We start from the raw sequence: 136646 nt of genomic DNA, 5'->3' as shown, positions 1-136646 counted from the left end.
CACAAAGGAGCATTGATCGACACTAATGTTTACCCGACGAGAGAACAACAAATTTGGAAGTTTTACAAATTTGCCCAAAGTCTTCTATAATTGCAACATAAGCCCCTGGACGTATTTTAGGATGTATATATATTGTTTTTGGGTTTTAGAAACCCTTAAGTTATTTTCTAGCAGTTTTTGAGAGAAGGATATTGAGAGCTTTTGGGAGAGAGAGATCTGCTTTGTAGAGAAGAATTCTTGAACTCCCTCTTCTACTTTTATTATCTCTTGCATGTTATTCAGAATTATGATTTGTTCTTCATTAAACATGTCTGAGTAATTTGCTTGTTAAGTTTAGGGTTTTTCATAGAGGTTTTTATGATTTATTAGATCTGAGATTTTTAGGGTTCTTAATCTTTTATGATCTTCATCCTTGGTTGTTCTTCACAATAATTCTTGATTGATCACCTAGAATTGTTATCTTAGGGAAATAAATTGATATGAGAATATAATTGTTTTCCTGATTAAACCATTGATGAGCAGAATTGTTTATTACAAAGAGATTTGAATTAATAATTCTGTGAACTTATCTAAACATGTTCTTAAAGCTGATTTATTACTTAGAATTTTACAAAGAGATTTGGATTTTCTGGTTTTAAATTTAGAATATAATTGCAGTGAGAACTGATTATTTTACCAAAAGTTTAGAGTTCTAGATCTGATCTTTATTGCTAGAACCTTAATTAATTTATCTGATTTAATATTTCATAATTTCCTGAGAAATTCTCTAGGCTTAGCTCTTTTGATTTTCTGAATTCACAACGCTTTTATTTAAATATTTGCATAGCTTTATTTTAATTCAATTTAACTTGTTTAGCGTAATTTACAAAACTTTACAATCTATTGTGTTTGATCTTGAGTCTCTGTGGATTCGACCCCTAAGTACTGCAGTGATCTCTTGTTTGAGAGAGTAGCTCTAAGGATTAATTTGAGCTTATCACCCATATAACAACAATAACAAAAAAAATACAAAACAAAACAAAACAAAACAAAAAAGAGATTTGAGAGTAGTGGAAGAAGATGAGAGAATGAAAGAGTGATAGACTAAGAGAATAAGATAATGAGTATTTATAGGAAGAGAAATGATGAAAAACTACATTTAGAAAAATGAGAGTTATAATTCTAATTTATTTTTTTGTTTTAATACAATTGATTAATACAACTTAGTGGAGAAATAAAGTTAATGCATAATTTATAGGGAGAAGGTATAAAGATTTCAGTTTTATATTATGTGGGTTAAATGTGAAAATTAATTGTTTTAAATTTGTGTTTTAATATAAACTTTTTTTTGTTAAAATTGCATTGCCAAGTGGACCAATAAGGAGAGACTGAAACTCTACTTTTATATATATGATTACATTGGTTAAGTTATATGCATGTTCTACTTGTTAAATGTGGCAAAGCCCTAATCTGAAATTAAAAATATCGATATCTCACTAGTTGGATCTTAGTCGTTTCTTAAATAAAAAATTCGTAAATTTGGACTAGGACTAACTGTAAAATGAGATGATCAGATTTCATCAACTCAGCCTGATTGGTTTGATTCTCATGATCGATTGAATTTGGGATCACCATAAAATATTTCATATTCATATGATACAATCATTTAATTATACATATTTTTTTACGACCAACTTAATTACCACTATACTTCACAAAGTGAGGGATTGGTTAATTTAGTTCACGTAATTTATTTGCTCAAGTGTGTTAATTTAAGTTCTGTTGGAGATCAGATATTTAGACTTGAAAATAATACAAGTTCCTTACTTACTTATTTTCCTTCGATTACATGACATCACATTATATTACATGTCTTTACTGTCCAATATAGCTTCTCATTTGCCTCTGGCGTTCTCTTATATGGTTAATTTGAAAAACGATATAGAGCCATTGATTTGAAGAGAACCACACTCTTCGACTCTTTTTCACTAATAAAACAAAGTAGGATTACAAAGCAAGACAGATGGAAAGAAACAAATAGAGGTTTTAAAGAGGGAACAAGCTCCCTATTCAGAACAAATCTATTAAGGAACAATAACTCAGCTTACAAACAGGGAACAAAACAATTTATTTAAGCAACATGACCCAACTCTAAGAAAAGAGATGACACACATACCAACCACTAATTTTTTGGAGGAAGGAAAGTGTTTGAGTGCCATACGAACCCCTTTCTCCGTCAATTCTTTCTTTTTATCGTTGGAAGTATCAGCCATCTGGATGGTTGGTAAGACATTAGCAACAAAATCTTTAATCTCACTTTCTGCTGCGACACCTTGGAAGAAAGTCCTTTCGAGGATGTGTTTTTTGGCAGAGTTGTAGCCTTTGTAATAACCATGAGCGGGATGATCCTCCTTGGGATCGTAAGCATCAAGATTGTCAACATGGGCGGTCTCCTGCTCGGTCACTCCCGCTGCTACAACCGGCGGAGCACGAGAAGATGAAAATTTACTACCACTCGAGAAAAGGCGTCGGAGACTCATTATTTCTATTTTTATTTCTCTCTCTCAATCTCTAAGTGTGTTCGTTGTGGTAGTCTGGTAAAGAGGGTATATGGTGGTATGGATATATAGCCCACTAGTAAAGTGAAATTTCTTTCACTAGCTTTAGGAAATTATTTTGAAGATGTAAATTTCAATTTCTTAATACAAATGTATATTAATATTATATATATTTTTATAATTATTTTATCTTTTTTTTTTTGAAAAAACATGTCAATGGTATTTGTATGCATCTGTTAACCAATTAGTTTTACACCTACCAATTCATTCACATTACAATCGGAAGGATAAACTATATTGCATGTGAAAAATGTGCAAACTTGGTACCAATTATTTTAAAACCTTTCAGTTCACTCACATTACCATTGGAAGGAGGAGAATATATTGCATGTGAAAAAGTAGTTGGGAATCTCATGAACGTCTTCTTATAACAAATTTATGATAATTTTGTATTGGATAAAACGAAATAATTGGAGCCACATGCACTAGCTATAGCTATGTTTTTTTTCATATTTTTATTTTATTTTTTAATTAAGTTCCAAATTATCCTGGTCGGATACTCTTTAATTCTAAACTAGATCAAGGTCTATGCTAGAGCACGGATTGAAATTCATTTTATTTAAATTGTAATTTTTATATGAAATATAATTTATATGATTGTTTTTAAAAGTTTTTTGATAAAACATTATACAATAAAATCATATGCTAAATATGATACCTTGAAAAAAGACACCTATTTTGTAAGTTTTATATTGTTAATGATTCTAGATAATTACCCGTGCTATAACACTGATTAAATTTTATTTTATACAAAATTTTGTATATTTTATATTTTAAAATAAAATTTTAATATGTTGTATTAGTTTATGTATGTGAAGTTATTTCAACAATGTATATACTACATCATGACTTGATTGTCATTATAAGATATAATTTTGTAAATTTGGTTTTTTAATAAGCAAGTTATTATATTATGAGTAATTTAATATATTGTTATACTTTTTGTTTTATTATACTTGGTTTCTTGAAAATCATTCATATTATTGACATTGCTATGACAAATCAATTTAGAGTGTTTATAGTTTCTAACTTTTATATCAAGTTTCAATATTTTAAAAATATTTCAAAATAAATTATTTAAAGTTTATTATATTATATAAAATTATAAAATTCAACAAAAATATGAAATTAAATTTAAATATTCAAATTTTGACCCGTTACTCAGTAAAATTTTTAATTCAATAGATATTATTTTTAAAGAATAATATTACTAAAGCTTGAATATTTTATAGATTGAAAAAATTATATTTGTTTTTAAAAATTCAACTTATGGTATATCCGGAAATAAAACTATTTTTTAATTATAATAAATAATATGATAATTTATTTGTTTTGCAAAATAGACTCATATATATAAATGAGAGGTGATGTATAATGATAATTAACAAATTAATATGTTAATTTAGATATCAAAAGATTTAACTATGGATGAATAATTTAATAAAGAAAATTAATATGGTAAGTTAGATGATATCAAATGATTCTTTAGAATATTTTCTTTAAGATTTTTGGAAATAAATTAAAGTTGCACCCACTATTTAACTTGTAACCAATTAATCTATCAATTAATCTATAACCTATTTATAACCAACTTATTAAAATTATATAGTTTACAAAACAGTGTTGTGTACTTCCGTTTTATTATAAAGAGAATCAAATTACCAAGCATCTAAGCCACTTCAGCGTACATAACTATCTCGGGACAGTTACAGTTTAAGACATTATTTCACAAATAATATTGTGTATATGAGACACTCTCTAAGATTGAGGTCCTTTAGGCACTTCATAGGGCTAGGCAAAATAACTGGTAACCAAATAACTGACCAAAACCGAACCAAAAAAATCAAACCAAAACCAAACCGAAATTCCTCAAATAATCGAATGGTTAGTTAAATCCTATATCCAAACTAACCAAAACCGAATCAAACCAAACCAATAATTAAATGGTTAACCAAAATGTCTGAATACTTAGAAGATACCAAAAATAATATACTTAATATTATGAAAAACTATAAAATAAACTTAAAATATTAATTTCTACATTCAAAACAATGAATTACTTTAAATAATAAACATATCGAAATGTTATAATTTTGAATTTACAAAGTTAAATACTATTTTGTAAAATCAGATCAATATTTTTTCACCTTTTTGTACTTTTGTAACGTATTTTTGGTTAATTTCAGTTATATTCAGTTACTTTTGGCTATATTAGATTTATTTGGTTAATTTCAATATAATTTATGTTAGTTATGGTTACTACTTCAACTAACCGAACCGAACCGAACCGAAATTTCTAAATATCCAAATGATTATTATATTACTATATCCAAACTAACTAAAACCGAACACAACCAAATCGAAACCAAATGGTTGACCGAAATGCCCAGGCCTAGCACTTCACTTATAAGAAAATGATGTTTTTTCTCAAAGAAAAACATTTAATATGATAAACTTTTGCATTATATTAAAATCAGATAAAACATTAATCGATATGTAATCAATTTAATCAAGTAGAAGTAGTAAAAATTAGATGAGGATACTACACATTAGAATGAACTCATATTGAAGGATTATACAGATTTAATTAATATTTTTTATCAAAAATATTAAAAACTTAAAAACTTAAGAACAAGTAGAAAACCATGCTATAAGTAGATCTTCATATTGACTATTGAAAGTAGTACAATATTATACACAACCAAAATATAATATTCAAAGTTGGAGTTTTAAAAATCTCATAACTGTTATGACCAATATATTATTGCAATTTAGTTTAAGACAAATAACAGATATGCAAATCCCAGTTTGTGACATTAAAATGAGTAACATTAGTTAGCCCAAATCTCTAACCTTAGTATAAAAAGATATATTTAAGAGTTCATCTTCATAATTTTGTGCCTAATTCTGTGCCTCCTAAACCTAGAGAGAAAAACCCGTTTGAGAAAAAAAGAATAAGAAGCCACCATTGAAATTAAGGACATATATTACTAGTCCTGAAATGGTTTAAACAGAGGGGCAACCAAACTCTTTTATGGACTAATTTTGGTGAGTAATTTCCCAATCCATAGATATAAGTTTTCTTCAAAAGGTTTTTGCAATTTTTTTTGTAAATTAAAAATTAAACATAATCTCTTGAATCTTTTCTACACAGATCTGTGAACTAACATCACTTATCTTGTGAATCTGTTTCCCATCACTACATAAGGAAACACAACTTGATCTACAAAAAATCTGAATCTAAAACAAAATAGTTTTGATTGTTCCCGTTCGAGACGTAATGTGTTATTAAAAAACTGAAAAATCAATTATAATTTTTTTTTGGTAAGGGACAGGGAGACAAAAGTCTCCCCTACTTTATTAAACTAAAAGAAAATCAAATACAAACACGGCGTAAACTAGCCAGCCCTGAACGTCACTCAACAAAAGATGAGCAATACAACTTGGAACAACATCTAAAGCATGAAAACCTAACTCCAGCGAAAAAGCATAGTCCACTAAACCATCCGTGAGGCGATTAGCTTCTCTATACACATGTGAAACCCGGACACACCAGTCCCTTGAAATGAAGCCATGGCACAAATGTACCAGGAAAGACAGAGGATGAGCCTCGCTAACCCCTGTCTCGAGAAAACCAACCACCACTTTCGAATCAACCTCCAACTCCACTCTAGTTACACGCCTCTCCCACGCCATGACAAGGCCATAGTAAACACCCCAAAGTTCTGCCAAAGGGACAGAACAGATGCCTATCCGAAGAGCAAAGCCACCTATCCAAGACCCAGAACTATCACGTAGAACGCCACCTGCCGTTGCCATACCAGGTTGCCCTCGAACCGCTCCATCAGTATTAATCTTCAACCAACCATCCGAAGGAGCAGTCCAAGCAATCATTCGATCCACTCTTGTAGGCAAAGTACAGAGACTACTATTTAAACAAGCCGCACCGCTCACATCTTTTGCTAATTCCTTGATGAATTTAACACGATCACGACATTTACTCGTGCTACCAAAAACATTTCCACAGCGCCACTTCCAATCCCACCGAACTGCCATACCAAACTGTGTTGACCACAAAGACTCTCCAACTTGTGACGTACTACACAGATTCTCATACAACCATTCAAGAAGGGTAGCAGCGAAGAATCGGGAGTGTTTTGCAGGCGGAACCAAACATCTCCATAAACCCGCCATAGCCCCACAGTCCCTTAAAACATGTATGATCGTCTCAACCCCACCATGACAAACCTGACAGTTTGGTATATCACCTATATGCCGACGATACCTTTCTGCATTTGTCATTATTACCTGATGCCCCACCATCCAGAGAAAAGTTCTAACCCGTTCTGGAGCAACAAATCTCCACACACTGGCCCAAAAACCCTCCATATTGGTCCCCAGAACACCTTCCTGTGTCAAGGCCTTGTAAGCTGATGTCACCGAAAAACACCCATCAGAGCTCTCTCCCCAAGATAAACGGTCTTTCGCCCCTGTGACATTGTCCACAACGACCGCACGCAACCGTAGACAGACCCCCTCAGAGACATAAGGAGCAATGCGATACATCACCCAACCAACACCATCTAGCCAGAGATCCTTCACAAGCTCCTCTTCCCTCCCTATCGGTAGCTGAATGGCCACCAAGTTGAGCAAAGGCTCATTCATAAGCCACTGGTCCTTCCAAAATCGAATATCACGGCCATTACCAAGGATCCAACTGTGACCTTGTAAAATAACCTCCCGAATCCCAATCCCCACACTCCGCCACGTCGAGGACCATGTAGACTTGGGCTTCAACCAGTCAGTATGTGAAATATCCCCCACTTTATACTTGCTCCGTAGCACCTTAGCCCAAAGACTCTCTTTATTATGTAGCAGGCGCCATCCAATCTTTGCCAAGAGAGCCTTATTCATGGCCTTAGCTTTCCGTACACCCACTCCACCCTCCTTCTTAGTTAAACACACTCGATCCCAAGCAATAAGATGTTGTCTTTTTTCTCACCAGTACTACCCCAGAGAAAAGACCTCGAGACCTTATCCAGCTCAGTCAGCAGAGACGCCGGTAATGCAATCACACTCATAGTGTGAACTGGTATAGAGGTGAGCACCGCTTTTGTGAGTGTAAGACGCCCAGCAAAACTTAAACATTTACCCTTCCATCCTGCAAGCTTAGCCGACACACGCGCCAAGACTTCACCAAAAGTCTCCTTGTTAATACGCTTCTGCAAAACAGGCATTCCCAAGTATTTTCCCAAGTCTGATGTAGCTTGTATCCCACTTTCAGCACTGATAAGCGTCCCCAATTCCCTAGAGACATTGTTAGAGAAGAAGATCTTCGACTTCTCTAAACTCACCTTCTGACCCAAGGCAATGCAGAATGTTTCCAACACCTTTCGTATAATGCGAACCTGTGAAACTGAAGCCTCAGCAAAAAGCATCAAGTCGTCTGCAAAGCATACATGTGAAAGTAGAGGACCCCCACGAGACAACTGGATTGGTTTCCACTTCTTCTCCATTATAGACAGCTCTATTAGATGGCAAAGACGCTCAAGACATAAGACGAAAAGGTATGGAGAAAGCGGATCTCCTTGTCTTAAACCCCTTGATGGTGTAAAGGGCGTTGTCTTCTCTCCATTCCACAACACATTCATTGAAGAACCAGTCACACACGCCATAATCCATCGAACCCATGTAGCTGACAGGCCTGATGCGTTAAGGGTGTCCTCCAGGAAATCCCATCTAATGCGATCATAGGCTTTCTCCAAGTCTAGCTTCAACAACATCCAGCCTTTGCGACCTTTCTTACGCCGCATTGAATGAACAGATTCCTGAACCACCACAATATTATCGATACTTAGTCTTCCAGGAATAAAACTAGATTGAGTCGGTCCGATGAGCTTAGGCATAAACTGCTTCAACCTCAGGACCATCACCTTCGTTACTATTTTGAACAGAAGATTGTAGAGACTTATAGGACGAAATTGCTGAATCTTCTCTGGATTCCCCACTTTTGGAATCAGCACCACCAAAGCATCATTCAAATCCTCCGGTAGTTCCCCTGTCTCAAAGAAGCGCAGAACACAGCAGCGAATAGATTCACTAACTACCTCCCAACATTTCTGATAGAAGACTGGTTAATAGCCGTCTGGCCCCGGAGCCTTGTATGGTCCCATACCCTGCAACGCTGCTTCAACCTCAGACGCCACCACTGACTTGCCCAACACCCGTAAATTATCACTATTCAACTGTTGAAAACCTTCCCTGGGAAGTGGAGCCACCACCGGGTCTATATCCTCCATAGAATACAAACGCCTGTAATAAGACACCGCGAGCTGCTCTAATTCTCGTGGATCAGTCAACCAACGACCCTCATCATCTTTCAAAGCTTCTATACGATTTCTCCGTCTTCTAATAACTGTGGAGGTATGAAAGTACCTTGTGTTTCTGTCCCCATGCACCATCCACTTCTCACGCGACTTCTGAAACCAAAGAACTTCTTCCTGCTCTAGCACCACATCCAGTTCCTGTAGTAAACCGTCCTCCTTCTGTAGCAACTCATTCGTTTGAACATGCTCCAATGTATCTTGGATAACTTTAATTTCAGCCAGCAACCCCTCCTTCTTCTTATGGACGTCCCCAAACACATCTCTATTCCACTTCTTTAAGATCACCCTCAACGCTTCCAGAGCCTCCGGAGTTGTCATGTCCCTCCTCCAAGACGACATCACGAGCTCCTTAAAATTTGGATGACTCATCCAAGCCGCCTCAAAGCGAAATGGGCGTCGAGACGGATCCCTCTCACCCTCCGGACTCAATTGAACATACAACGGTGCATGATCAGATGCTAGAAAAGGAAGATGAGAGACTCGAGCATCTTGCCATTTTAATCGTGTGTGAGCACAGCATAAAACGCGATCCAAACGCTTTGCGACAAAGTTTTGTTCCACTTTACCTCTCCTCCAAGTGAACTTGTTGCCGCGATAACCCATATCAATCAACGACTCCGCATTGATCCAATCCCCAAAGGCCAATGAATCGGCGGACAACCTCCCATTCCCCCCAGTTCGCTCATCAACGGGAACAATGGTGTTGAAGTCCCCCCCAACAATGAGCGGACCCTCTACATCTTGCATCACATTATGAATCTTCTCCCATAAACCACTTCGTCTCGAGACTGTTGGTGCTGCATACACGACGACCAGAGTAAGCACGTCCACCCCATTCTCCACCCGAACAGCCACATATTGATCTGTCGTGTCAACTACAACCACATCACCAATACCGGATCTCCAGAGTAACCATATTCCACCTCTCTGCCCCTCTGCATCACTACAAGAAATATCTACATTGATAGCACAAGATGATAGCTCATTTTCTATAACTGTTATGAAAGATAAACTTTATTTTTAATTACTATACAATAGCACTAAAACAACGTTAACAAAAAAAAACATCAAGCGGGACACTAAAATCATTTATTCCACCAATATTTTGAGAAAAAATCACTTAAGCCCCGTATACCTCAGATCCAAAAGTTTTTTAAGTGTCGCAAAGAAAAAAAAAACATACCTCTCTCTTTACGACAAACATTATAAAAAAAATCCCCAAATCTAAACTAGGTCATCTCTTCGACTCTCCCATAGATTCCACTGTGAAATCTTCACCGCGATCAAATCGGTTGCTCCCAGCTCAAGACTGAAGATGCCAATGGATATAACACAATCGGGACAAGGATCAAGACCGATATCGGCAGGAAGAGAGAAAGAAAGACAGAGAGCGAGAGCGAGAGAGAGACCGTGAGCATGACCGTCATTAAGGAGCGAGAGGAGGCTAAGGCTAGGAAGAAGGCGTGGGTTGAGAAATTATTTGAGAGAGAGAGGGTCCAGAGGGAGAAGGAACTTGACACCATTAAAGACCTGTATCTCGGAGGTAAACGTTCAGAATTGGTCCTTGTTGCAACTTATCGATCTGACTTTAACGAGAAGGAGGTACACAGTTCATAATTGGTCCTTGTTTAAGTTTTCTTAAATTGGTGAGTGAGAAATAAAATTCAGATCTGCTAAAGGAGTTAAACATCAGTTTCGTTGTAGTTTAGTTGTGGTTTGTTTGTCTTTAATTGCTAAAGTCGAAGAGATCCTTTTAATTTCTCCTAGTAGGGTTACATGTGTAGGAGCAGCAATCCTTGAACATCTCATGAAACTTGAGGTACTCCAAATACTTTTTTGTTCTTTGAGGATAAACCTGATGTTGAAGTTAATTTAGAAGCTTTAAATTTGGATGTTTTTTGTTTTTTCATGGAGCTGGGTGTTGATCAACGATTTGTGTATTTGCAGGAGTTGAAGTGAAGCCAAGAAAATTGTTCACTCTTAAGGCTATTGAAGCAACATGAATCAGAAGACTTCACCATTCCCAGGTTTATTAATTTCTTTGATTTGTTTTCCAGATTTTGTACTTGGGAAACTTGTTTGATTATTTTCTTATGGCTGCTATTGATTAGGTGTAGTTAAACATGATTAGAAGTTTGTAGGGAGACGTATTTGTAGATAGAGGAAAAAAAATCGAGTCTCAAGTGACCACCACAAAAATTTTGTCTTTATCTTTACAATGGTAGGTTTATTTTATAATTATGCTAACTAAAGTTTCATGGTCGACTTGATGGGCTTGCAGATAAGCTTAAGTGTTTGGGAACAAAGAGCTTTGCAGATTATTAGACATACCACAACCTTGTATCTACGGAAAAGCCAGTCATGAGGGTCTGACTTTGTTATGAGTTAATTTTTTTGAGCTTTGTTTTGTTTAAGCTCTGTTGGATTGGTGTTGCTTCTCTGGACAATTGAGGGGTTAATTTTTTTCGCTTAGAGTTTTGATTGACATTAGATTTTTTCTCTTTTTACAGGAAGCCAAAAACACATCAGCTTTGAAGTCCCAGATTGAAAAGCTACAACAGGGGAGCGATGAATTCCAAAGGATGGTGATTGGCAACCAGGTTTGTAAACACTTTGAATCTATTTTCCTGTTTTTCATCTCACTTGTTTAATCCTTTGTGTGTCCTACGACTTCACCAACTGTACAAAAAGTAAGATTTTTACCATTGCTTGTGAACCGATTCAACTTGGGGGTCACAAGTTATTCAACTTTTGACTCTTTTTTTTTGTTTTGTTTACAATTACATTTTAGGGTTTGTTTATCTCTATGTGATTTCTATGTGATTGCTATGTGCTTATAGGGTTAATGGCAGATTGTGGCTTCTCATAATTCGTTTGTTTCATATGAGCAGATGCATATGGAGAGGATAACGTGGAACATGCCTTTTCATATATTCAAAGTGAACTAGTGGCTGTTCATTGGATTGTTTCAAGGGAAAGTGAGCAGAAGAAAGGCTTGGATGGGGTACATGTACATGTAAAGCTTGTCTCTGTTCTTGTTCTTTGTAATGTTAGTTTTATTTTGTTTAAGACTTGGTGGCATTTGATGTTATATAAGACTTATCTTGGTTAATATAATATTAAAGTTATGTATGTTGATTATTTTATGAAATATAAAAATATAAAATCTAATTTAATAAATTTTGAAAAAAAAAATACTACCACATTATATAAAATAGCATTAATCGTAGAAGCTCCTAACATAGCGTGTAAAATGACTTATGACATTAGTTTAAAAAATTAGAAAAGCGCAATAACATAGCATTTCGGTACTGCTATGGTAGAGGACTTTATTATAGCATATGTATCCGGTGCTATCATATGTATAGTACCTACGATAACAGTGGCCTAACATAGCGTTTGTAAAAGAGTTTCTGTACTGTTATCAATGTAGATATTTGTTGTAGTGCATCCACTCGAAAAGAGTTCTCAAACCCCAATCCATGACAAATTCGGCTCGCTCTATCACCCCTGGCATGTGTCTCGAACAGAGCTAAAATGTCAGTAGGAAACTTCTTCATCATATACCTAATCGATCTTTGAAAAGTGGGTTTATTCGCCCCCTGCCAATTCCATAGTAGACAATTCATCTTATATTCTCCCAATAACTGTAGAACTACCGGGGACCAACATTAAGCGACGACTCGACTCGTCCCTCCTTCCGACGAATCACCAGTCGCACCCTCGACATCCCGCATTTCCATATCTGACAGCTCCGATTGCACCTCCACCCCTCATGTGGAGACACTGCCGCTCTGGATATGTTCACCACCTGCACCACCACCACCAGCGGTGAAAGCACCCCCAGATCGACCAACATTTTCTTCCTCTACCCGTAAACGTTTGCCATTCCCAAGCACCGTAGTATTATCCTTCGTTGGGCCAAAGACTAAACCTCTAGTGGGCCTTGAAGCCTTCTGGATTTTCCGAGACCCATTAAGGTCAACCCCTTTCTTCCGCTGGGCCTTCTTATCTTTCAATCCATCCCGAAGCCCAATAACAACAGTCTCCAAAGCCACCAAATTTTGCTTCCCGCTAACTTCAATCGCACGCCTCTCCATTCTCATCTGCGCATTTAGTGGTTCATTTTCCTTATTCGCCTCACTCCGTATATTTCTTTCCCGTGATTGTCGCTGATCCGAATCAACCTCTAACTGCCCAAACCAATTCGGGATATCAATATTCCCCGTATCTTTTTGTGTGATCTCCCGGAGATTTCTTTCCTGATTTGGTCTGGAACTCCCCGGCCGCAAACACAACCGGAGCTTGTGAGGTTCCCTGCTTCCTACCCCCACGTCACACCTCCGTAAAACCATCCTCCACCGACACAGACTCCCTGGACACCTGTGGCACTGATTGCGATATTGGGACTACCGGAGCAACTGGCAAAGCCTTCGGACATTAGTGAACAAAATGACCAAAGATACCACACCCCGAGCAAATATTGGAAAGACCCTCGTAGGAGACAAAATAACGCTCACCATTAATCATCACCGTTCCTTTCAAAGGTCGCCGAAGATCAACTTCCACACAAACCCTAGCAAAACGGGCTCTCTCAAACTGTAACGTGGTCAGGTCCACCTTAACTGGCGTCCCTAATCCCCGTGCTATCCTCACCAAAATGGATTTATGATAAAAATTAACAGGGATATTCTACAAACGAATCCACACCTATGTCGTAACAATCTCATCTTTGAGGGGATCGAAACTCGGGTCCAGCCTTTAACCATGAGATAACTCCCAAACGCCCTCCACGGTCCACCAGTCAAAGAAGCCAAATACTCCTCCTCCACCTCAAAGCGCACCATAAAGAACTGTCGCAGCAGATCCATGACATACATAGCACACCGCGGCTTCCACAACTCCCTCAACTTCCGTTGGAGAACCATGAGAGAGATGTTTCTGCCCAACACTTTAACAATCATGCATTGTTTCCATAGACCATTCATCGCATCTAACACCTCCTTCCCAATAGTGATCACCGGTTCACCATCCTCTCCATCAGGAAATTCCAAAGTCACACGCTCATCCACAAAACTATCATCCATCACATCATCCGGCGATAATCTACCACCCGCGTTATTTCCGACAACCTTGGATACCCACATCCCTGCTACATCCGGTGGATCCCCCGGTGGTCTCTCCTTCGAACCGATGTCAGTCATAGTAGCATCTTGATCCCCAGAAACCACAATCGCCCCCTCTCCAACCCAAGCCGCCGTCATTCTCTCCAATAGATTTGGCTAAGTTTGGTGTTATAGTAAAAAAAAAAAAATCAATTATAATAATATTGCTTAAGATGCAAACAAGGGAGACGGGGAAGGAGATGAATAGACCTTCAAAAATCAAAACACACAAAGATTGGGGTTTTTAAAATGTTTTAATATTATTTTTCGTTTAATATTATATTAGTTTACGTACTAACTAAAATGATTGTAGTTTATAGACACGGCTTTCATATTAATGAATAAAATTACAATTTCGCTGCATTCGAGCCAATCACAGAAACTTATTAGGCTAATTAAAAATACCATTTTCCTCAAAAAAAACTTCTTACAAATGCCATTTTACTTAGAAAATTTGTAAAAAATACTTTTTTGATATATCCTTTTCAAAAATACCATCTTTTTGGTCATTTTTATTTTTGACATACTTTAATTTTTAATGATCATTTTACCCTTAAATGAAAAATATTTTATTCAATAAAAAGAAAAACAAAATTTTTTCGCCAAAAAAATTTCCAACATATTTTCCCGCCAAAAAATTTTTGTCAAAAAAATTTTAATAAAAATTTCCCGCCTTATAAACACCTTGTAAACGCTTTTATAAGATTTTTAAAAGAGCTTTAAAGGGTTTTAAAAAGTTTTAAAAAGAGTTTTAAAAGGTTTTTTAAACACCTTGTAAACGCTTTTACAAGGTTTTTATAAGTTCTTTAAAAGGTTTTCAAAATGTTTTTAAAAAGTTTTCTAAAAGGTTTTTAGACACCTTATAATCGCTTTTACAAGGTTTTTAAACACCTTGTAAACACTTTAAAAAGTTTTTAAAAGGTATTTAAACACATTGTAAACGCTTTTACAAGGTTTCTAAAAGCGTTTACAAGGTTTTTAAACACCTTGTAAATGTTTTTACAAGGTTTTTATAAGGTATAAATTTCAATTTTTTGGCGGGAAAATTTTTCGATTTTGGCAGGAAAAAAAAATATGGCGGGAAAATTTTTCATTTTTGGTGGGAAATTTTTTTGATTTTGGTGACTGTACATTCTTGTTGTCATTCAAAGAAAGGGTAATTTGATCTTTTTGTACATAAAGAGGAGTAGTTTTAAAAATGGTCAACATGAAGGATATTTTAAAAAAGAGACATGGAAAAAGGGGTATTTTTGTGAATGCCCCTTTTACTTATTCCTTCTGAAAAATGTTATTTTCTCACATGAGAGGGAGATGTAAAAAGACTAAGTTAACCCTTTGACCTAAAGAAATGAGAAAAATAAAATAAAAATTATTGACTTGGGCATGTGGTTTGAAACAAACAAAAATGGTGATGATGTGATTGTTTTGTATGTATGCCAAAGGGGAATTAATGCAGGATTTTTTCCTCTTTAATTAAGCTGTATTAGAGTAATTGTCATTGTTCAACACTAAACGTAAACACATCTGGGAAAAAAAAAGTCGGTGGAGTTCTCTGGTGCAGTAACATTGTTGACCTCCAGAGTTGACAAATGTCACGCTGAATGTCTTTTGGATCTCTGCAATAGACAACAAACATGTTAGTGTGATGGACTTATTGTTTGAAAATAAAAATTGGTCCATATGGAACTTACTAGACAACATGGCTGGATAGACAAAAAGTAAGCATACTATGTTCCATAAATAAAAATGCAGTGGACTAAACAATGATAAAACTAGTCCATAGAGAAGTACCTTGTTTGTTGTCCTCCACTAGTTCACCAATGTCAAGCTGAACAGATTCGGACATGTGCGATGGACAACACACATGTGAGTTCGATGGACTTAAAGTTTTAAAACAAAAATAGTCCATCAGAAACTTAATAGACAACATGGTCAGATAGACAAGAAGTAAACCTATTGTGGTGTAGAAATGAATATACAGTGGACTTAACAATGATCAAAACTGGTCCATAGAGACATACCTTCTTTGTGCAGTAACATTGTTGTCCTCGGCGAGTTCACCAGTGTCAGGTTGAATGTCTTCAAACCTGTGCGATGGACAAAACATATGTGAGTTTGATGGACTTATAGTTTTAAAACAAAAATTGGGAACTTAATAGACTAAATAGATGGATAGACAAAAAGTAATTGTACGATGGACCAGAAATGTAGTGGACTAAACAAAGATAAACTTGTCCGTAAAGACATACCTGTTGGATCTGGTCCACCTAAACTATAAACCTACAGTGTGGACAAGATTATATTGATTGTAAAGGACAACAAAATGTAAAGCCAAAGGGATATTGACTACTTAAGAAACCTAGGGAAATAATCTGGGTAGACAAAAATCTTGGATTTTGGATCATGTCCACCGTATTTGCAGACCTGCAATGTAGACAAGTTGTTTTGTTAGCAATTGACACAAAATGATATGGTCAACAAAATGAAAAGAAAGACAGAATGTTGGCAGACAAAAACTTTAGATGTTCGTCTGGTCCACCGGAGGCACATCATGATCAATGCATGCGTTGACAGCAGACTTGTAGTTAGGACAAGTTTATACTGATAGTAGAGGACAACAAAATGTAAAGCCAAATGGATATGGACGACTTAAGAAACCTAAGGAAATAATCGGATAGACAAAAACCTTAGATTTTGGATCTCGTCCATCGTATCTGTAGACAAGTTGATTTGTTAGCAATTGACACAAAAGGATATGGTCCATAAAATGGAACAAAGGACATAATGTTGGCGGACTAAAACCTTAGATGTTCGATCTGGTCCACCGGAGGCACATCATGATCAATGCATGCATCGATAGCAGACCTACAGTGTGGACATAAAAAGTTTAAACCAAACACTATATAGAGCAAAGGACATAAGACTAAATTTGTTGGGTCTGGTCCACCTAAAATACATATTCTTTTGATAGCAAAGGACATCAATTCTGTAAAGCTAAAGGGATACAAACGACTTAAAGACATAACTAGGGTAGACAAAAACCTGAAATTTTGGATCTCGTCCACCATGTCTGCAGATCTGTCGTGTAGACAAATTATTTTGTTATAACTAGACATAAAACAGCAAACCAAACAAACAATTGAATGCATAAACAAATAGACAATTAACAGAATTGTGGACCATTATCTCCCCTTACCTGCTAGGGGCGCCACTAGAAAGATTTCCTTCGGTGTTTTGGGGAAGACTGAAAGCAAAAAAAAAAGGGTAAGAATATAAAATCATAAACCCTAAATACAACACAAATTAATTGACTATCATCATACCAAGTGGTGTTAGGTATAAAACCTGCAGAACTAGATCTCGCAGAGTAAGACGGATCAGACGGAGGTCTTTTAATTTTACGGCACCGCGGACGGCCAGAAGAGATTGAGATGAAAGAAGATGAGAAGCCGAGAGAGACAAAGATGGAAGAGGAGAGAGAGAGAATTGGGTTTTAGAGAAAAATTTTGGGTTATTGATTGGCGTTACGTTTAATGATGCCTACTTAATTGTCTGACTGATTTATGTCAACTTTCCAAAAAACAGAAAAATAGGAAAAATAATTAGATTTGTGTTTCAAAATAAAATGAGAGTATAATAGTCTTTCTGCAATGAAACTGTGGCAGACAGAAAAATGGATTGGGAAAAGTGGTATTGCTAAAGATGTTTGACAATGTACATGGCGTAAGTGATAAAACTCTTTTTATTTAAATATCTGAGAATTACAACTTTTTCTCATTCTTTTTTTATGGTGAAAGATAAAGATTATTGAGAATTGCAAGGCTCTTTTCAATTAACTTTTTTACCAAATAAGTTTCATCAAAATCATGTAGTCTCATTAAAATTTAATTTATGAATTTGTTTTGTCTACATAATGTGGTTTTAAAATTAAAATATGTGTCTAAAACAAGGTTAAACAGAGTGCAAGACGTACTCATAAAGCTACATATTTCCTTAATTGTAGATGAAGCACCCATCGCCGAAATCTCCAAAAACGCATTTATCCTTAATTTCAATCTAACATAAAAGCATATCGTAATTTTGATATTGCCTCACACCCAACTCTAAAATAACATGACGAATTTTGTTGGCGTTGTCTAACCGCCTATAACTTTCGATTTTTCCATAGTTGTATAACTTAACTAGATTAGGACCCGCGGTACACCGCGGAGCAAAATTATTTATAATTAAAATATTTAAATTATAAGTTGTATTTGTTGGTTACATATGTTATAATTATATAATAATTGTTAAACAAAACCATATAATACCACAATATAATTTACTTTTTTACATAAGATTTATATCAACTTAATTAGATATGTCTATTCCCTGATACCGATAGTGTTAACAAAATAATGAAATGACATTTTACTCCTGTAACACCGAATTAATGATATTTTTTAATTTATATAAATATCGATAAAACCCGTCCCGCTATATAAACCTGTTCCAAGATATTTTAACTCACACTATATCATCTTAATTTTTAATATTTATTATGTATCTACGGTATAATATTTATCATATTTAATTTAAAAGTTTTAAATATCTATCGTATTTAAATTTTTAAAAGTTTTAAATATTTTTCATATTTAACCTTTTAAAAATCTTTAAAATAAACCAAAAAAAATTTTTAAGTTTGAATGTCTGATAAATCAAGATTTCTACTCATTTGTATTCGGAATTATTTTGGTCTCTTTTATAGTATGACTCTGAACCATTGCCCAGTTTTTTTAGACGATATGAGATATTATACCCGTATTTTTTTATTCATCTATTAATTAACATATGTCCGTTTTAAAAATTTTGTATTAAATTTTGTATTACATAATTATGTTTGAATGAGGTAGAAAGATTTCCTTATTTTTTTTAAATCTTACCTATAATTAATTTTGAAGTTTTGGTAATTAATATTAAAGTCAATGCATTAAATGTAAAATCTTTCCAAAAAATATTTTTGAGCAAAAACTGCTGCAAAAATACTAGTATAGAATGGATCTTTCATCCATTTGACTTTGACCAAATAAAATAACCTCAACACGCGTAACACACGGACTTCAACCTAGACTATATTACCAAAGATGGCAAAATTCTCTCCGTCATTCTTTCTGTCCATTGAACCGAAGGCTTCATATTCAATATCTCGACTTTTGAGAGAAGGCTGATGGAAATGGCTTAACTTTGTAGAAAACTTAGGTTCTAAGTTCAATTGTTACATATGGTTTATGGGGTTTTTAGTCGTCATATCCATTGGACGGTATCCATTTTTCCGGTGTGACTCTTAAGTCGATCACCGTCGCCGTCGGTTCTTATTCAATATTTTTCACTTTTGATGGTTTTGGACTATCTTACGGCAATAACTTTTGTTTTTCTTAGGCTTTTGTGGTCGCTTCTAGAAACGAAAGTGGCGGACTGGATGTGAGAACGTGATGATATATTGTGGATTTCCTGGTATCTGACGAACCTTAGGCTGAAGTCAAATGGCCCAAGATCGATTTCAGGCTATATGATCATTGTTACTTTTGGTGTTTTAATTTTTTTGGGTTGTAACGATTTTTCTAAGGTTTATGATTCTGAGTTGTTATTGTACAGTCCTTGGCACCATCTGAACTAAGAGTTTAATGTTCAAGTTTTTGTATGTCTTGTTAGTTTAAGATTGTTTTAGTTAGGAGATTAGCTATGTGTCAGTTCCTTATTCCAGTTTTTATGGTTTGTATTAAATCGTAGGTCATGTGACATTTGTTCTCTGTGTTTCATTTAATCCTGATGCCAAGTAATTAGCAAGTAGTTCCATTGTTAGGCTCTCGGATCCCTAAACTGAAACTCCAATATTGTTTACTTGCAAATGTTAAGAAAATTCCCTCGCCATCATTCTACATTTTACTTTCCTCTGTAAATTCCTACTAATAGTTATAGTGTAAATGAGTAAAAAGAAGATAAATTTTGGAACTCCAGTACAAAATTAATTAGTTCCTTTTTGTGTTTAATTCTGTTAGATTTATGTGTGTGTGTATGTTCAGATGTGGGGGAAAGTTGCTTTTTACTACAAGATGATACTTTGACTACAAATTTCATTAGGATATGTCTTCTTCTGCAATGTCTAACTTTTGTGTTTTTTTTTGTATTACTACTGATCAATAACGTTTTAAAACTATATCTACAAGTACAAGTAATAAGATGGATTTAACGTTGTTTCTTGCAAGTGAGCGCTCTTTAGAAGGCATGTAGATTCTTATATGTGACTTATGCTACTACTTTTATTGGTTGATTGATTCATGACTCTTGTCTTGATGATAACTTGAGTACTGTTCCATATTTTGAAGAAGTAAAAGACAAATAATATGATTCTTTAAATAAAATACTCGTTCTTCTAATTATCATCATACCGACATTATCACTTTCAGTGAGTACAAAAATATATGTACTGCTCTTGTAACTTTGCAGCCTCAGGCAATAAGATCCGAAAACAATATGCTATATCATCTTCTTCTACAACCGACAAGTCGGCTTGATGTAGTTACGTTTAAGTGTATATAATCGCTCAATGGCATGTAATCGATTTGTATTTGTAACTTCTAACAAATATGAAGATGCATATATATATATATATATATATATATATATTTGGATTGGTACACTGAAAAAAATATTTAATGTCTCCGTTCTCCGTAGACACATACTTGTTGTGACTTGTGTCAAGTAAGACGGAGACATCGACGATCTGTTTGGATTAATACGCGAAAGGTTCTTATACTCTTTTCATATCTCTCTGTATTATTAACAAATATTTTAATGGAGTATCTTAGATTAAAATATATTAGGGGAATATTTTAAGTGTCGGTTATGAGTGGATCTTGGACTCTTGGAGTGAGCCTACACCCTGACTTGATATTTTATTTGTATGTGGAATACTATATAATATTATGGAGAGACGACACACGAGAGTTTACGTCCAGGCCATCATAGTTTGTGTGCTAGTCAACATAATCAAGTAATCATCAACAATGTTAGCTTACCCGTGACTAATATCAGATGAATTAAACTGATCAAGAATCCAAGAGACAGGAAAATCAAAATGCAGAATAAGACTTATATTACTATCAATCATCAGCTAATTTTATTCAAAGCACATACTAATTAAACAGTAGAAATTAAAACCTTCAAGAACTAAAACACACCACTCCTTGTAGGTTTCATAAGCAGCACAGTGCGGAATATATTAGTGAAATCAGGCCATGAGGGTGTCTCCTGCGACACCACCATTAGCCTTTGCTTGCTTCTCCTTGTAGTCATTGACTGCGGACTTGATGGCGTCTTCTGCAAGCATACTGCAATGTAGCTTGACGGGTGGCAACCGAAGATGCTTTGCGATTTGCCTGACAAAAATTTACAGCAAGTGAGTGAGAGAGTTCCAAAACATTGACTCGTCCATCAAAATTCTCTCACCTTAATAACATTCAACCTACCTAACCAAAATCATATAGTATATCACTAGACCTGGGATATTATTATTGAGTTCCAACACAATGACTCATCCATTCACCTTAAAAGGCATTCATTCAATCTACCTAAAACTAATACCGAGCTGGTGGTAGATCTTTATTAATGTCTAAGAGACATGAATAGGAAATAGTATAAATTTAGCAGGGGACTTACGCGTTCTTGATAGTCAAAACATCCTCTATCGTTTTGCCCTTGATCCATTCGGAAGCTGAAACCAAACCAACAAAACAACAACAAAAATACAAGTTTCTAAACTGCGTATAAAACAGAGACTCTGAATCACATAGGAAAGAGTAAACGACGGAAACCCTAATATGGAAATATGGAAATCGAAAACCCTAATTCCGAGATTTGAGAAATAAAATCGCTCACTAGTACTGGGGCCTAAAAATCCCGATGCTGGTCAATAAGACATACCGACGGAAGAAGAGGCGATAGCGGAGCCACAGCCAAAGGTCTTGAACCGAGTGTCAATGATTTGACCGGAAACGTCGACCTTAATCTGGAGGCTCATGAGGTCCCCGCAGGAAGGAGATCCTACCAATCCAGTGCCAACGTCAGGGTCATCCCTGTTGAAGGATCCAACATTCCGAGGGTTTTCAAAGTGGTCGATTACATTCTCGTGGTACAATCGACGCCCAACCCCTCCTAGTACTGGAGACGCCGTGGGATTCCTTAGCCCTAGAAAACCCTTTTTCGCGGTTTGCCTCAGCATCATCATACTCTCTCTTCCTCTTCTCCTTCTCTTTCGGCGGAATCAAGCGCAAAATAAGGATTAGAAGTTATCATTAAATAAAATTAATGTTGGTTTGGATTTAAAATAAAGGCTGTAAATGGTTGTAGTTTCCAACCTGGTTGAATGAGAATTGGGTCCAAATTTATTAGGTCCCACTCTATGGCTGAAAATAACACTTTTTGGCTGAAAATTGTTCAACCATAAAATAGAAGATGAACAGATTGAACAGATTGAACGAGATGGAAAACTTAAAAAAAATATATTTATTCAATTTACATATTTAAATTAATATTTTTGGCTTTTAAAAAAATAATTTAACAAAACAATCGTCCAAATCTGTTTAAAAATCTGTTTTCTAATTGTGAGTTTAAAATTCTGTTTTCTAATTGTGAGTTTAAAATTCTGTTTTCTAAATTATACTTATAGTTTTTAATTATTTTATATATATATATATTGAAATATGTAACTAATTATATTTTTTTGTTTGCAATTTTTTCACATTATTTAATGTTCAATATTAAACTTCAGATATTTATTTCCAAATAAGAATTAATAATATATTAGTTTCTCAAATTTTTATTTCTTATATTTAAATATATAATTTAGTTATATATATATATATATATATATATAATTTCAGATACTATTATTAGATAGATTATTAATATATGTGAATTTGAATTACTATATTTTGGATTTGAATATATGTGAATATATGTGAATTTGAATTACCATTTACCATGAGAACAAAAAAGATAAGAGTTCAAACTTCAAATCGAATTACTATATGTGAATTTTTAAAACAGTTGGGTGAAATCTTTTCAAATGATATCCTCAAATATTTTTGGTGGTTTCCGGTGAACCCCCTTCTCTTTTCTTTGGTGAAATCTTTTAAAATGATGATATCCTCAAATATTTTACAAATTAATATGTCTCGGTTGTTGCAAATTGGGTTGGCGAGATCAGTCAGAAACACTCAATGTGGTGGTGGGATTCGAGGCTTCTCGTCGGAGGGGAGGGCGTCATCACCGTATCTGTTGCTTCCGTATGAGGTCGTGGGAGATTCTCCGGGCGGTGGCAAAGTGGTGAATCTAAACTTTTATGATCCGACGAAAAAGAAGACAGTGAGGGTTAAAAGCAAGATCACTTTGCTTCCCAACAAAACAGAGTCTGCAACCAAGGCCTCAAGTGTTATCAGCCCAACAACCAACCTGCAAAGCCCAATGCCAATGTTCAATCTGCAGTCAGCAACGGTAATATGGTGTGTGCTGTACAAGCTGCCAAAAGTAAAGGTTTCAGGAATCTCCCACCTGTCTTGTATAATCGTTTTGGACTATTGCAGACTCTAGGTGACAGTGATAGGGTTGCCAGCTATAGGGCATCGACAATGTGTGCTTAGTCTATTTAAACAAGCCTCTGTCATCTCTTTGTATTCATTGAAGCAATATGCAATAAAAGCAAAATTCTTTTTGTCTCTCTGTTCTATCCTTGCTTTCTTTTCTTATCATGGTATCAGAGCATTAAAACCTTAACAGGTGTTAAAATGGCTGAATATCCAGATTCATATATGTTTCCTTCCAATGTTCATGTTGCAAGTTCTGTAACTCTAAAACTCAATGATTCAAATTACCGTCTTTGGAAAACTCAAGTGGAGTCTCTTCTCAGTAGTCAAAAACTGCTTGGTTTCATAAATGGCCGCTATCAAGCTCCGCCGAAGATCGTTGATAGAACAGTTGGTGACACAGTTCGAGCCACTGAAAATCCAGCCTATGAAGCATGGTTTTGTACGGATCAACTAGTTCGCTCCTGGATCTACGGTACTCTGACTGAAGAAGCACTTGGTGGTGTCTGCAATCTCGCCACCTCTCTGGCTGTTTTGACTTCCTTGGCTAACACCTACAACCGAAGCTCCATCAGTCGAGAGTTTGAGCTCAAACGCAAGCTTCATGCTATCAGGAAACAAGGTAAAACCTTTTCTGCTTATGTGCGAGAATATACAGCAGTATGTGACGAACTGAATTCCATTGGAAAACCAGTAGAGGAATCTATAAAAATCTGTGGTTTTCTGCTTGGTCTTGGAAGAGAATACGATCCTATTGCTGCGGTTATTCAGAACTCCATGTCTCGGATTCCTACACCAACGTTCACTGAGGTGCTGTATGAGATTGAAGGATTTGATACTCGTCTGCAGTCGTATGCAGATGATGTTGTTGCTACTCAAATGGTGTTCCATACTCCTACTGCTCAGACTCAAGAAGTGTTTCAAGCATCTCAAACCAACAACTACAGAGGCCGTGGGGGTTATAACAACAGATCTGGTTCAAACCGAGGAAGAGGCGGCTATTCCTCTCTTGGACTTGGGTTCTATCAGCAAGCTGTCAGCTCGGGTTCAAATCAACAATCTGGTGCTACAAACACTCGTCCAACATGTCAGATATGTTGCAAAGTGGGTCATACGGCTGCTAAATGTTGGAATCGTTTTGACAACAACTATCAAGGTGAAAATTTGGCTCAAGTTCTGGCTGCTTTACAAGTTTCAGACTCCTCTGGTCGAGACTGGATTCCAGATTCTGGTGCTACATCTCATGTTACCACAACTGAAGCTGCTCTGCAACATGTTACACCATATCAAGGTACTGACTCTATCATGGTAGCAGATGGAAATTATCTTCCAATTACGCATGTTGGCTCCACTAGTCTACCAGTTTCTACAGGTAGTTTGACTCTTAATGATGTTCTGGTTTGTCCAACAGTCAAGAAATCCCTATTATCTATATCTAAGCTGTGTGATGATTACCGATGTGGTGTATTTTTTGACTCTCATAAGGTCTACATTCTGGATCTGCAAACCATGAGGGTTCTAACAAAGGGACCAAGACGTGAGGGGCTGTATGTGCTGGAGAATCAAGACTACAAGATCTTTTACTAAAATAGACAAAAGGCCACTGACGACTCAATTTGGCATCATCGTTTAGGTCATGCTAGTCAGGGAGTTCTCCAGCATCTTCACAACAGCAAGGCTATTTCAATCAATAAGAGCAGCATCAACTCCATTTGTGAACCTTGCCAGATGGGGAAAAGTTCAAATTTACCGTTTTCAGTTTCAGAGTCTGTTTCAGTTGAACCACTAGCTAAGATTCACTGTGATCTTTGGGGACCTTCTCCTATTGAGTCTGTACAAGGTTTCAAGTACTATATGGTATTTATTGATGATTTTTTTCGATTCAGCTGGTTCTTCCCACTCAAGTTAAAGTCTGATTTCTACAACATATTTATGTTGTTTCAAAAACAAGTTGAAAAATCAGTTTGATAAGAAGATTAAAAATTTTCAAAGTGATGGAGGGGGTGAATTCATCAGTGGCAAATTCAAGCAACATCTTGGTCAGTGTGGAATCAAACATCAAATCTCATGTCCTCACACTCCACAACAAAATGGAGTTGCAGAACGCAAACATCGACATTTCATTGAACGTAGTCGATCAATGGTGTTTCATAGTCATGTCCCACTTCAGTTCTAGGTTGAAAGTTTCTTCACAGCTAATTATCTCTGCAATCTGCTACCAGCTGCTTCACTCAGTCTTCGATCACCCTATGAAATCCTGTTTCAACAAAAACCAGATTATACATCGCTTAGAGTGTTTGGCAGTGCCTGCTATCCTTGTTTACGTCCTTATACGGCTCACAAGTTTGAACCACGTTCATTGCATTGTGTGTTTTTAGGCTACAATGCAGCTTACAAGGGGTATAGGTGCCTATATCCTCCAACAGGACGTGTGTATATTAGTCGTCATGTGATTTTTGATGAGAGCTTCTTCCCATTTCAGAGTAAGTATAATCACCTGCTGCCTACTTACTCATCTGCATTGTTACAAGCCTGGAAAGCTGCTACTCAGACCACTATGATTGTTCCCCAATCTGATCCTTCGACAGTCCTCTTGTAAAAGCCTTTATCATCAGTTGCAGAAATGGAGCCTGCAATTTCAGCAGAGGAGTCGGAGCATAACGACACTACGGAAACTTCTGAGGGTTCCTCTGCAAGTGATACAGAGGAGTCGATCACTGAGCATGACAGTACTGCAGAAGTCTCTGAGGCTTTCTCTGAAGAAGCACAACTCGAAGATAATCAGGAGACTACTCAACAATTAGTTCAACCTGCAAATGCTCATCCGATGGCAACAAGAGGCAAAGAAGGGATCAGAAAACCAAACCCAAAGTACTTACTCATGGCTAACCCTCACAAACCTAGTGAGCCAAAAACAGTAGTTGAGGCTTTGAAAGACCCACGGTGGACTAATGCAATGGGTGAGGAGATGTCTAATCAACGAGCATGTCGGACATGGCACATGGTACCACCTTTACCAACTATGAACATCCTTGGTTGCAAATGGGTGTTTCGCATCAAGCTTAATGCAGATGGGTCTCTTGACAAATTTAAAGCCATATTGGTTGCCAAAGGGTATCATCAAGAGGAAGGTGTGGATTTTCTTGAAACATTTAGTCCTGTTGTTCGAACTGCAACAATAAGGATAGTTCTTGGAGTGGCTACAGCAAAAGATTGGCCAATTACTCAACTTGATGTCAAGAGTGCATTTCTCCATGGAGATCTTCATGAGGACATCTATATGGAGCAGCCTCCTGGCTTTGAAGATCCACAGTATCCTTCCCATGTATGCAAGCTAGACAAAGCTATCTATGGCCTCAAACAAGCTCCAAGGGCCTGGTTTGATAAATTCAGTACCTTTCTACTTGAATATGGTTTTACTTGTAGCAAAGCTGATCCATCCTTGTTTGTCTATCATCATAATGGTGATACACTGGTGCTTCTCTTATATGTGGATGACATCATCCTAACAGGAAGTAATAAGGAACTCTTAGCTCATCTTGTTGAAACTCTTGGACAACAGTTTTCTATGAAGGATCTCGGATGTCTGCATTACTTTCTTGGAGTTCAAGTGCAGATCACGTCAGAGGGGATGTTTCTCAGCCAAACCAAGTATGCTGAAGACATTTTACATCAAGCAGGGATGGCTGCGTGTAATCCTATGGCAACACCACTGCCTCTGCAATTGCCAGTGAATAAAACAGGGGATGAACTCTTCCCTGAACCTTCGTATTTTCGAAGTCTTGCTGGTAAATTACAGTATCTCACCCTGACAAGGCCAGACATTCAATTTGCAGTCAATTTTGTGTGTCAACGAATGCATACACCAACAATGGCAGATTTTGGTCTTCTCAAAAGGATACTGAGATATATAAGAGGCACAACCATGTTTGGATTGCGTCTCAACAAAACAAGCTTTCCTCCAGTGCTTGCGTATAGTGATAGTGATTGGGCAGGCTGCAAAGAAACAAGAAGGTCTACAACTGGTTTTTGTACATTTCTCAACACCAACATCATTTCATGGAGTGCAAAACGTCAACAAACTGTTGCTCGCTCTTCGACTGAGGCCGAATACAGAGCAATGGCGGAAACAGCTGCAGAACTCACTTGGATTGCTTCCCTTCTCAAAGACCTTCATGTGTCTCAAACAGGTCCTGCAATTCTTCACTGTGATAACCTCTCTGCAGTTCACTTGACAACCAATCCGGCCTTTCATGCCAGAACCAAACATTTTGAAACCGACTGGCACTACATCAGAGAAAGAGTCGCTCTTGGTTACATTGAAACTCGCCATGTCCCTGTAGCTCTCCAAATCGCTGACATATTCACCAAGTCCTTACCCAAGCAGGCGTTCACTTTACTGAGAGACAAACTTGGAGTTGGTGTTCCACTCACCTCAAGTTTGAAGGGGGGGTAAAAGCAAGATCACTTTGCTTCCCAACAAAACAGAGTCTGCAACCAAGGCCTCAAGTGTTATCAAGCCCAACAACCAACCTGCAAAGCCCAATGCCAATGTTTAATCTGCAGTCAGCAACGGTAATATGGTGTGTGCTGTACAAGCTGCCAAAAGTAAAAGTTTCAGGAATCTCCCACCTGCCTTGTACAATCGTTTTGGACTATTGCAGACTCTAGGTGACAGTGATAGGGTTGCCAGCTATAGGGCATCGACAATGTGTGCTTAGTCTATTTAAACAAGCCTTTGTCATCTCTTTGTATTCATTGAAGCAATATGCAATAAAAGCAAAATCCTTTTTGTCTCTTTGTTCTATCCTTGCTTTCTTTTCTTATCAAGGGTTCCTAACCAAACGATTCCAGAGAAGCTTAGCAAGTCGAGCTTCATCGGGTCGTCAGTGGGATGGGTGGGTCAACTAAACACCAAGGATCTAACCGTACACCTGACCAACATTTTCAATCCAATGGCCACCATTTCATCCCACAAGGTCATCTCGCTACCTCCGCTTCTACCCATGCGCTCCTCGCTTGAATCCACGAGACCTCTATATAAGATGATTAAGGGCATGTCTCTCTCCTCTCCCCCTGACCAAGAAGACCCATCATCGTGTACATTTGCCCTCAAGTGGGGAAGTTCCATCTCTTTCTGTCAGCTAGGAGGAGTCTCATCGTGGACCCACCACTTGGATCTCCCCTGCATACTCAAAGATTCGGGTGTTCTCTACTCAGACAAAGATTCTGTCTTCTATATTACGCCCAACACTGAGCTATTCTCTGACACTGACCCCATCCAATCATTCAAGACGAATTGCAAAACACCCTTGACTCATTACCACCAACTTGGACCTCTCACCATGCCCAACAACATCTCGGACACCGAGTACCAGCTGTTGCAGTGGTGCATCCGCATCAACCACTTGGTGCAGTCACCCTTGGGAGATTCCTTCGTCGTTTGCTGCTTTATACAGGTCTCGTGTGACGGGAAACCCATCCCATTCTGGGAGATGGCCAAGGACGAAGAGTACAAGAAGAGGCAAGGTTGTGTCATGGCCAAAACCAAGAGATTCACAGTGCATAAAAAAGGATGTGAGCCTTGTACTGAAGACATTGGAGATCTATGTATCTTCTTTGGTATGAACGAGCTCTTCTGCGTCGAAGCAAGCACCTACCCGGAACTTGTCCCTAATTCAATCTACTTTATCGACGCCGGTCGCGTCTACATATTCCATCTTGCCACCCAAACCTTCACTCAACTCGCCAACCCCAACCACCTCACTGTTCCTTACTGGCTTCCTCCAATCATTTGATATATATTTTCTCTACTCGTTTCTTTCTAAATTCCTCCTAACTAAAGTCTTATATAGATTTAGTTTTACTTGTCTGGGCTCTCGCCGTTCTGTGCTCGTTAAGTCTATTGATTCATTCTTATGAATAAAACTGTCTTTTCTTGGAACTTCTCGCTTCCCCTGATTGCTAAAATCCTAAAACCAGTCATACAATTCTTTATCAATTAATTTAGATTTCTAATTTGCTTGAAATAATATTTCTTACATCAAAAAATGTATTTCAAGATTTTCTAATAGATCAACATTATTTTGTACCTGTGTAGTTAGGCGGATACATGTAGTCTGTAGTGGCATTTTATGTATGATGTTAATTTGTCTGGTACTTTTTCTATATATTTTTACATATTAAAACTTATATGACATCTTTTAAACTATTTTGACTTTTGCATGTTATATTAGTATTACACTTTTACCTTAGATGGTTTATTATCTCGCGATATCATTCACCATTGATGCCTATATATGGTTTTTTATTCGAGAAAGATTCTGCATTCAAAAAAAAAATGACTTAAGTAGTATATAAAAAAGTTATGTTAAATTTTTATGCCACTTAGTTTTGAGTGTCTCATAATCAACCATAATTTAACACAATGTATATGTCCAAATTAAATGCGCTGTTTTTTCATAAAAATAAAAATAGAAACTTTGATCCAGTTTAATACACCCATGGATAAAATTTCTTTTATGTTTAATGCGAGATCACAGCATTCATCATAACTAAGATAGATTGAGAAAAGGGATATATATTACTCTTGTGGGTTAAAAGTTCACTTAAGAAACTCAATGTACCGTTGTTTTTTAAGCCTTCCTCAACTCGCCAATTCTATGATTGTTTTCTTGCTTATGTTTATGATGCATTTGATTTTTTTTTTTTTAAACAACCGTACATTGAAATGAGAGTTACCATTTACATCATCTTCATAATTGCCACTATCGCCTAGTTTGCTTGCACTTACATCAACGTGTTTTAAGTCTTCCTCAACTCACCAATTCAATGATTGTTTTCTTGCTCATGTTTATGATGCATTTGATTTTTCTTTTTAAACAACCGTACATTGAAATGAGTGTTACCACATTTACATCATCTTCAAAATTGCCGCTATCGCCTAGCTAGTTTGCTTGCACTTACATCAACGTGTTTGATTCAATAAAGGGAATGATAAAATCACGAATCACTAGTGTTAGCCACAATCTAAACTACTTTTGCACTCTTCGCCTAAAATTGCATAGGGTTTCCTGAGCTGGAGAATTGATAGACATTACCTAAGTTGAATAAATCAGCGCTTCAATCCCAATGTTCTTATTATTTTTTTACATACATAAGCAACTTATTTAAATTTCAATAGTATAAATACCCAAAACTAGAATTAAAAATCATATAATGTAGTATATATTAAGAGCATATTCATTGGTAATACAAGGAGAGTGTCTTTAGTTACATTAAAAATTTAATTAAATGATAAATTGTACTAAAACTAAAACCAATAACAAATTGACATATAGATAGAAAATGTCTTATTTAGTGTCTTTATACCATTTCCAATGGATTTCCCTATATTTTTCTTTATAATAGAGTATCTCCAATACATTTCTCTATTTTTTCCTCTAAAAAAGAATATTCTAAATAGTTACTATTTGTTTTACAAATAACACCTTTTATTTATAAAAATTCCAAACTAACCCATTTAGTTTAAATATTGTAACACTTTCATAAAATTATTATTTTTATCTAAATTAACAATTTATTATTATAAAGAGCATTACATCATACAAAAATTATAAAATATACTTGATTTTTAACCATCACCATTAGTGTGTATATACTAGATTAAAATAATAATTATGGAATGAATGAAAAATAAAATTTATTATTTATAAGATTTATAGAAATTATCTTTTGCAAATGGTAGTCTCAATATTTTAGAATAAATATTTATACTAAACTTCTAAAATATATATTATTAGTTCTTAAAGATACTTATTTTATTTATTTTGGTTATAAATAAAAGAAGTTAAAGATTAAAAGGACTATTTTGCAAATAAAATAGTTCACTTCTATTTATAGAGGAAAAAATAGAATTCCTCTATATATAGAGAAATAATTGCAATCTCTATTATAGAGGTGAAAATAGAGATGGATTGGAGTAAAAATTACTCTATAATAGAGTTTAGAGGCAAAAATAGAGATGAGTTGGAGATGCTGTTAAAGATAATTTATATTCTCTTTCTTCAAAGAAGTCTTAACTTTATATTAAAAAGTTTGCTAAAGGCACCTCTAGTATGAGCAATGGAGATTATTTTAGGTTCGTTTGGTGAGCTAAATGCAATATCTCGATACAATATCAAGATGCAGCATCTAAATGATTTTTGTTAGTTGGAATGAAATTTTAAAATATTTAAGAAACAAAATCTGAAGTAATGTTAGTTTTGGAAACTTTTTAGGGATTAATGTTGTAAATGAAATAAAGACTATCATATATTAAGCGCGGTAGATGTGATGCTTCTTTAATTTTTATCAAGTTTTGTTTTGTCTCACTAATGGATTTCTCTCTACCTAGGCCGTACTTGGTCGTCGCGTAGCTTCTACAAAACCGGTGTACTTAGCAATCAGTTTTGGTGGCATGACATATGAACTGGGAGTTCTTACCATGGACACTCCGTCTGCTAGTTTTGATCTTATTTTGAACGGAGATTTCACACTTTCTCACATGGGCAAAGGAGATGTGAATTTTCTTGGCTACAAAAGTCCGGACCTAGACGGTTATGTGGAGAAGCCTGGTCTTGGGAATGATGTTGATCCTCATGGTGGGAATGATGTGGAGGATCTTCCTCCACCAAGTAAGAAGGCCAAAAAAGCTACATACATCTGTCTATTGTGCAAAGACAGGACTTTCAAGGACGAGACTGCTCTCAGTGACCACGTGAAGGCCAAACACAGGTAATGGTGGTAAACAGACACAAGTTCAGATGATAGGATGGTAATTTTTTGATGATATAATATGATATTTGGTCGGATTACTTGTGACTTCTTCAGATTTTGGAGACTAAGTTTGGTTTTCCCTCTGTAATAAGCTACTTAACTAAGCTATTAACTAAATGATTTTGATTTGTTTCTCTTCTATATTATGTGCAAACTAGTTATCAAGGTTTTAGTAAATAAATGATTTGAGAAGAAACGGCAAGTTCAAGTAGCTGTCAGTTACTTGCCAAATCGTATGATTGGATCTAGTTTAGTTCACGTTGTGGATTAATTTAGTGGCGTCTTTCGGTGTTTGATTGATTGGCTTTCAGGAAAAAATTTGCTATATGGTTTTGCTATTAATAATTAAAACCATAACGATATAGGAAAAATGTCGTTTAAACCATGAACTTTCAAATTGTGGTCATTTAAACCATAAATTTTGTTGTAGGCCATTTAAAACATCAATTTTCGTTGATTAACTCTTTTAAACATTAAGTTTTGTTGACCAAGCCAAAATATACTTGATTTTTAACCATCACCATTAGTGTGTATATACTAGATTAAAATAATAATTATGGAATGAATGAAAAATAAAATTTATTATTTATAAGATTTTATAGAAATTATCTTTTGCAAATGGTAGTCTCAATATTTTAGAATAAATATTTATAATAAAGATTAAAATGACTATTTTGCAAATAAAATAGTTCACTTCTATTTATAGAGGAAAAAATAGAATTCCTCTATATATAAAGAAATAATCGCAATCTCTATTATAGAGGTGAAAATAGAGATGGATTGGAGTAAAAATTACTCTATAATAGAGTTTAGAGGCAAAAATAGAGATGAGTTGGAGATGCTGTTAAAGATAATTTATATTCTCTTTCTTCAAAGAAGTCTTAACTTTATATTAAAAAGTTTGCTAAAGGCACCTCTAGTATGAGCAATGGAGATTATTTTAGGTTCCTTTGGTGAACTAAATACAATATCTCGATACAATATCAAGATGAAGCATCTAAATGATGTTCATTTGTATTTTTGTTATTCTTGAAATTTAAAAATATTTGTCAAGATTTTAAAATTCAAAAAGCTCGTCTAAAGACAACAACCATATGAGAGATGTAAAATTGAGCGGATTGCTTATAAGGTTCTAATAGCTTGGATTTGTTTTATTCTTCAGTGTAGGATTTGGTTTTCTCTGTGCTAGTAGTTTTTTTCGTGTCATAGGGTTTTTTTGAGTCGTCTAAAAGATGATTTCACACTGAGTTGTGGTTTGTTATTTATTTTGATGTGGTAAAAAAATACAATAATTTTCAGTTTGGTAGTGTTTGATCTGCTAGTGTTTCAGGGCATACTAGATGGACTCATTGCATTTGGTCCAATTTTATGGAAGGAGAATTTATGTTCCTTTGTTTTGAATATAATATTTTTGGATAAGGAATAGTTCATGTTAAGAAAAAAAAAAAAAATTTGAGCGGGTTGCTGCTCGGTGGAGATAGACCAGCGATGGTGGGTTCCTTATATATTAGCAAAGGCCCATCTTATAAAACGTCACGTAGTTTTTATCGCTGGTCTCTAAAGAAACAAGTTTGTTTCGAGACTAACTTAACCAAACGGCAGGTAGTTTAAATTACTAAAACGTAGTTAGTGATCTCCTCGTCTGCTTTCTTCTCCGTGCGATATACAGTTCTGGGTTTGCTGAAGAAGATTCTGGAAAAAAAAAATTCCTCCATCAAAAATTTGATTCGTGTCCTTGAAACGATCGATTCAAAACCACATGTACGTATAAACATAATCGTATTCCCCCTTCTTCTATATATCTTCGATTTCCCTATTTTTTTTCGATTTCTCGCTTTTTTTGTTCTGATCAGGAAACACTCGGTGAACCGGCCTCCGACACCTGATGAAGACGATGCATCTGAAGGATTCGAGAAAGACGAGGTCACGCTTCGTGAAATCATTAACGTCAAGGTTTCTTTTTTCAACAGCGAAATCGATTTCAATTACTGTTGATTGGAGTTTTTGATTGAAAGGTTTAATTTTTTGTTGTTGTTGTTGTTGTTGTTGTTGGGGGGAATGACATGGTGGTATAGTTGGTGGAGAGTGGAGAGAAGGAGAATCTAATGGAGCTTGTGAGAGATAGATTGGTCGAGTGTGGTTGGAAAGATGAGATGAGAATTGCTTGCAGGTTCTTTTATTATACCCTTTTAACCTAAGTCAATCAAGTTTTGATTCTTATCAATCTTTTGAAGTTGGTGTAGTTGTTGCTACTGACTTATTAGGGTTTGGTTAAAGCTTCTTAATTTGCCCATAAGTTTAGTATACTTTCTCCAGGAAAATGCATCATTCATTGGTTTAAAGCTTATGTTTGGTATGTTTGGAGGCATAAGAGTTTCGAAACTGGTTACTTGTTGTTGTTGTTGATGATGCAAAGCCAAGATTTTTCAGCTTTTCTTTTGTTCTGTTAATGGAATTGGATTTTAACAAGTGAACTATCTTTGTTTGAGAAGTTAGTTTTGTTCCGGTAGCTTACATTTGAAAGCTCTTCTTTTGGGTTTTGGGAATGCAGGGAGCATGTAAAGAAGAAAGGGAGAAAAGATGTTACAGTCGATGAACTGATCCGAGTGATCACTCCAAAAGGCAGAGGTAAAAAGATAAACGAATGAGTTCATTTTGATTCGTTGAGTTAGTAATCTTGCCTTTTGTTTTTATGGATGTTCTTTGTGTGTGTTTGCAGCTTCAGTTCCAGATTCCGTGAAGGCAGAGCTGTTGAACAGAATTCAAAACTTCATTGTATCAGCTGCTCTTTGATGTGTTTTGACATATTTTACTACGAAGATGGTATTTGTCTCTATGGTTGTGGTTTCTACTTGTAGCCAAACACTAACCAGAGAGCAACCATATCATCTTTGCTGTTGTAGAATTAGCTTTTTCGTATATCAACTCCTTTTTGTAACAAATGAAACGTTACCATCCTCAAGAATATGTTGTCTCAGTAGTGGATTTTTGATAAACATGGTACAAGATATATTAACATGTAGAATTTAATAGCACTAGATCTGAAAATGTTTTTTTTTCAACAGAACCAACCTGGTTTAGCTCTCTACAAGAAACTACAGTCAGATCAGGACGCATATGCTTAAAAGTTAAACTTGTCATTTAGGACAATGTTTTCTCCTTACAACAAATAGTAGCTCACACCATTTTTTGGCTCTGTTTATAGTCTCTCTTTCTCTTTATATTCTTCTAAATAAATCTCTATTTCAAAAGAGTATCGAATCTCTCACAAACACAGACACATACTCACACATCATACACGACACGAATGAGAGTAGTCAGCTTATTCAGCAGAGCCTCTCCTTTGATCTTGAAGACATCATCGTCGGCTCAGTGTGAACTGTCATGACTTTGTCTTCTTCCTTATGTGATCCGGATTAATACAATGAAACCAAATCTACCATTTTAACGGGGAGAGAAATTGCATGTTGAGAGTTAGAAGAGCAAAGATAAGAAAATAAAGAGTCAGAGTAATGAATAACAACGACTTGCGACGTGCCCACCATTTGTATAAATATGGATTTGTCAACGTCAATATTAATTGATGTATATGATAGTGTATTAAGTAGCATTGATACAATTAGAGTATATAGAGGAACAACTACAGTATATTGATCCGTTATTACACGAAACCAAAGTCATATTTGCATTCTCTGCTAACCGAAACAGCTATGAACTTAAGGTTAGCAGGACACGAGCATCGTGTCTCCCTAGTTGACCAACGCAATGTTTTGGATTGCGATGCTTGCAATCGATCATATGTATTAGGCTGCTCTTGTAGTGAATGCAAGTTTACTGTCCACTTGAGATGTATATTCGTGTTCAACATACAAGAGATATTAGACCACCCCTTCTCATGTTGGACATTGCCTTAAGCTACTCACGACTGGAGCTCTTGATCACACCGACACAAAATGCCATCTAAGCGGTAAAAACACCAAGCGCATTCTTTATCACTGCTCCGATTGTAAACTCAATTTGGATGTCGATAGCATGATTGATACCATGCGTGCCCGAGCCTATCTAAATGTGCCGTGGCACAAACATACTGTACTTAAGTTTGATTTGTATATAAAAAATGCCATGCGACGTTTGTGATGACATTGTTGAGGATAAGCTTGAATGACTTATGATAGAAGTTATCCTAATCTCACCAAGTCATGGTTTCCAAAAGAGATTAGGATTATAACAAGTTAGGAGTTATCTAATTGTTATTTTAATTAATAAGTCTCTCTATATATAAGTAGTTGTTGAGATGTAACAACACTTGTGAGATTAGAGAGATAAACATTGTTTTAGTTTTGAGAAGTTTCTAAAGCAATAAGAACGAGAGTTATTCGTTAATTGTTTGAGTTTAGTTCGATATACTTTGTGCCTGATTCAATATTTGGTATCAGAGCATCATTGAATCTGAAGCATAGAGTTTTGTTTTTGATCAAGAGACATGGGAGATATTGTTGCTGTGACATCACCAAAGGAGACTGGTACTTCTACTCTTCAATGTCCGATGCTCACCACCACCAACTATACGGTGTGGGCAATGAAGATGACAATCGTGCTGAAGGTAAACAAAGTCTGGGAGACTATTGAAACAGAGGAGGTAGCGGATGCTGACAAGATTGACCTAGCCAAAGCCCTTCTGTTCCAATCCATCCCGGAAACATTAACCCTGCAAGTTGGTAACCTAGTTACTGCTAAAGAAGTCTGGGAGGCAATCAAGTTTCGGTTCGTTGGAGCAGAAAGAGTCAAGGAGGCAAGACTACAGGCTCTTATGTCAGAGTTCGAGAGGATGAGGATGAAAGCTACGGACACAATTGATGATTTTGTGGGAAAATTATCAGAACTTGCGTCGAAATCTGGAGCATTAGGCAAGAGTATTGAGGAGCCTAAGATGGTCAAAAGTTTCTGAACAGCTTGCCAAGGAAAAAATATATCCACATCATTGCAGCCTTGGAGCAGGTTCTTGATCTCAACAAGACTAGTTTTGTTGATATAGTTGGTAGACTTAAGGCATACGAGGAACGAATCCGTGATGAGGAAGATCACGAAGAAGATCAGACAAAGCTTATGTATGCAAATAACTACCAAGAAGACTACGATCAAGGTCGAGGAAGAGGTGCAAGAGGTGGACGTTTCACCGGACGAGGTAGAGGGAGAGGTCGTGGCAACTATCAAAACAGAGATAAGTCAGTGATTGTTTGTTATCGCTGTGATAAACATGGCCACTATGCCTCAAATTGTCCGGACAGGCTGCTTAAGCTACAGGAGATTCAGGATTCAACTGATTCAGAAACTCAAGAAGCTGAAAATTTACTGTTGCATGAGGTAGTGTCTCAAGAAGGTGAAGCCTTACTGATGCATGAGGTAGTGTTCCTTAATGAGAAGAAGGTCAAGCCACAAAATTATGAGTCGAAGACAGCTGGGGACACTGTTTGGTACCTCGACAATGGAGCCAGTAATCATATGACTGGCAACCGTAGCTTCTTCACCAAACTCGACGAGACTGTCACGGGAAAAGTGAGGTTTGGTGATGACTCGCGAGTCGACATCAAGGGGAGAGGCTCAATTCTTTTTGTCACCAAGACGGGTGATCGGAAAATATTGGCTCAAGTTTACTGGATACCGGATCTCAAGAGCAACATACTTAGTCTCGGACAAGCCACAGAGACAGGGTGTGAAGTAAGAATAAAGGAGAATTACTTAACTCTTTATGATCGTGATGGAAAGCTTCTGGTGAAAGCAAACAGATCACAAAACAGACTTTACAAAGTCCATATGGAGACTGAACATCACTTGCTGCAGATTTCGGATGACACATCTACAAGATGGCATGAGAGATTAGGCCACATCAATGTTAAAGCAATGGAGTCAATGGCAAGGAAAGAGTTAATCATCGGGATACCAAACATGAGGTTCGACAAAGAGTTGTGCGAATCGTGTTTGCTTGGAAAGCAAGTGAGAAAGGCATTTCCAAAAACAACTGGGTTTCGAGCTGAGAAACCGCTTGACTTGATTCATGGAGACCTCTGTGGTCCCATTACGCCTGCAACAGCGGCACAAAATAGGTATATATTTGTGCTCATCGATGATCATTCACGATACATGTGGTCTCTGCTCTTGAAAGAAAAGAGTGATGCTTTCAATGCATTTAAAAGGTTCAAAGCTCGTGTTGAGCAAGAACTCGGGATAACTATCAAGGTGTTTAGAACAGATAGAGGAGGTGAATTTGTGTCTGATGAATTTACAAGTTTCTGTGAAGAATCTGGGATTCAAAGACACTTGACTGCTCCCTACTCTCCTCAGCAGAATGGTGTGGTGGAGAGAAGAAACAGAACCTTGCTTGAGATGACAAGAAGCATCCTGAAACACATGAATGTTCCTAATTATCTTTGGGGAGAGGCAGTGAGACATTCCACCTATCTGATTAACAGAGTTGCCACAAGATCACTGTGCGACAAAACTCCTTACGAGATGCTTAAAGGTAAGAAGCCAAATCTGGAGCACGTGCGGGTCTTTGGTTGTGTTGGTTATGTCAAGGTGGAGTCACAACATCTCAAGAAGCTGGATGACAGGTCACGTGCACTAGTACATCTTGGAACCGAGCCTGGAAGTAAAGCAGATCGGATGTTGAATCCCTCAACGAGAAGAATAACAGTGAGCCGTGATGTAACATTTGATGAAACAAAGAGGTGGAATTGGAATGATTCACAGGGTGAGACAGAGGCTCCAGGGTCGTTCACTGTAAGTTTTGGTGTTTTTGGTAGCAATGGTCTAAGAGATGACAGCGCAGACTGCGAGCAAAGTCCAAATATCAAGAACAGGTTTGAAATACTAGAAGAGATTCAAGGTGAAGTATCGGAACCAGTTCAGCCTGAGTTACGAAGGTCAACTAGACTGAGTGTGAAGCCGAGTTATTTAAGTGATTATGTGCTTTTAGCAGAGAAAGAGGGAGAACGACTCTTACTGACGTTGAATGATGAACCCAGAAGCTATGATGAGGCAAAGGAGCTGGAGGTGTGGAGAAATGCTTGTGTTGAGGAGCTGAGGTCTATCGAAAAGAATCAAGTATGGAACTTAGTGGAGTTACCATCAGGTGTTAGACCAATAGGCTTGAAATGGGTGTTTAAAGTCAAGAGAAACTCTGATGGTAGCATCAACAATCACAAAGCAAGGCTAGTCGCAAAGGGATATGTGCAGAAACACGGGATAGATTTTGATGAGGTGTTTGCACCGGTGGCGCGACTTGAAACGGTTCGGTTCATTCTTGCTTTGGCTGCGTCTAGAGGTTGGGAAGTGCACCACTTAGATGTCAAGACTGCCTTCCTTCATGGAGAACTTAGAGAAGAAGTTTTTGTTGCTCAACCGGAAGGTTTCATAAGAAGTGGAGATGAAAGACTGGTGTACAAGTTGAACAAAGCACTCTACGGACTTCGTCAAGCTCCGCGAGCCTGGAACCACAAGCTCAATCAAATTCTGTTGGGATTGAAGTTTGTTCGATGTGCTAAAGAGCCTGCTCTGTATCGGAGACAAGAAAAAGATCAATTGTTGATTGTTGCAGTGTATGTCAATGATCTTCTTGTCACTGGTAGTAACTTGAAACTGATCTACGAGTTCAAACAAGGTATGTCTTCAAAGTTTGAGATGAGTGACCTTGGGAGGCTGACGTATTATCTCGGCATTGAGGTTTTACAAGAACAGAGTGGGATTACTTTGAAACAGGGGAGATATGCAGAGAAAATTCTTGACGAAGCAGGCATGAGCGAGTGTAATGCAGTGCAGGTTCCTATGGATACTGGTACAAAACTCTCTAAAGCGGAGACGAATGATTCGATTTGTGAACACGAGTATAGGAGAGGAATCGGTTGTCTCAGATACTTAATTCATACTCGGCCTGATCTCGCTTTTTCTGTTGGAATTCTTAGTCGCTACATGCATAGTCCGAAGAAGTGTCATGGAGCAGCTTTAAAACATGTCTTAAGATATTTACAAGGCACTACGGGTTATGGTCTCAGTTTCAAACGAGGTGACAGTTCGGGTCTGGTAGGATATAGTGACAGTAGTCACAATGTAGATGAAGATGATGGCAAGAGTACGAGTGGTCACATCTTCTATCTCAATGGCTGTCCGATCACTTGGTGCTCGCAGAAACAGGAGACAGTGGCGTTATCTTCTTGTGAGGCTGAGTTTATGGCTGGTACTGAAGCGGCAAAGCAGGCAATCTGGTTGCAGGACTTACTGTCTGAAGTTACAGGAGAAGCTCTTAAGAAGGTAACGGTTTGCATTGACAATAAGTCTGCAATAGCACTAACCAGAAACCCAGTCTTTCATGGCCGTAGTAAACACATCCACAGAAAGTATCACTTCATTCGTGAGTATGTGGAGAATGAGCAGGTGGATGTGGAGCATGTTCCCGGTACTGAGCAGAAAGCTGACATCTTGACCAAACCGCTTGGAAGGGTCAAGTTTGGAGAAATGAGAGACAGCATTGGTGTTCATGATGTGTCAAACAAGGACTTCAAGCTTAAGGGGGTGATTGTTGAGGATAAGCTTGAATAACTTATGATAGAAGTTATCCTAATCTCACCAAGTCATGGTTTCCAAAAGAGATTAGGATTATAACAAGTTAGGAGTTATCTAATTGTTATTTTAATTAATAAGTCTCTCTATATATAAGTAGTTGTTGAGATGTAACAACACTTGTGAGATTAGAGAGATAAACATTGTTTTAGTTTTGAGAAGTTTCTAAAGCAATAAGAACGAGAGTTATTCGTTAATTGTTTGAGTTTAGTTCGATATACTTTGTGCCTGATTCAATAGACATCACAATCTCTCATTTCGCTCACTTCCCTTTTTTTGCTCGTTTCGCTCGTCATCTTAGACTCATGAGCTTCAACAAAGAAGACGATGAAGAAATCAACTTGTGTAGAGCATGTGTTCGTCCCATCGGTTCTTACACATTCTACAAGTGTACAGAATTAGATTGCAGTTTCGTTCTCCATGAAACATGTGCTGATCTTCGTAAGAAGAAACGACATTTCCTGAGCCCACAGCCTCTCGCTCTCGACCTCGAAAGCATACGAAAAGAAGAAAAATGTGGAGCTCGAAGGATTCATCTACACTACATATATCAGAATGAGAAATTTGACTTGCTATGCAATTCGATTACTGTGCCGTTTATCCATGATCATCATTTACTCTACCTCAAACTAGAATACGGTCACGTAAAGACTTGCCAGAGCTGCGGCATCGATGAAACAGAAGAAGTTGTCCTAGGTTGTACCAAATGCAATTATTTTTTAGATTTCAGTTGTGCCACTCTACCGTTAACGGTAACGCTTCCTAGGTACGATGATCATCCACTAACTCTATGTTGCGGTGATGAAAAGGCAAGCGGCAAGTATTGGTGTGATATTTGCGAAAGAGAAACAAATCCAAAGAATTGGTTCTACACTTGTAATGATTGCGGTGTCACTTTACATGTGTTCTTTGTAGTTGGGGATATCAGATAACTTCCGATCAAAGTCGAGATGATAGCGACATCAGATATACTATTGTTCTTATTATTGTTTTATCCTCCTTGCCAGAAACCGCCGCGGGTCCATGTGCCCACCATGGCACATTATATTGGCACTATAACTCAATACTTGTTGAGGTGTTAACTGATGTTCGAATCTCATATTCATTTATAAAATGTCGTTTTTTCAGTTATTGTTGTTGCTATACTACTGTCTGTTTGCTTCTTCTTTTTTTTTTTTGGTATGAGCTTGAATCGGTTGTTGTGACTTTCTTCGTTTTTTTCTTTTTCTGTGACAACATGTTGTGACCTTTTTTAAATGACAACATGTTATAATTTTAGGGTTATTTATTTTTAATACCATATGTAACTTCCCATCAAAGTCATTTTAGAGGGTCCGTAAATAATTTTTAAAAAAAATAGTCATCAACATCATTGTGATATTTGTTAAATCTATCGATCAGATTTTGACAAGTGTTAAAAACTTAATTTTGAAAGCTTGATTTTTAAAAATTAATCATTAACAACCGAAAAAAAATATTGTTGGCTAAGAAAAAAGTTATTGGCTTTTTATAACATACAAAAGATCTTCAATACTAGCCAAAGTTTTCAGTAAATTGGTTGTATTATGTCTATAATTTTTTGAAGTTATAAGTTTGAAGTAATTTTGTTTGTAAAAAATGTTGTACATTTTTGGATAGTTTTAAGAGTTGAAACTTACATTGGAAAGTTATAAGTTTATCAATTTCATAAACAAAACCACGACTTTACCACACAATTCTTACACCAAAACACACTATATATTTGGACTAATTAAATATTTTGAAAATCTAACAATCTTGTAAAAGCATTGAATGCAAGTTACCATCATGATAGTTAGTCTTTCGAATCCGGAAGTTCAATACATATCTATTCAGAATTTTAATCTAAGGCCATCATATTTATAATATTCATGTAATACATATGATTTTTTATAGTCACTTGTTTGTAATTCGCATGGACTAGTTGTATTATCATTTCATGCTTCTGAGTCAACCAAGTTAAAATCAATTTATAATCTGGTTGCATTTTGATTTCATCCTTGGTTAACTTATGTTATTCATTTTCATTTTGGCTACTTCAACGAAAAATCACAAATGTGCAATATTCTTACAACAATGTCAGAAAAGTTTGGAGTATTAAGAAATTCAAGTTTAGAATTTGAAATATATTTTGTATAACATGTTTGAGATAAACATTTAATAATGTTCAAGTTGATGATAACGAATAAAAAATAATCATGCAAATAGATTTAGTCTCTACCGGTTTGGCAAAAATTGGCTTTTCCGTGACTATACAATTATGATTTGGAAGGAGATTATTATCTAAAATTATTTTTATTTGTTTACCGACTAAAATATGTAGACGCTATAAATCACCAACTTGGGTTGATTTTAAATATTTTAATCATAAATTTTCTATTTAGACACGTAATGAAATGTATTGAGAAAAACGAATTCACAAGGTTAATTCTCTATTACTTATCTCTAATCAGATTGTCGATAGATTCAATATAGATTATTAATCCAAGACTTAATCCATTAATCATGTTCGGTTAAAACATTTAAAACATGTTCAAATTGGTTCAGTCAATAAAACTTTGTAATTAGAATTAAAAAAATCTACTAAAATTGGTGATTTAAATAAAACTTATAATAGAAAATCAATACTTTTTAACCACGTACAATTTTGTTATTTTCCAAAAATAATTTCCAACCATACTAGCAGCAAAATCAACTAACAACCAACCCGGTTTTAGGCTAGCTACACTGACTATGGACTACTACGCTAGTTTAGTGATGTTAAACTGGGCATTAAATCCGTAGACTTTAACGGGCTTCGTATACTATCTTTATACCCGAATCTATTTAAAAAACAAAAAGAATTTAACGAATCTACCCATTTAAGCCCGATTGCTAACTGGTTTAAGTTAATATTAAATGTGTAGCCTGATTATTAATTTTTTCTGAAATCTAAAAGAAAAACGACAACGTTTGATACACTTAGTTAATAAGGTTTCTAACTTTCTGGGCAAAATCGATTTAATCTGTACTTTTAACAAAAAAATATCTTTTTCTCAATTTTTTTTCTCTTCTAATTCCAGCGAATCTTGCACCACCGTCACTCTCCGATTATCAAAATCACAAAATAGAATCTATCGAATATACCCATGAAAAATTTGGGGGATTCGTTCATTGTCTATAACCCAAATCGAATACATACCATAAATAATCTTCTTCTCCGTTCATTTGCTTGTATTATTCTCACTTTGAAACACCCCAAATTAAACACAGGAATTCTATAATTCTCGCTTTGGACATAGTAAAATTTTATTAATTATTAATAAATTTTTAAAAGTTTGAAAAAAAAAACTTAAACGCGCCTAAATGGGCACTATAAAAAACAACAAAGATAAATGGCAAGGATCTAAACGGGTCTAAAGGGGTATAATGGTATATCATTAAACGGACCGGGTAGACCCATTTTGACATTATCACTAACTAAGTTAGATCGTACAGTCAGATCATGACTAATATACTCAAATGTTAAACTTGTCATTTAGGACAATTTGTTTTCTCCTTACACAAGGAAACACAAACAGGTAGCTCACAGCATTTTTTTTGGCTGTGTTTTTATAGTCTCTCTTTCTCTCTATATTCTTCTACATAGATCCTTGTTTCAAAAGAGTATTGAATCTCTCACAAACACAGATACACACTCACACATCAGACACGACACGAATGAGAGTAGTCGCTTATTCGGCAGAGCCTCTTCGCCCTTTTGCTTGCCTTAAGACCACACTTACTCTCATCCCTTCTTAGTAAACATACATTTGGATCCGACTCTTTAACTAAATCCCAAAAGCTTACGCTCTTATGGTAATACATATATATAGATAGATTTCATACAAAACCCCCCCTCACCCCTACGCAACGTGGCATTGCAAAGGTTGATTGTTTCGGCTTATGCAGAACCGGCTTGTTCGCAGAGGTCTAGCAGATCCAATGTCTGCAACAAACATCACAGTCAACACATAATCCAGTCTCAATAAAAGCTCTATATGTAAAGGATCATTAGTTATATCAGGTGATGATTATAATGCTTCTACAAAAGCTTAAATGATTTACTTCCAGTTCCAGGTTCCAATTCCACATGATGAAACACAATATCTACTTTTTGTTTTGAAGAAGGTCACTATCACCGTTCAACGAGGACTGCTTTCTTTTGTAATAAGATGTAACTATTCAATCATTATTTATGCACTTATTTTTCTAGTTTTTGACATTCACAACACGCACCTCAGGAACAGAGAGCTCCAGGCGGAATTTTGGACCATCATAGTGGTGAAGAACTGGCCTGAAGGAGTCCTCTTCCAAGGCTTTGCAGATTTTCCTCACTCTGATCCTTACCTGTTACGATTTAAGAGCAAAAAAGTTTTAATTGGTACAAGATATTCAAATAAAGACTAAAACAATGAATATCATTGTGATTTTAAGTTTCACCTGAGCCGGGAACCTTGACTCTCCTTTGCACTTTTTGTCTTCCCAAGCAGTAGCATCAATATTAGTACCTCCAAAAGTTGTTGCCTGAACCAGGAATCATGACATGGAATAATTTAGTAAATGGTAGAATCAAAAAAACCATTGTTACGACAGAAGAAGAAGCACGAGAACCAACCTCAAAGATACCATGAAGCTGGTGAGTAGTGTAGTTGTAAAGAAACAGAGGCAATCCAGGGGTTATTGCTCGAACAGAGTCTCTGTATCTTGGAGGTAAACCTGACAAATCAAACAACATTTATACGAAATGCAGAGTTAGCAAAACAAAATATTTACTTGCAGTCTGAATTTCAGTAAAACACTGAGAAAGCATATTGGAACTTACCGAAGAGGTGACGTTTCATATCCTCCTGCATAGTATCATTGTTGCAAACAAAGATGTAACCACCAAGAACTTCGTTCCTTGGAAGCGTCTCCGAAGCAGGCAAGGTCTTAAACCTCTTGTCAACAGCCAAATTCATCATATTCCCATTATCATTATTGTTGTTGTTGCTGTGTTTGTTGTTGCTCATCTCCTTGTTAGCAACAACATTACCACTATACTTGTGGATTTTCACATTGTTACCTCCACTTTTGAAATCATTCTTCTGGAAAACAGTATTCATATTGTAAACATTCCCTTGCATCGAAGAAGCTTTACCCATCATGGGATCACCAAATTTGCCATCCAAGTTCAACATGTTGAAGTTGAGATTGTTGTTGCTGTCCTGGAAACTAAACTTGTTGTCATTATTAGGCCTGAACTCAGTGTAGCCTTTGGAAAGATCAAGATTGTTCATCCTCTCCCCTTTCATCCTAGTTTGCTCAGCTAGCTTCGTTGCAACAGTGGACCATTTGTGATCCTCTGTTGCTCTCGTCTGACCTCGTAACTCATCACCCAATTGCCAGAAACTGTCCATAATTCGTAAATCTAGCCGAGACAAAAACAAAAAAAAAACAAAAACCACCGAACAAATCCATATCAAATTCAAAAGCGAATAAACAATCAAATCGAAATTTCAAATCTCAAAACCCTAATCATCAACTGAACACACAAACTCCCATCAAATTTCAAATCCATCATCTAAAAAAAAACTGATCGGTAGATTTACAAAAACGAGATTTAGGAGCAGAATCTTAAACACTAGATTTAGGGATTATACAGAAAGATAAATCTCGAGAGAGAAGAGAGAAGAGAGATTACAGACCTTTTGAGTTGCTTCTTCGTTTCCAGAAAATAAGGGCGGACGTGAGGATGAGAAACCGAAGAAGGAAACAACACGTCAGAGAGAGGAGAGGAGAATGAAGAAGAAATGGTCCTCTCAATGGTTGGATTTGGATCTGTATTTTATCAGAACTCTCTTTACCCAAAGAGCCCTTTGTTTTTTCGCTTAATTACGTTGTTTTGCCATTGCCGTATCGAACACGCGTCATTGCCTCAGTAGCTTTCCAGTTTGAAAGCTCAAACTTTGGATCCAGTTTTTTCTACCTATAGCTGGACTCATTCTCCACCGTCCGATTTAGTTGACAAAACTACCACTTGTATATTAGATTTTTTTTTTTTTAATTTGTTGATTTGTTTGTCGTAGATATTTTTCTTTTTCGACAGACATATTTTTTAGCATATTCGTGTTCAGTTCAGATACTTTATACTAATGTTTTTTTTTTTTTCTTTTTTCTTTAACGTGTATTGAATGTACCTGAATAATTAAGATAAAATTAAATGTTGTCCTAACCAAAATCAGATTATGGACATTTTCGAGTAAATAAATATCCACCTTTAATGGTTACAAGACTATAGATAGGTTTGGTATGAAATATAATTTTTTTAACACTGGACTGTGAGGATTATTAAATTTTTGGGAATTTCTGTAAGTTTTCTCTTGGTTGTTTTGTTGGTATTTGATTTTTTCTTTGTTTGTTTGTTTGTTTCTTTGTGATAACAACTTTTTGTTGTTTTGTTTTGTCGTAGATATTTTTTTTTTTTGGACAAAATTCGAATGATTTTTTTGATACTCACTTTGTCTCAAACTATAAGATATTTCCGTTTTTTCATGTTTGTTCCATTTTTATAATATTTTTATCAAATTTCAATATATTATTTATTTTAATCTAGCATGTATGGTCATTTGTATTTTGCCAGTCTTTTTTCTATTAGTTATTTTTTGAATAAATATTTAATAATATTTTTATATAAAAATAAAAACATTTATGATTTCTTAAACATTATGCTTTTAGCTAGAAAATCTAATAAAATAAAAGAGAGTGAGTAGGGTTTTTTTAGATATTTATCCAGCAGGGATATTCAATGAGTGACATATTAAAATTTTATATTAATTCTATCTAAACATATCTTAACATTTTTAATGAATTTTTTATTAATGCATTTTCGTTGTAAAGGTTCCCAAAAATATTCACATCTTTAAAATGAATTTTGATTCTACATTATAGTGAATGAAAACACCACATCATTTGTTTCGATATCATTTATCTCTTATTCTTATTTTTAATTGCAACAATGATTGTTTTGCAGTTGTCTTTCATTTTGGTTTGGGTTTGTCTCAACTTGTCATGTTATCTCGATATCAGTTTTAGTTTACTTCAAAGCTATTGTGGGATCTTTCTTCCATTTGACTTTCTCAAATTGTAAAAAAAATGGCAAATTTCATAAAATTATCTATAAATGTAAATTTATTTTCTAAAATTCAGATATATAAAAGTTTATATTTTTTTCTATAATTTGACATAAATTTTGTTTAATTATCTTTGCAAATGCATTTTGTAAATACTTATTTTTCAATGTAAATTGAAGCTCATATTTGACACTCATATTTCATATCTTTGAGATAAAATTACATTTCTTTAGATACTATAATTATATTTACTATGAATTTAAATTATGAAGGGTACCTCTAACCTGGTTAAATAGATACCATATACAAATGTTTTTGGCTAGATATAGAATTACATATATTTGTGGGATAACCTGTCGCTTCTCTCAAAAAAATTTATAATTATATTTCAAAAAATTCAATTGGTTGTTACACAAAGATCATGTCTTCCTTTACTTGCACAAAATCTGATCAAAACGTCTATATTCACTCTTGTTGTAATCAATACCATAATACAAATAATGTTAAAGTCATTATCACATTTGTAGAGTTTTGACATTTTATGAACTTTTTTTTTACACTCTATTGATCACGATTTGATGATATACTAACTAAAATTTGATGTTTTGGACTAGATGAACATTTACGAGTAAATATTCATGTTAAAGAAAAATTAAAATTACAAAACTTTTTGTTTTGGTAGGGAAATTACAAAGTTTATATTGAAATACTATTAAAATTACTTCAAAAAATGATCTAAAATCTTACTTGATTTATTTAAATAGATTTTGAAAAGAGATTTTAGTTTTTTAAATTATTGTACCCAACTTCTTATTAGAATCAGTCACTGTTGGACATGGACTGCGCCCCAATATGCCACTCGGCCCAACAAGATAAGTTCTGTGATTTTGGTCCGACGAAATCAGATGAAAGACATTAATAATCCGTAAAGGGCAATCTCGGGAATTCACGGTGGGAACCCTAGAAAACCCTCGGTCTACAGTCTACTATATAAAGAAACAGTACTCATTGGAGAAGGGGGATCAGACCCTCAAACAATACACAGAGAGCAATACTTTGCGTCTAAACATTGTTGTTATTTTCTGTACAATTTCCTGTTAGCTTCCAAGCTCGTCGTGACTCACTTGTTAGTTCTCCTGTGAACTGACGAGCACGATCTTGGCTCGTTTTAGTGACGACCTCGCATCCTTATCGTTAATAAAGAACAAACTTCACTCTTTCTCCTAAAATCGATATTTATTTAGTGTGTGCAATTCCCGGTACAAACAATTGGCGCCCACCGTGGGGCCAGAGTAGAGCGTTTCTTTTTGACGAATCAATACCGACGGTTCTCACTTCCTCGAAGTTTCAAGATCCATGACGAACCCTAGCGACGATCTCAACAAAGCAACGAAGCAACCGATAGAGCAGCGATGGGGGCGCACGAGAACATGAACCGTACCACCTCTACCCCCTTCAACCGTCTCAGCTGAAGGCTCTTTGCCGAGCACGACACCTCCACCAGCGCCCGACGCGCCCTTCGAGCCTCTTACAACTGCTGCAGCCGGACCTGTCGCCGACCAGCTGGTAACTAACGCCACCGCTCTCCTCAGCGCTGCTCTTACCAGCGCTGCCGCTCTCCCCGATGCTGCCGCTCTCCCCAGCGCCACTCTCACTAACGCTACCGCTCTCCCCAATGCTTTGTCTGTCCAAAGGAGCAGACTCGACGACCTGATGCAAGTCATACTCGATCGACTCAACGGTCAGGAGGTGCGAACAAACAAACGGCTAGAAGCAATCACGGCGGCGCAAGAAGCATTGCAGGACCAAATTAACAGACTCCAGCAAAGAAGGCACGATCGTCGACACAAAAGCTATCCTGCCGACCTAGACACACTACCACCCCTATCACCGCCAGTCGAAGAACGCTCAGAGAGTCACAGACGCCAACTGACGTCCATCATCGAAGGATCCTTCAACGACCACACCAGAGACGCGGCGCCCGCCGAACAAGATCAAACCCACCGTCGTAGCAAGCGTAGTAGGAGCCAGCCGACTCCAACACTGTTACACCACCATCCGCGAGACAACCTGAAAGATTACAAGGATTTAAAAATCCAGCGACTCGAAGAGATCGTAAAGTACATCTCGGCCAAGATACATCGAGCAACAAGCGCTGCCTCCAACTTGGAGAAGGTGCTCGAAGAGGCTCAACGCTCACCCTTCACGACAAGAATCTCTAGCGTTCGCGTTTGTTACATCAACAAGTTCAAGTTCATTCCGTACAACGGGCTAACTGACCCAAAACCTTTCTTAACATCGATGAGTATTGCAATCAACCAAGCAAACTTTAGTCCTGAAGAATATGATGCCGGATGCTGTCAGATGTTTGTGGAAAACTTAGCCCTTGACGCACTAAGTTGGTTTTCTCGTCTTGAAGCCAATTCTATAGATAGCTACTACGAGCTCACCGCTGCTTTCCTACAACACCACTCGACCTTTATGATAAAGGGAGCTTCTAACGCCGATCTCTGGACGATGTACCAAGAGGACGACGAATCGCTCAGAGAGTTCATGGAACGATTCAAGAAGGTTGTTTCAAAGCTCGCCATTGCAGACGATACTGCGATCTCCGCTCTCCGAAATGCTCTCGCATATGGGTCTCACCTCAAGGACGATATTATCATATACGAGCCTCTGACTCTCGATGACGCACTGCACCGGGCTAATAAGTACATCGAGATAGAAAAAGAGAAAGACGCATGGTCAAACCATCCATTAAGATAACCGGTCGTGGAACTCAGCCAAATCGAAGAATAACAAGGCGCCTTGGGCCAAAAAAAAAAAAAAAAAAAAAAAAAAAAAAGAACGCTCGTACTACCGAGCTCTCCCTCTGTAATATGAACTACGAATGGCTTGATCCCTTTCTAAGGGTACGTAGGCAGCCCGTCAAAAGGCACAGCTATACCAAAAAAATAAAAACAAAAGTTTGAACACTTCAAAACCAAAACGAGCTCTCTTGAACGAGTCCGTCTCAGCGATTTAAATCGCGTTCCTCATGGATGCAGCGGTGAAATAATCCGCACAAAATAAGCCGACCCAGATCGCATTCAGCTAGCAGGCGGTTAAGTTTGTATAAACCGAGTTCTCACTCGCACTCTCTTGCCGACCTCGTGGCACACACAGGGTAAGCCGGACACTAAGGCCGCACCTAAAAGGTATGACGAGCTCATCTCGATTACCACCCTAAACATTTGGTATTCGACACACGTAATAGGATAAGCCAAGAGACGTCTTGCACCGTAAAGTACAACTCGATACCAAAGATAGGAAGAACACAATTTTATTCCATAATCAAAGAGCAAACAAGTTCAAAATAACACAACCAACAAAAGGTCATGCTCGGCACAAGTTCAAAGTAGCAACTAACAAAAACAAGCAATGCTCGGCATAGATTCAAAATAAAATAACATAAAGCCACGCTCGGCACAAGAATCATGCACAGACAATCAATCTTCTATCCCCAGATCGGCATTAGAAGGCACATCGAACTCCAGCTCATCGACCGTCTCCCGAAAAGATCGGCAATCGCTACGCAAAGCTCCCCATTGCCGATCTCATCATTTCCAGGCTCGTCAATGCCAACCTCATCACCATTGTCGAGCTCGTCACTTCTATTGCCGAGCTCATCAATGCCGACCTCGTCGCACCACCCTTCGATCCTTACAAGGCCAACCTCGACATTTCTTTCATCAACCACATTCCCGGATCTTGCCTTGGGCCGGCCTCCCATCATCAGATCGGCATTGCCATCGTCGGAACCACTGTCGTCTTCACTCGCTATGAGAATCCCGTGGTCGGCGTCAACACCATCGGATCTCGCCGATCTGACGATTTGCACTCGACATATGCCGACCTCCCGAGAGCCAGTCGCGATACCAGAGCCAACCCCGAGAGAGGAACCGGAAGCCACCTTCGATCTCGCCGAGCTCGAACTGACGAACTCTGTGCGGCGACCTCCGACTTCACCACCGCCGAGCTCATTAGTGCCGACCCCGAGTCCTTCCTCATCGACCTCTATTTCCCTTATGCCGAGCTCATCTCCTCTTAAACCCGCGGTGACCGCAAACTGCCGATCAGCAACCTCATCACTCCCACGAGAAGAGATATGGCGCTTTCCGCCGAGCTCGCCACTCAACCCATCTCGACTTAGCTCGCCGCCTTCATCTGTAAATCCAGCACGCGGATCTCTCGAGTCGATCTCAGATTCTCTCGACACGTCGATCTCGGCGCCAATCTCCACATGCCGAGCTAACGTCTCGCTCGTAGGAAACCCGACTTCACTAACGCGGAGCTCATTGGTGCCGATCCCGTTCTTCTCGCCGCTCACTCACGCTCTCGCACTCGCTACCCTCACATTCGACGCCCTCACGCCTGCCTACCTCACGCTTGCCGCACTCAAGCTTGCTGCCTTCATTCTCTCGCGCTCGCCGCCCTCATGCTCACCGCTCACTTATGCTCTCGCGCTCGCTACCCTCACGCTCGACTCCCTCGCGCTCGTCGCACTCACGTTCGACGCTCTTGTGTTTGCCTCCCTTGCGTTTGCCACTCTCATTCATGGTGGTGACCTCTACTCTTGTTTTCAGTGGAGACCTACTCTCTTATTCTCGGTGGAAACCTCCGTTCTCATTCTCGGTGGAGTCCTACTCTCGATGGAGACATCCACTCTTCTACCTCGTGCCGACCTGCATTCTCAAGTTTGGTGCCGATCTCCAGTCTCCAGCTTGGCGCCGACCTCAGTCTCACTCTCGGCGCCGACCTCAGTCTCACTCTCGGCGTCGACCTCAGTCTCACTCTCGGCGTCGACCTCAATATCACTCTCGGTGGCGACCTCAAACTCACTGTCGGTGGCGACCTCACTCACACGCCGACCTCAATCTCACTCTCTCGCTCGCCGACCTCAATCACGATGGTGACCTCAAACTCACTCTCGGTGGCGACCTCATTCACTCGCCGACCTCAATCTCGGTGGCGACCTCAATCTCAATCTCGCTGACCTAAATCTCATTCTCGCCGAGCTCACCGCCGAGCTCATCTCGCCGAGCTCACCGCCGAGCTCATCTCGCCGAGCTCATCTCGCCGAGCTCATCTCGCCGAGCTCGCCGCCGAGCTCATTACCTCCGCTCATCTCACCGAGCTCATTACCTTCGCTCATCTCTCCGAGCTCACCGCCGAGCTCATTACCTCCGCTCATCTCGCCGAGCTCACTGCCGAGCTCATTACTACCGCTCAATTCATCTCGGTTTCTCTCAAAACCTATCTCAGTCGGCCGATCTTCGATCCCCCTAAAATCATTAAATCTGCTTATCTCACCTAGATCACTCTCTCGTGCGGGGATCCTCAACGACGCCCAGCGAGATCGATCGAACCCGCTCAAAGTCTAAGTCATTGCGGTGACTCCTGTCCGATTCCACATCATCAGCACCGTGCCGATCTCCAACTGTGGAGTCTCGCTGATTGCCGATCATCAGCAATCTCACAAGCAATCCAAGACGATCTGTGCCGAGCAGGCATATTAACAGAATTTCAAGCACGCCTGCTGATCGCAGAAAAACTGCCGCTCTCCGGACTAAGGGGGGGACTATTGTTGGACATGGGCTGCGCCCCAATATGCCACTCGGCCTAACAAGATAAGTTCTGTGATTTTGGCCCGACGAAATCAGATGAAAGATATTAATAATCCGTAAAGGGCAATCTCGGGAATTCACGGTGGGAACCCTAGAAAACCCTCGGTCTACAGTCTACTATATAAAGAAACAGTACTCATTGGAGAAGGGGGATCAGACCTTCGAACAATACACAGAGAGCAATACTTTGCGTCTAAACATTGTTGTTATTTTCTGTACAATTTCCTGTTAGCTTCCAAGCTCGTCGTGACTCACTTGTCAGTTCTCCTGTGAACTGACGAGCACGATCTTGGCTCGTTTTAATGACGACCTCGCATCCTTATCGTTAATAAAGAACAAACTTCACTCTTTCCCCTAAAATCGATATTTATTTAGTGTTGTGCAATTCCCGGTACAAACAGTCACCCATCCATATTTTATTTTAACTATATTAAATGATAATAATAGGTATTTGAACTAGTTGTAAGTTTGTAACGCTGTACTCAAAATATGTTTCAAAATCTTCATAATACACGTGCCTACATTGTAAGTTAACAAAGAAAGCATATACGAATATACGAATAATTAAATGATTAGCTAACATAACAAGTAATATGTAGAATCGTGATAAAACATTTTCGAGGAAAATAATTATTTGTTATCATAGAAATGATCCCACATGATATAACCAAATTAACGATTTTTGCAATATATGTCACGATAAATACTACTTTTTAGAAACCATGCATGGGTCACATGTGATAACCATTATTAGTAATTACTAAGTTAAATTGTAGTATCACTTTTTCCCGTAATTGATTCTAATCACCCACCTTCAACGGGTGTAGTTGATTAACCATCAAACTTTAATTAGGAACATATATACACAACATGCACATTTTTAAAGTAATTAAAACAAACCAAGTGTTATCATTATCCATTTAGATATTTGAAAACAAGTCTTGTTTTAGTATCTAATTCTCGAACCTTTTAAAATCCAATTACATGCGTTTATGTTTTAAAATATTAGTTTGATTCGATAACTTTATTATTAACTATACGATATGGCTTTCTTTAATTGTTTCGGGGAACATATTAATCTTCTTTCATGTGATGCTCTCCACCTTTTTGCAAACCTGTTATCTTCTTTTAATAAATTATTGTTTCCTATCTGTGATTTTACATGTGGCAGGTGAGATTAGTCACATTGCAAGCTCAGAAAGCAGACTAAGGAAATATTCATAATTATATCTTACACTTTATTCCATATATAACAAAAACTATACAATAAGTTATTAGAACAAAATCTGACAAAATATTTGGCAGATTAATTGTCATTCGATAATTAGTCTACTTAAGGGATGAAAATAAAACATTTAAATAAAGTTAACATTTGCTTAAAACTGCGAACAGTCTCGTAATAAATAGTTGAGACGGCACGAAGTTAAGAATCTGGGCTTTTACAAGCAAATAAAAGTATTACATCAATGTAAAGGCCCATTATAAGCCCAATATGAAACGCTGCGTTTCGTAGTGTCGCTATTTGTTCTTTCTCTGTGCCGAATAGGTTTAAGAGAGAGAGAAGAAGAAGGGAAGTTTTGTACGGAATACGAAAGCTTTGAGAAGCCATGGATACTGATGCTGAGTTCGATAGGTTGCTATTGTTCGAACAAATTCGTAAAGACGCAGAAGAGACCTACAAGCTTAACCCTTCAGATGCCGATGTTAGTTTTCTCTCTTACGCTTCATGATTTCAGATTTCAGATTTAGTTTTGTTCTTGTCCGATTCATGTAATCAAAATCAAAATCAAGGGTTTTGATCTCTGCTTTGTGATTCAATGGTTGTGGTGTTTATTTTTTGCAGAACTTAACGAGATGGGGAGGAGCTTTATTGGAGTTAGCTCAGTTTCACAGTATCTCAGATGCAAAGCAAATGCTTCAAGGTGCTTTTTTTTTTAGTTTCATTAGGTTGCTTTCGTCTCATATGTATGCCAATATGATTTGATATAGTCACTTAAACAAATCTGCTTAGGAATCTTGATTCTTGAACATGGTTGTTAATGTTTCAAGAACTTGTAATCATGTTCTTTAGTCCTTACTTCAATGTGTCGAATGGCTCGGATGTTTTAGGATTCTTTACACTTTCTAAAGTTAGGTTTCGGCTTAGGGATATAATTATGATTAGAAGTGTTGTTCTGAAACTTGAAATTCTTCTCTGATGATGTAGGGATTGCTTACCATTTGAATTTTGATTATTCTTTATGTGTGTGTGTGTGTGTAGAGGCCATAACAAAGTTTGAAGAGGCTTTGTCGATTGAGCCAAAGAAAGATGAAGCGGTTTGGTGTATCGGGAATGCATACACTTCGTTCGCGTTTTTGACTCCTGATGAGACTGAAGCTAAACAAAATTTTGACTTAGCTGCTCATTTCTTTCAACAAGCTGTGGATGAGGTTAGATTTTGCTTTTCCATTCAGAATCATTGTTGATTAATACTGATCCTGTTTTTTTGGTTTCTGAGGTATTATTATACTAAAAACGTATCTTTGATCTTTACAGCAACCAGATAATCCACACTACCTAAAATCACTTGAAATGACGGCCAAGGTACCATATTTTACCTTATACAGTAGAAACCATCAGCCAGTTAAATTCATGTTCATTTTGCCTCTAATATCTCAAAGTTTTGTTCTTTAATCGAAGTTCTTCTCTCTAAACTTGTAAAAGGGAATATTGCAGCTGTTCTTCTCTGTTATGCTAAGTTTAGGCAAATTGTTTTCCTCATAGGAACATTGCAGCTGAATTGTGCTTTTTGCCTCTAAACCTGATTTCAAAGTTCTGTTCTTTAACCAAATCTTTTTCTATTTTATGCTACGCACAGGCTCCACAACTGCACGCGGAGGTTCACAAACATGGCCTAGGCTCACAACCAATGGGTGTTGTTGAACCTGCTGCAGCGTCTAGCTCATCAAAGGTATTATCTTTTATCACATTTCCTTTTTTCAATACTTGATGAGTGCATCCAATGTATAAGATAATATGAGAAGATACGTTTGAATCTCATGATATATCATGTTGTTGATGTATTTTCCCCAAAACAGGTAGTGAAGAATAAGAAAAACAGTGATGCAAAGTATGATGTGATGGGATGGGTGATTCTAGCCATTGGTGTTGTTGCGTGGGTCGGTTTCGCGAAAGCTAATGCGCCTGTGTCTCCTCCTCGTTAAGTAGACGCAATAGGAGATTTTTTGCTGGAGTTTTCAGTTTTCAAGGTTTTGACAGTTAGTCTTGTGTGAGATGTTTTAGACACCCCCACCTGAAGCAGAGTCACAGTTGTAATGCTTATTATTCCAACTCATAAAAACTTATTATTATTAAAATAAAAGAAAATGTCTTTTGAATTGATGTAGATTTTAAAATTTAGGAGATTTTAGTATTTCGATAATAATTTATGATCAAAATGTGCTAACTTACATAATCCAGCTGCACCCACAATAACACTAACCACAACGGAAACAAAATTATTGTCACTTAATTAACCAAGTTTAGTGTTTTATTCATTTCTCATTATCTTAAGATCATGCATAAGAAATGTAGATGAAACTTGTACAAGGGCTCTAATGCGTGTGTTCAAAACTGAAATCAACAGATATTTATAAGTTGAACACTAAAGATGCCGATGTTAGTTTTATCTTCGTTTATTTTCAGATATTGTTTTGCTAGTTTTAGTTTTGTTAATTCTTGCTCCATTTTTGGAGTAAATGACTCCTTCCCTTGGTTTGATCTCTGTTTTTGTAAGTCAAGGAAGGGAGTTGAAATAATTATTACTCTCGTTAATTTTTTTTTTTCTTTTGGGTAGAGAATTTGATTTCTGTTTCATAACGCCTCAGATTAAAAAAAAAAATGATTGTGTATTTTAACGAGAGTAATAATTATAAGAATCTTGGATTGATAATCCATTATAAGAATCTTGGTGGAAAATCAATTGATACGTGTTGGCTTAATTTGAGTGTTGAAGTTGGTACATTTTGGATTGATAATCCATTATAAGAATCTTGGTGGAAAATCAATTGATACCACATTTGCGACAAAGGACATTGCCATTAAAACATACTCGCTTGGGAAAAAGGTATAGAGAATAGTAAAAAATATTTTTGTAATTGTTTATTTTATTTGGTTTTCTAAAATCGTTTATTTGTTCAGCCAAATGCTCAATTCGCAGATGTCTTATGGTAACTTCATAAACGATGAGTTGATATTCACCGCCCAAGTGAAAATTGATTTCTTCATTTCTTGATACCTTCAAACTTAGTCAAATGAAAATATGAAAAATATGATTGAAAGATATAACTTATTAAATATTTTACTACAGGAAAAATTATTTTCATATTATTTATTATAATATTTAGTTTTACTTCAAATTTTTAAAAATGTTATAAATATTTTACATTAGTTTTGATAAATGATGCAAATATTTTATATCAACTAGGTGCTTCCCCACGCAACGCGTGGCTTGTGGTGTAGTTGACACTTTTTTGTTTTTTTGGTCTATTTCTTTTTCTCTTTTGTATTATTTCGTTTTAATTAGGCATATATGGGCTTCGCAGTCACTTGTATTAATATACTATATGTTTATATCATTTCGTTTAGATGTGTACAATTGTTGCGTTTATTTTTTATGAATTATGAGGATGTTGTTTCTTGCTTTTGAAGATCCAATCTTATCATTGACTGATATTGTTCCTAATACATTTATTGTATTTTAGATTTCTGATTAACTGCTTATGTAAACCCTTCATACGTTGATGTTGCAATAATAAGTTATTTTTTAAAAGTAATTATTTTCCGTGTAAGTGATTATGTTTGTATGTCCATGTTTTGGTCTAATATCAATAAGATCGTTTATGTTTTTCTTTAGTTGGCTTTGAAACCAATTTTGAGTTAAGCAAATAATGGGTCGAATTATGGTGTTAATAAGTAATATAGATTCTTATGTATATATATTGTATATATGTGACTATAAGTTTAGCTAACTAAAAAATTCTTTGATATTTAAATATAATATTGAACATATATATATATATATATATATATTATTTGTGGGAGGAATGTGTGGAATTATTGGATAGAAGTTATTTTTGACCTCTTATGCCTTTAAAGTGATTAATGCATAATTTATTTTATTTTCAGTTATAATTTTATTTTAATGTGTGAGTTAAATGTTTTGGGTTTATTGGGTCTTAAATATTGTTTAAAGAAATTAGAAAGCAAAAAAAAAAAATAGAAAACATTAAATAAAAATCAACCAATAAGGAGAGACCAAAACCTTACTTTTATATATATGATATATTGCTTTAAACTTTGAAATGAGAAATATATTATAAACAATAATTTTACGTGAGAAATATATTAATTTAGCCAACCAAAATATGAATATAAGTTTAGCCAACCAAAATAATTAAAAAATATTAAAATTTAACGAAAAATAATTTCTCTTGAAAGATAATAAGTTAGTAAGAGGAATGAATTAATGTACAATTACTGGATAGGAGTTACATTTGAGTTAAATGGAGTTACATGTCTTTAATTATAAATAAATATTTTAATTTTTTTATAACATAAAATAAATAATACCAAGTGGCTGAATCAAAATTCACATGATTTGGTTGTTTGTTGATATAAACTCAACACTTACACATAATAATTCAAAATAAAAATATTACTTTTTAAGTGACAAACTAAATTAGTTTTCTTATAAAGTTATATGAATTCTTCAATCTCAATAATTTTAAAAATCCCAAGGATAACTTATATTTTTTTTTGGTTTTTATTCATCAATTTAATTTTATAGTGCTAGATTTCATACTAATGGTTTCATCTTTAGAGAATTTAGTGAAATGATATTTTTAAAATTATATTTTATTTTTATATTTAAGTTCCAGTTGAATATGATTTGTTTTTTGGATCATTTTTTATTTTGATTAAAGACACAAAAAACTAATTGTTTAATTATGTTCTTTTTGTTTTCAAAAACCTCAAATCATAAAAAAAAAAAAATATATATATATATATATATTATATTGATCTCTGCAGATTTATCAATTGGATCACAAAACAAAATAGTCTTTATAAATGGATAAATGGATAATTATATTGATCTTTAAATATTATATTGATCTTTATAAATTATTAAAAATGATACATGAATATGTGAGATAACCAGAGACATAATAAATAATTACATATGGATCATTTCAACTTCATGATCTTATTGTGTGGTGAATATTGTAAGGAAGTATGAAAATAATGACTTATAAGTGTTAATATAAAATAGAAAATGGTGATAAACATTTTAAAAGATTAAAATAAATATATAAGATATACATATCATACAAACTCTAAAACTAAGCTTTTACAATGATATTTGATTTGATTTTTTATAACCCATACAACAACAACAACAAAAAAAATACAAAACAAAACAAAACAAAACAAAACAAAACAAAAAAGAGATTTGAGAGTAGTGGAAGAAGATGAGAGAATGAAAGAGTGATAGACTAAGAGAACAAGATAATGATTATTTATAGAAAGAGAAATGATGAAAAATTACATTTAGAAAAATGAGAGTTACAATTCTAATTTATTGTTTTGTTTTAATATAATTGATTAATTCAACTTAGTGGAGAAATAAAGTTAATGCATAATTTATAGGGGAACAATACTTGGGTTCACCCCTAGGGGTGAACCTCTCCACTCACCCCTTATAAAATAAGAAAATAAAATCTGTATATATTATTATAAAATTAAAAATCTTAAACCGCTCTTTAATAAACCCAAACCGACATATATAAAATCTAAACCCTAACCATCTCATTTGTGAACCCAAACCGATATATAATTTCGTTCTACTTGTAAAATCTAAACTCTAACCATCTCATTTGTGAACCCAAACCGACATATAATTTCGTTTGAATTGTGAAATCTAAACCCTAACATCTCATTTGTGAACCCAAACCGACATATAATTTTGTTCTACTTTTAAAATCTAAACCCTAACCATCTCATTTGTGAACCCAAACCGACATATAAGTTCGTTTGAATTGTGAAATCTAAACCCTAACATCTCATTTGTGAACCCAAACCGACATATAATTTTGTTCTACTTGTAAAATCTAAACCCTAACCATCTCATTTGTGAACCCAAACCGACATATAATTTCGTTATAATTGTAAAATCTAAACCCTAACCAGCTCATTTGTAAATCCAAACCGACATATAATTACGTTTGAATTGTAAAATCTAAACTCTAACCACTTCATTTGTAAACCCAAACCGATAAATAATTTTATTCTAATTTTAAAAATCTAAACCAAGCCAATATTTATCTTTCCTTAATTAAAAGTATGCAGAATTTGTTTCCTTATTTAGTTTGCTTTTTAATTTAGTTTTGATTTATTTTTTAAATAAAATATTAGATGGAAGATTCTGATTGGCTGAGAGAAGAGGGGGTGAATGGAGAAGTTCACCCCTAGGGGTGAACCTAAGTATTTTACTTTATAAGGAGAAGCTATAAAGATTTCAGTTTTATATTATGTGAGTTAAATGTGAAATTAATTGTTTTTAAATTTGTGTTTTAATATAAATTTTTTTTTTTGTTAAAACTGCATTGCCAAGTGGACCAATAAGGAGAGTGAAACTCTATAAATTATTAAAAATGATACATGAATATGTGAGATAACCAGAGACATAATAGATAATTACATATGGATCATTTCAACTTTATGATCTTATTGTGTGGTGAATATTGTAAGGAAGTATGAAAATAATGACTTATAAGATGTTAATATAAAATAGAAAATGGAGATAAACATTTTAAAAGATTAAAATAAATATATAAGATATACATATCATACAAACTCTAAAACTAAGCTTTTACAATGATATTTGATTTGATTTTTTATAACCCATACAACAACAATAACAAAAAAAAACAAAACAAAACAAAACAAAAAAGAGATTTGAGAGTAGTGGAAGAAGATGAGAGAATGAAAGAGTGATAGACTAAGAGAATAAGATAATGAGTATTTATAGGAAGAGAAATGATGAAAAATTATATTTAGAAAAATGAGAGTTACAATTCTAATTTATTGTTTTGTTTTAATACAATTGATTAATTCAACTTAGTGGAGAAATAAAGTTAATGCATAATTTATAGGGAGAAGCTATAAAGATTTCAGTTTTATATTATATGAGTTAAATGTGAAAATTAATTGTTTTTAAATTTGTGTTTTAATATAAGTTTTTTTTGTTAAAATTGCATTGCCAAGTGGACCAATAAGGAGAGACTAAAACTCTACTTTTATATATATGATATTGCTTTAAACTTTGAAATGAGAAATATATTATAAACAATAATTTTACATGAGAAATATATTAATTTAGCCAACCAAAATATAAATATAAGTTTAGCCAACCAAAATAAATAAAAAATATTAAAATTTAACCAAAAATAATTTCTCTTGAAAGATAATAAGTTAGTAGGAGGAATGAATTAATGTACAATTATTGGATAGGAGTTACATTTGAGTTAAATGGAGTTACATGTCTTTAATTATAAATAAATATTTTAATTTTTTATAACCTAAAATAAAAGGAATACCAAGTGGCTGAATCAAAATTCACATGATTTGGTTGTTTGTTGATATAAACTCAACACTTACACATAATATTTCAAAATCAAAAATATTACTTTTTAAGTGACAAACTAAATTAGTTTTCTTATAAAATTATATGAATTCTTCAATCTCAATAATTTTTAAAATCCCAAGGATAACTTATATTTTTTTTGGTTTTTACTCATCAATTTAATTTATAGTGCTAGATTTCATACTAATGGTTTCATCTTTAGAGAATTTAGTGAAATGATATTTTTAAAATGATATTTTATTTTTATATTTAAGTTCTAGTTGAATATGTTTTGTTTTTTGGATCATTTTTAATTTTGATTAAAGACACAAAAAACCAATTGTTTAATTATGTTCTTTTTGTTTTCAAAAACCTCAAATCATAAAAAAAAATATATATATTATATTGATCTCTGCAGATTTAACAATTGGATCACAAAACAAAATAGTCTTTATAAATGGATAAATGGATAATTATATTGATCTTTAAATATTATATTGATCTTTATAAATTATTTAAAATGATACATGAATGTGTAAGATAACCAGAGACATAATAGATAATTACATATGGATCATTTTAACTTTATGATCTTATTGTGTGGTGAATATTGATGTATGAAAATAATGACTTATAAGATGTTAATATAAAATAGAAAATGGAGATAAACATTTTAAAAGATTAAAATAAATATATAAGATATACATATCATACAAACTCTAAAACTAAGCTTTTACAATGATATTTGATTTGATTTTTTATAACCCATACAACAACAATAACAAAAAAAAAAATACAAAACAAAACAAAAAAAGAGATTTGAGAGTAGTGGAAGAAGATGAGAGAATGAAAGAGTGATAGACTAAGAGAATAAGATAATGAGTATTTATAGGAAGAGAAATGATGAAAAATTACATTTAGAAAAATGAGAATTACAATTCTAATTTATTGTTTTGTTTTAATACAATTGATTAATACAACTTAGTGGAGAAATAAAGTTAATGCATAATTTATAGGGAGAAGGTATAAAGATTTCAGTTTTATATTATGTGAGTTAAATGTGAAAATTAATTGTTTTAAATTTGTGTTTTAATATAATTTTGTTTTGTTAAAATTGCATTGCCAAGTGGACCAATAAGGAGAGACTGAAACTCTACTTTTATATATATGATTTAGTAAAAATGATCTAAAACTTACAACATTTTTGGTAACTTATGTAAATATTGGCAACATTGGGGTAGAGAATTTGATCTCTGTTTCATAACGCCTCAGATTCAATAAATATGATTGTGTATTGTTATTTTTTTTTTGGTGGTACATGTTGGCTTAATTTGGGTGTTGAAGTTGGTACATTTTGGATTACATAAACCATTATAAGAATCTTGGTGGAAAATCAATTGATACCACATTTGCGACAAAGGACATTGCCATCAAAACAGACTGGCTTGGGAAAAAAGGTATGGAGAATAGTAGAGAATATTTGTGTAATTGTTTATTTATTTGGTTTTTGAAAATCATTTATTTGTTCACCCAAATGTTTATATTGGCCTGTTCAGTCCACGGATGTCTTATGGTAACTTCATAATCGATGAGTTAATGAAAATTGATTTCTTCATTTCTTGATACCTTTAGACTTAGTCAAATGAAAATATGAAATAATATGATTGAAAAATATAAATAATTAAATATTGTACTACAGGAAAAATATTTTCATATTATTTATTATGATATTTAGTTTTACATTATTTTTTATAACATGTTATAAATATTTTATATTAGTTTTGATAAATAATGCAAATATTATATATCAATTCAGTAAAAATGATGTAAAACTTATAACATTTTTGGTAACTTATGGAAATGAACATCGATTCCACTAATTGAAGTAAATATTTATTTCAACCTATGCAATTTTTTAGCATCAACAAACTGTAAATTATTTATTTGAGTGATGCAAATTATTTTAACATTATTTAAAAATGATACAAATATATAAAATGAATGATGTAAAACTATATTTTCAAGAGATCAAAGAAAGCCATTGTTAACTTTGAAAATGAAATCATTGTTACCCAACTTGCTTCTTATGTAGAGCATGTAGCTCATCATCACTGTCAGAGGAGTCTTTCATGAACAATGTCTTTCATGAACAATCATCTGTATGACCCAAAATTGTGTTGGCAGCAACAATTTGAACCTTCTCCAACCTATTGGTCAATTTGGTTCAAGAGGTACCGTACTATATTATATGTTGCATGTTTTTAAGTATTATACCTATCATTCCAACGATACTTATCAATGGCTCACAAAACATCAAAATTGGATGGAACAGTGTCACCCCTTCATATGATCTTAGAGTCATTAGTAGTAATATCAAAGGTCTTATTCGTCACGAAAGTCTAATTCCTAAGAATCCTTAATACAATAATTTCAAGGGGAAAATATAAGAAATTGCTCAAAACAGGTTCACTGCCTTTTAGATGAATTGGATGTGAAATTAGAGCATTTATCTGCCCTTCAAAAACACTACATTGTGTTTTATAGATGAATACTTGGCTTTGAATATAGTGAACAGATTTGGAACATTGTCTTGGACAACCATCTCTTATCTTTGCTGATGGTCAGTTTTCATCTCGTGGCTTTCATATGTGTCACCAAATGTTTCACTAACTCTCAAGCCGGTTGAGGTCCAAACCATAATTATTCTTTTTCGGAAGGAACGCAACAACCGCTTTCACAATTCACAACAATGTTCCTTTTAGTATATACTATTACATTATTATAATAAAAAACAAAGTAGTAATGAAAAGTATATTGTTATATACGGTGATTCATCTAGCGAGATTGGTCTTGTTGCTGGTATTGTAGTTTGCTAAAGCCAGAGCCGTCGCTAACTTTTTGGAGGCCACAATCAAAGGAAAAAAATGGGCTGAAAATAAAAGAAAATAATCTTGTACGGGGGTTCGAACTCATGATGGGTGAGACACATTAACACTCCTAACGCCACTAGACTAACAAAGTTTTTAAGAAAATAAGGCCGAATTCGCTATATAATATATAAGGCCGCAAGCTGATGCTTCATTGGCTTGGCCTTTGGGCCGGCTCTGGCTAAAGCTAAGGTGAGTTTCCTCCGCAAATGTTACTAGTGTTTATTTATTTAAATATGAGTTCGTTGTGAGAAAAATCTATACAGAAGGAAAGGGAGACAACTTAGCCAAAATGGGCTCTCTTATATCTAAGTATTTTTAATACAACTTTCTTGTGAGTTTAAAACAAAAGTGGTACCATTACAATTACAAATTATAGAAACATCTATTCTTTACCTCTTCTTTTTTTTTTTTTTTTTTGTGTGTGTAAAATCAGACATATATTGTCACTGAAAGACAAATTTATTCAGTTTAATTTAATGGAGCTTTTTTAGCTTTAGGGTTTGATTGGTTGGAGAGTAGGACATTTTACAATTTATAAATCACTTACAATTTGTTTAAAAATTAGAATTAAAGTTTTTAATATTAAAACAGATGTTGAAAGAAATGTGAAAAACAACAAGAACAATTCCATGCTTATGCTATACTTCTATGATCTATACTAGTATTTTTACAGCAGTTTTTGCTCAAAAATACTTTTTGGAAAGTTACATTTAATACATTGACTTTAATATTAGTTACCAAATTTTCCTAATTAAAGAATTTTTTCTATCTCATTCAAACATAAATATATGATTCCCTTTCATTTTTATTTGAATTTATATTTAAATTATCCTGAATTATTCTATAATACATTTAGTTAATAAAAATTGTTATTTTTTCCTGCATATGATGTGATACAAAATTTTTAAAACGGACATATATTACTTAATAGATGAATAAAAAATACGGGTATAATATCCCACATCGTCTAAAAATTTGGGAAATGGTTTAGAGTCATATTATAAAAGAGATCAAAATGATTCTGAATGCAAATGAGTAGAAACCTTGATTTATCAGACATTCAAACTTTTAAAACTTTTATTTGGTTTATTCCAGTTCTTTCTTTTAAAGATTTTTAAAAGATTAAATATGAAAAATGTTTAAAACTTTTAAAAAGTTAAATATGATAAATATTATTCCATATATACACAATAAATATTAAAAATTAAGATGATATAGTGTAAGTTAAAGTATCTTGGGACGGAGTTATATAGCGGGACGGTTTTTATCGATATTTATATAAATTAAAAAAAAAATCATTAATTTGGTGTTACACGGGTAAAACATCATTTTATTATTTTGTTGACACTGTCAGTATCAGAAAATAGACATATATAATTAAATTGATTAAATAAATATTATGTAAAAAATAAATTATATTACGATATTATATGTTTTATTTAACAATTATTATATAATTATAACATATTTAACCAACAAATACAACTTATAATTTAAATATTTTAGTTATAAATAATTTTGGCCCGCGGTATACCATGGGTCCTAATCTAGTATATTATATAACGCCATATTTCTAAATTCTTTATGATACCAAAAAAACAAAAAAAAAGCTTAAGAGAGATTAAAATATACCCTTGAAATGAAGGATAATAATAAGAAATAATAGGATTCCTGCAATCACAAACACAGCAGCTTGTTCTTCGGCTTTATGTTGAATCTTTTCGGCATTCATGTTTAAGAACACCAACACTACAAGTCCTATGAATATTAGCATGATCCATCCTTTGCTTATAGTACTTTGTTCTGTTTGAAAATTACTACTTTTTAACGAAGTTTCTCCACCAAAAGTTCCCATTAACTTCCATAATCCAGCTGCACCCACAATAGCACCGAACACAAATTTTGCCATTTTCTCTTTGTGTATTTGTTTGTTTTTCTTGAAAGATATTGTAGCTTTTTTTTTGTTGCTTATATACCATGGATTCAAGAGCAAAAATGATTAAATGATATTAGGTTTTAAATTAAATAATTTCTAATTCAGTATTTTTTTTTCATTTTATTAGATAATCCAAAATAAATGTAGATGGATTTTTTTTCAAGAAAATAATTTATTTTGTGTATATTTTATGCATGAGATATGTAGACCAAATCACTATAAGATGAAATTTGCTCTAATGGGAACAATTCTTCTAATAATTTATTTATTTAGTTATTTATTAAATAATTTACAATTTACTAATTTCTAATGGATTCCAGTATATTTGGTTCACCGTCGGTTTAGTTGAATCAATTTGGGTTCAGTCTGAATTTTTGGTTTACCCGGTATTAGAATTTCTCCGTCTAAAATTATAAAACTTGGTTCGATTTCGGTTTAATAAATTTCCATTTCAAATGTCCCAAACCCGATTGCAGTCTATTGGACTCTTTAACGGGCCTTTAACCCTTTAAGCAAATTTACAAGCGTGTACCCAACACATTATCACACGATGGCACGTGTACCTCATAGTAAAAACACACGACAACCACATAAACAATCGCGTCCGCCACCAAGAGTTACGAGTTTCCAACGAAAATGTCCTTTTTACCCGGGCAAAATATATCGAAAATGTTGCCGCCAAACTTTATCTCTTTCCTTTCTCCCCCCAACTCAAGGCCAAAATTTCAGTGTACATTCCCGATAATACCCTTCACCTTCCTCAACAAGCTCCTTCCAAAAAATTAGATTCCCGAACAAGCTTTTCGTGACGAAACAACACAAAATTATTCAAACGTTTTCAATTTTTCCCTCCTCTTAAAATTTTCCCTCTCCTCTTCTAAAATCTAAAACCCTTTCACTTCCCCCCACTATAAATATACTCATCACTAGATCCAGTAAAACTCACCATTCAATCAAAACCATCTCTTTCAATCACACATCTCTTACTTCTCAATTCGATTCAATTAAAAAATCAAAAGATGCCTTCGATGCAAGAAGAGCCGCTTCTAACACCAACCCCAGACAGATTCTGTATGTTCCCAATCCACTACCCACAGATCTGGGAGATGTACAAGAAAGCCGAAGCATCCTTCTGGACTGCCGAAGAAGTAGATCTATCACAAGACAACCGCGACTGGGAAAACAGCCTCAACGACGGCGAACGCCACTTCATCAAACACGTCCTCGCCTTCTTCGCCGCGTCAGACGGAATCGTGTTAGAGAATCTCGCCTCCCGTTTCATGTCCGATGTCCAAGTCTCGGAGGCGCGTGCTTTCTACGGATTCCAGATCGCGATTGAGAATATCCACTCCGAGATGTACAGTCTCCTCCTCGATACTTACATCAAAGACAATAAAGAGAGAGACCATCTCTTCCGCGCGATTGAAACCATCCCTTGCGTCGCGAAGAAAGCCCAGTGGGCTATGACATGGATCGACGGATCTCAAACCTTCGCTGAACGAATCATCGCTTTCGCTTGCGTCGAAGGTATCTTCTTCTCCGGAAGCTTCTGCTCAATCTTCTGGCTTAAGAAACGAGGTCTCATGCCTGGCCTTACTTTCTCAAACGAACTGATCTCGCGTGACGAAGGTCTACACTGCGACTTCGCTTGCCTTCTCTACACGCTCCTCAACACGAAGCTGAGCGAAGAGCGCGTGAAGTCGATCGTGTGCGACGCGGTGGAGATCGAGAGGGAGTTTGTGTGCGACGCGCTTCCATGCGCGTTGGTTGGGATGAACCGTGATTTGATGAGTCAGTATATTGAGTTTGTAGCGGATAGGCTTTTGGGTGCGCTTGGGTACGGGAAGGTGTACGGTGTGAGTAACCCTTTTGATTGGATGGAACTTATCTCGCTTCAAGGGAAGACTAACTTCTTCGAGAAACGCGTTGGCGATTACCAAAAGGCTTCTGTTATGTCTAGCGTTAACGGCAACGGAGCGTTTGATAATCACGTCTTCTCTCTCGACGAGGATTTTTAAGCAGCTCTTTTTTTTTTTTTTTAATATAATTATTACAGTTCTATCCTGTAACAAAAAAAAAAAAAAGTTCTACCCTTGTAATATCATCACTTTAATTTAATAAAAAAGTTGCTTTTCTCTACTCTTCCCTTCTTGTTTTATTGCCTTGTATTATCCTCTGTTTAAAATTAATATAGCGATTAGTAGTAGTTGTCTTTATCTACTACCGTTTAATTTTACTATTAGCGACTTGTATAATTGTCCTTTATTATCCTCTGGTTTAAATTAATACAGTATAGTTTATTAATTTTGTATATGCTCTCTCCCTTTGATTCAGGGGTAATAATTCCATACAATTATGTAATCGATTAATTAATGTTCGCTTTAATTTATGTCGAGAGGAAAGTTTTAAAATGCGACAAAAAATATCAATGTTTCATGTAATATCTGAGAAACGAATTTAAAATAAATAAAGGGTACTTTCGTCATTTGCTTTATCTGTGGCATTCCCAACTTTTGTTTTACAGCTTGAAAAAATTTTGTGCGTCCGAACTCCGAAGATAGTGTTTTTTTTTTTGTTTGGTTGGCAATGGAGACGGCGCTGCAAAGCACTGGGATGTTAACGAAAGAGCAAATGGTGTATCTCTTTGATCGATTCGATTACTTGACATCGCAATCTGGTAATCGTGTTTATCATTGTTGAAGATTCTTTGGAACCCATTTTATTGATATTATTCATTCATTCTTTGCAATTTTTTTTTTTTTTTTTGCTTTATTGTTGTAAGATGTGAAGAAACGAATCGCCGATGCTGTGGAGGATAAACAGGTGAGGAACGCTGTGCTTTGTAATTGTTTGATTGTGTAACCTATCATTTGACTGATGCTTTGCTCTGTAGTTAAAGAGTGGTGGTGGTAGAGTAATGTCGTTTTCAAATTGGATGAGATTAAATAATTTGGGGGACTTATCATATCTTTAAATTAGGTTGGTTATTTGAGATTTTTGGTTTAGTTTCTCTATAGCACATGTTAGATTCTGAGAATTTCAAGTCCTCCAATCTTATATAGATATGAAATTGTTAGATAATGATGATCATTGAAGAGGCTAACTTCATCTGGAATGAATCTATTGACCATTGAAGGGATTAATCCGTCTGGAATCAAACAAAAAGTATGGTTCTTGATGTACCTTAGTGATGTACCGATAGAAGTTTACATATATCATTTTGATACAATGCAGGAAGCTGTAGCGGTAACAACTGCAGTTCAAGAGGAGATATTCTTGGAGATGGGAATTGGTAATGTTGTTCTTTCTTTAGACGTTGTTGGGGACTTTGTTTTGCACACCATTACATCTGTCTCAGTGAATGTTTTTTTTTTTACTGTTAATAACAGACCCGGGATTTGGTATTGGGTGCTTGGGAAAGCTGAACTCTGCATACGAAAATGATAAAGAGTTGATGATTGGTTTCTACAAATTCCTCGCTAGGTAAGCTCGCTCACTCCTCTACCAGTTTGTTACCATCTTACGAGATTTAGTTTTTATGAGGGTTTACTATATATGAGTGGCTAATTTCACAGTTTTTAATAGGGAGGAGATGGCATGTGAAGAAGCTGAGCTAGGACCAGATGGATTTGAACAGAAAATGATAGCACAACAGCAATTACAAGAACAGGTAATGTCAGCTTTGGTTATTACAAGAAATGGATCCATTGAAGTTCAGTGACTAACTATTTGCTTATTGCAGCAACTAGAGATGCTTAAGTACATGCGTAAATTTCCTCTAGATGACCAATCTGCTATCCTTCAAAAGGTAAAAAACGAACTGTTTTTACCCCCTTCTCAATATCATATAGATCATTTCCATTAACACGAAAAGAACGAACAGTTTACTATGGCTTTTGGTGGATGGGAAACTGTCTTGAGTCTAGTGAGGACTGATTCATATGAAAGTAGTACATTGTAGAAAACAGAGCAAACAGTCCTACTGAAATGTCTAATATTTTACATTGGTTCATTGAAACTTTTGTTGTTTCCGTTGGTTGGTTCTTGAATCAAACAGCTTCAAAAGCAACTAGAAAGTGCGGATTTTGAGCCTGAGGCGTCACTTTTGTCACGAGAGAATATAGAGGAAGCAGGGAGAAGAAGAGTGTCACCTGTATTTGGCAGCAGATAGCTTTTTCAGTTCTCACAAGTTACTTCAATTTCTATACTCAAAGTCTCTCTTGTCTCTTGCCATCTCCATACACTCTTTTTTAACGTTAATTTTCAAAAAGAAGAACTTGCATTAAATTCTTCTTTGTACTGTTAACTTGCATTTTCCCGTATATTTGCCAGGCATGCGAAATCATTATTCTCTTTACATTGGTAGTCAAAATATCATCTCTCTTACATTTTAAAAAAAAACTCAACTAAGAGTTTGAAGATAAACAAACCATCACAATCGGCTCACTTGTTCTCGGGAATGTCTTTTTCCCACTCTTCTTCTATCTAAAAACGATTCGCATTCCTAAAAAGCTATACACTTTTTAGTCTTTAAAAAACTGTTGCTGCACATGTGTGAGTTCATCGTAATTGTCTCCGAGGGTTCAAACTTATCGTTAAACTTGTGTCTTTAGGAGTAATCAAGATCAATGGGGATTCAAGCTGATAAGAAGTTCACTTGGGTGATTAAGGATTTCAACTCTTTGGATGAAGGTACTGAAATTTATTCTGATATATTCGTGGCTGGTCGCTGCAAATGGTAAGAATATAACTTGTATTCGACATTCGTGTGTTTTCGCTGCAAATGAGACAACGTTCTATGATTTTTTGCTCGCAGGCGTCTAATGGCATATGCCGCCTATCCCAAGGGTTCTCATAAGTATAAATGTGGTAAACATCTATCTCTGTTTTTATGTGTTTTTGATTCTGAATATTTACCTTCCGGATGGAGAAGACACGCTAAAATTTCCTTTAAAGTGGCAAATCAAATTCCTGGAGAACTCTCCCATATGCGAGGTGATTACTTACTCCCAATCATATTGTATGTTTTGATATATGTATCATGTTGTAGTATAACTCAAGTCATGCCTTCTATTGAAAATGTAAATGGTGATGAGATTAGAGTTGTTCTTTTTCTTTTTCTTTCAGAAGCAGAATACTGGTTTGATCAAAAGAACACAATCTTGGGTTTTAAATCCATGATTGGAATTTTGGAGATTCAGGGTAATGGGATTATGGTAACCGGAGAAGTAAAGATTGTTGCAAAAGTAGATGTTCTTGAATTTGATGGTGAAGTAGATGTTCCAGAGGAAACAGAAGGCATTGATATCAATGGGTTTCAAGTTCCTGCTTCACAAGTAAGATAACATACTTCTAAATTCATAGAAAACAAATTGTAACAGTTGCTCACTAAAGTTCATTTGCTTGATATGGTCTTTACTTGATCTGTCCATTTTTTTTTATTTAATTGCAGGTAGAATCTGTGAACAGTCTGTTTGAAAAGATCCCAGGCTTTGCATCAAAACTCTCTCCTAAGAACCCACATTTGCAGAATACATACTTGAATGTTGTACTAAATCTGACTGAGATTTTGTGCAAGTCCCCTGAGGAACTTTCCAATGGGGATCTGGCCAAAGCATATTCTGCACTTCGATTTGTGACAAATGCAGGGTTTAAGTTGGATTGGTTAGAGAAGAAACTGAAAAAGATTGGTGAGACTCGGCTGGAAGAAATTGAGGAAGAGTTGAAGGACTTGAAGGTGAAGTGTGCAGACATGGATGCTCTGCTTGAGTTCTTACGATGATGACTAAGGAAGTTAAGACTTTGGATCTAGAGAATTGGTGTTTTGGTCGGTTGTTTGTTTTTTCGTCTTAGTTTTGAAACAGAGTCCTTTTAAATTTGGGGAACAATCAAGAGGACTTGTTTTCTGGTTGTGGATTTGCTGCATGTTTTATATACTATTGCACTTTGTTTCTTGATGGATAAATGTTTAAAAATGTCTTGGTTTCATATTTCTGAACTAAATGACAGTTGGCTCACAAAGATAGTCAAAATAATTCATTGTAACTAAAATGATGCTAAATGAATTTTCAATAATAGAAATTATCGTTTGGTAAAAATGAAAATATCAACAGAAATAACAGGAGTAAGCATCATCGTCCTACTCATCATCAGCATCATCAGTATCAGAAGCGGGACTTGGTGGCCTTCCTCCTCCTAAAATTCGTGCACATTCATTTTGGAATGTACCTTGGCTTCATTCTTCATCCTAGCTTCAAAAGCTTCAGAATGACCTACTGAAGTGTCAACGATCTTGGTGTAATATTCATTGAAACTTTTGCTGTTTCCATTGGTTCTTTGAATCAAACAGCTTCAAAAGCAACTAGAAAGTACAGATTTTGAGCCTGAGGCGTCACTTTTGTCAAGAGAGGAAATAGAGGAAGCAGGAAGAAGAAGAGTCTCACCTGTTTTTGGTAGCAGATAGATACTAGTATCTAAGCTTGCACAAGTTACTTCAATTTCTATACTAAAAAGTCTCTCTTGTCATCTCCATTTTAAACGTAAATGTACAAAACAAAACAAAAAAGAAGTTGCATTAAATTCTTCTTTATACTTTCAATTGCAGTTTCCCGTATTTTGCCAGGCATGCGAAATCATCTTTTCTCTTTACATTGGGAGTCAAAACCATTACTATATCTTAGATTTAACTCAACTAAGATCTTGAAGTTATTATTTATTCCACTCTTTTTTAAAAATATATTGAGAAAGTCAAAAATTTCGTCTCGCAATAACAATATTTTCCTCGAGAAGAATTCCCTATGAGGGAGTCCAAACGTTTCGCATTCCTCTCGTCTACACACACTCGCTTGCCTTTAAAAGCTGTTGCTGCACTTCGGTGAGTTCATCGTCAATACTCTGCGGGTTGAGAATTATATCTTTTAAGTCTATTTTGTTGATGAAAGAGTCTTTATTTTGATTTTGTTGCTTAATTTGTTAAACTTGTGTGTTTAGGATTAGGACTTAGGAGTCATCTTCATCAAGATCAATGGGGAATCAAGCTGATAAGAGGTTCACTTGGGTGATTAAGAAATTCTCCTCTTTTCCTTGTCGTCGTGAAATTTATTCTGATATATTCGTGGCGGGTGGCTGCAAATGGTAAGAACATTTCTTGTTTGCTAGTGATACATATATTATATATATATATATATATATATATATATAGATATATTCGTGTTCGTCCGCTGCAAATGACACACATTCTTTGCTTCCTATGGTTTTTGCTTGTAGGCGTCTACTCGCTTATCCCAAGGGAAATAGTGACAAGACGTGTGGTTACTTCTCTCTGTTTCTATGTGTTCCTAATTCTGAGTCTTTGCCTTCCGGATGGAGAAGACACGCTAAATTTTCATTTACTATGGTGTTAAATCAATTTCCGGAAGGACTCTCCCAACGGCGAGGTGATTGTTTCTACTCTCCCATTGGAATATAAATCGCTCATGTCATGCTTACTATGAAAATGTAATTGATGATAATCTCAAATTTGTTTACAGAAGCAGAATGCTGGTTTGATCAAGAGAACACACTCAGTGGTTTTGGATACATGTTTAGCTTTGCGGAGATTCAACGCAGCGATAAAGGTTTTCTGGTAAATGACGAAGTCAAAAATTGTTGCAGAAGTAGATGTTCTTGAAGTTATTGGTAAACTAGATGTACCAGAGGAACCAAAAAGCATTGATATCAATGGGTTTGAAGTCCCTTCTTCACAGGTAAGATATATATATATATTTTGATGCATTTTATGTTAAAGGTTTCTATGTTAAATGTCCATTTTCTTACTTGCAGGTAGAATCTGTGAACAATCTTTTTGAAAGGTACCCAGGCTTCGCATCAAAACTATGTCCCCAAAACCCACATCTGAGGGAAACATACGTGAACGTTGTACTCAGTCTGACTGAGATTCTGTGCAAGTCTCCCGAGGAACTCTCCAATGGTGATCTGGCCGAGGCATATTCTGCACTACGATGTGTGACAGAAGCAGGGTATAAGTTGAATTGGTTGGAGAAGAAACTGAAAGAGACTGGTGAGACCAGGCTGCAAGAAATTGAGCAAGAGTTGAAGGACTTGAAGATGAATTGTGCAGACATGGATACTCTGCTTCAATTCTTACGATGAAAATTGTTTGATGACTAGAGAAGTTAAAAGACTTGGGATCCAGTTGTTTTTTTGAATAATCTTAGTTTTGAAACAGAGTCCTTTTAAACTTGGGGAGCATCAAGAGGACTTGTTTTGTGAGATGAGGTTTTGCTATGTTTTACTGCACTTTTCTTGATGGAAAAGTAATCAGAAATGTCTTAGTTTCTTGTGCCTGAATGAACTGTTAAATTTTAGCTCACAATGATTCTAAAAGGAATTTTCAACTACAGAAAATATTGTTTTTACTAGATTAATCGTGCAAGGAAATGGGGAAAGCCAAAAAAATTGCCACAACTCTGAACTGATGGAACCAGTTTCCTTGTGCAGCTAGTCAAAGTATAACAGCTTGGCGAGGCCACCTTCTCAAGGATGAAGCACTTATCTATATTTAAGAAAAAAAGATTACTTGCAGTGATCTCTGTTGAGAAACTATTGGGGGGTTTTCGATGTTTGAAACCAAGTTCTGGTAAAAAGCAGCAGAAAGGATCGATCGATAGTGTCAAAAAGATTATCTCCATATACTATTTTTTAACGTAAATGTAAAAAAAAGAATGAACTTGGCATCAAATTCCTTTTTGTACTCTACACTGCATTATACGGTATTTCGAGATGCGAAATCAATTTTTTTCGTTTCTCTCTGTATAATTATTAGTCTCGCTCTTCACATCTGTGATCACTTGTTCTCGGAAATGTCTTTATTCCACTTTTTTAAAAAATACTTGGGAAAGCTAAATTTTCCTCTTGCAATAACTATTTTTTTCCTTGACAAGTAAACCCAAATAATTACTCCCTCTGTCCCTCAAAGATTGATGTTTGAGGGACTTCACACAATTTAAGAAATAATGATTATTAGTTTTAAACACAATATTGTTTTTCTACTAAAAAGTATTATATATTTATAAACCAATGGCTATTGAATTTTCTTAATCATCACTTCTTGAAGTTTACAAAAGTTTAAGATTAATTAATTAAAAATGGTAAAACATCAATTTTTGTGGGATAAGGAAAAATCACATAACATCAATCTTGGTGGGACAGAGGGAGTATTTCTTTAAAGCCCTATATATTAACCCTATGAGCTATAACTTATGAGTTATGAGGAGTCGAAACGATTCACATTCCTTTCGTCTACACACTTGCATGCCTTTAAAAAGCTGTTGCTGCACTTCTTCTGAAGGGTTATAAACTTATCCTTCATCTTTTCCATTTCCTTTGACTGTTCGTCTTGTCAAACTTGGTAATTTGTAAATTGAAGTTTTTTTTTTCTTAAAAAATACTCCCTCCGTTTCAAAATATAGGATGTTTTAGATAAGTTTGTTGTTTCATAATATAGGATGTTTTCAAATTTCAATGCAACTTTTAGATTAGTTTAGTAGTTTATATTATGCAGTATTGTTTCTGATTGGTTGAACTTATTAAAAGTAAAATCTTCTTAATCTGCGTGCTTTGCTTAAAACATCCTATATTTTGAAACGGAGGGAGTATATTACAATGTTGTTTCGTATATATTGTGGTCTTTATATCTATATGATTATGATTAAGTTTTGTTTTTTTGATATGGTTGTTTAACTTGTTCAAGTTACAAACTTGTGTGTTTAGGATCAATATGGCGAATGAAGCTTATAAGAAGTTCACTTGGGTGATTAAGAATTTCTCCTCTTTGGAGTCCGATGCAGTTTACTCTGATATATTCGTTGCCGGTCGCTGCAAATGGTAAGAATATATAAATCTTGTTTGCAACTTTCTTGTGATATATTGAAGGTTTAAAATCTATTTCAATTTCGAATTGATGTTCTAGTCAATTTTTTTTTCAAATGCTTTTTCTATTTTTTTCCTAGAATGTCTAATATCTTTTTTACATCTTCTACTTGAAAATGTTCAATTTTGATAAGGTCTTCTTGACTGTTATTCTAAAGGTTCAATAATGTATGTATATTGGATTCGTGATGGTTCGTTGCAAATGACACAACACATCTAATAGCTTTTCTATGTGTTTTGCTCGCAGGCGTCTAATCGCCTATCCCAAGGGATCTGATAGGTCTTTTAATTATAATAATCTATCTCTGTTTTTATGTATTCCTGATTCTGTATCTTTACCTTCCGGATGGAGAAGACACGTTAAAATGTCCTTCAGATTGGTAAATCAAAAACCGGGAGAACTCTCCCATATGCGAGGTGATTGTTACTCCCACAGTCTTACTTCATTATTACTTTCATATGATTTGATATATGTTGTTGGTCTTGTCTTGTAGTATAGTTCAAGTCATGCGTTCTGTAGGATTGAAAATGGTGATGTGATCAGAGTTGTCTTCTTTTTTTTTCTTTTCAGAAGCTGAATACTGGTTTGATCAAAAGAACACAACCTGGGGTTTTCCATTTATGTTACCCCTTTACGAGTTTCAAGGCCACGATAAAGGTTTTCTGGTAAATGGAGAACTCAAAATTGTTGCAGAAGTAGATGTTCTTGAAGTTATTGGTAAACTAGATGTACCAGAGAAAACGGAAAGCATTGACATCAATGGGTTTAAAGTCCTTGCTTCACAAGTAAGAAAGATACTTTTAAATACATAGCAGAAAAAACAAATCGTCTCAGTAAAGTTCAGATTCTTGATATGGTTTTTACTTGCTGTCCATTTTTTCTATTTTTTTTGAAGGTACAATCTGTGAACAGTCTTTTTGCATCAAAACTTTGTCTGAAGAACCCACATCTGAGAAACATGTACTTGAATCTGAATGAAATTCTGTGCAAGTCTCCCGAGGAACTCTCCAGTGGTGATCTGGCCGAGGCATATTCTGCACTACGATATCTGACAAAAGCAGGGTTTAAGTTGGAATGGTTGGAGAAGAAACTGAAAGAGACTGGTGTGACTAGGCTGCAAGAAATTGAGCAAGAGTTGAAGGACTTGAAGATCAAGTGTGCAGACATGGATGCTCTGCTTAAGTTCTTACGATAAAATTGTTTGATGACTAGGGAAGTTAAAGCGTTTGAGTCAAATTGGTGTTTTGGTGTGTTTGTTTGATTTATCTTAGTTTTGAAACAGAGTCCTTTTAATACTTGGGGAGAATCAAGAGGACTTGTTTTGTTGTTGAGGTTTTGCTATGTTTCTTATATTTGCACTTTGTTTCTTGATGGAAAGTAATCAAAAATGTCTTGGTTTCTTATGTATGAACTATGACAGTTGCCTCATGTTTGAAACCAAGTTCTGGTAAAGAGCAGCACAAGAGATAGTGTCAAAAAGATTCTTTCAAGCCTTGTCTGTCTACTAGAAACTTTGCTGATGAAAACAATGAATCGAAACTAGTGAAAGATACAACATACGCTTGTAGGATCTAAGATGGAGGTTCTACATATCAACCAAGAATTGTATTTAAGAGTTACAGTAACCTTAAAAGATAAAGCTAAGTTTGTATGCACCAAAACTTTGGACAGAAAACCAAAATATCTAATTCAAATCACTATGAATTAGCATTGACCTTCCTCATTATGAACAAAACAGAAATCACAGGAGGTAGCAATAGCATAGAAGCGGAACTTGGTGGCCTTCCTCCTTTAGGCTTTCCTCCACCTAAAAACTTATGTACAATCAACTACTGAGGCTACATCATGAAACAGAGTTTCATCTCTGGGATATAACCATCTCATCTGTGTGACGCATAATTCGCATTGGGTGGATTACCTTGTTCGCTTTCGCTATCGCTTCAAAAAGAGTGTCCTTCATCAAATAGCAATTCTGGCCATACAGGACTCTCTGGTGAAACATACTCAGTCGGCTCTACTATGCAAACAGTGTAAGCCCGAGCAGCTAAAGATCGCAGCCTTTTATATAAACGGGTGCCAGGACTGACTTTATCTGAGACTATGATCAAAATTGCTGGATCAGGAAAGTCCACAGGACAGGAGAGTCCATTTTCCAAAAAAAGAATGTCATGTAACATTCTCATATTTAGATTACAGTCTCACCAATGGAAGACGAAAAAGTCGTTTCGTTTTAGGGTTAAACGAAACTAGGTATTACCTTTACCTTTACCTTTACAGTCTCAGCCAACATTCATATTATTACGCTGATTACTGATGCAAACGAGAGAATCTGGCGAGTCATTCTCCACACACACAAAGCATCACCCGGCCGGTAATTCACCTACAGATCATAAAAACAGAGATCTCTAGATTACAAACAGACACAGCATATAATATAAAGTAGAAGAAACGAAAAGAGTGTTAAAGGAGAAATTCACACCATCAGAGTCGTAATACTACATTCTGGCCCTGCGCAAGTCATGTAAGTCGTACTTGGCTTTGTCGTCACCATCGGCCATGATTACCACGCTACCATGAAAGCCCATTTTATGGAGAGCTAATTCGATATTAGGATAAATCGAGTCATAATCCGCATCACCAGGGATTGGATAATCCTCCAAGTTCCAGAAGACCACTGTCTCGAGGTCTTCTTCTTCGCCCATTGCAGTCTTTCTCGCTTAAAATTAGGGTTATAGAATAAAAACCAAAATTAGGGTTATAGAAAAAATAGAAGATTTCCTGTTATCTTTTTCCTAATTCTCATTAGGGTTACTAATTAAACCATTGGGTGAATCCGTATATATATATATATAGTTGATCTCTTTGATATCAATAAAACATAAACATTGAGAGCAATCTATTGAGTTTAGGAGTCATCATCATCATCATCAAGATCTATGGGGAATTATCCTCTATCGATCCCCAAGGAGAAGATCCCCAAGGAGGAGAAGATCCCCAAGCAGAAGGAGTTGTTCACTTGGGTGGTTAGAAAATTATCATCTATCGATCCCAAAGGAGTTTATTCTGATACATTCGTGGCCGATCGTTGCAAATGGTAAACAACATATATTTTATTTGTATTCGGTCACTGCAAGTGACACATGCATATATTGCTTTTCTAATATATATATATATTTTTTTTTGCTTGCAGGCGTCTACTCGCGTATCCCATGGTTTATAGTAGTATTAGTAGCGGTTATTATTTCTCTCTATCTCTACTATGTATTCCTAATTCTGAATCTTTGCCTTCGGGGTGGAGAAGAGACGCTAAATTTTCCTTTACTTTGGTAAATCAAGTTACAGGACAACGCTTCCATCATAAAGGTGTTTGTTTCTTTCTACTCTCTCACACTAGCTACTTTATGGTTATTTCTAGAAAGTACATATTATAGATTGTTTTTTTTTTCATAATATATATAGTGGGGGATTTAGCTGCTGTAAGATTTTATCTTAAGATCACTGTCAAGTTGTGTGTTTATGTATGTTCAATCGTTTGGAGTATAGCTCAAGTCATGTTTTTTCTCTCTAGTAATGATGATGATGAGAACACGTCTATTTTGTGGTTTTTTCTTTTCTTTTTCAGAAAGAGAATACTGGTTTGATCAAACGCACACATCACTGGATATTTCCAAGTTTGACCTTCCCGATTATATGATACACGATGAAGTCAAGATTGTTGCAGAAGTAGATGTTTTCGAGGTTATTGGTGAAGTAGATGTGCCAGAGGAAACTAAGGGAAGCATTGATATCAATGGGTTTCAAGTTCCTGCTTCACAGGTAAGATTAAAATACTTCTTATATATACATAGAAAACTAAGTATATACTTGATCTGTCCTTTTGTACTTGCAGGTAGAATTTGTGAAAAGCCTTTTTAAAAAGCACCCAGGCTTTGTATCAAGACTCTGTCCCAAGAACCCACATCTGAGAAAAGCATATTTGAATGTTATACTAAGTCTGACTGAGACTCTGAGCAAGTCCCCTGATGAACTCTCCAATGGGGATCTGGTGGACGCATATTCTGCACTACGATTTGTGACAAACGCAGGGTTTAAGTTGGATTGGTTGGAGAAGAAACTGAAAAAGACTGGTGGGACTCGGCTGCAAGAAATTGAGCAAGAGTTGGAGGACTTGAAGGTGAAGCGTGCAGACATCTTACGATGGTAGTTAAGAGGTTGGATCTTATTGGTGTTCTGGTCTGTCTGTTTTGATTTGTTTTAGTTTTGGAAACAGAGTCTTAATTTGGGGAACATCAAGAGAACTTGTTTTGTTGTTTAGGTCTTGCTATGTTTCCTTATATTGTGCACTTTAGGTTTCTTGATGGAAAAGTAATCAGAAATGTCTTGGTTTCTTTAATTGAGAATTACTTTAGCATCTTTGTAGTTAAAAATGAGTTTAGTTTGCATTGACTATCAAAGCAAACTCATTTTTAACTGTTACAGTTAAAGTTCGATGCAAACTAAACTCATTTTAACTACAAAGATGCTAAAGTAATTCTCAATTATAGGAAGTATTGTTTAATAGTTTTCATAAAGGATTCAAAAATGTTTAGTAAAGTTAACCAATAAAAAATGGACCGACCACTTTGTATATTTGTTTACTTTGATCCAAAGCCAATCCCATGTGACATCACATTCCAATGAAATGTGAATCCTCACACAACTTGATGGATCATAATCTCTCCTTTTCTTATAACCTTTAATCCTTCCATGTCACAAAAATTTGTCCTTTCCTCCCAAAGCACTCTTTCTTCCGACATTAACCAATGGATCACTCTATTCCCCTAAAGAAAAAAGAAGAAGCCTAATCTTCTATTCTCCACTACATATTAATTTCCCCACATATATATAAAGATACACAATCATGCATTTGTTGCATTGATCAAGTCCTTTTTTTCACACAACAGTTCAGACCTAAGAAAAGAGAGGAGCGGATCGAGAGAGAGATGCCTGATTGGGGACCGGTTTTTGTCGCGGTGACGCTTTTCGTGTTGCTAACTCCGGGACTGCTGATTCAAATTCCGGGGAGGGGACGAGTGGTTGAGTTTGGAACGTTTCAGACAAGTGGTGTTTCGGTTATTGTTCATACTCTCATTTACTTCACTATTGTTTGTATTCTCTTGCTTGCTCTCCAAATTCACATGTACATCGGCTGATATAAAATCTCTTTGCTTTTTACTTCTTTTTTGTATTAATGTATTTAGTTTTTTATTTCACTTGAATTGTGTGTACTTCAGTGTTTTGTTTGGTTTAAGAAACAAAGAGGTTTCATTAGATACTATATTAGTATAGTTTCACAAGCAGATATCTCTCTCTCTATGACTCTATGTGCCTAAAGAAATGTGTAAAAGTAAACATATAAACATTTGGTTCGATTCTGCTCGGTACAAATTCAAATGTTTCAATTAAAGATACGTGTAAACCGTAAACAACACCATTATGTGTTTAATCCACTCGAACTAAATCTGATTCCATTGATCAGTAAAGTTTTGCTGGTATTGAATTAGTTGCAAACATGCAAGTATCAACAGTACGAAGTCCACATGAAAATTGAAATACGGTGATACATTAAAAACTTAACTAAGAAGTAATTAGAAAGCTGATTTTATTTTATTAATTTTGTGGAGTGTGGAGTCAGTCGGTCCATCACTACAGCTAAAAAAAGCAAATATATTCCATTACTAATTTATTTTTTAAATAATAATAATTAAATTAGTCAATAACAAAAGTTATAAGAACATCAAACTTTTTTGGTTTAACGGTGACTTTTTTTTTTCTTGAACAATAAAATCAATCTGTGTGTTAACTAAAATTTCTTAATTACGCTTAATCCTATTTTAGCTAAATCCTCAGTATAACCCCATGTTGATAGGTTCGCTTAATCCTATTTTATCAACAGCGACTCTTTGATAGGTTCGATTTGATCGATCTCCCATGTTGTGTGTACAAGTGTGCAGACTGCAGAGTCTCCGAGACCACTTGACTACCACTTGACTATCAGACAAAGTACCTTTTTCTCGTGTTCTCATATGTTCTTTAATTAATTAATTAATAAACCAATCACGAGATTAGTTTTTAAGTTTTTCCTTAACACCAGACACAGAGCCACAAAACTTTCCTCTTTTTCTTTCTTTTCTTTCTAGTTTCTTCCATCTCTCTCTCCACCGCTTCCTTCCTAAAGTTGTAACCTTTATTTTTTTCTACTTTTAATGGCGGATTGGGCTCCAGTTCTCGTCGGTGTGGTCCTGTTCGTGCTTCTCTCGCCGGGTCTTCTCTTCTCATTACCTGGTAACAACCGCACCGTAGATTTCGGTGGTCTCAAAACCAACGGCAAAGCCATAGCTGTTCACACTCTCATCTTCTTCGCTATCTACTCCATTTTGATCCTCGCTGTTAATCTCCACATCTACACTGGCTGAGTATCTGAAATCTCATATAGGTCTCTTCTCTATCTTTTTTTTTTTTTTGTTTTAAAAAAAATAAAGGTTACCCTTTTTGAAAAATGGGTCTAGAACAAACTCTGTAAAATTAGAGTTTTTATTTTGATCTATAGTTTATGTTCTCATGTTGTAACAAACAGATTTGGTGAAAAGGATTGTGTTTGTATTGTGATGTATCGTTTACTGAAATGTATCAGTTTGCTTCTTTTAGTGAAATGTGTTTATTTGCTTAGATTTTGTTAAAAATTACAGCTTTTTAACCATCCTGCTTGAGAAAACCTTTTTAGCAATAACGAACAATGAAAGCTAAAGAAGAGGAGAAATGTAGAAAGACTACAGATCTGTACATACATTGGAGTTTGGCAATATAAAGGCCTCCTCTTTTTTTTGTTGTTGTTACATGATATTAAGAGTAGAAACTAGAAATGGATGTGAATTTGTATAGCTATCACCAAGATTGTGAATATACAAAAGTATATAACCGCGTGAATCAAAATGGCTATACCGCTTGTCGTCATGTTTCCGAATTCAACCACTCTTGTCCTGGCCGGAAGCTGGAATAGTAGTCCTGGTGAGAGTAGGATGAATAGAGACACCGCTACAATCACCGGTCCCCAATCCGTGCTCATCTATAAAGGTTTTGAATCTCTTCTCTTCTTTGTGTTTTTTGTTGAAAATGCTTATGTGAATTGTGTGTATAAAAGAGAGTGTTTGTGTTGTTCTTTTGCTGATGAAGAGGGAGACAAAGTGGCTAGAGAGTTATGTAGAAGAAGGTGAGTGAGTGATGATTAGGTCTTTTTGGCTTTTCTTGGTGGCTAAGGAGACGAAAGAAGAAGAGGTTAAGATACTAAGCTTAGTGATGGATTACGAGGAAAGGGCATTGTGTTTCTTTATTGGCTCTGCTTTTGTGAACTTATCGTCTTCTTTCTTCTTTTTGATGATTGTTCAATCAGTTGTTTCTATGCTCTTTGGTGTTGTTTGCTTTTTGTTAAAGAATTTGAGATAAAGTAGATTACTACATAAAGATTGTATATCAAGAAATGTGTCCACTTATTTGTTTTCTTAGTAGTTTGGTTTTATCTTTTTGTTTTGTTTCTCTCTTGAGTCTTCTAGTAACAGTGGACCCGATTTGGTTTCCGTTTTCGATTCTATGTCCACGGATTGGATCCGGTCTAATAAGCATTGAGTTCAGTACCTCTGTTGTGTCTTGCCATTGATCTATGTTTTTTTTTGTCCCTATGGATCTTTTCAAAATGTACTGATCTTTTTTTTCTTGTTTTTGTTAGGCTTGTACTAATGGTGTTGAATTCGAGATCAAGAGTCAAAAGAGGGTCAAATGGGCAGACATTTTAGGTTCATCAGTGATTGGTTTGGAGCAGAGATGTGACAGTTATTAGCAGTTAACACCTGTAGCCATATCGCGTTTAGGTGCTACTTCGAATACTGTTTAGATTCGGGTACAATACTTCCATACATAACACATTGCCTTAAACTAGACTACATAACCTCTTTGATTACACACATTATTAGATACTGATTTTTGTATATTATATATGGATGTGATAGGAGAGATCTTTGCTAGGAGCATCAGTGGAGGTTTGTTGAAGTGAGTATTTATCTTCACAGCTCCAGAACAAGATCTGCAAAAAGCAAGCAAATGATATGAAAACTCTTGAGAGAGAGAGAGAATAGAAAAAACCAAATAGTGTTCTTTGTGTTTCATTGTCCTGTGTAGATATTGACGTACACTCTGTGTCGGTCTTGATCCAGTTTTCTCTTTTCCTGTTCGCATCCGAGATTGAACTTGCACCGAGGAACCCCCTAGTAATACTAGGGACCTTGAGATCCACTTTTCTTCTGTCATCTATCTCGTTATGGTCTCTTATAGGTGTATAGAGAACAGGGTGGACTTTACGTCGGCAGGTTTGAGTACTCTATAACAAAAACAGAAACCACCTTTAACTTTCAGAATTCACAGACCAATCACTTTAGGTAACTAATTTTTTTTTTTTTGACAATAGACTTTAGGTAACTAATTAGAAATGCTTAAAGCTAAAACGACTAACCTTTCTAAGAGCTTTCTTCTTGGGCATAGAATCCTCATCATCATTTCTTGTCTTCGAAGAAGCTCCATGAAGTTTTTCAAATACTTTTTTAATCACATCTCTTGTTCCATGTTTCTCTATGGAAGACTTTCCTTGTACTGTTTGTCTCCTCTTGAAGAGACTCATGAGCAAGCTCTTTTTCTTCTTTGTGCTTCCATTGCTTCTCTCCGTAAGTTCAATGGATGATAGAAAGTGATCATAATCTTGTTGAGGACATGCATGGAAATCTTTATCTTCTTTTGCATTCGATCTTTCTACCGGCTTACTGCTAATATCCTCAGGACATTCCTTAAGAAACTTGTCTAGTTTCTCAGTAATGAGCTTGGCCATCTCCTTTTCTTCTCCGGTTACATCTTCTTCTGCAACCATAGCTGCGAACTTAGGTGTCTCAGGGTCTGTGCCAAGCGTTCCGATGGCCAGAAAACCGCAGAAACCGTCTTCATCAAACCGAAGTTTCTCTTCAAATTTGGGTAGTTTCTTGTCATGAGAGGGTCCGGAGAAGGAGAAGGAGTTTGTGCGGATGTCTTGGACGTCAGAGGAAATCTGAGCTCTTAGACAACCGGAACCACCTAAAAAGATAGGTTGAATTTTGTTTTATCAAAGAATAGATTAGCTAGAGAGAGTCGAGAGTATGCTTAATAGAAATTTAGAATCGATCAACCAAGAAGACTAGCATATATGTATAGATAACATATTCTATAAAGATGAAGATTTTATGAGATAAAGTTCTGCTTCTATATATATATGATCTAACCTTTGAAATCTTTTGATGGGCCATTTAGCGTTCTAGTTCGCATCCAACTTAGCAGCTGCAAGATTTAGAGATAGAGAGAGAGTTCGTTAAAAAATGATTAGCCAATGAGAGACTAAGTACAAACTACAAACTAATTAAAGCTCATTTATCATCAACAAGAAAGAATATTTTGATTAGACTTTGAAATTGGAATGTACATGTATATACTCACCTTCATTTTGTCTTTGGCTTCCCACAGCTTCTATTATTTTATTTTTCATTTTACTTAGGGTTTTATACTATATATATAGATGTAAGTAGGTCAAGTTTGAGCTAGAAGGATCCGAGTCTTATGATTGAGTTTAGAACAGTAGATGATATTGTCCGTCGTCGTCTTGTGTTGAGGATTCACATATATAGAATTACTATATAGATTTGCATGTATCGGACTTTATTTACGTAAGATGGGACGTTACAGAATTAAGGAAAGGTTGTTCTCGAGCTAAAAGGTGTGTATACGGAAGTCTCTGGCCGAGGTCGAGAGAGGGGGGTCTCCCACTTCTTCAACTTTTTCTTGTAATTTGTTGGGACATGTGTGTGAAGTTTCTCTCACAACCGACACGTGTCTAATCATTCGTACGCCATGAAATGACACATCGTAACACAATCGTATTATTGGAGTTAGCATATCATGTTTGTGCATACTGTTCTTCTTGCATGCTTTTTCCCCCAAAAGGAAATTGATACACACCTTCAAAAGGAAATGTTGTTTTCAGTCTCTATAAGAATATATGGCGTGCAAGCAATAGAAGTCTCTAGGCTCTAGCTCACAAAGAGAATCCCACTATTTTGTCCTGGCTCTGCCACGTCACCGACATAAAGGAAAGTGATATATACGAACCCCAAAAAAGAGTTAATAAATTTTTTAGACCATTGAAAAAATTGGACCGATATGAGTACGCAGTTAGCCAACCAAAGGGGTACGTAGAGTATTTGATGTCTTGAATTCGAGCACCAGCAATAAGAAGATGACTGAAATATTTAATTTAAAATGCAATGGTCTCTTGTCGAAGAGATTTCTTGGTTAAAAAGAAATGACATGTAGTGGTGCTACCGTACGTAATGTATGTATAAACATATACGACCCCAAAAGAGTTTGTAAATTATATAAACCATTGATAAATTGTACCGATATATAATATGACGTAACCAGAGAGTACTCAGTTGGCCAACCAAAGGGATACGTAGAGTATTTGAAGTCGTGAATCCAAGCACCAGCTAGCAATGAGAAGATGACTGAAATATGTAAGTTAACATGCCATGGTCTCTTGTCGAAGAGATTTCTTGGTTAAAAAGAAATGAATCGACATGTACCGTAATGTTTGTATATTTAAACAGTACTGTCACTCAATTTTGGTAGGAAACGGGTAAAAATCGTCGTTGGAATGTTATAAAGGTATCTTTATTATTGAACAAATAAACAAGAAGCTACATTATAACAATGTACTTTGTGTGTCCCAGAGACACAAAGGAGAAAGAGCTATTTCATGTGTGTAAGCTTTTAAGATCTTTCTTCTTCTTATAATTATATAACCTTCTGATCGATACATGTGAGGATTATTTTGTATCGTACACTAAATTATCGTCGCACTGTTTCATTTCACATGCAAAAAAACTGACAAATTAATGAAGTGTAAAAAACGTGCTTCATAGTTTCTTCTTGGTCCCATTTTTTTTTTAGCTAGTATTTCTTGTAGGTTTGCAAATCTTATCTAGGTGCCACCAAGACTTGTGATCGCTGAATGTGCTACGTACATGTTTTCAAATTTCAATATATCTTCGGTTAATCGTAAATGCAAGTTGACGTCCAAAACTCAAAAGTACAGCGTTATACAGAACCATATGCTTGGATATTGGATGAAATCGCAAATATATTGGTTATTTGGTTCTAACTAAGAATATCAAGCATAACCACATAATCGACATTCAAATATGAATTGAGTTTCGAATATGACACCATGCATATTCATAAAACGATCAACACACGCAACATTTAAGAAACTAAATCTTCATTTTTTTCTACCTAAATGGTGAATTAATCTACACCAGTCTTTGTCGGAGTCTCTGTAACTTAGAACATCGTGAATAAACGCTGAAAATCTGAACCGAAACCGATTTGAAAAATGTACTATTAGATTCTAATATTTTTTACCCACAAAACCCAAACCCGAGTATTCTTATCCGAACCCGTCCTGAGTACCCGAATGCCGAAACTTAGTCTTGATACTAAGGGTCTCACAAAAATGAGTGCAACAAAATTCATAATTTTGTCAAAATCATGGACCACTATATTCATAATACAGTAGAACCTCTATAAATTAATATTCTTTAAATTAATAGTCGCTATAAACTAATATTTTTTTGGTTCCGAGTTAGATCGGTGTAAAAAATAACACAATTCAATAAAATAATAAGATAATATTTTTTTTAGAAATTCTATGTAAAAAATATGCTCTCATCAATATTATAAACTAATAATGATATAAAAATATATATGTGGAAAATTAGTGAAATATGACTTTATTGTTGTTTGCCTATTCTTAAATTTGCATTCTAGTTGGAGCTCATATATAATATTTTTCATTGCATAAAAAACTTTTGGTGTTGTCTTCCCAAATCGATCCAAAAATTATGGAGATTCCTGATGCGATAATTTTTTTACATATAACTAATTCTAAATATACCGCAATATCTTTTTCAACTTCATCATCATCATAAAAGGTAGTAGCAATAATTTCTTTTAAGCTCTAAACTTTTAACATTTCTTATTTTTACCTAGATAATCTAATAAATTATTGACATCCATCCTATTATGATAGCCAAAATTGTAAATTAAAAAAATTCTATAAAAATGTAAATGATAACAAAAATATTATTTTTAATAGAAAATTTTTAAAACTATAAAAATAAAAAATCTCTTCATAAATTAATATTTTATTTATCGATAAATTAAAAACCTCTATAAATAAATAAATTTTCATGGTCTCGACCTTATTAATTTATAGAATTTTTGAATTTCATGAACATTATTTTCATAAAAATTACAAATTCCCAAAAAATTCAATAAATCCCATTCCATCCAAAGTAAATGATACGAGATAATAATCATCTTCAATTCTTCACATCTCAGTCTAGTTTCCATTTATACATAACTCTTACCACAAAAAAAAAAGAAAAGGGAAAAGAAATATCTTATTATATAAACCTTGATGACAATATTACTTATTAACAAGATCGTGACACGTGTCAATTATATCATTCAGATGTTGACACATGTCAATTCATTATTAAAATTTTAAAAAATAAAAATATAAAAATTCAAAACCTAACCTAAAAAGGTTTTATATAAAAGTAAATAGATAAAATAAAACCTAAATTTATTTAAAAACTAATTATAATATAATATATATAGATATATACCAAAAAATTCAAAATTATAATATTGTTTACTTATTTTGATTTTTAGTTGCTATATTACAAGAAAAATATTACTTTTTATATAAGATAAAAAAATGATTGTGAAAATTATACAATTAGTTACTGTTTCTAAAAAAAATGTAAATACTCACCTTTACATAAAAAAAAGATTGTTGAAGTAAAAAAAAAAAATAGATCGTCTCATATTTTTTTCACCAATCAAATAATTTATTCAAAAGACTGCTATTGTAATATATATGATAGGAGTATGTAAGATTAAACGTATGCGTTTTTGTAACTATAAAAATGTTAAAGTGAAAAGACATATAATAGGTTATTTAATGTGTTCATAAAGATAATGTGTTGGTAGTAGTTAAGACTAAAGAGTATATTTTAATAATAAAATATATTTGCGGGTACAAATAAACTTTTAGTGGTAATGTAGACAGTACATTTGTAAATGGTATACATAAGTGTATTATAGCAAAAAAAAAAAACAACTATTTTCTATAACTAAAAGTTTATCTCTTTACTTTTATACATTGTTTTTTACTTACGAAAATTATTAAATATATATTCTTTGTTAAATTTAATTTAATTTAAATACTTTTGAACTCATCAACAACTATTTTCTTTAACTAAAAGTGTATCTATTTTTTTTCAAACAAACAATAAAGTAAAAGGAATTTCTTCGGTAAGTTGCCCAAGCCAGAGGGAAGGGGTTTACAAAAGAACTTCAGAGATAAGAGAATGCGAAACACGGGCAAGATAATTCGCCTTCAAATTTGTCGCATGCGGGATCCAAGAGATGGAGAATAGTGGAAAAAACTCCAACGAATTAAACTCATCAAGCAAGTTGAAGAAGGATGGCCAATATTCAGGGGAATGCATCATAGTGAGTAAACTCAACACGTATGCGCTCCATGGCCCACAACAACGCTTCTAACTCTGAATGTAGGGGAGAGGGGCTCTGTTTTAGACACTTGGCCCCCAACAATGAAGTTCGCTCCTCACTAACGCAACACTTCCAGCCCAATCATGAATGCTCATTGGTTGCTTTCCAAGAACCATCAATTTGACAACAAGGTGAAGAAACATCCGAGGACGGAGATGGAGCCGACATGACCGCCGTAAAAGATAGCGCCTCTTTCCAAGCTAACTTATCGCCCAAAACCTGAGCAATTATATAATTTGTCTCGATCTCTAAACTTTAATTTTTTTTTATGGCCTTCCAGATTGCCTATAAAAATCATGGTAATTGAAGAAGTTGATCAGGATCACCCTGTACATCCCTCCAGAAAACAAAATCCAAATTTGAGTACACCGACTAATATGGATAATCCCCTGATGTGACCGGAGTTAGAGATAAATCCTAAACTTCCCACGAGTGAGGGCATTCAAAAAATTTATACCTTTTACACCAGATATTTATATTGGATACTTCAGTGTATCTATTTACTTTTATAAATATTTTTTACTTACTAGAAATACTTACTTTATATTCTTTGACAAATTTTATTTTATTTTTAAAATTTTAAACCCGCACATCGGGCGGGTCTTTGATATAAATAGCAAGGGCCGGCCCAATGTGAAACGAGCCCAACAAACAAAAATACTTTACTATTAAACGACCGTTACAAAAATTTAGTGGAATAAAATAATAATCTGAACACGAGAGAGACGAGAGGCGGAGGAACGAAGAAAAGAACAAAAATTACAATAAATGTGGTTCGTAACTTTCGTAATCAATCCCATTCTCTTAACAGATAAAAATTCATCGTTTCAATGTAAGCTTAGCGTAACAGACTAAAATGACACGTGTCACTTTCTCATTCCACCTACTCATAACCACGTTTGCGTCTAATCTTTTTAGAGTTTTTTTTTTCTTTATTCTCTCCCAAATCCTAACTAACTCTCTCTCTCACAATTCACAAATCCGCCATAACCATTCTCCTCTCTCTATAGATCCATTTTCTCGGGAAAATCCAAAATTTGACGATTGACTTAGCTTAAAACATGGGGACGGAGATCCCAAGATCGGAGGATGAGATATCGGAGGCCTTGTTACAGCCGGAATCTGGGAAAACCGCGACGACGACGACGACGGCAGCGGACGAGCATGTACCTGAGTGGAAAGAGCAGATAACGCTTCGAGGATTGACCGTGAGCGCTTTGTTGGGAACTTTGTTCTGTATCATCACTCATAAACTCAATCTGACTGTTGGAATCATCCCGTCGTTGAACGTCGCTGCCGGATTGCTCGGATTCTTCTTCGTCAAGTCGTGGACTGGTTTCTTGTCGAAGCTTGGGTTTACGGTGAAGCCGTTCACTAAGCAAGAGAATACTGTTATCCAGACTTGCGTTGTCGCTTGCTATGGCCTCGCCTTTAGCGGTATTTTTTTTACTCAAGATCTGTGTTCGATATCGGAATCTTAGTTTTTCGAATTCTGGAACAGTAGTTGTTTTTGGCGATTGTACAATAGTAGTAACTTTGATTTGATCAAGAAGAATCTGATTGTGGTTGACTTGGTTGGAATCACAAACGTTGAATTTGTTGAAAAGGATCTGTAGCTATTTTCTGAGAAATTGTTGATTGTGATTACTAGTATAAGGATTTGATATGGAATTGTCTTTGCTTTCTAAATATCAGGAGGATTTGGTTCATATTTGATTGCTATGGATGAGAAGACATACAAGCTCATTGGTGCTGACTATCCGGGGAATCATGCAGAAGATGTTATAAATCCAGGATTGTGGTGGATGATTGGGTTTTTGTTTGTGGTCAGCTTCTTGGGGCTCTTTAGTCTCGTTCCATTACGCAAGGTAGTAATCTCAATAGCATATAGATAATGTATAGTGTCCTTTCACTACTGTTTGATCTTTCTCCTTATGCGCTCATTAAGTATATCTCAGGTGATGGTTTTGGACTACAAACTTACTTATCCTAGTGGAACCGCCACTGCAATGTTGATTAACAGCTTCCATACCAACAGTGGAGCTGAGCTTGCAGGGTAATTTTTGTCAAGAGTCATTTTAAATTTTGCTTTCTGCAAAACCATATCTTTAGTTTATTGAACTTGCGTGTGTGTGTGTGTGATGTTTTTCACCACAGGAACCAGGTCAAATGCCTTGGAAAATACCTGAGCCTTAGCTTGATTTGGAGTTGTTTCAAGTGGTTCTTTAGTGGTATTGGAGATGCTTGTGGGTTTGATAACTTCCCAACCCTTGGTTTGACGCTATACAAGAACACGTAAGTTCATCCTATCGGCTATCTCTTGACCATATTGATACAGCTTTTATGTCCGAGATTAATATATCAGTAATGATCTGTGAGAATTGAGAAGGAATATGTTTTCTGCTACTTTTTGAAGGTATGTTGGTGCAATTTATAACTATTCTGGATTCTTTGCCGCACAGGTTTTACTTTGACTTCAGTCCTACTTATATTGGATGCGGTCTTATATGCCCCCATATAGTGAATTGCTCGGTTCTTCTCGGTGCGATCATCTCTTGGGGGATTCTGTGGCCATTCGTATCACAGCATGCCGGGGATTGGTATCCAGCTGACCTTGGGTCCAACGATTTCAAAGGTCTCTATGGATATAAGGTACAGTATAAGCAGCCCAGTTATAAACTTTTTTTTAATACAGTATAAGCAGGGAAACAGATGAGGTTCAAGTACTGATATTTTCATGTCGTGTTTGACTTTTAAGGTCTTTATCGCCATTGCCATTATCCTTGGTGACGGTCTCTACAATCTTGTCAAGATCATTGCTGTCACTGTGAAGGAAATATGTAGCAGTAGGTCAAGACGACTCAATCTACCGATTGTTACCGACGTTGTAGGTGAGAGAATATTAGATCCTTACTCATCTCTTACATGTTTTTGTATTAACCAAGAATTTGTTTGCTCTCATGGCCACTTTCTAAAGACTGTTAACTATATGTTTTCCAATTCAGATGACAGCGAAGCCTCTGAGATACTGCTGGTCAAGAAGAAAAGAGATGAAGTATTTCTTAAGGACCGTATACCCCTTGGATTTGCGGTTTCTGGTTATGTGGGTCTTGCAGCTATCTCTACCGCAACAATCCCGTTGATATTCCCACCCTTGAAATGGTACTTTGTCCTGTGTTCTTACTTCATTGCACCTGCTCTTGCCTTTTGCAACTCTTATGGAACTGGGCTCACGGACTGGAGTCTAGCATCAACCTATGGAAAGATCGGTCTTTTCATAATCGCTTCTGTAGTAGGAAGTGATGGTGGTGTCATTGCGGGTTTAGCTGCCTGTGGAGTTATGATGTCAATCGTCTCTACTGCAGCTGATCTTATGCAAGACTTCAAAACAGGTTACCTTACTTTATCATCAGCAAAATCCATGTTTGTAAGCCAGCTTGTTGGGACCGCAATGGGCTGTGTGATCGCCCCGCTCACATTCTGGCTGTTCTGGACTGCTTTTGACATTGGAGATCCCAATGGTCCGTACAAAGCACCTTACGCAGTGATTTTCCGTGAGATGGCGATTCTCGGTATTGAGGGCTTTGCGGAACTGCCTAAGCACTGTTTGGCTCTTTGTTACGGGTTTTTCATCGCAGCTTTGATTGTGAATCTCTTGAGAGACATTACACCGCCTAAGATCTCTCAGTTTATCCCGATCCCAATGGCGATGGCTGTCCCATTCTACATTGGAGCGTACTTCGCCATTGACATGTTTGTTGGGACTGTGATATTGTTTGTATGGGAGCGGATCAACAGGAAAGATGCAGACGACTTTGCGGGTGCAGTAGCATCAGGACTGATCTGTGGGGACGGGATCTGGACAATTCCGTCTGCTATCCTCTCGATCTTAAGGATCAACCCGCCCATTTGTATGTACTTTGGACCGTCCTCAGCAAGTTAAAGATGCCTGAATGGCCGGTCATAATCGCAACCACGAGTCACAATCAAATGAAAAACTTGTCTGAGAGTCTCGTGGCCGCCAGATTTGAAGCAATCGTCTTCATATGCTGTGTAGATATGTTTAGTATCCAATTCGCAAGAACAAAAAATGTTGTTGCAAATCTCTTTAAATGTTTAGTCAATGTTGTTTTATGTCTTGGGATATTCTCTTTGAATGCTCTCATTCACAAGCTCAAAGAGGGTTTAGTATCCATTTGCATTTGTTCAATTCAATAATCATAAGGAATGTATACAGATGTTATATTGAACTCATACAATTCCAATTAACCTCAAAAGCTCAATCAAAAGTTCATGCTAATTTGGTTTATATGATTTTATTGATTTATTTGTATTGGAGAGAACCAAAACTCCAAAAGTGTGAGAAATTTCAATAATGTTTATAATCATAGATATACACCCACTACGCAACATATAATAATATTTTTAGTACGAGATTTATTTACAATAGTGTCTCTTTTTGGATTTGAGAATACTGTTTCGAACAGTTTAATAGTACAATATAGATTATGTTTTATATTCTAGTCATAGTAAATTTGTAATAATGAACATTTTGATGTAAATTTTTTGATGATATCAAAATCTTTAGTTGATCGTTTGACAGCACCACTATTGTAATTTAACAACAACTGAGTTTATTTTCAAACATACCACTTTTAGTGTTTTTATTCCAAAGACATCTATTTTCCCAAAATTACCACAAAATGTGAACTAAATTTTTTATATTAAAAGTTTAAAACTAATCACTAAATCCTAAACACTAAACCTGAAAACTATACCCTAAATCTAAAATTGTCAACTTAAACCTGAAAAAAAAAAATGTACCCATTGAAAAATTAATTTTTTTTTGTGTTAGTGGTATTTTTGGATAATAAATTTTTGTGATATTTTTGGAAAAAAAAAAACTGTGTGGTATTTTTTAAAAAGAACTTAATAGTATTTCAAGGAATTCCTTAACATTTTTATTTTAATAGTGAAAATAATCTTAAAAACTGTAAAATTTCTAATCATGATACTCCAAGCTTGATATACTATAATTGGGGCAAGATTGGTGGAGATAATGGTGGCACAAACTCTTGAGAATTATTGGATATTAAAATCATTAAGAAAAATAAAAGCAAATGAATATGATGGTGAGAGGTAAAACATAAAAAAAAAATGATGTGTCAATTTGAATTCTGATAATATTTACTTTCAACATAAAAAATAAAATGATGGGGACAGGTTGAATAAATTGGATGAAGACTATCTTGATTAAGACTACTAATCATATTGAACCATTTTCGAACTGAAAAATAAATGATAAAGTATAAATTAGAATCATGTACTTATTAATATGATTGACATTAATACATATTTCTCCATAGTCATTTTTTTCATTATGGTATGTTCACATCGAAAACAACTTTGAAATCAGAGGACATGCAATGTTTAATAAAAACAACTTTATTAATGTGTACTAATGCTATACCACATTAAACATTGCATATCTTCTTTTTCATCTCTTTATGAAATATTTATATATGCAATTTTAATGTGTTTTTAATATTGACACATATTTATCAAATAATTATGCTTTATAAATTATAATTTTTTTAACAGTTCGACTAGAGTGAACTTTTTACGAATTAACGAGATAAATTGCTTGTTTTACAATCACTCATATATTTTTTTCTTTTTGCTAGTTGAAAGGTTAGTCAATCATATAATTCTGAAACAATTATTAAATTTGGGAATTGTGAGAATTTCAAGTAAATATGATTCACAACATATTATCGAATGCATTTTGTAATACTCAATTTTTTTGGAACTCCATAATATTAGATCGGATGTCATCCCAAATTTTTTTTTTCGTTCAGATTTGTTATGTGAAGAAATTAATATAATGGTAATTTTAAATTCATTTCTTTTTTATTCACATTTGTTATGTGAAAAGCTAATATAAAAACAAATTCTCTAGCAAAATAAATTTTATGTTCAAACTATAAATAAATTATTTGACTCATTTTGTTACATGGGTTCGTGTGTGTTTCCAGTTTTTTGAGCATAGATAAATCCACAAATTTCACATGCACTAACTCAAAATATATTTTTCTTTTTGGTATGGTCCTATTATATGACACATACTAAGACTACGGGACCAAACCGAACAATAATTTTGATAAAAATGACTATGAAATTAGAGGTGAAAAAAAATAACATACTACATTTTTCTCAAATCTATATTTGACAATTTTCTCTATCTATGTTGAATCAGAATGTCTTTTCTCCTGGTAAAATTTTAATCACGATTCTGACGTCAAGACTGAGGACATATACGACACTAACAATTTCAAAGGCGACAATTATTAGTTGTCAACTATAAATTATGTAAAAAAATATCAACATATTTATTCTAAAAAATAATACTAATTCATAGCATTACCAATATGATAAAATCGTATCACTCTTGAAGTAATTAGTGAATAACTATATGCCAAACAAACATGAGAAAATTGGAAAAATGATTCATAGGAATTTGTATTTACAGTTATGGTAGGTATTTTGTAACTTTGCTTTTTGTGTATACACCATTAAAACATCATTTACAGTACAACATTGAAATATTATGGTTTTGAAATGATAGATATTATACATTTAAATTAATTCGTTATATGTATTTAAGTTTTTAAAATATTTTGGATGGCATGGATGCACATCTTATGCATGTAAAACCCATACTCCAAATAAAAATGATATTTGGATGCAAACGTTTCAGATTTGACACAAAATACAGAACGGACAACGGTATATAATAGAATAGAATTGATTTGTGACAAAGTAACACAACATTATAAAAATATCATTTGGTTCTTAGTGGTAACAAAAAAAAGACGTGGTTGAAGGTGATTAATTCTAACTAGTTTACGAAATTCTCAAATTTTGACATATCTATTTAGCTTTACTTTTACTGTTTTTACAATACAGTTTATTTTTGTTATAGATCATTTTTATTTATTTTGGGGGACAAATTCTTTCTTGCGTTTGGAGAGTGATCGATTGAACCGTAAATCTTGAACAAAAAAAAAAAACTGTTGACAAATATTGGTGTATTACTTTATTTAAACGTGATTATGGTCGTCATTAATATTAGGGCATCTCCAACCCACCTCTATATTTGTTTTTTAACTCTATTTTAAAGTAAAATCCACTCTAACCCAACTCTATTTCTACCTCTATAATAGAGATCTCTATTTTTTCCTCTATATATAGAGGAACTCTATTTTTTCCTCTATAATAGAGTTGAACTTTTTTATTTATAAATTGGTCCTTGAACTTTTAACACTTTTATATTTATGATCAAAATAAATAAAATATATATATATCAATAGTTTAATAATAATTTAAATATATATTTAAATAGTTTAATAATAATTTAAATATTTTAATAATAATTTAATTTGTATATTAATAGGATAATTGATTATAAAGTTAAATTTGACTAATTTTAATATTTTGGTTTAAAATTTTTTAGGATTTTCGTATTAAAAAATTTTAAAGGTTTTTGTATAGAAAAATATTTTTAAAATTTGAGACTATTATTTGCAAAAGAAAATTTATATAAAATCTTATTAAATATAAATAACTTAAATATTTTAGTTTTTATTCATGCCATAACATTATTTTTAATACAACAAAGACTAATTATTTAATATTCTGGTAATATTTATGAATGTTAAAAATTTAAATAATATCATAATTTTATGAAAGTTTCACAAATACTAAAATAAATGGGTTAGTTTGCAACTTTTATAAATAAAAGGTATTAACAGTAAAATAAAAAAGGAATCTCTACGGAATATTTTTTTTAGAGAAAAAAATAGAGATATACGTTAGAGTAAAAGTCACGTCTATTATAGAGTTCCTCTATTTTAGAGGTAAAAATAGAGAAAACTATTGGAGAATGTCTAAAGATAGAGAGTAGTTAACTCAATTAAGATTAATTGAAGTCTAAGACTTATGAGTAGTTATGATGAAACGAGAGGTGCGAGTAAAAAAAAGAGATGATATAATGTTGTCGGTCCATAAATGATGGAACTCTCAAACTCTTTAGAACTTGCCCTACAAGCGAACCAAACTCTCTGTTGGAGCTGCCAAGTGTCAGCAAGTCATTGATCTAACTTGATAGACTAGCTAAGCTAACGTACTTCCTTTTCAGAGAAGACGTTGACTTTGACTACTGTTGTAGCGTAAGTAAGTATGTACGAAACTACGAATACTTTTATTTTTGGCTTAGGGGTAAAAAGAAGGATATATTTTTGCTAAAAAAAAAGGGTAAAAGAAGGATATTTACGAAGCAACATTAAAAATCATATTTTATCACTTGAACAAGCTATTTGTCAATTTAAACCATAGTTGTATGCAATTTATATTTATTTTTCTTATATCACTTTATATTAGAAAATGTTGTCTAACTATTATGAATAATTTATGTTGTTTACAAATTTACAATAATACTTTTTTAAGAAAGATTTACAATAATCCATATGTGATATGTAATATATACATCATAAACGGTTATTCAAAGAATAACTTGTTATGCAACAGTCATATCCAAGCCATTGATAGTAAAAACTAAATGTGAGACACTAAAACAAAGTTTGTATCTATGAACAACACAAAATGATATAATAAATTCCAAAGAATGATATACTATAGTATACAATATAAATTATCCACACAACTCACTAAATTTTCTAGAAAATTTGTATATATATATATTCCAGTAAACAATACATAGAAGCTTTTTTAAATAACCATTAAATCAAAAATTTCAAAAGGTTTAACGTTTACTTTATAGTTTTAAATTAATGATTTTCTTTTGACATTTATTTTTATTTTGGCAACAATTAATAATTTTTTGACATTTACACTGAATAATACTTTTTTCCCCCTTCAAACCATTAAATAATAAATGACAAAATATTTTACTTTTTCATTAGCCTACAGAAAAGTAAAAAAAAAATTCCGGACAAAAGTCATTAAGTGTTTTACACCAAAAAAAGAAAAAAAGTCATTGAGTGTATTTATTAGTGGGAAATGAAGTGGCAGTTCTTTTAGATTCTCAATTACCTTTGATTTAAATGTGAAACGGTCATTCCTTTTTTCCTTTACGGATTTGTTTGGTTACTTTGCTGTTTATGCTCTTTTATAGTATCAGTGTTTGGTGAGAAACCTATGTAACTCACTATCTCTCGCTATGTAAACAAACCAACAAAACAAAACAAAAAAGTAAATAAATAAATAAACAAAAAGAAAAAAAAGAAATAGACAAAACTAAAATCTTATTACTTTTAAGTGTTTTCTCATTTCTTTTTTGACCCATTTCGTGAGATCGAAAGATGATAACTTTTTTTTTTCTTCTTTATTCTTCTCCATTCTGCATCGGGATCTTACGGGAGAGAGTGTTTTCAGTATATTAAATTCGTAAATTCCCAAGAAAAAAAAAAACACTGTTAAAATTTTCTCAAAGTCGATACTTTTTCTTCTCGAAGTCACAATTCTCAAACCCTTAATTGAAATTGAATCCAAAGAGAGAGAGAAAGAGAGGATTTTGATTAATTTAAGTCTGGACCCTGAAGAAGTCCCCACACAAACAAAAGGCTTCGATGGATCCCAAGAACCTAAATCGACACCAAGTACCAAATTTCTTGAACCCATCATCACATCCACCACCACCGCTGAACCAGGGCATCGGAGATAACGACGACAACGACGACAATCGCAAATCTACTGAGATTAAAGATTTCCAGATCGTGGTCTCTGCTTCTTCCGACAAAGAACCGAACACCAACAACAACACTACTATCAAGAAGAGTCAGAACCAGACCCAGCTTGGTCCTAAGAGAAGCTCTAACAAAGACAGACACACTAAAGTCGAAGGTAGAGGTCGAAGAATCAGGATGCCTGCTCTCTGTGCTGCTAGGATTTTTCAACTGACTAGAGAATTGGGTCACAAATCTGATGGTGAGACTATCCAGTGGCTGCTTCAACAAGCTGAGCCGTCCATTATTGCAGCCACTGGTTCAGGAACCATACCTGCCTCTGCTTTAGCTTCAGCTGCTGCCTCTGTCTCTAACCATCATCATCAAGGTGGGTCTCTTACTGCTGGTTTAATGATCAGTCATGACCTTGTAGACGGTGGTGGGTCTAGTAGTGGTAGACCACCGAATTGGGGAATTGGTGGCGGTGAAGGAGCTTCTTCTAGGTCTAGTTTACCAACTGGGTTGTGGCCAAATGTAGCTGGGTTTGGTTCTGGTGTGCCAACCACTGGTTTAATGAGTGAAGGAGCTGGTTATAGAATTGGGTTTCCTGGGTTTGATTTTCCTGGTGTTGGACCTATGAGTTTTGCATCTATCTTGGGTGGTGCTGGTGGGAACAGTCATCAGATGCCTGGACTTGAGTTAGGGTTGTCTCAGGAAGGCAATGTTGGTGTTTTGAATCCACAGTCTTTTAATCAGATTTATCAACAGATGAGTCAAGCTCAGGTTCAAGCTCAAGCTCAGGCTCAAGCTCAAGGTAGGGTTCTTCACCATATTCATCATAACCATGAAGATCATCAGCAAGAGAGTGGTGAGAAAGATGATTCTCAATCTCAAGGCTCAGGGCGTTAAAAGCATTGGGTTTTTTTTTGTTTTGTTTATCTTCTGGATTTGAAAAGCTTTTGGCTTTTTTGTTTTGTGATAATATTGTTGTAATTTGTACCACCATGGAGAAGAAAAAGGAAAAAAAAGAAAAGGTTATAATATACTGAGTGAGAGTGGTAGTCTATACTTCTTGAAACCTCTGCAAAAACACAGGTGAGCGCAATTTGAGGATGATGATACAACTACAAGAGAGTGGAATCTTCAAACTTTTTGTTTTCCGAGTGTTTGTGATAATTTTTTTTGGCAGTTGTTGTTTGAGCTTGCAGGTGGAGTTTGTTAATACACACAGCCAGAGATTTTTTGTTTGTTTGGAGTCTTTAGGTTCCAGAGAGGCTTGTTTTTTTTTATTATTACCTATTCTGTGTTTTGTTACTTTTGAATATCAAGAAGAACCCGGCTTTTTCGATAGTACAACAATGGTAATGTATAACTTCCTTTAATGAAGATTACATTGATGGAAGAAACTATTATAACTTCCTTTGCACATTTGCATCTCCCAAGATTGTTTTCTTTCGCTTGATCTCTCTGAATGATGAGTTATGACTTTTGTTTTAATGTCGAGTGTAAAGCACTTTGCTGCATGTTCTGATTCAGTGGCTTTGAGCTGCAATGGATTTCACAAATCACAATGATGGTTAAGTTTCTATTCTTTAACTCTTACTTGAAGACATGTTATTGTTATCAGTGCCTTTGGCATCTCTGACTGAGTTTGTGCATGTTGTGAAGTTAACTGTGGAAATGTTGCGGTTAGTAACCAAGTAAGCTGTTTTTAGCATCATTTAGTTTCAATCTATAAACAGAAGCCAATTGTTATTTACAGTTTACTCCTTACCTTTTTAAAAGATATAGGTATCAATTGTTCAACGAGTCAAAAAGTTTCTTACTCATGTTTACTTGAATTTGACGGAACAAAGGAAAGAGAAGAAGTGAAGGAGTCAAAAAAAGATGCTGCTCTCTGATTTGTCCAACCAGTCAAATCAAGTGAAATTTCAAAAACATTCACAAAGCTAGCTCTCTATAGCTCTTACCTTTTGAGCAATGATCAAAACTTGACACTAATGGTCTACATACAACTTCATGAAAGCCTCCCCCATGATGAGAGCTTAAAGACTAATCCTCCTCATAATTTGCTTACTCTTTGAACTGCCATTCTCTTCGGCACATTGGACAATGAGCTTGACTCGTCTGCGAAGATGAAACGTGTGGTTGCAAGCTCCCCAAACTGCCCTAACACCAAAACAATAAGGTCTATAAGTAAATAGCTATGTTCTAGTAAGTGTTGGAGAGAGAGAGAGAGAGAGTGTCTTAAGTAACATATATAAAAGTGACAACATGATAGCAGAGAACTTTACTTAGAGGGCAGTCATCTCCAGGAATTTTGAAATCAGGACAACAACAACCATCAAAAGCCATCCGACATATCCCACATGTTTCATCTTGAGCATCCGATGCCCATGAAGCAACAGCATGCCATCTGTGCCAGAGAGAAACTTGTAACTCTTCATTTGTAAGAGCTCATGTGGTGGAGCAGTGATTTAAGATAATACACAAGGTAAAGGGACGAGGAACTTGCTCTGTTTCTATGGCTATACAGGACATTAGCAGAATAATCAGTTCCACACAAAAATGTTATAAGCCTAAAGAGTAATAATAAATGAAGTCTTACCTAGTAGTCTAGTACTATTGAATTGTTTTCCAGTAATAAAAAAACCTGAAAGCCAGTCTACCAATTAACACACTTTTTACAAAAATTATTACAAAGTAAACCAAAATTACCTCTGTTTGACTTTGAGTAATCTCACCGTATACGAAAATATATTGGGCCTAATACCCGCGTTTTAAAGTCGCCGTTTGTGTATTGTCGATTTGCACGACGTGGAGTTTTTACGTATAATAAACGACACGCATTCTTGTAGAAAAACGAGGAAACAACAATACCAAGACCTGTGTTTTGTTTTGTGGAAGTAGCAAATTTGTTTTTTCGATCGCGACCAGTGACCGGAACAAAGTAAAGAAGAGTGATTTCCTCGCTTCGATTCAAAGACAAGTTCTTTTATTCCCTGGGATCGAACAAATCTGATTTAGCGTAAGCTGAAATTTCTATAGAAATCGGAGGAGAATGGACAACAAAAACGTCGTCGTCTGCGACAACGGCACCGGCGTAAGCTTTCTCCTCTCTTTCCGTTGTTCAGACTCCGATCCTTATTTAAAACTGATCAACCATTCCATATCTTGTCTGGGTTTCGTTAAAAATCTCACCTTTTCGTCTTCTCTGGGCTTGTTTAGGATCTAGTTCTCTTAAAGTTGCAACATTTGAAAACTTCAAATGTCTTAGGAGTGTATTAGATCGTATTTTTATGGTTATGAATCTCTAATGTGAGATTGTTTTGTTTGGCTGGCAAATTTGTCAGTATGTAAAATGTGGATTTGCTGGAGAGAACTTCCCAACTTCTGTTTTCCCCTGTGTTGTGGGAAGGCCTTTGCTTCGGTATGAAGAATCACTCATGGAGCAGCAAGTCAAGGTTTCTTTATATATATATATATATATATCTGACTTATAAATAAGCCAAATCAGATCTTTAGTTACATAACATTTGACTGAGGTGATATGTGTAGTTCGAATTCATATATGTTTTGTTTGGTTTTGTTTCGTTTTAGGATATAGTTGTTGGGGAGACTTGCGCTGAGCTTCGGCATCAGTTGGATATAAATTATCCTGTCCACAATGGTATTGTGCAGAATTGGGATGATATGGAACATGTTTGGAATCACGCTTTCTATAACGAGTTGAAAGTAAATTTCTTATCCTGCTTTTTCTGGCAACTTGGTTTTCTTCATATGTTTTTTTGGTTCCATGTTTCTTGACTTACTCTTAAACCCTATTGTGTGATTAACAGATCAATCCATCAGATTGTAAGATATTGCTTACGGATCCACCTCTTAATCCCTCAAAGAATCGTGAAAAAATGGTATGGTTATGTCTTTGGTTGAGAAAATCGAAAGTTGCTTTGATGGTTGTTGGAGTGATGACTCGTTTATGTGGTAAAACAGATTGAGACAATGTTTGAGAAATACAATTTCGCTGGCGTTTTCATTCAAATCCAAGCCGTTTTAACTCTGTATGCTCAAGGTGCTTATGGAGATTATTGAAGGTTTAGATTTTCTTTCGTGTGTTTATATAGACAGTCACCTGTGAAAAAGGGATTTTTTTCGCACTTCTTTGATATTTTTCTACCTGTGTTGAACTCTCGGTTTCAGGTTTGCTAACTGGTTTGGTTATTGATTCTGGTGATGGTGTTACTCATGTGGTAAGCTACAAAACTCTATAATATTTGAGATCGAGTTTCGCTAATAGAGCACTTAACAGTTTCCGCCTCACATCTTAGGTTCCGGTGGTTGATGGCTACTCATTCCCTCATCTTACCAAAAGAATGAATGTCGCTGGCAGACACATAACATCATATCTCGTTGATCTACTCTCTCGACGAGGGTGAGAAACTGATTCATATACTCACATGTTGAAGCTTAAGTGACATTTTGATGATATTTTGAGATGTTTTATCTAATTAAAAATTGATTGTTCCATAGATATGCGATGAATAAGACAGCTGACTTTGAGACAGTTAGAGAAATTAAAGAGAAGCTCTGCTATATAAGGCATGCAAAGACCTCTTCAGTGATTTACTCTATTATCTGAGTGGTAATGCATTACAAGACTAGGAAATAAACTATTTGGTTTGTCTTTATTTTGCAGCTATGATTACAAGAGAGAGTCTCAACTCGGGCTTGAGACAACCATCCTTGTTAAGAACTATACTGTAAGTTCTCTATTCTATGAACTTGTCATGAGTGGAAATTTTCAATATTTCTAGGACAATTAGAGGGAAGGAACAGAAACTAGTGTAAGTTAAGCTTATATCAATCTAAACTCATTATCAGAACCAAGTAAAATAGCAAATTCTCAGCACTCGAGTTCGTAAAGAAAGTTGAAGATTCTTGCCATCTTTTTTTATAGTATTTTTTACGTAATAAGAAAAATGATATTATCATTCTTTGTTTTCACGCCATCTTGTTTGTTTTTTGGTGCTCTGTCATCCGATTGTCGATAAAGGTTCATACTTTTATTTCTGAACTACTAATCTGTTGTGTGTTTGTACTGTGATCAGCTTCCAGATGGGAGGGTCATCAAGGTTGGCACAGAAAGATTCCAAGCACCTGAAGCGCTTTTTACACCGGTAAACCTCAATTGCCCCCTTTGCTATTATTCTCATTCTGAATATTTTCAACCCTACCAAGTATCTCGGGGCTGATCTCAGAACAAAATCTTCTTTCAGGAACTCATCGATGTTGAAGGTGATGGAATGGCAGACATGGTGTTCCGCTGTATTCAAGAAATGGATATTGATAACCGCATGATGGTATGTTTGCTTACACTTGCTTTGTATTTCAAAAGAATGATCCAAAACAAATCAACATAGATTGCTGAAACCCTTTTACTCTTTTTTCACAGCTCTACCAACACATAGTTTTAAGCGGAGGAAGCACCATGTACCCTGGATTACCTAGCCGGTTCGTATATATTTTATTTTTGTTTATCATAGTCCAACAAGAAGCTTCATGGTTTTATGTTGTAATCTCTTCTGTGTTCTGTTTTTTTTTTGTTTCAGTCTTGAGAAAGAAATCCAGGATAGGTATCTCGATACAGTTCTTAAAGGAAACAAAGATGGCTTGAAGGTAAACATATCCTAATAACTTCGTGACCATTGTTAGTCATTGTCTCAGGGTTTAACATTTAATTCCGGTTTCTTTTATCAATCAGAAACTCAGATTGCGAATCGAAGATCCACCGAGAAGGAAACACATGGTATACCTCGGAGGTGCTGTTCTTGCAGGAATCATGAAGGTAAACAAAAAGAAGTTCAATGCTTTCTCTCTTTTTGGCAACAGTCTTTGAAATGATGATGTTAAAGAGAATGTTTAATGTTGCAGGACGCACCAGAGTTCTGGATCAATAGAGAGGACTATATGGAAGAAGGGATCAATTGTTTAAACAAGATGGGGCAAGCTTAAAACTTTTTAAATCAAAACTCAAAGTTGTTCTTTCTTTTTTCTTCTACATTCTGGATAATTTAGTTGCATTATTTGTGAAAGAAATCCGGAATATACAATTCGATTTAACTGTATTCTGTCTTTTAACATTTCAGTACTTTTAGGTTTCAAAGTTTGAGTGCTTTTGGTTAATGAGGGATCCACAATTCGATCTTCAATTATCAAATTAACACTGTAGAAAACGTCCTTTGTGCTCTGTTTTATGTTTTAACTGACAATAACATTCAGACCAAGAGATAGAGACATGATGATACATAAGAATTTATATAAATCCAACCCAACAGCTTTTAACATCATAACTAACAAGAAAACAAAAACAAAAACAAAAAAACTACACAAGTGGAGATCCCCATCCCATCGTATGACACTCACTATAAGATATATTAACACACAAGCTAGCTAAATGTATTGGCGATACAAACATTCTTTCTCGGTTGTAGAAAGCCTGATTTGGAAGCGTGTATACACCACCAGGACCACCACTATCTATACAAAAATATCTGAGTAGCTAGATATAGTTACTAATTACTATGCAACTCTCTTCTATAACAGTTTTATAAGAATCTAATTAGGTGAAGGAGATCCAAAATCTAATTACTAAACGAGAGACTGTTTTCTATATCTTAATGTAAGTTCTAGAATATTTCCAAATCCTAAATAAGGAAATTGTCCTAAGTAAATTGATATTTCTCCAAACTCAATCTTAGCCTACTCAACTTACTCTTTTCATTATTTCCATTTTTACAAGGCCGTTATTTTATTTCCTTTTCTCCGTTTTCAATTTTACAAACATTAAACAATGATTTTGGGGACCAAAGGAGTGAATATTTGCCTACTCACATTATATCATGTAACATATTTTGTTTTCATTTTTCTTTTTATTAAAAACCCACTCATTATTATTTATTTTTTTAGCTAGAGTGAATAAGCACCAAAAGAAAAAAAGAAAAAAAAATTCTTTTTCTATACAACCAGTGGAATATGTTGAATATATGTGCAAAATGTTATGTAAAAAATGCTATGTAAAAAGCAATAAGATGGAGAGAGGACCTCTATCTTTGGACAAAAGTACCTAAATCAGAAACAAAAAGATATACTGATTAGTAAGTAGTTTCTATTCAAGAATAGTTTCTCACTGAGAGTAAAGGTTGGGTGATTTGATTTCGCTGAAGTCTATACTGGGCCATCAGACATCAATCTAGTCCAACCACTCTTCTTGGTTCGACATCAGCATAGTGTTGTTGTCGTTATGAAGCAGCTGAGGCCAATCCAGTGGGGCTGCCATAAATTGTGGCTGATACTCAACTTGGCTGTTGATCATCTCAGAAAAGTCATCAAAGTTAGACAGAAATGGCATTTGTTGGGGCTGAGGATAGAAGATTAAAAAGAGTTAATTTTCCACACGATGAATAGGGACACAAAATGAGCTAAGGTTGCTTTGCACGTAAGATTGAGGTAATGCAGCATGATATCTTCGTCACAGAGTTACAGCCAGGTGGTAAAACTAAAACTAATTAAATTAAAAACAAACTTTGTACACGTTTAATTAAATAAAGTTAAATATTGACTTGGTATATATTTTACAATTAAATAAGATGAGAATTAGGGTTTAGAATTTACAATTAGAACAAAATTATGTGTCGGTTTGAGTTTATAAGTAAGGTGATTAGAGTTTAGATTTTACAATTAAAACAAAATTATATGTCGGTTTGTGTTTACAAATGAGATGGTTAAGGTTTAGGTTTTAGAATTAAAACAATATAATATGTAGGTGGTTAGAGTTTAGATTTTACAATTCAAGCGAAATTATATGTCGGTTTGAGTTTAGAAATGAGGTGGTTAGGATTTAAATTTTACAATTAGAACGGAATTGTATATCGGTTTGGATTTACAAATTGAGGTGATTAAAGTTTAGATTTTATACTTAAAACGAAATTATCTAGTGGTTTGGTTTATAAAAAAGCGGTTTAAATTTTTAATTTTATAATAATATATATAGATTTCGTTAACGAAGAGGTTCAACCCCAGGGCCTAGGGGTGTAGACATCTTTGTGCTGGGGATTAAAATTATTTAGCCACTATAATTTTATATAATTAATACTTTTTTATTAGATTATTAGATTTTTTGTGAAAACAATATTGTAATGTTTTTTTTGGCCGACTAGAATTAGAGAGGCAAAGTCTCTAAGTAATAACTATGCAATTCTTCTAACATTACAAGTGACAAAAGACATACATATGTGATAATACGTTGGGGAAGTGAGAGGCTCGCCGTTTTACAATTAAAACACAACTTAGAAATTATTTGTGTTTGTTCAAAAAAAAACAAAAAATTATTTGTTTTTATTTTGTTTCCTAAAACATTTATAGACAGAATGATATTTCCATAAGAATGTAATTACGTGAAGCAGGACTGGAGGAGGTGGAGGAAGAGCATCTTCGTTGTCTTGTTCTCTAAGAAGATCCAAAATCTCAGCAGGCTTATCAGCACTTCCTTCATCCTCCGATTCGATTATGGACGGCAAATCATCAAATTGTGGTTCAATCTTCTTACCCAAGATATGGCAAAAAAACCCAAACAGAATCTGAAAACTGTTCGTGGGAGGCTAATTTCATCCAAGAACCAATCATATTCTTCTTTTTCTTCTTCTTTCTCTACGAGAGTAAATCGACGTCTGGTAGCAACAACTAGTCTCCGATTCTTCGGATCTAACACATTGGTTTCTTCTCCCGTTGGTGTCGAGAGGTTACTACTAGTAACTTGGTGGTTACGTTTTCTGCAGAAATAATACCAATGTTCTTCTCTTGGATAGCCTGGCAAATCACGAGGATGTCTCGAAAAAGATACCATGACACTCTCCCAAAGCTTTTTTCTTCAAAAAGTTATTTTCCATCTCAATCTTTGTAGGACGAAACGCGTATCCTATAGGCAAAGGTCTGTATATTCTTGGCTGCTCCATTATTCTCGGCAACAAAAGAAAGATGAAAAGGTGAAAATTGTGTGATTGAAACAAAGAAAAAAAAAAAGATTACGACGGACGTGAATCAGAATGGCTGAAACGAACGAAATTCTAGTGATTGATTGTATTGATCAGATTCAATAAAACTTGTTCTCTTTAGCTACTTGTATATATAGATTACTTTTTAATGTAATCCTAGAATGATTCTGAATATGAAATAAGGAAAACAAGTCATATCCTAATACGAGAGACTATTTTCTATTTCTTGATCCAAAAACTAAATAATTGTATGTCCTAAGTAAACTGAAACTCAATTTACTTTCCATTATTTCCGTTTTTTACGAGGCCGTTTATTTTTATTAGCACTATGTATTTCCTTTTTTAAAAAAATAATAATTTACAAACACTAAACCATTATTTCCTTTTTTATAAAAATCATCTTGTTTGCTTCGACATAACTTATTTGATAGACTTTGTGAAAAACAAATCAATTTCTAGTTATCTGCTTACCAAATCTAATTTTGTATAATAATTTGATTCTCAACTCTTTTCAATATGATTATCTATCTTATCTAATCCTGCTTCCACAAGTTCAATAAAATCTGCATCTTCTTTCTTCTTCTTTGCTGCTTGTGGAGTCAGATAGATCTTGTACAGAACATGATCGCCCTACTCACACCAACCAAAACAAAACTCACAATAAAATCCAAAACTCACAATAGAATCCAAAACTCAGTCTTTAATTATAACTTGGGACCCAAGTAAGTAAAACATACATACTCTAACCCTCTCGTTATTGTTAATATCATCAACAGAGGATTCAAGCCAGTATCCATGCATTAACCAATCCCCTTTGACGCTATTTGGTTGTTTCCCAACGTAGTACCAGTGTGTATTTGTAGCAGACTACGCCTTCTCCAGCGTTAATCTTCTTGGCAGATGTTACTACCTTCCACTATCTCCAGCGTTAATCGCTATTTGTGTATTGTCTCTACGATTCATTCTTTTTCCATCTTTCCCCATCTTGTACCTCTCAGATATAAAGAACCATTCCTTGTCGTTACCCTTCTCAAATTCCTCTTTTTCGAATCAAAATATATAAAAGAGCCAATATTTTAAACCAAATAAAAGAAATTCATCCCGATTTAATATTTAAGAAAAGAACCGATGGAGACAGACCTGAAATATTTTCAGGGTTGGACTTGTATATGTCCACTAGGTGAATAGGGACAGTGATAGTTGAGTCTTTGTTGCCTTTCAAATACGGTTTCAAGTAACAAGTGACCAGCACTTCATCGGTTGGTACAAACGAAATAGTGGGATGCATTGAAGTGAAGACCCGTCCAGGATCGGTGGAAGTAAACAATCTTGTTGTGGTGCAGACAGACACTGTGGTTGATGCGGCTGCTCAACCATCTCTTCTAATGCTGCTTCATAGAATTCGCCCGGGATCAGTTGAGATAAACCGTCTAGATTAGAGTAATCCACTTGATGTCAATTTTCTTTTGTTGTACTCTAGAGTAAAACTTGTACAGTAAAATCTATATAAATTAATACTCTTAAAATTAATATTCTCTATAAATTAATAATTTTTTACGGTTTCGAGTTGGACCATGTAAAAAATGATATAATTCAATAATAATTTTTTAGAAATTATATGTAAACATATGGTCTCATTTTTTTTATCATAAATTAATAATAATATAAACTAATATATATATATATATATATGTATATATCTAAGAAAATTTAGTGAAATATTACTCTAGTATTATTTGCTTGTAAAAAACTATAAACTAAGAAAATTTTATTAGAATATGAATTATAATGACAAACTTATTTTTTAAAATGAAATTCTCAAAACTATGAAAACAAAAAAATATTTTCATAAATTAATAAATATTAATTTATCGATAAATTAAAGCCTCTATAAATTAATAGAATTTCATGATCCCAACATTATTAATTTATCTATATTAACATTTTTGAAGTACATTTTGTGTTATGCCCTTTTAGTTTTGTTTATTTAAATGTTTATTTACAACATTAACCCTTCGAAAGTTTCCAAAAATAACATTACTTCAGATTTTATTTCCTAAATATTTTACATTCCATTTCAACTAAAAATTACAGCAAAATCAATATGGAAACACAAAATATGATATATTTAACTACACCTTATATTGTGTATTGAAAATATTCTATCTATGAATCTTTTGCAAACCAAGAAAACAACAATTTGATTCCTATTTTGTTTTCCAAAACATGTGAGTTTGATTCTTAACGTAAAAAAATTTTGATTCACATTTATTTAAATATTATAATTAATATATATATAAACTTAATAAAATTTTAAAATATTAATGTAAAATTAAAAAGTTCAAAATACTATATAATATGGTTATATAGTAGATTAGTTATAAAGATGATATGTTGGAATTAATAAACTATCATTAAATTTGTGTTAACACGGGTTAAATCCTCTTTTTATTATTTGTCAACACTATTAATATTAGAATATTTGACATATAAAATTAAGTTGATTTAACTAAGATTGTGTAAAATAATTAAATCATTAGGAAAAATGTGACTTAATCATAGCGTATAAATGACTTATTATGTATTTAGATCCTTATTTTTTTCTGTTATAATAATTAAAAATCAAAATAAAATCTCAAACACTAAACAAAACAAAATAAATATAACAAACAAATAGTCATGAAGTGTATTACGGGTTAAAAAATGAATATAAACATTTAGCTACACAATCGGTCGGAAAATTTTGTTATTCCTCTATTTGCAAATCATCAAATATTTAACTAAAAAAAATACAATATAAAATATAAATAATAATAAAAATTATATACACGCAGTGTACCGCGGGTTAAAATCTAGTTAATTTCAATAATGATCGTCTTCAGGCCTCCATAGGCGATAGAACCATCAAAAAAATGCCAAATACAATGCATGTTTGAAAGAACAAAGAAAAATTATATATCCTTAGAAACTAAACCACTAGCTTTAATCAGCCAAACAGGGGTCTCAAACGCAAACGCAAATACAAGAAAATATTTATCATGTACGTTGTGTTGTTTGGCACTTTACCCAGTTGGCACTTTACCCAGTTGGCCAGTTAGTCCACTCCTGATATGTCAAGATATCATAACTTGATATATCAATCATATATTCTTGTATTTACTCTTCATAGCATATGCGTATATTCTCTTAGGTCTAATCTCTTGTATATAAACTTTGTACAGCCACTTTGGCATAATAACACAATACACAGAAAACCTTCAATACTTCCTAAGGTTTCTGACATGGTATCAGAGCAATAACCATATACACAAGGTTTTTGTTCGATCATTAAAACACTTATTCTTCTCCTTTTCTTGCCCTAGTTTTGTCTTTCTTTCATTCTTGACAAAATCTTCTTACACAAATGAGCTCCAATGAGGAATCCTCTGATGCAAAATCATCACAACCGCGTGTTGAGATCACACGACGTACGATCTCTCCCTATGATCTGTCTACAAGTGACAACCTGGTTGTGTGATTTCGAAACCGTTGCTGTTGGGACCTAACTACGATGAATGTCTACTAATCTCCGTGGAGCCCTTAAAGCTAGAAAGAAGTTTGGCTTTGTTGATGGGTCTCTCCCTCAACAAGAAGAAGGACATACAGATCTTGAAGACTGGTGGACCAACAACACTCTGCTTGTCTGATGGATCAAATTAACAATTGATCCAGATCTGTGCTCTAACATCACACACTATGATGTTGCAAAAGACTTGTGGGATCATATTCACCGTCGTTTTGCACTGAAGAATGGACAGCATGTCCAACGGCTGAAAACGGAACTCGCAAATTGCCGTCAGCATGGACTCGCCATTGAAGCTTACTTCGGTAAACTTACAAAGCTGTGGAAATCTCTTGGTGATTATCAAAAAGGGAAGACTATTGAAGAAATTGAGAAGGAACGTGAAGAAGATAAACTACATCAGTTCTTGATGGGAATCGATGAAGCTGTTTTTGGATCGGTAAAATCAAGCCTCTTGTCTCGCACTCCTCTCCCTACAATCGATGAAGCTTACAATGTGTTAACTCAAGATGAACAATCAAAAGCTAATGCACGATTGCAAGAAGAGCGTGCCACAGAAGTTGGCTTTGCTGTTCGCAAAACTCCTAAGCCTCGAGGTGGTGGAGAGTCTCGAGGAGGGTCTGACCATCGCTCAGTGACGTGTACAAGCTGTGGTTGTACTGGGCATTTTTCTGAGAGTTGTTTTCGTACCCTTGGTTATCCAGCTTGGTGGGGAAACAGACCACGTTCGACCACTCCTACTGGAGTGCAACGCACGTCACTCCCTACTCCGCCCCATGGTTGTACCAACATTGGTTCCTCTGTTTCTCACCTTTCTGCTCATACCACAACAGCTTCCGCTCACTCAACGATCACTAATAATGATCGTGTTGGGATCATTGGCATTGACAATGCCGATTGGGAGACACTCAAGGCCATGATCAATGAACGCAACTCTAAAGGTGTTGCGCATAACCCTGGTACGTTTCATTATAACTCTTGGATTATTGATACAGGGGCTTCCAACCATATGACTGGTTCTGCAGATCTTCTTGTTGAAACTGCTACTATGCTTCCAGTTCTGATAAAATTGCCTGATGGGCGTTTTACTACATCTACGAGTAAAGGAACAGTTAGATTGAGTTCTCTTCTCAGTCTCAGTAATGTGCTCTTTGTTGCTGGATTAGATTATCACCTAATATCCGTTTCTCAGTTGAGTCGTGAAAGAGCTTGTGTGGTTCAAATCATTGACAAACTGTGCATTGTTCAGGATCGCACCATGAGAACTCTGATTGGAATGGTGAACAGCACAATGGACTCTACTTCTTTAGGCGAATGGAGACTGCAGCGGCCATACAAGCTTCGGCTTAGTCTTCAGCTGATGTGTGGCATCGTCGCTTAGGGCACCCTTCACCTAAAGTCGTCGAGCTTTTATCTATTCCTGGTTTTTCAAGTACTGCTGTTTTAGATAATAAAGTGTGTGACATTTGTATCCGCGCAAAGCAAACACAAGATTATTTTCCAATAAGTTTGAATAAAACAACGAATGTTTTTCAACTTGTTCATTGCGACTTATGGGGACCATATCGATCTACATCTGTTTGTGGTTCACGTTATTTTCTGACTATATTGGATGATTATTCACGAGCTGTTTGGATTTATCTCTTGCCAAATAAACAAATTGCTTCGTCTACTCTCAAGAAATTCATTGCGTTCGTAGAGAGACAATTTGAGAAAAAGATCAAGTCCATTAGAAGTGACAACGGGTCTGAGTTCTTGTGTCTCACTGATTATTTTCGAGAAAATGGGATCCATCATCAAACTTCTTGCGTTGGCACTCCTCAACAGAACAGACGAGTGGAACGCAAGCATCGTCACATTCTGAACGTTGCTCGGGCTATGCGTTTCCAAGCTTCTTTAACAGAAGAGTTTTGGGGTGAGTGTCCGCTTGCAGCTTGTTACCTCATTAACCGCACTCCTTCCTCTGTTTTAAAGGGCAAAACACCATTTGAGCTTCTTTATAATCGTCCGCCTCTTCTTACGCACCTTCGCATTTTCGGTTGCCTTTGTTACGTGCATAATCAGAAACATGGTGGCGACAAGTTCGCTAGTCGAAGTACGAAGTCAGCGTTCTTGGGATATCCCTTTGGCAAAAAGGGCTGGAGAGTTTACAATCTTGAAACACGAACTATCTCTGTTTCACGAGATGTGATTTTTTGTGAGGATCAGTTTCCGTTTTGTGTAATACAACCAACATCAACGAACTCACTCTCACTGGATGCATCAGTCACAGACTCCTCTTTATCATCTGTTGATCCTGATCTGCTCTCTCCTGTTCAAGCTGTCGCTGATCAGGTTCCCCTCCCTGCCTCTGTTCCTCCGCTGCCTACAGAATCAGAAGCACATACTCCATCTACTTCTGATACAGAGTCGGATGATGAACACAGTCCCTCTCCTGCAGTTATTCCGCTCACGCCTTCAGTTCCTTCTCCATCAACACATTCGCCAGCTCTCATTACTGATCTCACTGCACTTGATAACAATAATTCATCGGTTGTTGCAGACCACTCAGCAGCAGAACCTGAGCTCCTCGGTTTAGGTCATTGCATTCGTCGTCCCCCTGCTAAGCTAGCTGATTACTACACCAACAATATCATTGGTGTTCCTATGCTCAACGATGAATCTCCATACGCATTGGGATATTTTGTTGATTCATCTCAATTTTCTGATGGTCACCGGGCATATCTTTTCGCTATTTCTAGCAAGATCGAACCCCGACACTATTCTGAAGCTATACTAGATCCGTTATGGTGTGACGCAGTTGGTGATGAGATTGAAGCTCTTGAACTCAATCGTACATGGAGTACTGATACTCTGCCTCTGGGAAAGAAGGCTCTCGGCTGTAAATTGGTTTTTCGCCTTAAATACAGAGCTGATGGCACTCTAGAACGCCACAAAGCAAGGCTTGTTGTTCTTGGTAACAAGAAAATCGAAGGAGAAGATTTTTCTGAAACCTTTGCACCTGTTGCTAAGATGACCACCGTTCGCTCATTTCTAGAGGTTTGCGCAGCCATTGATTGGGAAGTCCATCAGATGGACGTTCACAACGCCTTTCTTCATGGCGACTTGGAGGAGGAAGTCTACATGCAGTTTCCTCCTGGCTTTCATACACACGACAAGACGCAAGTCCTTCGCTTACATAAGTCACTCTATGGCCTTCGTCAGGCCCCTAGATGTTGGTTTGCTAAGCTTCATACATCACTCATCGACTATGGCTTCACTCAAACCACTCCTGACTACTCTCTCTTTGTATATGCAAATTGGACTTCACGCTTACATGTCCTTGTGTACGTCGATGATTTGATTATCACTGGTAGCTCTCCTCGTCTTATCGCATCGTTCAAGAGTTACCTTAGTGATTGCTTTCACATGAAAGACCTTGGGATTTTGAAATATCTTCTCGGCATTGAGGTTGCTCGTAATGCTTCTGGGATTTATTTGTGTCAGCGTAAATACGCTATGGATATCATCGCTGAAATGGGACTTCATGATGCACGCCCTGTCGCATTTCCTATCGAGCAGAACCATCAACTCGCTCTCGCTTCTGATCCTTTACTTCATGATCCTGCTCCATATCGACGTCTTGTTGGACGTTTGGTTTATCTTGGTACTACTCGTCCAGAACTATCATACTCCATTCATATCCTCTCGCAGTTCATGAAGTCACCACGTCATACCCATTGGGATGCTGCAATCAGAGTTCTGCGTTTTCTCAAACATAGTCCCGGCCAAGGTATTCTCCTCCGAGCTGACAAGCCTCTCACATTAACCGCATGGTGTGATGCTGACTACTCTGGTTGTCCTGTTACTCGTCGTTCTTTGACTGGTTGGTTCATTCAGCTTAGTGATTCCCCCATCTCTTGGAAAACCAAGAAGCAAGACACCGTTTCTCTTTCCTCTGCCGAATCCGAATACCGTGCTATGCAACTCACTGTCAAAGAGGTCATGTGGCTTCGTTATCTCCTCAATTCTCTTGGTGTTCCAACTCCTAATCATGTCCCTCTATACTGTGACAATATGGCGGTCATTCACATCAGCAACAATCTCGTTTTCCACGAACGTACTAAGTACATCGAGAACGATTGTCACTTTGTACGTCAGGTTATTGTCAACGGCATCGTTACGACCTCCCACGTTGGTTCCAAATAACAACTCGCTGACATCATGACTAAGGCATTGGGACGCAAGACTTCATTTACAAGTTGGACCTTTGTGACCTCCACGCTCCAACTTGAGGGGGGGTTAAGATATGGCAAGATATCAAGTTACAATATCTTGACATATCAATCATATATTCTTGTATTTACTCTTCATAGCATATGCGTATATTTTCTTAGGTCTAATCTCTTGTATATAAACTTTGTACAGCCGTTTTGGCATAATAACATAATATACAGAAATCCTTCAATACTTCCTAAGGTTTCTGACAAACTGTATCTTCTTGGTTTGTATACTTTAAGCCATATTACGCAAGGAAGCTTTTTGCCAAAAGAAAGACTAATTAGTATTGTTTCTTAAAACTCAAAAACAAAAAGAAAAAAAAAATTAAGTAATTATCGCAGGCTTACGACGTATGTTGTTGGAGCAAACGCAAACCCACCAGAAAACGCCAATAGGCCGCCAAAAAACAGAATTGTCATACCAACGAACATTGTAGTGGCTGCAGAATCATAATAACATTTATAAACCCAGTTGCAAGAGGTGCTGACCAGAGCTAGCAATACAACCGATACTATAAGGTACTTAAATCAACCCAAAAACACTTCCGGATCCGAATAGTTGTAGCTCGGATTTGGATTAAAATTCAGGAAATCATTTGTTTCCACCGATAGGTACTTGCGGATTAACCAATCTATTTCCACTTCAATATCCATCGTACGTTGGCATTTTAGTTTGTTTACATCCTCTGTTCATGATTACATTGTGAACTGAAATTATTCCTCATCTTATTTATCTTCATACTAATTATAGTTTAAGACAGATTTGGCAGACACAGAAATACAAATCTTGTGTAGTAACCGAAGCTAAATGTAGACAACATACGAAAGACATATCTCTGAGTAGAAAGTAAACAGAGTCAATACCAGATGAAAGATAAGTTCTGTAGTTTTAAAAACCCTATTTCTTGCCACACAAGTCAATATTCCTCTTGAGTGGTCTGAAATTCAAAGCATTGAATCCATAAACACAGGAATTAGACCGTTTAGACTTAAACACAACCTGATCCGTCGTGGTTCTATAACCAGGAATGTTGCAAGAAGAATCCGATAAGCTTTTTCTTCCGACCAAACTCGCTTGACAAGAACTTGCGAGACTGTCTACGTCTACACAGTCTAGAGAAGTTATGGCTACCTTGTACAGTCCGAATTCGTTGGTGGTTCTGTTTGCAGAGAATGTTACAGTTTCACTTGTTGTTGACGAAGCTGCTTTGAATCTGCAGACAACTCTCACTTCCACACCTGTGTCAAGCAAACGTTAGATACAGAGCTTTTGAAGAGCATCAATTAGTTAAAGAGATCTACTTGGTGAGGTTTTCTGTTTTTTCTTTTTGAATTACCGGACATGAAGTAACTGTGTTTGGAGAAACTGTTGTTGGAGCAGACATCGCAGTAAACAAAACCCATAATAGTGATTTCTGCAGCTGGTTTTGGTTTTGGTGATGAATGTTTTGGTGACAAAGAGTTTACGAGCAGAATTTGCAGAAGAATAAAGGAAAAGATTATCAGTGATTCCTTCTTCATCTTTGACCACAACGAGTTTGAGGCTTGGTTTATTTGTTTATGTAGTTGATGTGAGTATTGGACAATATGTGTGTGGAGAAAGAAGAAACAAATAGTTTTCAGATAAGAGAAGAGATGGATACAACTCTACTGAAATAGCATCAAGGTTTCTTTTTATATATAGCGAGTGTTATACAAACGTGTCCATCAACAATAGGTTGGTAACTAAACGGTCTGAAAAATAAATTATGATTACCTAAACTAATAAGGAAATAAGTTTATAAGATGATGTATATGTAGCAATTAGCAAATGGATTGGATATTTGAATTTCGGATAGAACCAAAGTAAATAGTTATACCGAATCGAAGCAGGTATAATGGGATGATTTGTCTAGCCCTACAAGACAATCAGAGAGAAAGTGATGGGAGAACAAAGAAAGGCGCATTTGGAGTGAAGATTATAAATGAGAGGAGGTGAATAGAATTAAATGACAGAAGCAGAGAAGATAGTGGAGAGACACTCAGTGAAAGTGAATGTTATAAATGAGGGAATTAAGTGGGAGATAGTGAAGGGGACAGTGACTAGTTAGGTGCGAGGACATTTATTGAGATCTCATGCTCTGTGTTTCTTTTTGTGGGTTTCAGTTTTGTAAACTACATCCCAAAAAATTGGCTTTTTGGAAGTGGAAAGTGATGAGAAAGGTAATGCCACTTGTGACTTCTTATTATGTATGGACCATATAGTACATATCAAAGTGTTTGCAACTAAAGAACCACAAATTCTGAACGTTTTGTACTGGTTTTTTCGGTAAGTGATGGACTGATCACTGAATAGAGGTGTTTTGGATACAGTTTTGGACGTATCCTGAATTCCTGATAGAGAAAAGACAGGTCTAAGGTGTACTAAAGATTAACAGAACCATACAAGATATGTTTACAAAGATACTAGAATTAGTTTATGGAAACAAAAAAGAAGACAAAACTCTTATCTTTATAATGGATGCTCCAAAGAAGAGTTTTTTTCATCAGAACAAAAGATAAACAATTACAATAGACCAGCTTTATGACGCCATTGATGAAGCTTTCTTTGAACTTGTGATGAATATATAGAATATGAAGCGCGAAAATGGTGGTTTGAGTTTTTAGGGTCTTCTAGCAAAAAACCGCAGAGAAGTTGTTCTCACATTATGGTACATGAGCAAAAGCTTCTTTGTGGGGCTTCCTCTTCGATTTTTTTCTCTGTAAGAGAAGAAAAAACAAGATATAAGGCTCAAGAAAACTCTAAAGCATTCATTCCACAAACAAGATTTACAGAGATAAGAACCAAAATGTGTGTAAAAAGAACAATACCTGGTCTTGCTTTTGTTGGAGATGGTTGCACAACAACATGCATTGTAATGACGGATTTAGGGAGATCATCAAATGGAGCTTTACACTGTGCAACAGTTTTACCATTCTCCAAAATCTTACCAGCATTTATCAACTTGATGTCACTAGCTGATTTTGGCACAATCTTCTTGTCTACAGACATCACATTCAATCAACAACCAAATTTGATTAGTTAAAATGGGAAACAAAATGTGACAAATGAAAGATTTTGTTGAACGCATAAGAGTAAGAATGTGAAATTGTGCTAAAAAGAATCAGAACCGTATTGGACCCTATAGTCTCTAAATACATGTTGTGTAGTTTAAGAAAAGTGATTAGTAATACAAGCAACCAATTCAAAAGCCTATGCCTTATGTCTGATCTGATCTTTGTCTATCAAGCCACAAGTGAAGAAACTGTTAAAACATAGATCACAAGCTCGAGTAACCTTTTGAGCTTCCTTCTTCTATTTCTAGTTTAAGACAAGTGATTAGTAATTCGATCAGATCCTATGACAAGCCTATGACTTGTGTCTGAACTTTGTCTATCAAGCCACAAGTGAAGAAAAAAAAAATGGCTGAAGCAAACGTTCTAAAGCCAATCTAAAGCATTCAAGAGCACTTAGTATCACATTTTTACTTCTTTCTTCACGGACTAGTGGAAAAAGCAAACCAAAAGACTCTGCTCAGTGCTCACCTTTAGGCCACTCGGAGACAATTCTCTCCTTGAGCATTGAGACTGTAGCAGTTGGAGAGTACTGAAAGGGGCCAACATCTGAACCGTCATATAACCGGAATTTAAGTTCAACCAAATCTTCCTCCGGCATTTGATTTCTGTCTTTCTCCCACAAAAATATAACTCTCACCAGAAAGAACCAACCCAAAATGAGACCTATAAAAAGAGCACAGCAAGATTCTCAAAGTTACAAAAGATCAATAATGGAATTTCAGTTATTATCGAAATCAAGAACTTGGACCAAAGAACAAGAATATTTAGAGAAGAACAGTGATAAGAGAACAGTCAAATATTTTAAGGATCAAACCGTCAAAATCAAGAACTTGGACCAAAGGAACTAGAAGGACAAGAAGATTGTGACAAATAAAAGAAAAGTCAAAACTTGGAACTCATCTCAGCGACCTAAGCTCCTACAAACCATCAGAGAAAGCTAAGACGAGACACAAATGTTACCTGAAACGAGACACGCAAATCCAAATGTCCAAGTCTGTTTTCTTGCTAGGGTTCGCTTCTTGTGAGAGGGGAGAACCAGAAGTAGGAGAAAAACCCAAAAAAAGGGGGTTGTTACCTAATCTTGAAGTTATGCTTATGAGAATACAGCTATTTGCCTCTCTGCTTCTCTCAAAATTTTCTGATATATCTTTCCTTTAGGATTGCCGCGTTACAGGGAATCCCTGACGAGTATAGAAATAAGATAAAAAGACAAGAAAAATGTGGAAAAGTATCATTCTTTATTAGTCAAAAGGCAAACCCTTTGTCGGCGTTTTGACCAGAAGACTTTTAAAAGACAATCAAAAAAACTTTGGTCCAATCTGGCCTCCATGTAAATTTCAGAGAGAAGAAACAATGGAATCTTCCCCCACAGTAAGGCAGTAAAAGTAAAGGTTTTTGTTTTTTTCCCACAGTAAAAGTAAAAGAATGTTTACAGAAGCCTTTTAATTAGGCGTACGCACAATTAGGAAAGCATACACAGCACAGTTTAAGAACATAAAATCCTAATCAAAAGCCCATTAAAACTAATATTTAACAACAAAAAAACCAATAAGAAAAAAGTGAGCTTTTTGCTATATGAACGAGCCCCCTAGAAACAGATTTACTCTACTGCCGGGTAACAGGTGTCATAGGCACTGATGAGTTGATTCCATAGAAACCATCTTGTCCTTGAAACTTCTGGTATGAATTATCGGATGGAGCAGAGGTTGTTGTTGAGAGTGGAGTAAGCCCAGGAACCCAAGGACCTTGTTGTTGTTGTTGTTGTTGTTGTTGTTGTGGTTGTGTGGTTGCAGAAGTGGTTGCTATGGTGTAGTTGAATGGTGTCTGGTTTACAGGCCCGGGAGGCTGTAAGGGCTGCAAGAACTGAGGTTGGAGCTGGAACGATGGTGGTGGTGGCAGTGGAAGTGCTGGTGGGGGCGTGCTGGAGGATGTCGTTGCAGCATTCTGTTGGTGCTGCGGGAGATAGGACTGGTCATGGTTTTGAAGCTTGGGTCTTTTCTCTGGTGGGTAATCGACGGATGATGGAGATTCTGTAACAGCAGGTGGGTTGTTATTTCCGATGATGCCTTCAGAGGCTAATGAGGAGAGAACATAGGAGAGCATCTCTGCTGAGGAGGTTGATGCGGTTAGCTTAGCTACTACTGCGGCTGCTGCAGTTTTTCTTGGGTCTTCAACTGACTGAGTTGGGTTTGAAGCAAACATGACCGGAGCAGATTGTTCCACATCACTGTGTGTGAAGTTTTGCGGTGCTGCTGCAGCAGATGAAGTTGAACCTTTGATGGCTTCTTTTGACTCTTCTTCTTCTGTAGCAGGAGCAGGAGGCTGTGAACTACCGCCATGGTCTAGAAGCTGTCTGCAGATATTACCAGTCCGGTCTGATTGAAACCGAGCAATCTGAAATCATAGCACAATGGATATCACTTAACTAAATTGCATCAAGATATGGCAACTTTTTGTTTGGAAAAAACAATCAAGAAGACCCCTATTTAAAGTTGGGTCTATCTTCCTCGACCTAACTCACTAAACCAGCTCGAAAACTAGACAAATGTGTCTCGAAAAGTATTGCTATATGGTTGTCACGTATTGTGTGAATTGAAATGTATATAGTGTGTGAAGTGTGGAGATAACATTTGTTAGTACGAATACAAACCTTAAGGTGGTTACGAACTTGCTCCAGCTTGAGTTCCTGGACAAAATAAATAAAGGTGAGGTTATATGGCAGGAGTACTCAAAGATGATTTTTTCTAAGCAGTTGAACAAATGGAAACCTGTTCTTGTAAAGCCTCTCTCAGAAGAGAGATAAGACTTGTTCTGGATGTCTCCACTGTCCCTAACTGTTCGATGCAGTCTCTCAGTATGGCATGTTGTCCCTGCACCTCCTTTACTACAGCGGGCCCAGAGGTGAGTCCTGTTTAAGACAACACTTAATAAGTTAGATACTGAAACGTTGATAAGGGGATGCTTGAACAAGAATTGGATTTTCTCTATCCTAGAAGTAAAGAAGTATAACGTATCAACAAACAGTAAATATATATTATATAGACCAGTTCAACAAATCAGAAATTTTTTCGGGATCCAGAATTAACCAGCAAATATATATTCTGATTGTGTATTGGGGACTTATAAATTTGTAGATTCTCTTCCTAATGGTGAGAGTAAGTTCTCTCACCATTAAATGATATGACACAAATGGTAACAGCCACCAAGTGAAAAGGATGGTTTTGGAAAATTTATATGGAAACACAAGAGAGGAACATGATGATTGATGAAATTAAGGATCCAAATGTGGTAGTTCTTGTAAGATCACATATAGACCAAATACTAAATTGCTAAGCGACTTTAAAGATTACGAATCTAATACAAAAAGAGTGGTAAAAGAGATACCAAATAAATTGAGTTGTTAGAACAAGCGCATGTAGAAATCTAAAGCTGTGTGGCTTGTCACTTGATAAGAAAAAACATATATCAATACATTTGCAGCAATGTAGCAGCCAGTGGACAGTGATACCTGAACTAAGATCTCTCTCAATCTCTTGTGTTGCTTTCTCAAGGTAGCCAGAAGCCTTAGTACATTTCCCAACAATAGCATCCTCATCAACGTGAACGCCGTGAAGAACTTCAACAGCAGACACTACTTTCTCCAGTGTAGATCCATTTGCCTGTTTCTGTTGAACAGACTGCAACAATAACAAAGTTAATCATGTTGCTATCATGGAAGAACTCCAAAGTAGAAATGATCACATAACAGTGGCCCTAATTGACAAATGACGGTAAGAAAATGCTTATATATAAACTCTGACTTACAAGCTTAAGCGGCACAAGAGTTCCGTTTCTGGTTCCAACTTCAGGCTGCCTTCCCAGAAGTTCTTCTTTGAGAATCTGTCCACGCGATCCAAAGACTTTCCTTTCTTCCCATATATTAACCTTGAAGAGAGATTACAATAATTAGCAATGCAGTTCTCATGTCAAAGTCCTAAAATCATTTCAATAACTGAATTCAGAAAAAAATGGTAGATAAAAAGATGGCTTCAGGTACCAATCGACGTGCAGATTTTCTTCCAAAGTCATCACCATTTTCAATCACATCACGAAGAGCCTCAGGGAGTACTTTCCAGAACTCACCTACAAACTCAGAACCCTTTCGCCTACTATTTTGCAAGATATCATTCGCAAGGTGCAGGTACGCCACACGTTGATCACGCGGAGCACAGTGAAATTGTCTACCCCAAGTTTCTACAACATGTTTCGCCTTGTTCATGTGAAAGATACACCAATGTGATAAAGCTGTATACTGTCAAGGAAGAGATACAACAACATAATAGGATACAAGACGACATACAACATGTAACTAAGCAAAGGGGAACTATTTTACATTAAAGGGAGAGTTCAGAATTATATATGTTCCACTTCTATCACACACCAAATCCAAAATCAGTATAAACTGTGAGACTTTAGAGAAAATCATGGCGAAAATAAACAATACTTTGCTTGAGAAGAACATACCAAAACTTCCATCTTATACCATTATTACTCATTAAGAAGATACTACTTACGAAATAACAAATCTAGAATACGAGAAACAGATATATAAAAAACAAGTAGACACAAAAGAGGATACTCTCAATGCTTGCTTGAGTATTGTTGAGCTTGGCAAGCTTCTCAACTAATATCTGAGCGTTAAATGAACTACCCATTGTTTCAACAACACCAGCTCAAAAACCTAGTGCACCCCTTCACAAATAAAGAGACAAACAACAGAACAAAACAAGTCAAAACCCTAGAAGCATCATCAATCGAAGCAATGGAAAAGAAAACAAAAACAAAAAAAAAAAGGTCAAAACTTTGAATAGTATTAGAAAAAATTGAAAATCACACAGTGAAAATACGATTCCTTAGCCAATAAATTCCGGAAAAAAAGCTATAATTTTTTCTACTACACTAGCACAATTAATTTCCATAAGACTAAGCGAGAACTAGTCAAAAAACCACAAGGAAGTGCATAAACAAGACAAGGTCATGGCTTTAGACATCAAAACTTGTATAAACCCTAATTTATGAGAGATAACAAAGAGACTAATTGCAGTAGGAAGCAAATAAAAAAATACACGAAAACAAACGAGCGTGAAGAGGAGTTAAAATTACAGAGAGATGCAATCACAAGTAGAAGATTGTTGCGATGAGTCTATAACATTAAGCAGTGAAGGAGCCAACGATTGATATAGGAAAATCCCGGTGAACAAAAACGGCGCCGTTCTCCGGTAATGTCTCCAAAAACCTGCCGGAGAAGATTTTTTTTTTTTTTGCAGTTTTGGGAAATTTCGGAAGTAATGTTCGTCGTGGTTAGATGTGGATGAACCACCGGGCGATTATTTTATTCTTTTTATTGGGTCTAGGTCTCGTTATTGGGCCCAAACTCAGATATTTCATAAAACGACGTCTTATGAAGTTTATGGGCCTTTAGTAGATTATATAGGCCCAGATTATGTTAAAACGACGTCGGAGGAGGTTTATAGGCTTTTCCAATCTTAAAAGTTCATACTACTTGCTTGGAGAGTTTAAGAATTAGTTGATATGATCTTATTATCAAACGGTTAAACTAAGATTTCGAAAATAATACATATCCAAAAGAAAAGTAAAATTTTATTCCTTTAGAAATAAATATAAATGCATTGACTTCATTAACATGTTAAAATTGCAATATGATTTTTCATATGATATATATTGAAAAAAGCATGTTGATGTTGTTAAAAAAAAGTTTTTTTTTTTTTGGTCAACAGATAAAAAGCTTTTTGTTCTATGCTTTGCGTTTTTCCAAAACCTCTCGACGTAATTAAAACTTTTACGCTTCATTTAATCTTATTTTAATGAGAAGTTGTTATCTATTATGGAATACATCATAGTGATGTTTTTTTTTGCACAATATTTCAATGGATCCAGAAAAAAAAAAAAAAAAAAGCAAACTCATGTTATAATTGTTTCAGGGAGACATGTTAAACCTAGATAATATTTCAAATTCAAATATCAATGTATCTGCAACTTATCTACAACCTTGACTGAAAATGTCATAAACATGATGTTCGTCTTTTTTGTTTCCCAAATGAATTTCAAAACTTTATAATGGTTTTGGTTTAAAAACAAATACGGAAATGAAGATTAGATTAGTTAAACAAGCATAAATGTAAGTTTTTGTTATAAGAATTTATGATAAAAATTAATGTTGTTGATTGTCTCATTAAAATTTATTAGTATTACTTCAATCACAAAAGACATTGCAAATAAAAATGATCGTAATATAAATAAGATTTGTTAATAATATATCTTCAATCATATTACCCTTTTCATTAATTTAATATTTAATATTACTTTATCATATACAAAAATTGTGAATAAAAATATATGCAAAAAGAAATCATATTTTTTGTTGTTAGAATACATAAAATAAATATCTGATTAAATTTCTTCAAATCCATGAAGTAAATTGGTTAATTATTTAATTTTTAATAGAACAATGAACACAAAAATTGTACAACCCATTTCAAACCATATCTCAACTATCCCATTGTAGAAATAGTAGATCTCTTATCTATGAGAGACCACTTTGCCCGTAAGTTTGATACACCTAATATTATTATTTTTATTGTAAATATCTTTCTCAAATTTATTCTTAATATTTTCACTATTTTATTATTCTTTTGTGATGTTCACAATAAGTTTTTTAAATATTTTTCATTTCAAGCTACCTTACACATTTTTCTAAAGTATATTCATTTTATTTTTATTTTTAAGCACTTCTTAATATTTTCCTTTTTTTTGGGTATACCTTTGTTTAACAAATTTCATCATTTTCAATTTTGAAAATGATAAATAATATAGATCATTCAAACTATTTTAATTATTTATATTATGTTATAATTCTAAAAAATAGTAACATGAAATTATACATTAACTATCAAACAGAGTCTCAAGTTTTAAATATATATTTTCTTATAATAATGTAATTCCAAATATTATATACCAAATACTTCTATTTTATATTGGTAAAGTGAATTTATAGTCTAATACTAAGAAAATGAATAACTTCTTATTTTGATTTAAAACCAAAATGTTACACATTTATTATATGTTATAGACGAAATAGTTTATTTTATATTTATAAATATTTTATTTCTATTTTACTTTAATTTTATTGTGTTATACTTACATATTTTTCATTTTGTTTTTTTTTTTAAATAAACATAATAAGAATACAAAAATGAGTTAATTAATTGGTTCATTGTTTTAAATTTAATGTTCTTTATATGATGTGGACAGCCTAAATAGAAAGAGAAATCTCTAACTATATATATGATGATTCCTCGTAATCCCCTCTTTTCTTGTTGTATCGTAGTTAAGATACTTTATAAAAGACTAGCAATTGATCCGCGCTACGCGCGGTAGCTAGATTAAGATGTATTCCCAGTTTTTTTGTGTATACTATTATGTTGGTTTAAATTCATATTTTACGTTTGTTTTTGTATTAGATTTTGGTTCCTTACGTTGTTTTGTTGGACATTTTTTATAAAAATAGGTTTTGCAGTAAGTTTAGTTTAGTTTGCTGTTTATTTTAAAACAATTAAGTTCATCTTGTTTGTTTTTTAATGTTTTTTAAATTATAATTAAAAGTTAACATTGTGTAGTTGAGGTTGTTGTTTTTCTGTAGTTGTTAGTTGTGATTAATTAATTATTATTTGTCATTTTCTGGTAGGATTGTTATTTTATTTTTTCATATGTATTTTGTAAACTGTTGGAGTAATTTTTAAAAATAATGAAAATCAATAATTAACATTTCTTTTTTTTTGGCTATTTTTGTTTGTTTCTGTCGGGCTCAATTTCTCTGTAAGGCTTATAATGTGTTGGTTTATTGGGTTATTATTTGTATGTTATTGAATTGGGAATGTATTTGTTCTTTTTGAAAATTTGATGTCCTCTTGAACGGATAGGAGAAGAGCAATGTTTATGATGTAGAGGACAGTATGAGGATTGAAATTATGTCTTTCATGCTAGTAATTGTTTTTCCGGTCATCCTTTTGGTAATTGTTTTTCCTTGAATATTCAATTTTTTTTTTTTTTGGGTTTGTGTATTTGTTTGATTCCCTGCTTGCTTCGCATCTGTAGGTGATTTTTGGCTATCCCCTGTTAATTTTGTTAAAGGTAAATGTGATTTGGGTTGCAAATTTGTTTATATGAAAATGTGTTAGCTACTTGGCTTCTTTAGGGTTCCTAATTAACTTGTGAGTTTTTTTTTGTGTTCTTAGTTGTAATTTTTTTTTTTTGGTCGTCTGAGTGATTTTTTTGGATTCAATGTGAGTTGTGCTTTGGGAAAAATTAATTTTTTTGTTTATCTTGCTGTAATTTGATACAGTCCAGGTTGTTTTTTTGTTGTCTTTTTCATTCGTATTTATGAATATCTTTAGTTTATTAAAGGTGTGTTCATCTCTTTGTTTTTTTTGTCTTTGGTAATAGATTTGTGAAGTGCTGCCAATTAATTTTAATTGATTTCTTCTTGTGTTTCCTTGATTCTCTGAAAGTGTTGCTTGTGTTACCTTGGGTTGATTTGGTTATTTTATTTGATTTTCAAGGTAAATACCTCTTTGCGTATATATATGTCCGCGAGTTGCATACAGACGGTGAACTAAGAGAAATACCAAACCAAAGACCACTGGAATTGTTGTGGAGAACCCCAAAATCTCCCAATATCACAAAAGGTCCCCAAACAACTTAAAATAATACCATGACCCGAGAGCACTTTTCCTACTCTTTCTTTTTACACTAAGCTTTACGGTATGTATGTAAAGAACATTCCAATGTATTGAATACAGCATTGATTATCTTGGTTTAGCTTGCGATTCTCGAGTCAATTAGATAAATGAAGGAGAGAATTGGGGCGGAGCTTCAGTGACGTGATCTATCCATCGAAGTAAAGACTTTGGAGAGTTCTATGTAACGTGGAATAGTGTTCAATGCCTCGTTCGAGAGATTAAGCTTCAGTCTAGTAGACAAAAGGAAGCAAAGAGACATGTGAGTTACTTATCAGAACTTAACAATATGATGGGGTTAGAATGGTGGAGGAAACATCAGAAGCTACCTGATCCGGTCGTCGCAGTACAGGTACTTTTAAAAGGCTCAGTTTGATGCTTCTGGAGATATGCTCTTGATCTCATATCTGCCTGCATATAGTAGTCTGTATATTAATATTTAAAGACTTTTCCACTTCACAAAATAACTATCTGTTTGTTGGCATATCTAAAAGTATCACTTACCTGTCTAATAGGTTCGGGAACACGGTAGTTGCAGGTCATCTTGACAATTTCAACAGCAGAGTCGAGTGATATGCGATGGCCAACCGAAATGTATATGGGCTTCAGAGAACTCAGAGTTGGACGGAATCCTTGTTGAAAGTAATTTTAAAAACTTGAACATTAAATTCACTTCCTTACAAAAGATATCAAAACCACAATGGAGAAGTTTCATTACTTAAAGTGATTTAATCACTACTAATAGAACACAGTATAAACTTAGAGACACGACATATTATAGACAGGAAATGTCAAGGCAAAGTCACTTACTACTCCCCAAGTAAATCCAGAGTTCCCTACCAAAGTGATAACTTGCTCATGCTCGTTTTCTTTGAGCTGAAGTCTCACCTCAGATTGATTCAGACCATCCACATGATGCAGCTGAAATGTTACAAAATATAAGTTCAATATTAATGACCGATGGCACAATATGATGTACACAAGCAAAAACGGTTCCAAAAAGAGATTCTGAGAAGTTCGTACGTTCTTTCCGACCCCAATGGTAGGGAGGTGAGCAAGAACACCTAAATGACACGCCAAACCAAATCCTATGACACAAAAACATCCAACACCGTAAATTACAGATCTTGAGATGCAACTTACAAACTAAGGTAAACAGAGAAAGTTCGTATTTATACCTCGTGGATGAAGTATTCCATTTCCATCCACCATAATTGAGTGCTTCACTGATTTTTTTAGCATTTTGTCTAAGATTGTTCATGATCCCTTGGGTAGTTCCTTGCTCCATGCTAAATACTTTAGGTTTAGGCCGTCGCAAATCTTCCTTGTTTTCTGTTAGACCAAATTAGAGGTATGAGTTTCTTGATAAAAAAACTGTGGAAGAAGCTCAAAAGAAATTTATTCACTTACCATTCACAGGAACAGGATTTTTGGCACCCATTTCAGAATCATTCTGCTTTGGTAAAACAGGAGTGTCCTTTGTGATAACCTGTGAATGAAAACTCTCTAGCCTTCAGAAATGTTCATATATTCTAATGAAGATGTAAATATATTCCAATGAAGAAACCAGAGAAATACCTTGGAGATGCTCTTCAGTGTTATGTTAAGATAGGTTGATGACCGTGAAGGTGCGCAGACTGCAACCTGAAAAACAGTATATCTTATTCCCTCTCCATTGAATTACCAAAAGTGAATGAGAACACAGTAGCAACATCAAAACCATGAGATTTGTTTTATCTCCTTAATAAAAACAACAAATCTGCTTAAGTATAATCACTGCACCAACTCGTATATCTCTTCCAAACTCACTCTCGGAGATAACTTTTCTGTGCATACTGGCATCAACTGTTCCTGTGGGATCCTACCAGAAATACACATTGATTTGAGACACATGTTAAATGGTGCTTGAAAGAAACCAAACCATTCACATTGGTATGTTTTTTCTACCTTAAGAGTCACCATGACATCACCTAGACCATTTGGAGTGCACGTTTTGACAATCGCCACAACCTACAAATAACCAACCACAATTCAAATACATCACTACACTTTCACTTTAGTAGTTGCAAATAAAAGATGTTGAGCATCATGAAGATAGCATCATCACGTAGCTTAACCAAAATAAACAACATTTGGCCTTCTATTACCTCAATTATTCTACAAGCTCTGCAAATAACATGTGGCCAAATAGTAAAAAATCGGGTGAAGACATATTTTTCAGAATCTCTCCACAACAGGGCAAAAGCCAACACATACCAGCAGACCTTAAAGCCAATTGGTTTATATAAAGTCGACCTTAAATCACAATAGCAAGAGATTGGTTTATATAACAGAAGGACTTACGACAATTGAAGGAAGAAGTAGTGGACTGTCCATTAAATTAGAGAAGATAGAAGAACATAATTAACAGTTACGAACGAAACCGTAGCAATTGTGATGGAAGACATGGAAGGATAAGTAGAGGACTGAAAGACTTGAAACGGCATCAAATGTTGAAACAGCATGGATCGTGAGTCAAGGAGAAGAGCAACCGGTGGAGATGGAGGACGGTGGAGATGGAGCATCCTCGACACAGGGCGGAGGAAAGGCAAATAGGTTAAATCCATAGTACTGGGCCTAGAGAAGACAGCCCCAACGGGTTAATAAAAAATCGTGCTGGGCCTGAATTAACTCTGCAAAAATATTGGGCTAAGTACAATCCGAAAAATCCAAAATATTAAAGAAATAATGCTGACGTGGATGCACCATAAGAGAGGAAAAGTTAACTTTATATATATAGATTAACCAGATTAAAATGATTGGCAAAACCAATAGTATCGAGGTCTAACTAAGTCTACTTTACATTGGTTCTTTGTTTTGTGGTTCTCTTAATTTATATATTAGAGAGACGGTCACATTTTCTCTTAAAATAAACACACATATTAAAAGGTGTCACAAGTTCCTCAGAGCTAAGTAAGCAAGAACCCTATAAAGAAGCAACAATACATAATGGCAAGGGCCAAAACATCCCACATCATATTCCCAATTCTCAAATTCTTAATCCCTTCATAATTCATAAGACTACTATTCAACCCCGATCCATTCATAAACCTCATCCCATGTGTATTGAACCCCAACAAGAAGCTTGTAGCAATAGTGGCTAAACAAAACATACTTCAACCACGCGATGAAACCTGGTATATGTTGAATATAGTATTCTCCGGCTAATAAGAAAACTAGCATTAACACCGAAGACAATGTCACGGCTTTCTTTGCGTCCATAAGAAAACTAACCCTACGCCTTGAGCCACTAGAACATTGTAGGGAATGATCATAAAAGTCATGAGGAATGTGGTTAAAGATGGCTTAAGACCTCCCATCCAATATGTGATTGTGACAAAGATCGTTGGAAGAATTAATTCCATTGGTAAATCGCCAACTGGTCTTGCTACATATATGGTAAGAGGAGAGTCTCTAAATTCCAGAGGATCGCTCTTTTATAAGCATTGGTCGTTCTCGAGGGAATGTGAAAATGGTATTGAAGAGAGGGAAAAATCCCCAGAAGATCAAGAAAAAAAAACAATAAACCCATCTGTTATAGTGAAAAAGAATATTAATGGGATAATATATGACGTTTTATTATACGTTAAATTATATATGAATTGGTGTTTTTTTTGTTGGATGTACTTTATTCTAAAGAAATGTAATAGTATTATTTTATATTGTCGATCTGTAGCCAACAATCAATATTATGTGATCATGTTTCTACATATATACTTTCAAAGTTTCAATTTTTAAGGAAATTTCGTAATATATATTGTATTTGCTGCCAAAAGGAAAAAGTATTTTTTTGTTTGATGCCAACTATTTTAAATATTTATGTTTAAGAAATCGAAATTCTAATGCCATGGTTTACATTTTTTTCTTTTCTTACCTGATCTTGTATATGGGAAACGCGAGAATGCCACCATAAGAGATCAGAAAGCAAAGAAACTGACATGACCATAAATATTCTAAGTCCTGAAAATGATTCGTGACTTCTCTCCTTCAAACCTCGTTTCAGTAGAACTGAGACTTGCATCCACCAACTCGTCGGCCATCGATGTTCAAAAATCCAAAAACGATGTCTTATTTTATTTGAATTTAACAAAAATATAAATCAAGTGTCATTATAAGAAAAGAAAAAAAAGTGTCATTATAAGATGTTATATAATGACTTGACCAGACTTACTTGTTAATGACTTTGTTCCCGATCTAGTGATCGTTTGATCTTGTAGAAATGTTCTTGAAACCTATTCTTTCAAAGGTGGATATAAGTTCCCGATCTAGTGGTCGTTTGATCTTGTGGAAATGTTCTTGAACCTCTTCTTTCAAAGGTGGATATAAGTTCTTTTTGTAACGACTGTTTCACCGAGTTTTGTTCTTCGAGCCGATCTAATCTTCCATTTTTGTCGACTTGATCACAATATTGTTTTGTATCCGAAGTAATTCCTGCAAAAAAAAAGGTATATATTCCAATCATTGATAAATAACAAGAATTGTATACTATATAGTCTAAACCACATGATTTATCCCACTATTAACAAACCTTTTCTTTCTCTTTCAAAATTGATTTAAATTAAGAAAGCACAAACCTTTTGTATAATAAATATCCAAAGAATAGGATAGAATCGTTGTTGTCACATATCTCATGATGCATGAGCAAATAAAAAAAAAGTGTCTAACTTTACACCCGAACTTAGCTGTTTAAATTTTCTTTCCATTTTCAAACTAAAACAATGAATGATCAATTTCGAATAGATTTTGTACCTACCAATTGATTGTAACATGTAACGGTTCGTATTAGTGGTGCAGCCGTCAGCCGTGTTATATAATTCACATTCAAATCAAGTAGTATATATGCGTGTATGAGTTATAGACGATAATTAGAAACAAGAAAATAATTTAGTACCTACCGTTAGCAAGATATCAAGCACAAAATCAGCCGGATTAACGAAACTCGAACCAGGTTGATAACCGATCGAACCAAAACACTCCATGACCCGACCCGAATCTCCACTATAAATCGGACATCCTTCCGATAAAACCAACACTTTATCGAACATTCGACGAAGCCGACTCGAAGGCTGATGAATGGTCGTTACCACAGTCCGACCGCCACGAGCCAGCGATCTCAAGGTGGCCACTATACGTGCCGCAGTGGTCGAATCAAGACCCGACGTTGGCTCATCAAGAAGCAACAAACTCGGGTTCACAAGCATTTCTTGGCCGATACTTACCCTCTTTCTCTCCCCACCCGAAATCCTCCGATCAACCCGCCTCCTACTACGCTGTGACAACTGACAACACCGGGTCAACCCAAGATCCGAAACCACCTTCTCAGCCTGCTCTAGTTTCTCTTTCCGAGTCAATTCTTTTGGTAAACAAAGCAAAGCCGTGTACGTTAGCGTCTCCATGACCGTTAGGTGTGGGTAGAGAACGTCGTCTTGTGTAACGAACCCTGTCTTCCGTTTAACGGAACTTGTAAACGGGTTTCCGTTATAGCTAACGGTTCCGGATAGCTTCCCTTGTAAACGTCCGGCTAACGCCGTTACTAGCGTAGTTTTGCCACTCCCGGATGGACCAAGCATTGCTAGTAACTCCCCTGGTTTGACTATACCGCTTACACCGTTAAGGATTAATCGGTTCGGTTTTGGTTCTTGTGAACCGAACCAATAGCTTCCTTTCTCGGTTTGTGATTTAATACTGTACGTCAACTCTTCAAACTGCATTATATAAACACAAATCAAAGAAAAAAGTGAGGAAAAAAAGACAACACATGAGTCATGACTTAAGATCTATGTATGAATTATTAACTTAACGACCTTGAGGGTTATATATAGGACGTAAAGATTGACGTAGAACTGAAGATTGTCTTGATTGGTTACTCGGACCGTCGTAGTCGTCGTCGTCAAGGCATGGGATAACATGACTTGGAGAGCTAAACCGGTTTTCTTGAACCGGACTAGTTTCGTGTCGGTTTGCACCCGGTGTTTTCGGAAAGCTAGATTCTTGCTCTCCTTAGGAGGCATCATCTAGAGAGGCAGAGAGAGAGATGAAGAGAAAGATTTGGTTGTGTTGAGTTGAGAAGTTCACGTGTAATGTGATGTGTATTAGTGTATATAAAGGAAAGAAGTGGGGACTCTTACTATGGAGGGAAAATTAAGTAGGAGAGAGTATATACTTCTTATTCAAAGCGCGATTAATTCATTTTCCACTTTTAAAATACAAATAATGTCAACTTAATTATTTTATATTCTCATATACTGATAAGTATTCTTCAATACAATACATACGTCACTAAACTTCTATCAGTCTATGTCCTAACCTATCTAAGAAAAACAATGAATATGATATATATAGTTATAGCTATTTGTCTTGTATATCAATGTGAAATATCAAATCTCTATTATTCTCGTTTCATTTTTCTCATGTTAATCTAACTTTGTGTAGTAATAGCTCACTAGAACGAACAAACTAGTAGGTTACGTATTGTGGTCTCTTATTCTTGCATTCGTTTCATTAAATGTCGTTTTGTTTTATTCCACATATAAGTAAAAAGTATCATAAACTTAATTATACTCTTCATCAATATAGTTTTATACGTATTGATTTTGTCTCTAATAAGTATATATGTATGTATATAACGTATGAAAGTATAAAACGATATTTTATAATAAAATAAAAATATCTTACAGCAAAAAAAGGTAGTAGTAGGGAGAACGACCAAACTTGAAATCATATATTATATAGATAACAAAATATTTTACAACTCAAATAAGAGAGAGACGCGACAAGACAAATTCTCTTCTTTTCGCCAATCGAACCTAATCAGAACTATCACACATATTGTAGCAAGTCCAGATATACCAGAAACTTCGTTGATGAATCTTGTTCTC

At 35.2% G+C, this 136646-nt stretch overlaps 21 protein-coding genes, 4 long non-coding RNA genes and 6 pseudogenes across 58 annotated transcripts; 17 read left to right on the top strand and 14 right to left on the bottom strand.

Annotated features, from left to right (window-relative positions):
* The first annotated feature begins 10009 nt into the window (after positions 1–10009).
* Positions 10010–12115, top strand: LOC104725486 (uncharacterized). 19 transcript variants are annotated; one of them, XR_015566771.1, is made up of 7 exons: positions 10010–10248; positions 10286–10526; positions 10754–10802; positions 10931–11010; positions 11265–11350; positions 11494–11583; positions 11875–12115. It is a non-coding gene; the product is annotated as an uncharacterized LOC104725486 (long non-coding RNA). The 19 variants fall into 19 exon arrangements; XR_015566775.1 differs by having other exon boundaries at positions 11237–11350; XR_015566772.1 differs by having other exon boundaries at positions 10751–10802.
* A 3396-nt stretch (positions 12116–15511) lies between these two features.
* On the bottom strand, positions 15512–17661 carry LOC104710529 (uncharacterized). 6 transcript variants are annotated; one of them, XR_015567226.1, is made up of 10 exons: positions 17472–17661; positions 17345–17392; positions 17191–17226; positions 16951–17013; positions 16835–16862; positions 16660–16749; positions 16398–16572; positions 16170–16235; positions 15940–16028; positions 15512–15764 (listed from the first exon to the last, which is right to left on the bottom strand). It is a non-coding gene; the product is annotated as an uncharacterized LOC104710529 (long non-coding RNA). The 6 variants fall into 6 exon arrangements; XR_015567230.1 differs by having other exon boundaries at positions 16666–16749; XR_015567229.1 differs by having other exon boundaries at positions 17494–17628.
* A 1567-nt stretch (positions 17662–19228) lies between these two features.
* LOC147937754 (uncharacterized) lies at positions 19229–20047 on the top strand. The gene is made up of 2 exons (XR_015565238.1): positions 19229–19447; positions 19567–20047. It is a non-coding gene; the product is annotated as an uncharacterized LOC147937754 (long non-coding RNA).
* Positions 20048–21266: 1219 nt separating this feature from the next.
* Positions 21267–22679, bottom strand: LOC104710528 (iron-sulfur cluster assembly protein 2-like). Of its 2 annotated transcripts, XM_087464169.1 has the most exons (4): positions 22545–22679; positions 22111–22438; positions 21847–21901; positions 21267–21566 (listed from the first exon to the last, which is right to left on the bottom strand). In XM_087464169.1, exons 2-4 carry the CDS (start codon positions 22412–22414, stop codon positions 21419–21421), a joined length of 507 nt encoding a protein of 168 aa, XP_087320295.1. In that variant the 5' UTR covers positions 22415–22438; positions 22545–22679; the 3' UTR covers positions 21267–21418. The 2 variants fall into 2 exon arrangements, with proteins under 2 accessions (XP_087320295.1, XP_010425450.1); XM_010427148.3 differs by lacking the exon at positions 22545–22679 and having other exon boundaries at positions 22111–22536.
* A 679-nt stretch (positions 22680–23358) lies between these two features.
* LOC147937753 (uncharacterized) lies at positions 23359–29569 on the top strand. The gene is made up of 2 exons (XM_087464370.1): positions 23359–23555; positions 28600–29569. The coding sequence occupies exons 1-2, from the start codon at positions 23359–23361 to the stop codon at positions 29567–29569; spliced, it is 1167 nt and encodes a 388-aa protein (XP_087320496.1).
* Positions 29570–34120: 4551 nt separating this feature from the next.
* LOC104710527 (transcription and mRNA export factor ENY2) lies at positions 34121–35584 on the top strand. Its single transcript, XM_010427147.3, has 5 exons — positions 34121–34349; positions 34442–34541; positions 34664–34758; positions 35140–35216; positions 35308–35584. Coding segments are annotated over exons 1-5 (348 nt in total). The 5' UTR covers positions 34121–34347; the 3' UTR covers positions 35382–35584.
* A 5925-nt stretch (positions 35585–41509) lies between these two features.
* On the top strand, positions 41510–42136 carry LOC147937752 (protein VACUOLELESS GAMETOPHYTES-like). Its single transcript, XM_087465252.1, has one exon. The coding sequence runs from the start codon at positions 41510–41512 to the stop codon at positions 42134–42136; it is 627 nt and encodes a 208-aa protein (XP_087321378.1).
* A 2580-nt stretch (positions 42137–44716) lies between these two features.
* LOC104710526 (DCD domain-containing protein NRP-A) lies at positions 44717–47175 on the bottom strand. Its single transcript, XM_010427146.2, has 6 exons — positions 46928–47175; positions 46066–46650; positions 45859–45959; positions 45684–45767; positions 45480–45590; positions 44717–45189 (listed from the first exon to the last, which is right to left on the bottom strand). The coding sequence occupies exons 2-6, from the start codon at positions 46637–46639 to the stop codon at positions 45145–45147; spliced, it is 915 nt and encodes a 304-aa protein (XP_010425448.1). The 5' UTR covers positions 46640–46650; positions 46928–47175; the 3' UTR covers positions 44717–45144.
* An 8204-nt stretch (positions 47176–55379) lies between these two features.
* Positions 55380–57398, top strand: LOC104710525 (mitochondrial import receptor subunit TOM20-3). Its single transcript, XM_010427144.3, has 6 exons — positions 55380–55721; positions 55862–55940; positions 56279–56448; positions 56555–56602; positions 56877–56969; positions 57097–57398. The coding sequence occupies exons 1-6, from the start codon at positions 55626–55628 to the stop codon at positions 57220–57222; spliced, it is 612 nt and encodes a 203-aa protein (XP_010425446.1). The 5' UTR covers positions 55380–55625; the 3' UTR covers positions 57223–57398.
* A 10583-nt stretch (positions 57399–67981) lies between these two features.
* LOC104710524 (ribonucleoside-diphosphate reductase small chain C pseudogene) lies at positions 67982–69686 on the top strand (annotated as a pseudogene). Its single transcript, XR_015564968.1, has one exon. The product of XR_015564968.1 is annotated as a ribonucleoside-diphosphate reductase small chain C pseudogene (transcript).
* A 51-nt stretch (positions 69687–69737) lies between these two features.
* LOC104710523 (uncharacterized) lies at positions 69738–71834 on the top strand. The gene is made up of 7 exons (XM_010427142.3): positions 69738–70224; positions 70330–70370; positions 70782–70839; positions 70937–71030; positions 71133–71217; positions 71290–71355; positions 71605–71834. The coding sequence occupies exons 1-7, from the start codon at positions 70134–70136 to the stop codon at positions 71716–71718; spliced, it is 549 nt and encodes a 182-aa protein (XP_010425444.1). The 5' UTR covers positions 69738–70133; the 3' UTR covers positions 71719–71834.
* Positions 71835–71870: 36 nt separating this feature from the next.
* Positions 71871–73550, top strand: LOC104710522 (MATH domain and coiled-coil domain-containing protein At3g27040-like). 3 transcript variants are annotated; one of them, XM_087463653.1, is made up of 5 exons: positions 71871–72239; positions 72364–72416; positions 72504–72542; positions 72675–72883; positions 73000–73550. In XM_087463653.1, the coding sequence occupies exons 2-5, from the start codon at positions 72371–72373 to the stop codon at positions 73327–73329; spliced, it is 624 nt and encodes a 207-aa protein (XP_087319779.1). In that variant the 5' UTR covers positions 71871–72239; positions 72364–72370; the 3' UTR covers positions 73330–73550. The 3 variants fall into 3 exon arrangements, with proteins under 3 accessions (XP_087319779.1, XP_010425442.2, XP_087319778.1); XM_010427140.3 differs by having other exon boundaries at positions 72035–72285; positions 72364–72542; XM_087463652.1 differs by having other exon boundaries at positions 72161–72239; positions 72364–72542.
* Positions 73551–74562: 1012 nt separating this feature from the next.
* LOC104715027 (MATH domain and coiled-coil domain-containing protein At3g27040-like) lies at positions 74563–75786 on the top strand (annotated as a pseudogene).
* Positions 75787–77324: 1538 nt separating this feature from the next.
* On the top strand, positions 77325–78881 carry LOC104715025 (MATH domain and coiled-coil domain-containing protein At3g27040-like). Its single transcript, XM_010432483.2, has 4 exons — positions 77325–77432; positions 77725–77894; positions 78049–78263; positions 78374–78881. Exons 1-4 carry the CDS (start codon positions 77326–77328, stop codon positions 78671–78673), a joined length of 792 nt encoding a protein of 263 aa, XP_010430785.1. The 5' UTR covers position 77325; the 3' UTR covers positions 78674–78881.
* Positions 78882–79020: 139 nt separating this feature from the next.
* On the bottom strand, positions 79021–80609 carry LOC147937751 (uncharacterized). Its single transcript, XR_015566763.1, has 2 exons — positions 79958–80609; positions 79021–79858 (listed from the first exon to the last, which is right to left on the bottom strand). It is a non-coding gene; the product is annotated as an uncharacterized LOC147937751 (long non-coding RNA).
* Positions 79796–81871, top strand: LOC104715024 (MATH domain and coiled-coil domain-containing protein At3g27040-like). Its single transcript, XM_087466965.1, has 5 exons — positions 79796–80162; positions 80388–80572; positions 80669–80841; positions 81101–81294; positions 81368–81871. Exons 2-5 carry the CDS (start codon positions 80415–80417, stop codon positions 81680–81682), a joined length of 840 nt encoding a protein of 279 aa, XP_087323091.1. The 5' UTR covers positions 79796–80162; positions 80388–80414; the 3' UTR covers positions 81683–81871.
* A 505-nt stretch (positions 81872–82376) lies between these two features.
* Positions 82377–84186, top strand: LOC104710521 (uncharacterized). Its single transcript, XM_087466966.1, has 2 exons — positions 82377–82657; positions 83696–84186. The coding sequence occupies exons 1-2, from the start codon at positions 82461–82463 to the stop codon at positions 83931–83933; spliced, it is 435 nt and encodes a 144-aa protein (XP_087323092.1). The 5' UTR covers positions 82377–82460; the 3' UTR covers positions 83934–84186.
* On the bottom strand, positions 84160–84707 carry LOC109133468 (uncharacterized). Its single transcript, XM_019246653.2, has one exon. It carries the CDS (start codon positions 84581–84583, stop codon positions 84374–84376), a length of 210 nt encoding a protein of 69 aa, XP_019102198.2. The 5' UTR covers positions 84584–84707; the 3' UTR covers positions 84160–84373.
* Positions 84708–85347: 640 nt separating this feature from the next.
* Positions 85348–87325, bottom strand: LOC104710520 (protein LAZY 1-like). 2 transcript variants are annotated; one of them, XM_010427138.3, is made up of 5 exons: positions 87025–87321; positions 86814–86868; positions 86021–86628; positions 85702–85888; positions 85348–85594 (listed from the first exon to the last, which is right to left on the bottom strand). In XM_010427138.3, the coding sequence occupies exons 1-5, from the start codon at positions 87028–87030 to the stop codon at positions 85575–85577; spliced, it is 876 nt and encodes a 291-aa protein (XP_010425440.2). In that variant the 5' UTR covers positions 87031–87321; the 3' UTR covers positions 85348–85574. The 2 variants fall into 2 exon arrangements, with proteins under 2 accessions (XP_010425440.2, XP_087323090.1); XM_087466964.1 differs by having other exon boundaries at positions 85348–85888; positions 87025–87325.
* A 4617-nt stretch (positions 87326–91942) lies between these two features.
* On the top strand, positions 91943–95507 carry LOC104710518 (putative metal-nicotianamine transporter YSL6). Its single transcript, XM_010427136.3, has 7 exons — positions 91943–92661; positions 92920–93092; positions 93183–93280; positions 93382–93519; positions 93687–93876; positions 93983–94115; positions 94230–95507. Exons 1-7 carry the CDS (start codon positions 92286–92288, stop codon positions 95165–95167), a joined length of 2046 nt encoding a protein of 681 aa, XP_010425438.2. The 5' UTR covers positions 91943–92285; the 3' UTR covers positions 95168–95507.
* Positions 95508–100548: 5041 nt separating this feature from the next.
* Positions 100549–102010, top strand: LOC104710517 (transcription factor TCP20 pseudogene; annotated as a pseudogene). Its single transcript, XR_015567385.1, has one exon. The product of XR_015567385.1 is annotated as a transcription factor TCP20 pseudogene (transcript).
* Positions 102011–103026: 1016 nt separating this feature from the next.
* Positions 103027–103511, bottom strand: LOC109126353 (anaphase-promoting complex subunit 11-like; annotated as a pseudogene).
* A 351-nt stretch (positions 103512–103862) lies between these two features.
* LOC104710516 (actin-related protein 2) lies at positions 103863–107150 on the top strand. 2 transcript variants are annotated; one of them, XM_010427133.3, is made up of 15 exons: positions 103863–104070; positions 104321–104431; positions 104568–104702; positions 104807–104878; positions 104961–105039; positions 105168–105217; positions 105296–105399; positions 105498–105566; positions 105664–105727; positions 106076–106144; positions 106244–106327; positions 106420–106478; positions 106577–106643; positions 106729–106812; positions 106899–107150. In XM_010427133.3, exons 1-15 carry the CDS (start codon positions 104029–104031, stop codon positions 106977–106979), a joined length of 1170 nt encoding a protein of 389 aa, XP_010425435.1. In that variant the 5' UTR covers positions 103863–104028; the 3' UTR covers positions 106980–107150. The 2 variants fall into 2 exon arrangements, with proteins under 2 accessions (XP_010425435.1, XP_087323462.1); XM_087467336.1 differs by having other exon boundaries at positions 103866–104070; positions 104961–105061.
* A 2201-nt stretch (positions 107151–109351) lies between these two features.
* On the bottom strand, positions 109352–109978 carry LOC147937750 (uncharacterized; annotated as a pseudogene).
* Positions 109979–110518: 540 nt separating this feature from the next.
* Positions 110519–111305, bottom strand: LOC104715023 (NAC transcription factor 29-like). Its single transcript, XM_010432481.1, has 4 exons — positions 111158–111305; positions 110928–111057; positions 110759–110837; positions 110519–110647 (listed from the first exon to the last, which is right to left on the bottom strand). The coding sequence occupies exons 1-4, from the start codon at positions 111303–111305 to the stop codon at positions 110519–110521; spliced, it is 486 nt and encodes a 161-aa protein (XP_010430783.1).
* Positions 111306–113571: 2266 nt separating this feature from the next.
* Positions 113572–114960, top strand: LOC147937749 (uncharacterized). Its single transcript, XM_087465251.1, has 2 exons — positions 113572–113697; positions 113806–114960. Exons 1-2 carry the CDS (start codon positions 113572–113574, stop codon positions 114958–114960), a joined length of 1281 nt encoding a protein of 426 aa, XP_087321377.1.
* A 3582-nt stretch (positions 114961–118542) lies between these two features.
* LOC104710515 (uncharacterized) lies at positions 118543–119492 on the bottom strand. Its single transcript, XM_010427132.3, has 2 exons — positions 119176–119492; positions 118543–119077 (listed from the first exon to the last, which is right to left on the bottom strand). Exons 1-2 carry the CDS (start codon positions 119357–119359, stop codon positions 118737–118739), a joined length of 525 nt encoding a protein of 174 aa, XP_010425434.1. The 5' UTR covers positions 119360–119492; the 3' UTR covers positions 118543–118736.
* A 736-nt stretch (positions 119493–120228) lies between these two features.
* On the bottom strand, positions 120229–122254 carry LOC104710514 (membrane-anchored ubiquitin-fold protein 4). Its single transcript, XM_010427131.3, has 4 exons — positions 121895–122254; positions 121403–121597; positions 120689–120859; positions 120229–120577 (listed from the first exon to the last, which is right to left on the bottom strand). The coding sequence occupies exons 2-4, from the start codon at positions 121530–121532 to the stop codon at positions 120519–120521; spliced, it is 360 nt and encodes a 119-aa protein (XP_010425433.1). The 5' UTR covers positions 121533–121597; positions 121895–122254; the 3' UTR covers positions 120229–120518.
* Positions 122255–122314: 60 nt separating this feature from the next.
* LOC104710512 (uncharacterized) lies at positions 122315–126294 on the bottom strand. Its single transcript, XM_087466608.1, has 8 exons — positions 126077–126294; positions 125553–125665; positions 124971–125218; positions 124739–124858; positions 124443–124611; positions 123703–123842; positions 123585–123620; positions 122315–123328 (listed from the first exon to the last, which is right to left on the bottom strand). The coding sequence occupies exons 2-8, from the start codon at positions 125626–125628 to the stop codon at positions 122540–122542; spliced, it is 1578 nt and encodes a 525-aa protein (XP_087322734.1). The 5' UTR covers positions 125629–125665; positions 126077–126294; the 3' UTR covers positions 122315–122539.
* Positions 126295–129638: 3344 nt separating this feature from the next.
* Positions 129639–131577, bottom strand: LOC104715022 (uncharacterized). 3 transcript variants are annotated; one of them, XR_015565564.1, is made up of 8 exons: positions 131308–131442; positions 131140–131218; positions 130908–131061; positions 130753–130817; positions 130540–130650; positions 130234–130361; positions 130059–130140; positions 129639–129962 (listed from the first exon to the last, which is right to left on the bottom strand). XR_015565564.1 is itself a non-coding variant. In XM_010432480.3 (8 exons), the coding sequence occupies exons 3-8, from the start codon at positions 130969–130971 to the stop codon at positions 129958–129960; spliced, it is 459 nt and encodes a 152-aa protein (XP_010430782.3). In that variant the 5' UTR covers positions 130972–131061; positions 131140–131218; positions 131308–131442; the 3' UTR covers positions 129829–129957. The 3 variants fall into 3 exon arrangements, 2 of the variants coding, with proteins under 2 accessions (XP_010430782.3, XP_087320338.1); XM_010432480.3 differs by having other exon boundaries at positions 129829–129962; positions 130536–130650; XM_087464212.1 differs by lacking the exons at positions 129639–129962; positions 130059–130140; positions 130234–130361 and adding an exon at positions 131539–131577 and having other exon boundaries at positions 131308–131373.
* Positions 131578–132562: 985 nt separating this feature from the next.
* LOC104715021 (ABC transporter G family member 21-like) lies at positions 132563–135860 on the bottom strand (annotated as a pseudogene). The gene is made up of 6 exons (XR_015565565.1): positions 135573–135860; positions 134660–135473; positions 134071–134199; positions 133937–134000; positions 133643–133812; positions 132563–133300 (listed from the first exon to the last, which is right to left on the bottom strand). The product of XR_015565565.1 is annotated as an ABC transporter G family member 21-like (transcript).
* Between the last annotated feature and the right edge of the window lie 786 nt (positions 135861–136646).

This window comes from Camelina sativa, chromosome 9 (genome assembly GCF_030686135.1).
Source record: "Camelina sativa cultivar CO46 ecotype springtype chromosome 9, ASM3068613v1".
NCBI classification, from domain to species: domain Eukaryota; kingdom Viridiplantae; phylum Streptophyta; class Magnoliopsida; order Brassicales; family Brassicaceae; genus Camelina; species Camelina sativa.
The sequence above is the reverse complement of the archived record's forward strand: the minus strand, read 5'-3'. Positions and strand labels throughout refer to the sequence as shown.

Bases quoted from the DNA above. Each gene is read 5' to 3' on its own strand.
- LOC104710528 (XM_087464169.1), bottom strand. From the start codon at position 22,414: ATGATGATGCTGAGGCAAACCGCGAAAAAGGGTTTTCTAGGGCTAAGG. The intron at 21,902-22,110 runs GTATGTCTTATT...GTTTGGTTTCAG, and splicing joins TATCGCCTCTTCTTCCGTCG to CTTCCGAATGGATCAAGGGC. The intron at 21,567-21,846 runs GTAAGTCCCCTG...AATTTTTGTCAG, and splicing joins GTTTTGACTATCAAGAACGC to GCAAATCGCAAAGCATCTTC.
- LOC147937753 (XM_087464370.1), top strand. From the start codon at position 23,359: ATGTCTCGGTTGTTGCAAATTGGGTTGGCGAGATCAGTCAGAAACACT. The intron at 23,556-28,599 runs GAGGGTTAAAAG...TCTTTTCTTATC, and splicing joins CCGACGAAAAAGAAGACAGT to AAGGGTTCCTAACCAAACGA.
- LOC104710527 (XM_010427147.3), top strand. The intron at 34,542-34,663 runs GTTTCTTTTTTC...ATGGTGGTATAG, and splicing joins GTGAAATCATTAACGTCAAG to TTGGTGGAGAGTGGAGAGAA. The intron at 35,217-35,307 runs GTAAAAAGATAA...GTGTGTTTGCAG, and splicing joins GATCACTCCAAAAGGCAGAG to CTTCAGTTCCAGATTCCGTG.
- LOC147937752 (XM_087465252.1), top strand. From the start codon at position 41,510: ATGAGCTTCAACAAAGAAGACGATGAAGAAATCAACTTGTGTAGAGCA.
- LOC104710526 (XM_010427146.2), bottom strand. From the start codon at position 46,639: ATGGACAGTTTCTGGCAATTGGGTGATGAGTTACGAGGTCAGACGAGA. The intron at 45,591-45,683 runs GTGAAACTTAAA...AAATCGTAACAG, and splicing joins AGTCAAGGTTCCCGGCTCAG to GTAAGGATCAGAGTGAGGAA. The intron at 45,190-45,479 runs GTGCGTGTTGTG...TGTTTGTTGCAG, and splicing joins TGGAGCTCTCTGTTCCTGAG to ACATTGGATCTGCTAGACCT.
- LOC104710525 (XM_010427144.3), top strand. From the start codon at position 55,626: ATGGATACTGATGCTGAGTTCGATAGGTTGCTATTGTTCGAACAAATT. The intron at 55,722-55,861 runs GTTAGTTTTCTC...TATTTTTTGCAG, and splicing joins TTAACCCTTCAGATGCCGAT to AACTTAACGAGATGGGGAGG. The intron at 56,603-56,876 runs GTACCATATTTT...TGCTACGCACAG, and splicing joins CACTTGAAATGACGGCCAAG to GCTCCACAACTGCACGCGGA.
- LOC104710523 (XM_010427142.3), top strand. From the start codon at position 70,134: ATGGAGACGGCGCTGCAAAGCACTGGGATGTTAACGAAAGAGCAAATG. The intron at 70,225-70,329 runs GTAATCGTGTTT...TATTGTTGTAAG, and splicing joins TTACTTGACATCGCAATCTG to ATGTGAAGAAACGAATCGCC. The intron at 70,840-70,936 runs GTAATGTTGTTC...TGTTAATAACAG, and splicing joins ATTCTTGGAGATGGGAATTG to ACCCGGGATTTGGTATTGGG.
- LOC104710522 (XM_010427140.3), top strand. From the start codon at position 72,176: ATGGGGATTCAAGCTGATAAGAAGTTCACTTGGGTGATTAAGGATTTC. The intron at 72,543-72,674 runs GTGATTACTTAC...TTTTTCTTTCAG, and splicing joins AGAACTCTCCCATATGCGAG to AAGCAGAATACTGGTTTGAT. The intron at 72,884-72,999 runs GTAAGATAACAT...ATTTAATTGCAG, and splicing joins TTCAAGTTCCTGCTTCACAA to GTAGAATCTGTGAACAGTCT.
- LOC104715025 (XM_010432483.2), top strand. From the start codon at position 77,326: ATGGCGAATGAAGCTTATAAGAAGTTCACTTGGGTGATTAAGAATTTC. The intron at 77,433-77,724 runs GTAAGAATATAT...TTTTGCTCGCAG, and splicing joins GTTGCCGGTCGCTGCAAATG to GCGTCTAATCGCCTATCCCA. The intron at 78,264-78,373 runs GTAAGAAAGATA...TTTTTTTTGAAG, and splicing joins TTAAAGTCCTTGCTTCACAA to GTACAATCTGTGAACAGTCT.
- LOC104715024 (XM_087466965.1), top strand. From the start codon at position 80,415: ATGGGGAATTATCCTCTATCGATCCCCAAGGAGAAGATCCCCAAGGAG. The intron at 80,573-80,668 runs GTAAACAACATA...TTTTGCTTGCAG, and splicing joins GTGGCCGATCGTTGCAAATG to GCGTCTACTCGCGTATCCCA. The intron at 81,295-81,367 runs GTAAGATTAAAA...TTGTACTTGCAG, and splicing joins TTCAAGTTCCTGCTTCACAG to GTAGAATTTGTGAAAAGCCT.
- LOC104710521 (XM_087466966.1), top strand. From the start codon at position 82,461: ATGCCTGATTGGGGACCGGTTTTTGTCGCGGTGACGCTTTTCGTGTTG. The intron at 82,658-83,695 runs GTACATCGGCTG...TCCTTCCTAAAG, and splicing joins CTTGCTCTCCAAATTCACAT to TTGTAACCTTTATTTTTTTC.
- LOC109133468 (XM_019246653.2), bottom strand. From the start codon at position 84,583: ATGAGCACGGATTGGGGACCGGTGATTGTAGCGGTGTCTCTATTCATC.
- LOC104710520 (XM_087466964.1), bottom strand. The intron at 86,629-86,813 runs GTTAGATCATAT...CTATCTTTTTAG, and splicing joins CCCATCAAAAGATTTCAAAG to GTGGTTCCGGTTGTCTAAGA. The intron at 85,889-86,020 runs GTTAGTCGTTTT...TTTTTGTTATAG, and splicing joins AGAAGAAAGCTCTTAGAAAG to AGTACTCAAACCTGCCGACG.
- LOC104710518 (XM_010427136.3), top strand. From the start codon at position 92,286: ATGGGGACGGAGATCCCAAGATCGGAGGATGAGATATCGGAGGCCTTG. The intron at 93,281-93,381 runs GTAATTTTTGTC...TTTTCACCACAG, and splicing joins AGTGGAGCTGAGCTTGCAGG to GAACCAGGTCAAATGCCTTG. The intron at 94,116-94,229 runs GTGAGAGAATAT...TTTCCAATTCAG, and splicing joins GATTGTTACCGACGTTGTAG to ATGACAGCGAAGCCTCTGAG.
- LOC104710516 (XM_010427133.3), top strand. From the start codon at position 104,029: ATGGACAACAAAAACGTCGTCGTCTGCGACAACGGCACCGGC. The intron at 104,432-104,567 runs GTTTCTTTATAT...GTTTCGTTTTAG, and splicing joins TCATGGAGCAGCAAGTCAAG to GATATAGTTGTTGGGGAGAC. The intron at 106,644-106,728 runs GTAAACATATCC...TTTATCAATCAG, and splicing joins GAAACAAAGATGGCTTGAAG to AAACTCAGATTGCGAATCGA.
- LOC104715023 (XM_010432481.1), bottom strand. From the start codon at position 111,305: ATGCATCCCACTATTTCGTTTGTACCAACCGATGAAGTGCTGGTCACT. The intron at 111,058-111,157 runs GTCTGTCTCCAT...GATTCGAAAAAG, and splicing joins CAACCCTGAAAATATTTCAG to AGGAATTTGAGAAGGGTAAC. The intron at 110,838-110,927 runs GTAGTAACATCT...ACAACCAAATAG, and splicing joins AACGCTGGAGATAGTGGAAG to CGTCAAAGGGGATTGGTTAA.
- LOC147937749 (XM_087465251.1), top strand. From the start codon at position 113,572: ATGTCTACTAATCTCCGTGGAGCCCTTAAAGCTAGAAAGAAGTTTGGC. The intron at 113,698-113,805 runs GTCTGATGGATC...TTTGCACTGAAG, and splicing joins GGACCAACAACACTCTGCTT to AATGGACAGCATGTCCAACG.
- LOC104710515 (XM_010427132.3), bottom strand. From the start codon at position 119,359: ATGAAGAAGGAATCACTGATAATCTTTTCCTTTATTCTTCTGCAAATT. The intron at 119,078-119,175 runs GTAATTCAAAAA...TGCTTGACACAG, and splicing joins ACACAGTTACTTCATGTCCG to GTGTGGAAGTGAGAGTTGTC.
- LOC104710514 (XM_010427131.3), bottom strand. From the start codon at position 121,532: ATGCCGGAGGAAGATTTGGTTGAACTTAAATTCCGGTTATATGACGGT. The intron at 120,860-121,402 runs GTGAGCACTGAG...TGATGTCTGTAG, and splicing joins TGTCTCCGAGTGGCCTAAAG to ACAAGAAGATTGTGCCAAAA. The intron at 120,578-120,688 runs GTATTGTTCTTT...CTTCTCTTACAG, and splicing joins TCCAACAAAAGCAAGACCAG to AGAAAAAAATCGAAGAGGAA.
- LOC104710512 (XM_087466608.1), bottom strand. From the start codon at position 125,628: ATGGGTAGTTCATTTAACGCTCAGATATTAGTTGAGAAGCTTGCCAAG. The intron at 123,843-124,442 runs GTATCACTGTCC...TGTCTTAAACAG, and splicing joins TGAGAGAGATCTTAGTTCAG to GACTCACCTCTGGGCCCGCT. The intron at 123,621-123,702 runs GTTTCCATTTGT...TATTTTGTCCAG, and splicing joins GAGAGGCTTTACAAGAACAG to GAACTCAAGCTGGAGCAAGT.
- LOC104715022 (XM_010432480.3), bottom strand. From the start codon at position 130,971: ATGCTAAAAAAATCAGTGAAGCACTCAATTATGGTGGATGGAAATGGA. The intron at 130,818-130,907 runs GTATAAATACGA...TTTGTGTCATAG, and splicing joins TGGAATACTTCATCCACGAG to GATTTGGTTTGGCGTGTCAT. The intron at 130,651-130,752 runs GTACGAACTTCT...GTAACATTTCAG, and splicing joins CCATTGGGGTCGGAAAGAAC to CTGCATCATGTGGATGGTCT.